The sequence below is a fragment of the Scardinius erythrophthalmus genome, assembly GCF_964197995.2.
Source record: "Scardinius erythrophthalmus genome assembly, chromosome: 3".
Lineage (NCBI taxonomy): Eukaryota > Metazoa > Chordata > Actinopteri > Cypriniformes > Leuciscidae > Scardinius > Scardinius erythrophthalmus.
This window is the reverse complement of record NC_138223.1, coordinates 50,134,167-50,265,987: the sequence shown is the minus strand read 5'-3', so window position 1 is coordinate 50,265,987 and position 131,821 is coordinate 50,134,167. Positions and strand designations below refer to the sequence as shown.

At 39.2% G+C, this 131,821-nt stretch overlaps 2 protein-coding genes across 4 annotated transcripts; both read right to left on the bottom strand.

Moving 5' to 3' along the window:
* Nucleotides 1–62,225: 62,225 nt before the first annotated feature.
* LOC308688248 (B-cell receptor CD22-like) lies at nucleotides 62,226–89,318 on the bottom strand. Its single transcript, XM_081361196.1, has 12 exons — nucleotides 89,223–89,318; nucleotides 86,194–86,277; nucleotides 85,989–86,061; nucleotides 68,121–68,468; nucleotides 67,774–68,022; nucleotides 65,418–65,672; nucleotides 65,060–65,314; nucleotides 64,843–64,936; nucleotides 64,613–64,652; nucleotides 64,304–64,378; nucleotides 64,163–64,229; nucleotides 62,226–64,016 (listed from the first exon to the last, which is right to left on the bottom strand). Exons 2-11 carry the CDS (start codon nucleotides 86,206–86,208, stop codon nucleotides 64,197–64,199), a joined length of 1,437 nt encoding a protein of 478 aa, XP_081217322.1. The 5' UTR covers nucleotides 86,209–86,277; nucleotides 89,223–89,318; the 3' UTR covers nucleotides 62,226–64,016; nucleotides 64,163–64,196.
* A 15,005-nt stretch (nucleotides 89,319–104,323) lies between these two features.
* Nucleotides 104,324–124,749, bottom strand: LOC308688246 (B-cell receptor CD22-like). Of its 3 annotated transcripts, XR_014029852.1 has the most exons (10): nucleotides 124,702–124,733; nucleotides 124,214–124,282; nucleotides 112,525–112,875; nucleotides 112,178–112,426; nucleotides 109,694–109,948; nucleotides 109,336–109,590; nucleotides 109,129–109,222; nucleotides 108,899–108,938; nucleotides 104,994–105,050; nucleotides 104,353–104,453 (listed from the first exon to the last, which is right to left on the bottom strand). XR_014029852.1 is itself a non-coding variant. In XM_081361193.1 (9 exons), the coding sequence occupies exons 2-8, from the start codon at nucleotides 124,272–124,274 to the stop codon at nucleotides 108,914–108,916; spliced, it is 1,290 nt and encodes a 429-aa protein (XP_081217319.1). In that variant the 5' UTR covers nucleotides 124,275–124,282; nucleotides 124,702–124,733; the 3' UTR covers nucleotides 104,324–104,453; nucleotides 108,899–108,913. The 3 variants fall into 3 exon arrangements, 2 of the variants coding, with proteins under 2 accessions (XP_081217319.1, XP_081217320.1); XM_081361193.1 differs by lacking the exon at nucleotides 104,994–105,050 and having other exon boundaries at nucleotides 104,324–104,453; XM_081361194.1 differs by lacking the exon at nucleotides 104,353–104,453 and having other exon boundaries at nucleotides 104,888–105,050; nucleotides 124,702–124,749.
* Between the last annotated feature and the right edge of the window lie 7,072 nt (nucleotides 124,750–131,821).

The following is a 131,821-nucleotide window of genomic DNA, read 5'->3' as shown; positions in this document are numbered from 1 at the left end:
ACATCAGCATTCATATTTTAATATAATGTGCAACACTTTTATCTGTTCCCAAGCAAGTGGTGGCTGAAGCATGTGCAGTAAGTGGACTTTGACTAACTTTTTACAATCCAAGGGAAGAAAGAGCAACACTTTGTAACACCCATTTGTTTCCTTTGCACAGGACAGTGAAGAAACCCTCTCAGATGACTGTCCTTTGGAGGAAGTACCTGTAAGTGCGTAAATAACTTTACTTAATTTATACTTGTGTATCTATTATTCCTGACTGCAATATGAGTTGCAGGAGTATACTATCTACAGAAAGTAACAAAATTTGGTATTGTGATCTGAAAAAAACTAAAAAATAAGGGGAGAAATAGAACTTGACAACTTAAAGAAGAAACTGGCACTAGAGATTGAGTTTCTTCAAAAGGTCCTTCAGAGTAAGTGCTGATACACTATTTCACACAGAGTAATATTGCTGACCTTGCATAACAATATCTCTTATTGCAGGCAAAAGATGACTTGATCACTGGCTTTTCTTTACAAAGAATAATTTAAATAAAACTCAATAAATATGTTCCAATATATTTACTAATATATCATAATATATGTAATTTTATATTCAGTAAAACACTTCATAATATATATATATATATATATATATATATATATGTGTGTGTGTGTGTGTGTGTGTGTGTGTGTGTGTGTGTTCAGATATAGTGTATGCGTAATATATTGCAGATATATTTACTCATGCAGCATAAACACACATAAAGAGAGATATATAGTGTAATATAATTCCTATAGTTATAGATTATTTACATTATAAATTAATTTAAACATTATAAACAGTCAGAAGCAAAGCATGCTGGGAACTAGAAATTCTTTGTAACTTCGTTGTTCCATGAATGTGTGTGAACATACATTCACATTTATATGGGAACATGTGCAATATATGTACACAATAAAGGATACAACTTTTTGAATATTACATGTAATGCTATTATTGTCTTCATTTATAAATATATTATGTGTATTCATATATAGCCATACATGTATATTGCAAAATATAAGCACTAGTTTCCCATTTATGGAAATGTATTATGTAACATATCGCATTATATTTTTGTTCCGTAAGGGACTTGCAAAGAATCTCAGGGCAATGCACACAGTTTGTGCCGTTGTTAAAGCCCGACTCCGACGAGTCAAACATTTAACTTGTGTTTTCAACAAATGAATGATGTAAATGACATCCTCACGAGAAAAACGTTCTCTCTCAAAAAGTACAGTATCACGCTGTGCTAAAGGACTTCCCCTATCACTTCCACTTATAAAGCCGGGATCTAATCCTGTTCACATGAAATAAGATATTGAGCAGGTTTAAGTTTGCGCACCTGTTGCTATGACAGCAAGTCCAGGATGAGCGTCGAAGAACCAAACAATCCAAGATCAAGCCAAATCACCAACAATCAGATCCAGCTACAGTAACTGAGTCAGCGACGAACGAAGAACGGACCCCAGGAGTCTTCAGGAGATCTGGGATCAACGGTCTGTGTGAAAGAGAAGTCAAAACAGGGACAGTAATAGGTGAGCGTCAGCCAATCAGATTTCCGTTTATATGCATTATTTTCTGCTTGTTCATAAAGGCTGAATATTTCAAAATGTTCCCATTATTTTTGAGATCTTGAGAGGTTTATAGTCTTCTTTTATTTCCAGTTGATTTCAGGCTGTTATATTTGTTGTGTTTCATTTAATTATATTTGTTTTGTGTTTCACACAATTTAATTGTGTTTCAAAGAAAATTTTCATTTTCAATTTTGGATGAATTTTTTAAAATATTTCAACATTAATTGCGGGTGCAAAAGTGATGTTGATCAAATGCAGTAAACATTGACACATTAACATTGATTCAACATTGTTTCGATGGTTGCTATCTATCTTTCCCCAAAACAAGTAGGCTATGTCTTGTTTAGAGCCAGAGTTCGACAAACTTCAATCTTGATGAAGCTTTGTATCCTGTGTGTGTGTGTGTGTGTGTGTGTGTGTGTTTGTGTGTGTGTACTAGTATTCCTTTTACACTGCAGTATTGGCACCCTGGGGAGACTAAATAACTTGTTCTCTACAAGCTGCATGGCGCCTCGAAACACAGTCCTGTGACCCAGGAGAGTCTCTAACTCAGGGTCCTGGTGTCAGCTGTATAACTGATGGAGATATGCTTTATCAGTCCATGTGTGGATATTTTCTAAATGTATCTATTTCTTAGCCAATCAGAATCATTCAACCTGAAATAATGACGTAGCTTCATGATTGTGTGAGAGTATAATTGGTGTGAAAATGGGAAATTACAGCAGAACAGTCTACGAACTCCTGAGTATTGAAGCTGATTCTGCTGATGAAACTGCAAACTTTCTTCAGGAAAACTTTCATCAATTGACTGCACTTCTGACTCCTGGTCTTCATTCATCATATCTGGTCCTGGTCTTTAACTGTTAATTCCTCTCCTTCAGCAAGACAACAATATTACTGGACTAAAACTAACGAAAAATGGTGATATTTTTCTTTGTTGAAGAATGAAGATGAATGATAGTGATTTACAGGTGAGACACATCGAGGTTGATGTCAGACGCAGGAGATGTGACCTCTGGTGGCAGTTTGAGGGATTGTTAGTAATGGGCGATTACAAACTTTTTTATTTTGATCCGATACCAATACTTTTTCTTACAGTTTTAACAATGCCAATGTCAAAACAAGTTATTTCTTAAATTGGTATGTGATTTTTCTAAATTATTTTTAGAAGAAAAAATTAAATTACACTTAAAGGCCATAAGTGTATCACACCATCAAACTCCAGCTAAATGTCAGGGGTGTTTTGGAGCAAACATGAAAAAAAGTATCAAAAACAAATAAAAGTGATGCAGAAACCCATGTTTTGTCATTAACAATTTTAATATTAATATTTTTAATGGAATCAATACCAAATAAGTAGCTTGTGAGAATCGATATATATTAATACTGCGGGATCTATGAGCCCTTCAGGTTTGTACAAGCAAATATGAGACGATCACAAGTACAACTTAAAAACATTTAAAGGGAGAGTTACAGGAACACAAAAGACAGAATAACAGAAGCTGATTATATTGAGCACTTTGAGAGCAAAAAATAAATAAATAAAAAAAAGATACATTTTCCATTGTCAATGAATTCCATTATCAGAATAAAATGATAAAATATGATTTAAAAGCAGGAAAATGTTGTAAAATGAGAAAGCATAGATTGTTTGCCACAACTGAACATCACTTTAGGTGTTTTGAATTAATTTTAACATATATTTAGACAATAAGAATTCTCCAGTTTTTAACTTTCATTGAATTCCACTGTTACATCATGTTTCTTAAACTATACAGAAATTAATCTCTTGTGACTCATCACTGATGATCCCTGTCAATCATCAGTGGCTCCGCCCACAGAGCTCAGGATCTTTGTTTATCCCGAGGTCTTCCCGCAGCCTGCCGGATCCAGGCCGTATCCAGATCTGACGAAGGCCCTTCGCCTGGACCCGATGACAACGCTGTGCTGAAGTGCCAACTAGTCTCTCCCTATGGAGGATCCCTTTACCACTCTACAGATAAAGCGTCGTCGGGAAAACTCAATTTGCGTATCTACCCCGAATTGATCAAATAAAATAAAATTCTGAATCAAAAATATAAGGAAACACCAGTAATTTGTTTAGGCTTGGTTTGTAGGGAATAACAAACCTGCACACATATATTCAAACGCACATAACTATAGAACCCGTTCTTAATGCGCATCTGAACGCTATCAGCGTTTCTTACAGGATCACGTTTAAAGTCTGTGTAAAGAGAATGGTGTCTTCTTGGCGGCCCCTAATTTAATAACAAATGATCGTTGCGACGGAAGCGAATCAATCAAAACTAACTTTAGCTGGAAAATAACTTTATTAAAGAACCGCTATAAAGCCAAAACATTCTCTGTTACCTTAAATTATACGTTTATTTCTGTAAAGCTGCTTTGAAACAATCTACATTGTTAAAAGCACTATATAAATGAAAAAAAAAGAAAGAAAAGAAAAGAAAAAGGATTGGTTCATTTGTGCTCCGCCTCTCACTGCAGAATCTTCCTGTTGATCTGAACAAACAATAAGATGAAGAAAAACTGACTGAAGTTCATCAACAACATTCTAAAACCTTTCACAAGATACATAAAACAATCACACTAATCTGAAGAGAGTTTTATTGATTATATTGAGAAGAGCTGCAGATTCTGACACTTACTGATGGATTCTCATGTTTAGAAAAGCTCTGAGGATCAAGAGTCTTCAGGAGTATCCAGGAGGTCTGCGATCAACGGTCTGTGTGAAAGAGAGCGAGAGATCGGTCATGTGATCATCTGTGATGGAGTATCTGACTTTGACGTCTCACTTACTGTGAGTGTGTCGTACAGGTCAGAGGTCATGGACTTGAGATCCAGAGCTGTATATGTGTCTTCATTGGGATCAGAGATCTGCAGGAGAGACAGAAGGTCTTACATCACAAAACATCACAATCACATTAATAAATATACATTTTTAAAAACATGATCAATGATAAACTTTGGAACATACACAATTTTATGAAAACATTATCAAAAAAGTTCCCTGACAATGTTCAAAGTAAAGGGCTTTTTCATATGTTCGTGATTTTAACAGTAAAAAACTGTAAAAAAGCAACGGAAAAGACATGTTAATTGCTTAACAGAGATACCCTTACTATATACAGTGAAAAACTGCAATAGCTCTCACAGGACATTTCATGTAATTTTACAGTAAAATACTGTTAATTGTACGGATTTTGGAAGTACACTGTAAAAAAAAAAAAAACCTTACCATTGCATTTATCATACCTTAAAATACAGTAGCAATTGTTATGTTTTACTTTGGATCCAATATTCAAGATGGCGGCAGGTGCTACAGGTGCTCTTGTAGCCCTTTTGATATACTCCTTTGTTTGCAACTTTTTAAACCACCCATTTTTTAATGTTCAAGTTTGTAAATGGGAATATGACCAAAAACCGCTTGGCAGTTGCAAGCTTTTTTGTTCTGGACGAAACGTGATCCTCGCTAATTTTTGGAGGTATTCCTCAATAAACAAATACGCGCATGGCATTGTTCAAAGAGAACGCAGGAGAGATAAGTTGATAATATCTCTCTGCCTTTTGTTATCAGGAGACATTCATCAGTGCCCTGGGCCTGAAAATCAATCTCTTCGGGGAATCGGAGATTTCACGACGGCGGACATGGAGGGTGGCTGGCACCGGAAGGAGGGCGCGTTGGACGGCAGGTGTGCGGTAACGGAGTCAGAGGAGAAGTTGGAACAACAAGCCGGCAAGCACGTGGAGATTGGTAATCGCCTTTCTGTGGGAGCAACTATGGACGGCTCAGTTGAACCCCGGTGGGGGGAACCATCGGACAGGCTGTGCCAATGGAATGGTCAGCAGTCAGAAGCTGGCGGCAGGGGACACACAGAAAGGTCTACACAAACTTATACTGACGCTTCCGTGTTGGAAAAGCTACAAGCAGAGTCTCCGTTCCTGGACTTCAGTTTGGTCTACACATTATGCACCTAAATGTTCGCAGTCTTTTTTCCAAATTAGATCAGATAAGATTGATGATGTGTAATAGTAAATTTGGGATTGTGTGCTTTTCAGAGACCTGGCTGGATGCCTCGATCAGTGATACAGAAATTGAAATTGAAAATTATGCTGTTTTAAGAAAAGATAGAAATCGTAATGGGGGTGGAGTATGTGTTTATATTAGGGCTGATATTTGTTTTAATCGCAGAATGGATTTAAATCACGATCTTATTGAAGCTGTGTGGTTTGATGTACAGTTAACTAAAAGTAAGCCTATATTAATTGGGGCTCTGTATAGACCTCCTGATCAGAATAATTTCTATCAGTTGTTGGAAGAATCTTTTGTCCCCTGTAGTGATTTTAAGGATGAGGTTATAATGATAGGTGATTTTAATACTGATGTTTCTAATAAGGATCATGGGATGTACAAAGCCTTAAATAGGTTTTGCCAGGTTTTTGATTTACAGCAATTAATTCAAGAGCCCACACGTGTGGCTAAAATGAGTCAAACGGTCATTGATCTCATTTTGGTATCTGAGCAATCTATGATTTCTCAGAGTGGGGTTGTAAATTGTACTATGAGTGACCACTCATTAATTTATTGTACAAGGAAAAAGTATAAAGTTGTATTGAAAAAACAAAACACAATTAAGATCAGGTCATTGAAAAAATATAGTCGTGAGGTTTTTATTGAGTGTTTGAATTCACTGAATTGGCCTTTAGTGTTATGTTCGGATGTTGATGAAGCATGGGGGCAGTTTACAAATATGTTCTTAGAGGCAGTAGATAAAGTTGCTCCAATAAAAACTATAAGAGTAAAACTGAGGTCAGAGCCATGGATGAATGGTGATATTTTAGAAGCAATTAATAAGAGAAATAAAGCCTTTTATGTATTTAGAAAGAGTAAAGAGCAGGATGACTTGGATAATTATAAGAAGTTAAGAAATATAGTGCAAAAGATGATTAAAACGTGTAAAAGGGACTTTTTTCGTGATAAATTAACTGAGCATAAAGGTAACCCAAAGAAACTTTGGCAGTCATTGAAACAAATTGGGTACAGTAATAGGCTTAAGACAAAGACAAAAAATATTTGCCTTAACATCAATGGGGAGCTCTCTTCTAATCAATTAAAGGTTGCGGATAAATTTAACTCCTTTTTTACTTCTATAGCTGGACATTTAGTTGAAAAGCTACCAAGAAAATCTGGGTTATATGATGGTGAGGTCATGAGTAATTATTATTCTAAGCTTGGAGTGGTAGCAGACTCTTTTGGCCTTTCTGGTTTCACAGGACGAGGTATTAAAGTTATTGATTGAACTTAAGTGTTCAAAAGCAATTGGTCTAGATGAAATTCCTGACAGATTTTTAAAAGATGCTGCAGAATATATTTCTCCATATCTCACTCATATTTTTAATCTTTCAATTATGTCAGGTAGAGTTCCGAAAGATTTGAAGCTTGCTAGGGTTGTTCCGCTATATAAAAAAGGGAGCAAATTAGAAGAGGGTAATTATAGACCAGTTTCGATTTTGGGGGTTGTATCAAAAGTTTTGGAGATAATAATACAAGAGCAAATAAATAATTACATTAGTAATTCTGATTTGTTTTATGATTTGCAATCTGGTTTTAGAACATCTTATTCTATGGATACGTGTTTATTATATTTGACAGATTATTTAAGAAGTGAGATCGACTTGGGTAAACTTTGTGGCATGGTATTGTTAGACCTCCAGAAAGCATTTGATACCGTTGACCATCAGATCTTGCTGATTAAACTAAAAGCCCTAGGGTTTAATAGTATGGCATGTGAATGGATTCGATCATACTTGACTGAGAGGTATCAAAGAGTTGATATTAACAGCACTCTGTCTGAAGCTAGAGAAATAACGTGTGGGGTGCCTCAGGGTAGTGTCCTGGGCCCATTGTTGTTTCTTTTGTATATAAATGATATGAAATCTGTTTGCAATTGTAATCTTTTTCTCTACGCGGATGATTCAGCCTTGGTGTTCTCCCATAAGGATAAAGAAGTTATTGAGAACCATTTAAGTGAGGAATATAAGAACATAAGTGAATGGCTGATAGAGAACAAACTGTCTTTGCATCTGGGGAAAACTGAATCTATTCTATTTGGTTCAAAAATAAGGTTGAGTAGGACTCCTGAGCTCAAAATTTCTGTGGGTGGCACCCAGATTGAAGCTAAAAATTGTGTAAAATATTTAGGCTGTGATTTGGATAGTTCTGTGAGTGGAGAAAGTATGGGTCAAAGGGTTATTATAAAGGTGAATCAAATAATTAAATTCCTGGCACGTAAGGCTCAGTTTCTAAATAAAGAAACTTTAAAAATGTTAGCAAATGCCTTAAAGGGTCATTTCACCCGTGGAGACATGAATGTGTATTGAAAGTGGGTCATTTATGTAGAAGAAATGTGAAATTATTTTTGAATTTGGAGCTTTCTAGACTGAGAAAAGCCAGAAAATGTATTTTTGGCTTATGTGGATGAAAGACAACAACTCCCAGAATGCACTTGCTTCGCTGCCCTACAAGGCCACTCCCAAGCCACGCCTACCGGTAAGACAGTGAGCGCAGTTGAAAACAACAAGGCAAGGCTAGGCTACGAGTGAGTCTCCGTGACGAGTTTGCCCAAAATGTCCGGGATTCGGCTTTTGCGTTCTACAGTCGCCATTCATCATGTTTACTGTGGCGAGCAGGACGAGGCTGAGGGGCGCGGGAGAACGGTGCGAGGCCGGTGGCGTGATTACTGACGACCGACACCTGTGAGGCACTGTTCTCGTATCTCGCACGGAGGAGCAGGTATTTTCTTAGCAATGGTAAAACACACATCAACCGATCACGCCACCGGCCTCGCGTCTTTCAACCGATCACGCCACCGGCCTCGCGTCTTTCTCCCGCGGCGCTAGCCTCGTCCTGCTCCCTGTATTACTGTGATTACTGATGAGCGCGCCTGTGAGATGCACCGGTCTCATGGGCTATCTCTCACGGAGGTGCGGGTATTTTCTTAGCAATGTTAAAACGCAAATCAACCGATCACTTGTTTAGCGTTCATGTAAACATTACATTCAGATTCACCAATCGGGGTGAATTCAGTTAGATTGAAACAAAAGGTGAGTATGTAAACAATGGATGGCGACCGCAGAAAGCAAAAGCTGAATCCCGGACATTTTTGTCGATCTCGACGGCCGGACATGTCCGGGAAATAGAGTATGGTAACCCCTACTACTCAGCTTTCTTCGTCCCTGCAGTGTTTTCTGCAGGTTTCTGCCGTTGAAATCAAACGCACTCGCACTGATCTGTGATAGGTCTGTTAGCGCATTAGGTCCAACCCCCTATGGGCGGGTTTGAAAGGGTGGATCTAGTGCTTGTAGTCTTAACAGAAATCCCCCCCTCTTACACTTCCTCCTACAATGACGCAAAATGACGATTTTTGCGTCATTGTAGGAGGAAGTGTAAAGAGGTAAATACAGATTTCTCTCGTCTCGGGGGAAAATGAAAAAATGTTGCATGACCATTCAATAGTATGACTGGATTTCTAACAATGCAAAGCTTAATGCAAATGGGTGAAGTGTCCCTTTAATTCAGCCATACTTTGATTATGCTTGTACTACATGGTACAGCAGCACCCCCAAGAGGATAAAAGTTCAACTCCAAACGGCACAGAATAAATTAGTCAGGTTGATTTTAAACCTCAACAATAGGAACCATGTCGGCTCTCCCGAACGTAAGAAATTAAAATGGTTGACAGTTGAAAACAGGGTGAGACAGTTGAAATTGAGATTAACACGAAAGAATTTGTATAGGAATGAGCCAAAGTATTTTAAAGATTATTTTAAGCTTATTAGGAACTCTCATAGCTACTCAACTAGAGGTAGTGCCACAGACATAGTTCCTTGTAGATTTAAGAGCTGTTCTGGGCAAAACACTTTTTTGTACACGGCAGCAATGGAATGGAACAAACTCCCAGTTGAGATTAAGTTAAGCCAGTCAGATCGTTGTTTTAATAGAGCATGTGGTGAATGGTTGCTCTGAAACACTGTTGCCAGTAATTTACTGTTAATTGTGCAGTTCTTTACTGTAAAAATGCACTAAAACTCGAGTTAACTAATTTCACTTGCAGAAACCGACTGCCTTAAATTGACCAACTGTCATTTAAATGTATTAACTCAAATTTTTAATGCATTAATAACGTGAGCAAAGTATTACTGTGAACTTATTTCATTTGAAACCACAACACAACTTTTGTAAATAAAGAGATTTCCACTGGACCAGCAACTACACAGTCACCGCCTGTTAAATAAAGCAACATGCAGCAAATCATCAATGTTTGTAGATCTTCTCCTGGACTGAAGCACAGGCTCTACTCTTCTGCACAATGGTGACCCAAAAAATACATCTTACAGTAAACTACTGGCAACAGTGTTGCCAGTATAAACCTGTTTTTTAACTTAAAGTTTATTTCTGTTAAAATACATTTTGTGGGTGTGTCTTTTTATCTTACACTGTTAACCCTTTCAACCCCAAAGGGAAATCCACACTACAAAGAGTAAAAGTAACATTGAGACAGTGTTGCAGTGAGATAATTAAGGGAATATGTAAGTGAATGTTGAGCATTAGTGATGAACACCTGCTGTTAGAACAGAAAATAGAGAAACACAAGACCTAAAACTGACTTCCAGCCATTACACATTATTACACTTATTATTAACCAGTTTGACTTTATTTCATACATCTACAGAAGTTGTTATTAAGATGTTTAATTGAAAATGTTTGAAGTTACCATTATAGAGATCAGTGCTTGCTTTAGTTGGGATGTTGATGCTAAAACATTAGATTTTCTTTTGCTGCTTCAGCTGTGTTTTTGCAAGTCACACTTGTGCACACACACAGTTTCTGAATGATTGCGGTTATAATGATTATGGTGACAAAATCATCATATTGCCTATTCATTCACTAAGGAATTCATCCTCAATTAAAAGGGTTACATTACCACCACTGTGAAACCACAACAATAAATTACAATGATTCATTTTTTTTAACACATCATGCATAACCAGAGAAACAGAGCTACACTGTCTTTCAGAGATATCAGAAACACAGAGATATCACAATTTAGCACATGAATCTCAACAACGGTGGCAATATATATTTTTTTATTCATGCAGCAGTGCATGCTGGGAGTTTTATATTATCCTGGAACCCAGCATGCATTGCGACATGAAACTTTTGATTGTCACCATTGTTGAGATTCATGTGCTGATTGTTGATGTCTGTGTGCGTCTGAGTCAAGCAGGAGTTTTTTAATGCACTATATGATTACAAAATTGTTCAGAAGACCTTATTACAGAAGTATTGATTTTATGTTGTAGATTTACAGATATATGCTAAATATAAAATACCCCTAAATTCAAAGAACAAATATAGAAAAGATCAGAGAATCAGACATGTCCAGGATGATTGTGACATTATCACAAAATCCAAAAACACCTGATCATCTTCCTCTTGACTCTTTCTTGCCGTAATAAATGTGTTTTATAAACTCACTGTTACAGCAGTCAGAGAGAGATGAATGATAAGAAGTCAAGGGACAAGAGACCAACTAAAGCAAATACTGATCTCCATCCTGGTGACAACAAACTTTATTATTAACTATATCTCTGTTAATTCTCAACAAGAACTTTTGTACATGTATGAAACAAATAATGTTAAACTGGTTTGTAAACTGGTTTCACACTCAGTGTCGCTGGAAGTCAATTGTAGTTTTTGTGTTTCTCTTTTTTCTGTTCTTGTTTCTCTGTCCTTCAGTGATTCTGCTTATCAGGTGTTCATCAGTGTCTCAATTCACTCACTTCTTTTCATTCACTTTGTCAAGGGGACTTTATTAGTGAACTAATGTAGGGAATAGTGAATGAGGGTATAGGGTGTGATTGTGAAAACAGCCTCTGAGTGTCGATTTTGAGTGCTGTTAATTCACAGTATATTCCTGTAGGCTAGTTTTGTTTTCTACGGTATATTACTGTTTTAATGGAAAATGGTAGGGCTGGGCGATTTAAATCGCGATATTGTTATGCGCATCTCGTCAGTAAAGCCGGTTCCTTGATTAGTAGTAAATCGCCATCACCTGCTTTCAGATGGAGCGGCATTTACTACAAAGAGCCGTAGTTAACTGACAAGCTGAGCCATATCGCATTAATATCGCGGACGTATCGCCAGCGATAATTAATGCGATATGGCTCAGCTTGTCAGTTAACTACGGCTCTTTGTACACAGCAAAAACTTCAGTGTTAAATTAACACTCCTGGGAGTGTATGAGTCCACACTCAAGAGTGTTTAAGTTAATGAGATAATTAAGTGATTCATTTAGTGATGATTGAACATTATTGAAGACACCTGATGTTAACAAGCAGAATCACTGAAGGAGAAAATCACAAATTGTAAGTTACCATTAAGGTGATGGGTGTTTGCTTTAGTTGGACTCTTGACCCATATATTATTAACTTTAGATTTTGTTTGTCTGTTGTTTCTGAATTATAATCACCAGTTGAACAAAGAAAAAAGTGATCTGATGGTGTTGGCTATGTTATGACAATCATCATTTGAACTTGATCACTGAACTCATTAAAATCCTTCTTTCTGACTTCGATTTATGTTGTTGGTTAGTGAATCTGCATAAATGCCCAGAATTTTTGATATAATATAAAGGATTTCTTAAAAGTTGTTTAAAAACAAATCATTATTTTAGGCACACACAGATGTCAAGATTCAGTCTATGCATCTCAACAATGGTGAGGAGCAGAATATTCAATTAGGAAAAGTAAATTACATAGACAATTCAGATCATAATTTATTCATACCGCAATGCATGATGGGAGCCATTAATGAGTTGTGATTGGTGGCAGCCACTGCAACATGCTTTATTATTGTCACCATTGTTGAGATTCACAGGCTGATTATTGATGTCTGTGTTTTAAATGAATTTATCTGAATGTCTTTTGATCAGAACAATGTTTATTAAATATTTTGAATTATAAGTAAAGTACTGATAATCATAGGCTGAAGAATCACTAAACTGCAGCTAACAAGTTAAACCAAACTATCTCAATAAGTTTCCTTTTTCAGATCACAGCATGATTATGTCAAAACACAACCAACACTATAAGATAACATTTTACTTTGTTCATTTAACTGTTATAAATCAATAACAGCAGACAAACAACAGTAAATATTAAAGTAGACATATAATGGTCTAGAGCCCAACTAAAGCAAACACCCATCACCTTAATGGTAACTTACAATTTGTGATTTTCTTCTTCAGTGATTCTGCTTGTTAACATCAGGTGTCTTCAATAATGCTCAATCATCACTAAATTAATCACTTAATTATCTCCTCAGCCCTAAATGCCGCTTCATCTGAAAGCAGGTGAAGGTGATTTACTACTAATCAAGGAACCGGCTTTACTGACGAGATGCGCATAACAATATCGCGATTTAAATCGCCCAGCCCTAGAAAATGGTATGATATTGTCAGAATTTGGCCTTTTTTTACAGCAAGGGTTAACAGTGTATGAGGAATATACATTTCGGTAAGTTGTAGCCTACTACTGTATCTTTCAACAGTGTTCGTGTTTTTTTACTATTAGCTAGTAGAGATGATCGGTTCACGTGCGCTAGGGATCTGATCACGTAACATTTACAAACGCCAAAACGGTATTTATTGTTTGAATTTCGTAATAAAATTGACAGAATCTGAGAATTGAGATTCTTTTAGTGAGACGCCTTTAGAACCTTGTTATTCGTACACGCTGTGACTATACAAATTACAACATGTAAATAGGAAAATGTTGGCGTTATTTTGTCACTTATTGGGAGCAGTCTGGGTTTTTTTTTTTTCTTTTTTTACAGATCGGGCTTTGGCTCATTTAGCTTTTCTCCTTTCATCGTGCACCATAATATATGTGCAGAGCACAGGCTACTGTATGAAATATTGTTATATTGATAATATTATAAATATGCAACGCAATATGCGATTACGCAAGTAACGCGACGCGCGTGCAATGCATTAGGTACAGTTGACCATGCAGACCATGCAGAGCATCATGGAGAAGTTGGAGCGTGGGGAGTTACTAAAAGTTCCCAATACTTCAGGAAAAGCTGCATTTTGAAAGTTTTGATTTGATTACCACAACAAACAATGAGCCTAGAGCCTTCAACAGTGGAGGATATTCTTTTTCTTCACAACACTCGCGAATAAACAGTGAATGAGCCTACTCAGCTCAACGGATTTTTTTTTCTTTATTATATTTTTATTATTATTTAACGTTAGCCAGTTGGCGAAGAGTTCTTTGAAACATTGTTCTTCAGTAAAGTTACTAAACATCAAAAAAAGGTAGGCCGTAAATCTTTATTTACTGCTGGATCACATTTGGCTATATAATATTCTAGGGCTGGGCGATTTAAATCGCGATATTGTTATGCGCATCTCGTCAGTAAAGCCGGTTCCTTGATTAGTAGTAAATCGCCATCACCTGCTTTCAGATGGAGCGGCATTTACTACAAAGAGCCGTAGTTAACTGACAAGCTGAGCCATATCGCATTAATATCGCGGACGTATCGCCAGCGATAATTAATGCGATATGGCTCAGCTTGTCAGTTAACTACGGCTCTTTGTACACAGCAAAAACTTCAGTGTTAAATTAACACTCCTGGGAGTGTATGAGTCCACACTCAAGAGTGTTTAAGTTAATGAGATAATTAAGTGATTAAGTTAGTGATGATTGAACATTATTGAAGACACCTGATGTTAACAAGCAGAATCACTGAAGGAGAAAATCACAAATTGTAAGTTACCATTAAGGTGATGGGTGTTTGCTTTAGTTGGACTCTTGACCCATATATAATTAACTTTAGATTTTGTTTGTCTGTTGTTTCTGAATTATAATCACCAGTTGAACAAAGAAAAAAGTGATCTGATGGTGTTGGTTATGTTATGACAATCATCATTTGAACTTGATCACTGAACTCATTAAAATCCTTCTTTCTGACTTCGATTTATGTTGTTGGTTAGTGAATCTGCATAAATGCCCAGAATTTTTATATAATATAAAGGATATCTTAAAAGTTGTTTAAAAACAAAACATTATTTTAGGCACACACAGATGTCAAGATTCAGTCTATGCATCTCAACAATGGTGAGGAGCAGAATATTCAATTAGGAAAAGTAAATTACATAGACAATTCAGATCATAATTTATTCATACCGCAATGCATGATGGGAGCCATTAATGAGTTGTGATTGGTGGCAGCCACTGCAACATGCTTTATTATTGTCACCATTGTTGAGATTCACGGGCTGATTATTGATGTATGTGTTTTAAATGAATTTATCTGAATGTCTTTTGATCAGAACAATATTTATTAAATATTTTGAATTATAAGTAAAGTACTGATAATCATAGGCTGAAGAATCACTAAACTGCAGCTAACAAGTTAAACCAAACTATCTCAATAAGTTTCCTTTTTCAAATCACAGCATGATTATGTCAAAACATAACCAACACTATAACATAACATTTTACTTTGTTCATTTAACTGTTATAAATCAATAACAGCAGACAAACAACAGTAAATATTAAAGTAGACATATAATGTAGGGCTGGGCGATTTAAATCGCGATATTGTTATGCGCATCTCATCAGTAAAGCCGGTTCCTTGATTAGTAGTAAATCACCATCACCTGCTTTCAGATGGAGCGGCATTTAGTACAAAGAGCCGTAGTTAACTGACAAGCTGAGCCAAATCACATCAATATCGCGGACGTATCGCCAGCGATATTTAATGCGATATGGCTCAGCTTGTCAGTTAACTACGGCTCTTTCTACACAGCGAAACATCCAGTGTTAAATTAACACTCCTGGGAGTGTATGAGTCCACACTCAAGAGTGTTTAAGTTAATGAGATAACTAAGTGATTAATTTAGTGATGATTGAGCATTATTGAAGACACCTGATGTTAACAAGTAGAATCGCTGAAGGAGAAAATCGCAAATTGTAAGTTACCATTATTGTGATGGGTAGTTGCTTTAGTTGGGCTCTGACCCTTTTATGTGTACTTTAGATTTTGTTTGGCTGTTGTAACTGAGTTAAAACTGCCAGTTGAACAAAGAATAAAAAGTGATCTGATGGTGTTGGTTATATTATGACTCATCATTTGAACTTGATCACTGAACTCTTTAAAATCCTTCTTTCTGACTTCGATTTATGTTGTTGGTTACAGCACCACGGTGAATCTGAATAAATGGCCAGAATTTTTTGATGTAATTTAAAGGATTTCTTAAAAGATGTTTAAAAAAAAAAAATCATTCTTTTAGGCACACACAGATGTCAAGATTCAGTCTATGCATCTCAACAATGGTGAGGAGCAGAATATTCAATGAGGAAAAGTAAATTACATAGACAATTCAGATCATAATTTATTCATACCGCAATGCATGATGGGAGCCATTAATGAGTTGTGATTGGTGGCAGCCACTGCAACATGCTTTATTATTGTCACCATTGTTGAGATTCACAGGCTGATTATTGATGTCTGTGTTTTAAATTAATTTATCTGAATGTCTTTTTGATCAGAACAATGTTTATTAAATTTGAATTATAAGTAAAGTACTGATAATCATAGGCTGAAGAATCACAAAACTGCTGCTAACAAGTTAAGCCAAACTATCTCAATATGTTTCCTTTTTCAGATCACAGCATGATTGTCAAAACTTAGACAACACTATAAGATAACATTTTACTTTGTTCAGTTAACTGTTATAAATCAATAACAGCAGACGAACAACAGTAAATATTAAAATAATCATATAATGGTCTAGAGCCCAACTAAAGCAAACACCCATCACCTTAATGGTAACTTACAATTTGTGATTTGCTCCTTCAGTGATTCTGCTTGTTATCATCAGGTGTCTTCAATAATGCTCAATCATCACTAAATTAATCACTTAATTATTTCCTCAGCCCTAAATGCCGCTTCATCTGAAAGCAGGTGATGGCGATTTACTACTAATCAAGGAACCGGCTTTACTGACGAGATGCGCATAACAATATCGCGATTTAAATCGCCCAGCCCTAATATAATGGTCTAGAGCCCAACTAAAGCAAACACCCATCACCTTAATGGTAACTTACAATTTGTGATTTTCTTCTTCAGTGATTCTGCTTGTTAACATCAGGTGTCTTCAATAATGCTCAATCATCACTAAATTAATCACTTAATTATCTCCTCAGCCCTAAATGCCGCTTCATCTGAAAGCAGGTGAAGGTGATTTACTACTAATCAAGGAACCGGCTTTACTGACGAGATGCGCATAACAATATCGCGATTTAAATCGCCCAGCCCTATAATATTCTCTACTGCATGCTTATGCTTCTCTGTAATGGACAGTCTGTATTAATATTTGTGGGCATAATTGTCGGTGGTAGTAGTTATGTTTGAGGCCTATAATAAAATTTTACCTAGTAGCGTGTGTGTATGTGTGTGCGTCTAGCAGAGACAGCACGCATCAGAGACAGCGTGCGTCAGAGAGAGCTTAAAGTGATATTGATGTTGGTCTCGGGTCGGGTTCGGGCTGAAAAATACAAAAAATCCAGCTGGGGCCGGATTAGGGCTTGAACACCACGGGCCAGGTCTCGGTTAGGGCTGGATGTTTTGCCCCGTGCAGGGCTCTAGGCAGTATGCTAGCTGTAGCCGTTTACCTCCAGTCTTTGTGCTAAGCTAGGCTAGCGGTGGGTGCGTCAGAGTTAAGGCACGCACGGAGATGAAAATGGTATGTATGGACTTATCAAACTCTGGGGGATACAGTGAATAAGCTAAAGTCCCAAAAAGTTGGCGTGTTCCTTTATGACATGAAAATCAGAGAGAAAATGTGATCAGGTGTTATAACATAATCGTCATGTAGTGGCCTGATTCACTGATCTCATAAAGAGTCTTACCTTTCATTATGTTTATTATTTCTCATTTTTGAGTGTAATAGTTCTGTGTCATTGCCGCATGTGAGCCAGCAGTGACAAAGAAGTAATCTTAAGAACGTACTCGGTTACTAACATAACCTCGGTTCTCTCTAGTAGAGGGAATGAGTACTGCGTAAGATATCTTCTTCTTCTTCTTCTACGCCTTATCAGCACTCAGCTAGTGAGTCCGACGTGGGCTCCAATATGTTCACCTAGTTCTCTCCAAATATTTCTGTCCCATGCCACAATTGATGCTTGGTGTAAACTCATACTTGACCGATATTCGATCGATCTTATCCACGTGGCCTTCAGTTTTCCTTGTTTTCTTTTACCATCTACTTTTCCTTGTAATACCGTCCTCGCTATACGCTCTTCGTTCATTCTCAGCACATGCCCTAGCCACCTATGCTGCCTCTCATGTACTACTTGCACAATCGTTTGATGGCACCCCGTACGCTGTCGTATTATCTCATTACGGATTTTGTCTAATCTGCTAACCCTGAGTATCTTCCTTAGCGCTGCCATTTCGAATACAAGGAGTTTTTTCTCTTCCGCTTTTTTAAGGGTCCAAGTTTCACAGCCGTATAGCGCTATTGGCTGGATCAGTGCTTTATACAAGCGCATCTTGGTGTGTATGCTGATTCCTCTGCCTTTCCATGTCTTTTGGAGATCGCCCATTGAACTTAGCGCTGTCGCGGTTCTGATGCAAATATCTTGCATACACAGCAAAATCCCCAGTGTTAAATTAACACTGAAAAGTGTGAATTATATAAACTCTGAGCAGAGTGTTAAATGAACACTGGAGCAGTGTTAAAGTTAATGAGCTAATTAAGTGATTAATTGAGAGATGATTGAGCATTATTGAAGACACCTGATGTTAACAAACAGAATCACTGAAGGAGAAAATCTCACATTGTAAGTTACCATTATGGAGAATAGTGTTTGCTTTAGTTGGGCTCTTGACCCTTATATGGTTACTTTAGACTTTGTTTGGCTGCTGTTAGTGAGTTATAGCAGCCAGATGAACAAAGAAAAAAAATTTATCTGATGGTTATGTTATGACAATCATCATTTGAACTTGATTAGCTTCACTGAACTCATTGAGACCCTTATTTCTGACTTAGATTTATGTTGTTGATTACAGCATAACTGTGATTCTGCATATCTAGAATTTTAGATATAGTACGAAGGATTTCTTTTTTTTTTTTTAAAGAAAATATTACTTTTAGGCACACACAGACATCAAGATTCAGTCTATGCATCTCAACAATGGTGAGGAGCAGAATATACAATTAGGAAAAGTAAATTACATAGACACTTCAGTTAATAATTTATTCATACCGCAATGCATGATGGGAGCCATTAATGAGTTGTGATTGGTGGCAGCCACTGCAACATGCTTTATTATTGTCACCATTGTTGAGATTCACAGGCTGATTATTGATGTCTGTGTTTCTAAATAAATTCATTTAAAAGTCTTTTGATCAGACCAATGTTTATTTATTATTTTGGATTATATTAAAAAGCTGATAATCATATGCTGTGGAGTCACCGAGCTGCTGTACTTATCAAGTTAAACCAAATTACCTCAATAAGTTTCATTTTTCAGATCACAGCATGATTATGTCTAAACATAACCTACACCATCAGATCACATTAGATCTTTGTTCATCTGACTGTTATAAATCAACAACAGCAGACAAACAAAATCTAAAGTAAACATATAATGGTCTAGAGCCCAACTAAAGCAAACACTATTCTCCATAATGGTAACTTACAATTTGAGATTTTCTCCTTCAGTGATTCTGCTTGTTAACATCAGGTGTCTTCAGTAATGTTCAATCATCACTAAATTAATCACTTAATTAGCTCATTAACTTTAACACTGCTTCAGTGTTCATTTAACACTCTGCTCAGAGTTTATATAATCCACACTCTCAGTGTTAATTTAACACTCTCAGTGTTAATTTAACACTGGGGGATTTTGCTGTGTGTGCTCAGTAGACGCAGCATTCTGAGCTGATAGCATCAGGACAGACAATACTGGTTATCTAGACCGACAGCAGCCTGGCCTGCAGGGCGGGAACCTCTAGGTTGTAAAACCTTACAAATGTAGACAGGGAGCCCCAGCCTGCCGCCATACATATATCTTGCAAGGCAATCCCACTTGACCATGCCCACGATGAAGCCATGCTTCTCGTGGAGTGTGCTCTGACACCCAACGGGCATTGCATGCCCTTGGAAGCGCACGCTAGCGCAATAGCGTCAACTATCCATCTGGATAGGCTCTGTTTCGACGCGGCTAGTCCCTTAGAACGCCCGCTGAACGAAACAAAGAGCTGCTCTGTCTGTCTGAAAAACAGACGAGCGAGACACATAAGCTCTTAATGCCCTGACTGGGCAGAGGAGGCTCGCGTCTCCTTCCTCATCAGGGACCGGTAGGGCTGACAGGGAAATGACCTGCGCCCTAAACGGTGTGTTGAGGGATTTTGGAACATAACCGTGCATAGGTTTGAGTATAACTCTTGAGTCATTAGGCCCAAACTCCATGCACGTCGCGCTCACTGAGAGCGTGTGTAAGTCCCCTATGCGCTTCACTGAAGCGAGAGCCAGCAGAAACACAGTCTTGAAAGACAGGTGTTTCAGATCAATCGTCTGTAAAGGCTCGAATGGGCCACCTTTCATGGCTTCCAGCATCGTAGAAAGGTCCCATACAGGGACTGAGGGAGGTCTGGGAGGATTCAGTCGCTTAGCCCCTCTAAGGAAGCGGATGACTAAATCGTTCCTTCCTATTGACTGACCAAGCGTTGTTCTCGAGAACGCTGCTATAGCCGCCACATAGACTTTGAGCGTGGAAGGGGTCCTGCCCTTATCCAGCAGCTCTTGTAGGAAGGAGAGCACCTCCGTCACCCCACAGTCTGTGGGTGACACGCCACGGGCTGCGCACCAGCCCGAGAACACTGACCATTTCAAGGAGTAGAGACGTCTCGTAGACGGAGCTCTAGCCTGCGTGATCGTGTTTAACACTCCTTTTGGGAGTTCAGCGGGTACCCGTTGATGGCCCAAACATGAAGGGACCACAATTCTGGGTGAGGATGCCAAATCGAGCCGTGGGCCTGGGAGAGGAGGTCTCTCCTCACTGGCACTGGCCACGGGGCAGTGCTCGCTAGCTGCATCATAACTGGGAACCAAGGTTGGTTTTCCCAGCACGGTGATACGAGCAGTACTGAGCATCCTTCTTCCTTGATCCGCTCTATCACCTGAGCCAGGAAAGAGACGGGGGGAAAAGCATAGAGCGGGCGGCGGGGCCATACATGAGCCGGCGCGTCCCTGCTCCTGGAGAAAAATTCCAGACAGTGAGCGTTTTCTTGAGACGCAAACAGGTCTACTTCCGCTCTGCCGAATTTCTTCCACAGCAGTTGGACTGTCTGTGGGTATAGAGACCATTCGCCTGCCGGAACATTGTTCCTGGACAGTCTGTCTGGTCCTATGTTTAGGAGCCCCGGCACGTGCGCTGCTCTCAGCGAGCGCAGATTGTACTGAGCCCATACCAGGAGGCGTTCTGCTAGCCTGTGCAGGTTCCCGGACCTGAGGCCGCCCTGGCGATTTATGTAGGACACCACAGACATGTTGTCCGAGCGGACCAGGACGTGGTGTCCTTTTATTTGGGGACAGAAACGCGTCAGCGCATTGTCTACTGCCAACATTTCGAGGCAGTTTATGTGCAGAAACTTCTCCCGTTCTGACCATTGGCCGAAGAACGGTCTGCCCTCGAGCAGTGCTCCCCATCCTGAGGTGGATGCGTCCGTAGACACCACCCTCACCCTCGAGAAAGTCCCCAGGCTTACACCTGATTGGTACCAGTCGTTTGCCTTCCAAGGTTTCAGAGCTGTGATGCACTTCTGATTGACCTTGAGACGAAGCAGACCGGAGGTCCAGGCTCGGCGTGGCACTCGCGCTTTCAGCCAGAACTGCAGTGGGCGCATGCGGAACAAGCCCAGCTGAAGCACTGATGATGCTGAAGCCATGAGACCTAGCATCTTCTGAAATTTCTTGAGCGGGAAAGAGCCCGCTGCGCGCTGAATGTCTACCGTGCGCTGTGGTGATAGCTGTGCTATCATGGACAGCGAGTCCAGCTCTGTGCCCAGGAAAGATATCATCTGACTGGGGGACAGAGAGCTCTTCGCCCAATTGACTCTGAGACCCAAATTCTCGAGGTGATCGAGTAAAATGGTCGTGTGCTCTGTGAGCTAGAATCAGCCAATCGTCCAAATAGTTCAGTACTCGCATGCCCCGCAGTCTGAGGGGTGCGAGCGCTGCATCCATGCACATCGTAAATGTACGGGGTGCTAGGGATAAGCAGAACGGCAGGACTGTGTACTGATATGCCTGGCCCTCGAAGGCGAATCTCAAAAATCGCATGTGACATGACGCTATCTGTATTTGAAAATACGCGTCTTTCAGATCTATTGACACAAACCAATCTCCTCGGCGAATCTGCGCGAGGATTTTTCTGGTCGTGAGCATTCTGAACTGTCGCTTCACAAGCACTTTGTTCAGTTGCCTTAGATCTAGTATGGGTCTGAGACCCCCGTCTTTTTTCGGCACCAGGAAGTATCTGCTGTATAGCCCTCCTTCGCTCTGAACTTGAGTGAGAGGCTCTATGGCCCCTTTGTTCAATAGTTTCGCGACTTCGGCTCGAAGTAAATGTGCTACTTCTGTTTTCACCGTGGTCTCGACGCGCGCCGTATAGCGGCGAGGGCGTCAGCGAAACTGCAGCGAATAGCCTCCTTTTATAATGTCTAGCACCCACTTCGAAACTACGAAGTGTGCTCCGTTTGCTCAGCAACAGAGAAGCTTCTTTGTGCTGTAACATAAGCATCGCGCTTATGACATTTGAGGCAGGGGGCGCACTGATAACGGCGGGCAGATTGCCCGCGCTCGACTCCTCGACTCCTCTGAGTGAAGCGAATGCACGTTGGTTTCGTTTTTACAGAAACCTTGAGACATGCAGAACGTAGTGTTTGTGGGCACTGGGTAGTGGGCACATTTACCACGTTTAATGCGCAATCGATCTGAGTCGATTTTATGTGCGCGAGCCCTGTGTGACGGGCTGTGCTTGTGTGTAGGAATGGGCACTGGGCAGTGGGCATTTTTTCTACACATAAAACACCATCGGCCGTGGCCGGGACACCAGAAAAATCACTCTTATGGGATTTATCTGGGTAGCCGTAAAAGCGGCGTTTGTGTGCAGGCAAGCGGGCTGCGTCGCTGACTTGTTTACTGCAGAATACACTGGAACAGTCACATTTACTGGAACTGAATGTGCGAGAAGTTGCCATAGAAACAGAGAGCATCAACATGCTGGCGTTTATTTGCAGGCCTGCGTGAATTACAACAGGCTTGCTCACTGCAATATTGACATTTCCAGTCGCCTGAACTTCAGAGGGGAATGAGAAATGTGTGAGAAATGGAGGTCGGTCCGTCCGCAGCGGGACCAGAAACACTCTCTTTTCTCCTTACGCCAGTGACGCACGGAAACCATATAAACGGTGTTTGGGTGCAGGCGAGCGGGTTGTCCAACTCACTCGTTGGCTGCAAAATACACATCTGCAGTTGCCTTTTCAGGGAACTGACAGAGCGAGCATTAACGGCATAATTTTATCTGCCGGTAGAGCCGGGATCGAACACGGGTCTCCCGCGCAAAAGCCTGAGAGTCTGCCACTGGGCCACAGGGGGAGACACATGGTTATTCCGTTAGCGCGAGTATTATCAGAGAGCGTCAACATGCTGGCATTTGTTTGCAGGCGTGCGTGCATACAACAGGCTTGCTCACTGCAATATAGACATTTCCAGTCGCCCGAACTTCAGAGGGGAATGAGAAATGGAGGTCGGCCCGGCCGCAGCGGGTCTAAAAAACACTCTCTTCTCCTTTCACCAGTGACCCACGGGAACCATAGAAAACGGTGTTTGGGTGCAGGCGAGCGGGTTGTACAACGCACTCGTTGGCTGCAAAATGCACATCTGCAGTTGCCTTTAATGGAACTGACAGAGCGAAGCATTGGCGGCATAATTTATCTGCCGTTAGACCGGGAGTCGAACACCGGTCTCTCGTGCGAAAAACCTAAGATTCCACCACTGAGCCACAGGGGGGGAACACAAAGGCTTTCAGATGCACGAGCATATAAGAGAGCGTCAACATGTTTTCTTCGGCGTTTCTTCAGCAAAAATAAAAGCAGATATAATAATAAAGGAAATACTAAGGCAATTCAGCATAATTTATTCATGCTGCAATGCATGCTGGGAGATATTGATGAGTTTTGATTGAATGCTCCCATCATGCACTGCACTTTTATCATCACCGTTGTTGAGATTCTGAGTGTGTCTGAAAGATACAGTAGTTCAAACCTTTATTGTGCACAATGTTTTAAAACTCTTCAGATTATCGCAACACTGATGGATCACATGCTGTAGAATCATAGAGCTACTACAATCAATAATGTAAAATTATTAATATGAAAAACATCTCCATTCAACTGAAGCGATAAGGAGCACAGAAATGTGAGCGTTTCCTTTCATCTGAGATGATTACCGAATAAATATTTTACTCCATGTTTAATGTAAGTAAAAGCTATATAAAATTAACAAAATAAAATAACGTGAATTTCTTCAAAGTTTGGTCTTGATGTGGATTTGACAGTTTCTGCAGTTTTTCTCACTTTGCTTTCTCTTAATTTGAGCATATAGTTGAAACAAATTGAAGCCACAACACAGAGATTAGACCATGTGTTTTTGACTAGATAAAATATAAATCAATGAGAAATGATTGCACGTGAATGAAGTAATCTCTGATTGGTCATGTATCTTGTACAAAACCCTTAATGGCTTGAGTCATCATAAATTTAACAGTAAATTATAATTAAAAACTTAAGCAGATTGGTTAAATTCACTAAAAAAACTTCACGGCCAAGGCCATTCACAACTACCCACTAAAATCAGCTTTATTTCATCATTTTCTTATATTATAGTACAAACTGGTTACCGCTGGATTGGGAAGGTTTGAATCCTGTCACTTTGTACATTTACAGTCTGAAACACAGATAACGGCTGATCGATTCATTCTCTGCTTTTGTGAAGTCATGTTTAGATGATTTACCTGTTTCACTGTGCGATCTTCAGATTTAACACTCCTTCGTTTCTTTCTGTTATAATGAAAGACATTAGCAGCATAAGAATTTATTTTAAAGATTACTAATAATTAAAAACACAAATTAGCCATTTCCTACATTAGACCAAAAGTGAATTTATACAATCACTGCAGTTTTTTTTATTGAGCTCACATTATAAACAGGATGATAATGATTATGATGATGATGAAGATGAATAATCCTCCAGATGCCGCTGTGATCACAATCACATTCCCACCAGCAACATGATGAACTGAAAGAGGAAGATCATCATGATTAACTCTCCAAACTGATGAATGATGTGAAGATACAGGAGTGTTAATAAAAGCTTCACCAGTGACAGTTACAGCGTCTGATCTCTGAGATCCATGTTGATTGTGAGCCTGACAGTAGAAGCGTCCACTCTGTAGTGCACTGAAACTCTGTCCAGATCCAACAGCTGAGGTTTCATTCTCCTTAAACCAGCTGAAGTTCAGAGCAGGAGGGTTTGAGTCACTGATGCAGTTCAGAGTCACTGAATCTCTCTCCTCTATTACACCAGATCCACTTATCAACACTGAGACGTTCCTGGGAGGATCTAAAGACAAAAATTAAAATTCACAACACATATAAAAAAATTATGATTTTAATGTTTTTTAGACAATGTGGAGATGACCATTAACTCACACATGACGTTTAAAGTCACAGTATCAGAGTATTTCTCTCCATGTTCATTGATGGACTTGCACATGTATTCTCCACTGTCATCAGAGCTGATCTTTGATATGCTGTAGATTCTTCCAGATCTTACAATCGTTCCTCCTTTAATCCAGCTGATTTCTGCAGGAGGGTTTGAGTTACTGATGCAGTTCAGAGTCACTGAATCTCCCTCCACTATTACACCAGATGGACTGATGAACACTGAGACGCTCCTGGGAGGATCTAAAAACAAAAATGAAAATTCACAACACATATTAAAAAATTATGATTTTAATGTTTTTTAGACAATGTGGAGATGATCATTAACTCACACATGCCGTTTAAAGTCACAGTATCAGAGTATTTCTCTCCATGTTCATTGATGGACTTGCACTTGTATTCTCCACTGTCATCAGAGCTGATCTTTGAGATTCTGTAGATTCTTCCAGATCCTACAATCGTTCCTCCTTTAAACCAGCTGATTTCTGCAGGAGGGTTTGAGTCACTGATGCAGTTCAGAGTCACTGAATCTCCCTCCACTATTACACCAGATGGACTGATGGACACTGAGACACTCCTGGGAGGATCTGTAAAGACAAAAAGTGTAAAATGACATGCAGTGAGACAAATCATTGCACACATAATCTTCCAGAACTGGTTAAAAATAAAGGCAGACTTACACATGATATTCACATTCACAGCAGCAGAAGTCTGAGATCCATGTTTATTTCTAGCAGAGCAATGATAGTCTCCGCTGGCCTCAGACTTAATATTAGTGATGCTGTAGGTTTCACCAGATTGCAAAATCTTCCTTCCTCCTTTAAACCAGCTGATTTCTGCAGGAGGGTTTGAGTCACTGATGCAGTTCAGAGTCACTGAATCTCCCTCCACTATTACACCAGATCCACTTATCAACACTGAGATGCTCCTGGGAGGATCTAAAGACAAAAATGAAAATTCACAACACATTAAAAAATTATTATTTTAATGTTTTTTAGACAATGTGGAGATGATCATTAACTCACACATGACGTTTAAAGTCACAATATCAGAGTATTTCTCTCCATGTTCATTGATGGACTTGCACTTGTATTCTCCACTGTCATCAGAGCTGATCTTTGAGATGCTGTAGATTCTTCCAGATCCTACAATCGTTCCTCCTTTAAACCAGCTGATTTCTGCAGGAGGGTTTGAGTCACTGATGCAGTTCAGAGTCACTGACTCTCCCTCCACTATTACACCAGATGGACTTATCAACACTGAGACGCTCCTGGGAGGATCTAAAGACAAAAATGAAAATTCACAACACATAATAAAAAATTATGATTTTAATGTTTTTTAGACAATGTGGAGATGATCATTAACTCACACATGACGTTTAAAGTCACAGTATCAGAGTATTTCTCTCCATGTTCATTGATGGACTTGCACTTGTATTCTCCACTGTCATCAGAGCTGATCTTTGAGATGCTGTAGATTCGTCCAGATCCTACAATCGTTACTCCTTTAAACCAGCTGATTTCTGCAGGAGGGTTTGAGTCACTGATGCAGTTCAGAGTCACTGAATCTCCCTCCACTATTACACCAGATGGACTGATGGAGATCACAGGATTCACTGGAGGATCTAAACATGTCAGGTAAAAGTATTTATCAGTGGCTGCAGTTGGTTATTATTGGACGATTTCAGCAAACATCCTAGTATAATTCAATGCTAAAAAGCGAAAGTTAAAGTAAAAGTTTAAGAAAAACTTAAAGAAGGAATCTAAGACTATAATTTGAGAGGCTTGAAACATTTGAAATACAGATACATGTTTTCTGGATAAAGTTTAAGGATGATTCTCAATATTTTTTCAAAATAAATAAAAAATAATTATTTACTTTTCCTAATTCACAATATATGTAGTGCAACTACAAAAACTAAGAAAAAAAAAAGTAAAATGTTACATTTGTTTAGAGATATTTTCTATGAATATTAGGACCACATAAGCCAAAAGACCGCTATCATTGCCTTGACCTGATGCATAGGCTACAGAGACTATACGGACCCGTCCAGCGATCTGAAGGAGAGTCGACAGCATCAGTGAACAGTTCTTCTGTCAGAGCGAGTGTTTGTGTCTCTATTTAGAGTCTGATGTCCAGACTCAACACTGAAACAACACTGACCCTCACAAACTCCTCCAAAACACAGTTCTTCTGTGAGTCCATTATAAAACACTCAACCATATTAGCTTGTGTCTTTACCTTGATTACAATCATCATCCATCACAATTTTCAAGTTAATTAAAGTGCTTTTCACAATATATATAGTTTCAAAGCAGCTTTACAGAAAATGCAAGATTTCAGATTTCACCTCATATTAATTCAGTCCGTGAAATTGAACACGAGATTAACTGCACTATTAGAAACTGCCTGATTTAGAAGTGACCTCAGTCTGCATTGCTGCTCGCATCGCTGCATTATTGACACAGGACTCACTGAAGTTATACTGACTCAAGAACAAGTTAAGATGAGATCTGCACTCACCGCATAAAGGATATCAACAGAAAACGTACTCGGTTACCTAATGTAACCTCGGTTCTCTCTAGAAGAGGGAACGAGTATTGCGTAAGTTGCTTACGCATCGGGAAAGTCTTCTTTCTTCGAGATCTGAAGCCAAAAAATTATCCATCCATTATGTCAACGCAGTGCGGCAGCCGGCAGACCAAGGCAGGCTGTATAAGCGTGCTCATTGGCTGCTCGGCGGCAACTGCTTAAGCCTATCAGTGAGCCCCCTGAAACGTGGCCTCCAATGAGGGCGCTTCACGCCCTCCACACCCTTCTAACAGTCAAGATGGGTGTAGCCAGTGTGTATATAACAAGGGCTCACAGGCTAAATATCTGGTTTTCGCAGTCTGAAGCGCAAAAAACTCATGGCGCGACACGGCAGGTTACGCAATACTCGTTCCCTCTTCTAGAGAGAACCGAGGTTACATTAGGTAACCGAGTACGTTCTCTTACGAGAGGTTCTCTCGTATTGCGTAAGTTGCTTACGCATCGGGAACCCTTTGTCAACGCCGTGCGCGCCGAGCATCCAGCCCATGAATCCCAGGGAGACCGGGGAAAAACATTCTGCTGGAATAGGTGGCCGGTCGGAGAGACGGGCCAACACAGTACAAAGCACTTCACTCAGTATATAAAATAGAGCGGCGCGGCCGGTCTATAAGCAAATATCAGTGCAAAACAGTAGGGCCGGCAGCGCGAGCCCACACAGTACATAAGCACTCATTAGGGTAAGAAAAGAGCGACATAATCGGTCTTTTACGAAGAGAGTAATCCCCCGCGCAACAGAGTGGAATACGGGCGGCCAGCAGCGCGGGTCAGCACCGGTAAACAGCGCGTAACGGGGAATGAGAAACAGAGCGGCCCAGCCGGTCTGAGTATAAAACACTTCACCCTAAGTACCATACCAGAAATATCGCCAGCATGTGAACGTAGTCTGCACATAAGCGACTGGGCAGAGCATACATGTCACTTATACTGACAGTAATTTCGCCTGTAAGGCGGGAACTTCCAGGTTATAAAACCTCACGAATGTCGATGGGGAGGCCCAGCCCGCCGCCATACAAATATCGTGGATAGAAATTCCACTGGACCAGGCCCACGAAGAGGCCATGCCTCTAGTAGAGTGGGCTCTGATACCCAGAGGGCACTGCATGTGTTTGGAGGCATAAGCTGCTGCAATCACGTCCACTATCCCCCTGGACATGCTCTGTTTCGAGGCGGCGAGACCCTTGGTGCGTCCGCCGAAGGAAACAAAGAGCTGCTCGGAACGCCTGAAAGCGGCGGAGCGCGTGATGTAAACTCTCAGCGCCCGGACAGGGCATAGGAGGTTATCACTGTCCCCATTATCGGATGCTGGCAGAGCCGAAAGGGAAATGATTTGTGCCCTAAAAGGGGTTCCAATCGCTTTGGGGATGTAACCGTGTCTCGGTCTGAGAATGACTTTCGAGTCGTTCGGTCCGAACTCAAGACATGCAGGGCTAACAGATAGCGCGTGCAAATCCCCCACGCGTTTTACTGAAGACAGAGCTATCAGAAAAACGGTTTTAAGCGACAGATACTTTAAATCCACGGATTCGAGCGGTTCAAAGGGAAAAGCCTTCAGGGCCTCCAGGACCAAGGACAGATCCCAAATAGGAACCGAGGGGGGCCGCGGGGGATTCATCCGTCTAGCTCCTCTGAGGAAGCGGATAATGAGATCGTTCCTTCCTATTGCCCGGCCGCGCGTCGTCTCAGCGAACGCTGCAATAGCCGCCACATACACTTTGAGCGTGGAAGGGGACCTGCCCTTGTCCAACAGCTCTTGTAGGAAGGAGAGCACCCGTGGGACCCCACATGCATCCAAGCTCTTAGTAGCGCACCATTTAGAAAACACCGACCATTTAGACGCGTAGAGCCGTCTTGTGGAGGGGGCTCTAGACTGCGTGATCGTGTTCACGACCCCTTCTGGCAGGTCAACGGGTATCCATTGATTACCCATGCATGCAGAGACCATCGTTCTGGATGGGGATGCCAGATCGATCCACCGGCTTGAGAGAGGAGATCCTTTCTCACCGGGATCGGTCATGGGGATGAGTGCGACAGCCTCACTAGCTCTGGGTACCAGGTTTGGTTCTCCCAACGCGGGGCTATAAGAAGCACTGGGTGGTGCGTTTCCCTGATCCTCGAAATGACCTGTGGTAACAGGGAGATCGGGGGAAAAGCGTACAGCGGGAGGCTGGGCCATGTCTGGGACAGCTCGTCCTCGCGTTTCGAGAAAAATTTCGGGCAGTGAGCGTTGTCTCTCGACGCAAAGAGGTCGATCTCTGCTCTGCCGAATAGGCGCCAGAGAAACTGGACTGTCTGGGGGTGCAGGGACCATTCTCCCGGGGGAATGTTGTCCCTGGACAGTCTGTCTGGACCGACATTCAGGTGGCCCGGCACGTGCGCGGCTCTCAGCGAGCGCAACGAGCGGTGAGCCCACACGAGAAGGCGTTCTGTCAGCTTGCACAGGTTCCTGGATCTGACACCGCCCTGTCGGTTCACATAGGATACCACGGACATGTTGTCCGAGCGGACTAGCACATGGTGATCCTGTATGAATGGGAGGAAGCGCTTGAGCGCGTTCTCGACCGCTATCATCTCCAAACAGTTTATGTGGAGGCATTTCTCCTGGTCTGACCACAGGCCAAAAACCGGTTTGCCCTCGAAAAGAGCGCCCCAACCTGAGGTGGAAGCGTCCGTCGAGATAACTTTGCGGTGTGAGATGGCTCCCATTGTCACTCCCCGCTGGTACCAGTCGGCCGCTAACCAGGGCTTCAGTGCTGAAACGCAGCTCTGAGTCACTCTGATTCGAATGCCGCCGGAAGCCCAGGCTCTGTGAGGCACTCGGGCATTCAGCCAGTGTTGTAGCGGGCGCATACGTAACAGACCCAGCTGAAGCACTGCTGCAGCTGAAGCCATACAACCCAGCATCCTCTGAAATGTCTTGAGAGGTGCGGTGCTGCCCGGCCGGAAGGATGCGGCCAGGCGTCGAATGCAGCGCGCGCGCTGTGTCGACAGGCGGGCCGTCATCGCTACAGTGTCCAGATCCAAACCCAGAAAAGAGGTTGATTGACTGGGCACTAACGAGCTCTTGGTCCAGTTGACCGTAAGCCCCAGGCTGTCCAGGTGGCTTAGAAGCACTGTTCTGTGGGCGATGGCCTCTGACTGTGCTAGAATCAGCCAATCGTCCAAGTAGTTCAGAATTCGCATTCCCCGACCCCTCAGGGGAGCGAGAGCCGTGTCCATGCACTTCTTAAATGTACGGGGTGCCAATGACAGGCCGAAAGGCAGGACGGTGTACTGATATACCTGACCGTAGAAGGCGAATCTCAAGAATGGCCTGTGACGGGGTATTATCTGGATCTGAAAGTACGCGTCTTTTAGATCGAGAGATATAAACCAGTCCCTCGGGCGAATTTGCGCGAGAATTTGCCTGGTTGTCTGGTTGTTCTCATAAGAGCCTTGTTCAAACGTCTCAGATCCAAAATTGGTCTGAGAGCTCCGTCCTTCTTGGGAACGAGGAAATAACGGCTGTAAAAGCCCGACTCGCTCATAGAAGGGGAAACCGGTTCTATAGCCCTTTTGCACAGAAGTGTAGCTATTTCTGCTTGAAGTAGATGTGCTACTTCCCCATTCACTCTGGTCTCGATACGCGCTTGAAAGCGCGGAGGGCGGCAAGCAAACTGCAGAGTATAGCCCTGTTTTACTGTGCTTAGCACCCATTCTGACGCGCCTGGAATAGCTTCCCACGCTTCCGCGTGTGCAGCCAGGGGCAGAATGGCCTCCGGGCTCTGATCGCCGCTCATCGCGTACTCGAGAGCTCGAAACGGAGGGGCGGGCGGGCGTGGCGCGCGCGCTCTCGGTGCTTAGATACGGCGGGTCGCATGCAGCGATAACTGCCCGTTTCACACACAGCGTCCCGGTGGCTTTGGACGGGGAACATACAGTGTGAGGCACGACGCGTGACAGCGGCGTTGGGGGCGAAATGTTCGAGAGAATGTGTGAGCGCGTGGGAGCGGGCACAGCATCTGTATTTAGAACATGACCGGTCGTGAGGGGATGTGTAACAGAGCGGGCAGTGAGTAGGTGTGGGCACAGCGGGGTGGACACGTGACCTACTTTTAACGCTCGAGCGGCTTCTGCCTGCTTTATGCGAGCGGGCTCTGTGAGAAACACGGGGTTTATGGTGCTTGTGTGCAGAGGTGAACACAGAGAAGTGGGCACATTTACTGCATTTGAAACACATACAGCGCGAGCCGCGCAACCAGACATAATGCTCTTTTCGAGATTTCTCTGAGTCGCCGTGAAAACGGCGGTTGTGTGCAGGCGAGAGGGTGGATTCACCGGCTCGTTGGCTGCGATATGAGTGTTTGCAGTAACCGTGGCAACGGGGACTGACAGGGCATGAAGCTTTGACGATGGTCCGGCCGCGGCGGGACACAATCGTCGCTTCTTTCCTCGGGCTAGGAGGTTTTTGCAGGCTCAGGTTTCACCGCGATCCTCTGCCGGGTTCCCCGGGAAGGAGGCGGCCTGTTGCGGCTGGTCGAGCGAGATCGAGGGCGGCCGCCCTGTCGTCGCTGCGAGGACGGAGGTCGAGCTGGGCGCTGGGCAGAGCTTTGCGCAGGCTGGTTACGAGGACGGCGTGCGGCAGGTCTAGAGCGCCGAGGCAGAAAAAGATTCATCGCCTGTGTGGTCTTCTGAACCTCCGAGAAGCGGTCCACGATCCCGTTTACCGCTGGGCCAAACAGGCCGGTGGGGGAGAGGGGGGCGTTAAGGAACACCGCGCGCTCAGACTCCCTCATATCAGCGAGCGTGAGCCAGAGATGGCTCTCTGAGACAGTCAGAGAGGCCATGCACCGTCCAATGGCCTGGGCAGCGGATTTCGTGGCGCGAAGGGAGAGGTCCGTCGCGCTCCTTAAATCCGTGATGGAAGCAGACTCCGAACCTTTCTCGTCCAAATCACGGAGGAGGTTAGCTTGGAGAATCTGCAGTACGGCCATAGAGTGGAGTGCAGATGCAGCCTGTCCGGCGGCGGTGAAAGCGCGGCCGACGAGGGCTGATGTGGTCCTGCAAGCCTTGGACGGGAGGGCAGCCTTTGAGCGCCAACCAGAGGGCGGGCAAAGGTGCGCTGCGACCGCCTCTTCCACGGGGGGAATGGCATTGTACCCCTTCTCAGCGGCGCCGTCAACCTGTGAGAGCGTTGATGAGGCGTGTGAAGAAACTCTCGCTGAGAATGGAGCATTCCACGATTTAGAGAGCTCGCTGTGAAGCTCAGGCAGGAAGGGTGCGGTTCTGGACGCTGGCTATCGGCGGCGATGATGAAGGAAGCAGCCGTCGAGTCTGTTCGGTGCTGGCTCCTCAGGAGGAGACCAATCAAGGCCCAGCTGTTCAACAGCTCGCGAGAGGAGGCGTAAAAGTTCTGCGTCCTCACCCGCTCGAGTACGGCCAGAATCCTGGACTGAAGAGGAGGCAGTAGACCAGTCCTCGCTGTCAGAGGCCAGGATGGAACAGCTGTCAGCGGCGTGTTCATCAAACTCGTCCGCCTCATCCCCTGAAGCGGCGGCGGCGCGGGCGGGAGCCGGCGGCTGCTCAGCCGGGAGGGGGGGCGGGGAAGGCGAGAGAGAAGCTCGAGGGAGAGGATCCGGCGAGCTTCTAAGCGCCTCGTCGGTCTCCGGTGGTCGCTGTGAGCGGCGCTTCTTCTTGCGCGGCCCAGCAGGTTCAGGCGGAGCGACATCCTGGTTGAAAACTTCAAGTCGAGCCCGCAGGGTCGACATTGAAAGTTCCTCGCACTCAGGGCAGCCGCCCGTAGAGAGTGCGGTGGCGGCGTGCTCGCGGCCCAGGCAGAGAGCGCAGATGAGGTGGCGGTCTCCGTTGCTGAGCGGGGCGCGGCACGAGCCGCAGGAAAAACGGGGCATTTTGAGAAAAACGGCCCGTGCTCTTTTAGAGAGAGAGAAAACGTGTGTCGCAGGGCGAACACACGCAGCAATAGAAAGGATAGCGTAGCAGGCACGGAAGGCTGAAGGCGACGAAGGCGGCCGGCTTCTTCAGGCGCTGTCCTAAGCTTGCTTGGTCGCTGGTTTCAACGGCGGAGGCTCTCAAGATCCAGCAATGCGAAGAGCTTCGCTGAAGACAAGAAAATCAGATATTTAGCCTGTGAGCCCTTGTTATATACACACTGGCCACACCCATCTTGACGGTTAGAAGGGTGTGCGAAGCGCCCTCATTGGAGGCCACGTTTCAGGGTGCTCACTGATAGGCTTAAGCAGTTGCCGCCGAGCAGCCAATGGGCACGCTTATACAGCCTGCCTTGGTCTGCCGGCTGCCGCACTGCGTTGACAATGAATACAAAATTAAGGATAATTTTTTGGCTTCAGATCTCGAAGAAAGAAGACTTTCCCAATGCGTAAGCAACTTACGCAATACGAGAGAACCTCTCGTAAGAGAACCAAGCATCCACCGTCACATCTGGCCGTTACTCACTCTCCATTCATCTCCGAATGTCTTCAGGAAGTCCCTTTTAATGCTCATTTCTAAAAGCTACCAGGGTATTGGCAACATGCTGTTGCTAATACTATCCGTGTTGCAGGCTTATCTAGTTATTTTCATTAACATGCTCTTGCTAAGCTTACACGATCACATTGGCAACGTGCGTTCCTGTCTGTGGTCATTGGCAGCTGCTCGCGTTGCAGTGCTTAAACTCAAGTCGTTTTTCTTAGCATATAGCACGTATTCAAGCAACTTGAGGTGATAGTCAGGATAATGATTAATGGCGCAAACGGTATAATTCTGATGTGGCACAGCTCTATTAGACATAGTAAACAGTAATGCAGTTGAGTCACCCAGGTGTAAAGGAAATATATTTAAATTGTGCTTTTTGGACATACTTAATGTATAAATTGTACTATAAGTGCGTATTAAATTTATTATTTTGAACAACTTCAAGTATATTAACCCTTGTATGGTGTTCGGGTCTGTTGGACCCGTTTTCATTTTTTATCAAAAGAAAAATGATACAATTAATTATTTTTTCAAACTGAGACTCATTGGCCTTGGCTCATTTTCTGTGAGGAATATATATCAGAACACATTTTTAATGAAAACACACTGTACACCCCCCCTACACATTTATATTACACACAGGATGTTCGGGTCCACTGGACCCGGGGCTAATAAAAGTGTGGAAATTGTAGGTCCTGTGTACCTTTACTCTGTCCTCCTCCTGTCAGGGCCTGCTGTTAGTGTGTGTATGTTCTTGTATATGGTTTATGAGGACACAAATGTGTATAATGACATGGGTATTACAACGTAAACATCCCACCCAACACGTTTATCTCACAGTGATCTCTCCATATGACCACAATGTGAGTTCACAGTGAGCTAAAAGTGTAACCGCACTGTTCACTCACTGTGTGCTCATATTATGGACACTGGGGCTGGGCGATTTAAATCGCGATATTGTTATGCGCATCTCGTCAGTAAAGCCGGTTCCTTGATTAGTAGTAAATCACCATCACCTGCTTTCAGATGAAGCGGCATTTAGGGCTGAGGAGATAATTAAGTGATTAATTTAGTGATGATTGAGCATTATTGAAGACACCTGATGTTAACAAGCAGAATCACTGAAGAAGAAAATCACAAATTGTAAGTTACCATTAAGGTGATGGGTGTTTGCTTTAGTTGGGCTCTAGACCATTATATGTTTACTTTAATATTTACTGTTGTTTGTCTGCTGTTATTGATTTATAACAGTTACATGAACAAAGTAAAATGTTATGTTATAGTGTTGGTTATGTTTTGACATAATCATGCTGTGATCTGAAAAAGGAAACTTATTGAGATAGTTTGGTTTAACTTGTTAGCAGCAGTTTAGTGATTATTCAGCCTATGATTATCAGTACTTATAATTCAAAATATTTAATAAACATTTTTCTGATCAATAGACATTCAGATAAATTCATTTAAAACACAGACATCAATAATCAGCCTGTGAATCTCAACAATGGTGACAATAATAAAGCATGTTGCAGTGGCTGCCACCAATCACAACTCATTAATGGCTCCCATCATGCATTGCGGTATGAATAAATTATGATCTGAATTGTCTATGTAATTTACTTTTCCTAATTGAATATTCTGCTCCTCACCATTGTTGAGATGCATAGACTGAATCTTGACATCTGTGTGTGCCTAAAAGAATGATTTTTTTTTTTTTTTTGAACAACTTTTAAGAAATCCTTTATATTATATAAAAAAAATCTGGGCATTTATGCAGATTCACTAACCAACAACATAAATCGAAGTCAGAAAGAAGGATTTTAATGAGTTCAGTGATCAAGTTCAAATGATGATTGTCATAACATAATCAACATCATCAGATCACTTTATTCTTTGTTCAACTGGTGATTATAATTCAGAAACAACAGCCAAACAAAATCTAAAGTTAATAATATATGGGCCTAGAGCCCAACTAAAGCAACCATTGATCGTCATAACGGTAACTTACAATTTGAGATTTTCTCCTTCAGTGATTCTGCTTGTTAACATCAGGTGACTTCAATAATGTTCAATCATCACAAAATTAATCACTTAATTATCTCATTAACTTCAACACTCTTGAGTGTGGACTCATACACTCCCAGGAGTGTTAATTTAACACTGGAGTTTTTGCTGTGTACAAAGAGCCGTAGTTAACTGACAAGCTGAGCCATATCGCATTAATTATCGCTGGCGATACGTCCGTGATATTAATGCGATATGGCTCAGCTTGTCAGTTAACTACGGCTCTTTGTAGTAAATGCCACTCCATCTGAAAGCAGGTGATGGTGATTTACTACTAATCAAGGAACCGGCTTTACTGACGAGATGCGCATGACAATATCGCGATTTAAAGCGCCCAGCCCTAAGACCAAAGAGGCCAACTACAGCAAACACTGACCTCTACAATGGTGACCAAACTCTTCAAACAAACTTCAACATGTAAACCTCTTAAACATAATTTCTAAACATCGAAACTTCCCGCTATAACTGTCTAAGAATGTTAGGGGGGATAATGTTCTATCAATGTCATCACTAAACATGTTTGAAATGTTTATAGAGAGTGTTATCCTACCTTTTAGGAGAACATTCTGGTTACAAAAATAAAATTAACTACAGAAAATATTACAAGAACATAACATAATGCTCTCAAAACATTCATAGAACAATAACATTTCTAGCTGGGATGAGCTCATATTGTGGTCATAGTTTGAGGACACAGTGAGAGCGCTGTGCGGTTACACTTTTAGAACACTGTGAACTCAGATTGCAGACGTTGTGACCACATGGTGACATCACTGTGAGATCATAGTGTTGACTGGGATGGTTTATGACGACATCTGTGTCCTCATACTAAAACATACTAAATAGTGTTTTTTGAAATTCAAATAATGCCAAAAGTTTTCTGTGATTGGTAGGTTTAGTGGTAGGGTTAGTGTAGGGGGATATATTATACAGTTTGTACATTAGAAAAACCATTATGCCTATGGAGAGTGACCGTACACCACATATCCAAGTGAGTGTGTGTGTGTGTGTGTATGTGCATGTGTATGTGTGTGTGTGGGTGTGTGGGTGTGTGTTTTGTGTGTGTCTGTGTGTGTGTTGTGGGTGTGTGTGTTCTGGGTGTGTGTATGTGTCTGCATGAGTGTGTGTGTGTGTGCGTGCGTGCGTGTGTGAGAGAGATTGTGTGTAAGTGTGAAAGAGTGCAAGAGTGAGTTTTGTGCTTCTACTCCTGCCATTCCCACACGAGGTTGCAATTCTTAAATGTGATCTAACAAAGGTAAAGAGAAAATATTAACCATATATGCTGTTTATATTGCTTGTAATTGGGATGAAGTAAACATCTGTTGAGTATTTTAACATAACATTTTTGATTGTGTTGAATTAAAAACCCAAAAATGCAGCGGGTCCACCAGACCCACGAACACTGGCTGAGTAACAAAAATATGAACACCACACAAGGGTTAAGTGTATTTCAGATATGCTTAAGATCAATTTTGGGCTATTTGCAGTATATTCTAATATATTAAATTGTGCTAAAACAAATGTATTATAAACATACTACTTGAATTTCAGGTATATAATTTTTAATACATTTAATACTACGTCTTTTTCACCTGGACAGTTCTGCGTGATTTTGGCGGGTATCGGACACGCTTGGACTAGTCTTGCAAACATGGCGTTTAAAGCCATAGTGTATTAAATATGTCGAAACATGCTCGTGCTTCGAAGGCCATCTAACCTATATGTTATTGAAACACGCTCGTTAGCTATCAGTTTGGCATTGGAAACATGCTTGTCATCTAAATATGTTGAAAGACATTCGTTCTAAGGCTATCTGATTGCTATAGGAAACTGCTTGCTCTAAATGTCATTACTTGCTATCAGAAAAAGTGCTGGGTGGTATATTGGTTCATACTGAATACCGGTGTTTATTTATGTTACAATATAAATTTCAAATATACTGCACCACAATACCAGCTAATCTGGTTGCATTGGAAATGCTCATCTTTTATATCCAAATATTGCACATGCTGTGTTGAGGTTAGCTCATGCTTGTGACTAAAGCTCATCTAGATTATCAGTAACATACTAGAAAAAAAGAAAAAAAACTCAGTTACATTCACCCCAGAAGTCCGTTATTCAACACTAACACATCGTAGCTTGATCCCGTGATGGAGTGTGGAATCATGGGAGTCGTCATCTTCATCTCCACAGCCGATGGAATCAGTACGAAGGGGGTAGAAATGATTTGTATTAATGAGCACTGTTTCGTTGCTTATGTTACATTTGTGGCGTAATGCAGCTACATTTTGTCTGTTGTGGTTTCTGCTTTTGTTTTTTTCCTCCTTTAGGATTGGTCCTGGACATAATGAGAAGCTATTGGTGGTTGGACCAGAGAAGAGGCCTGGAATATAAGGGTGCTTTCACACCTGCCTCATTTAGTTTGGTTGAATCGCACTAGAGTTCGTTTTCCCCCTTGGTGCGGTTTGTTTGGGCAGGTGTGAATGCAGCAATCGCACTCGGGTGCGCACCAAAAGCGGACCAAACAAGCGTACCGAGACCTCCTCGAAGAGGTGGTCTCGGTATGCTTTCAAACGAACTCTGGAGCGGTTCGTTTGTGGTGGGAACGTGATCCGACCTCGAACAGACCCAGCTGCCAAAGTACTGCGCATTTTTGGACTAAACCAGCTGCCGTAGTCAGCTGCGCTGTGCATTATGTCACTGTTTAGCAACATTAATGCACGCATCGCCTCCTCCTGAAGTGACTCGCCGCATGCATTGCATAAAACATTATTTTCAAGACGCTTCCTAGCTTCATTCTCAAATGTTATTGTTTGCCTAAAGTGGTGTAGACAAACTATATAATAAACTATCAGCCCACGCAGTCGTCTCTCCATAGTAAAAAGTGGCGTGTTGTCTGCCGGATTTTCCTCCTCTTTGTTTAATTCCGGGAGTTCTGTTGGAATTTTGTCACGGGTGACGAATTTCGAATAGGGAGGAACTCGAAATGGAGCCCGAGTTTCCTGCGGGGAGCGCTTCCGGCGGGGGACCGATGAGGCTGCTGGTTCCGGGTGTATGGGCGAATGACGGGATTGATGACTGGAATTGTAATCAGGTGCGGGAGCAAGAAGAACAGAGCGGCGATTGGGGCGCGTGCGGTAGTAGGGGAGTATAAAAGGGCATTGTGATTGAGTTCAGGTTGTTGGAGTTATTCGTGTGGAAGGAGAAGAGAGAGATTCGGACCGGGGCAAGGAGAAGGACGGACTGAAGGAGAAAGGGAGAAGCCAGCACAGTGAGATAAGTGTCGAACTCTAGCCGGATTATGGAACCCTGTGAATTGTATGGAATCGTATGATGATTGAAACTTCTCTGGGAGGACCTGTACCTGCATTGAGTGATTTGTGCTTCACAGCTGCGTTCCACCTAGCTTAACATCAGCGAGTGGTGGACGAGACCTCATGCCTGCGCCTTCTCTGTGAGTTGTGAGATTTGCAGTGCTTTATATATATATATATATATTCACATGTGATCATTTGTGTGGGTTATAGTGAAGCACGAGCATGGGAGTGATTTGCGGAAGGCATTGGTGGTTCTAGTCAAAATACTCTCTCTCTCTCTCTCTCTCTCTCTCTGGTTGAATCCAGTTGCAGAGGACGCTAAAAGCTGTGAAAGCCCGTTGATGTGGTTGAAAATACTCATCTCTCTCTCTGTTTGAATTCAGTTGCAGAAGACGCTAAAAGTTGTGAAAGCCCGTTGATGTGGTTGAAAATACTCATCTCTCTCTGTTTGAATCCAGTGAAGAGCACACCAAAGCTGTGAAGTATACTTACCTCCCTTCTCTCTGTCTGAGTCCAGTGAAGAGCCTGCTAAAGCTGTGAACTATACTCAACTCCTTTCCCTCTGTCTGAGTCCAGTGAAGAGCCTGCTAAAGCTGTGAATGAAGAGCCTGCTAAAGCTGTGAACTATACTCACCTCCTTTCTCTCTGTCTGAGTCCAGTGAAGAGCCTGCTAAAGCTGTGAAGTATACGTACCCTCCTCTCTGTCTGAGTCCAGTGAAGAGCCTGCTAAAGCTGTGAAGTATTCTCACCTCCTTTCTCTCTGCCTGAGTCCAGTGAAGAGCCTGCTAAAGCTGTGAAGTATACGTACCCTCCTCTCCGTCTGAGTCCAGTGAAGAGCCTGCTAAAGCTGTGAAGTATATATCTCCTTCTCTCTGTCTGAGTCTAGTGAAGAATATGCTAAAGCTGCGAAGCATATTCACTTCTTCCTCCATTCGTATCCTGTTGAAGAGAACGTCTAAGCTACAACAGTAATTGTTTTAAAGAGATGTTTTAAATTAAATAAAGATATTTTTCTACTTACCTTTTGTTGTCCCGTCTGCTGTGTCCTGCGGTGCAGCTCCTCACGGTGGTGTGTGAGTCAGGAGTGACAGCCGGTCATTTAAGTGCCCACACCGACCTGTGACAATTTTCCCGCATGTTAATTCTGACAATCGAAGTGCAGTTATGAAAATACGTTCAAGACCCATCTGGCCAACGAGTGATGTGGATGTTGTCACATGACTGCATTTTGGTTCGTTTCATCAACTGATTCGGACCAGAGCAATCAGTGTAGTTTGAAAAGGAACCAAAACGCCTGAAAAATGCTACAAAGTATAATTTTTCTCCCTTGGTCCGGACCAAATGAACTGAACTACAGATGTGAAAGCACCCTAAATTCCCCGGAATTCCTCTGGATGGAGCTCTCTGCCTCTTTGACTGCACTTGTTGTTGTACTGTGTGTTAGCTGGTGAACATGTAGCACAATAGATTGTGATTGCTGTGCTCTTTATGTTAACAGAGTTCTGTTAGCCACTTGTGATACAGTGTGATCTGTTCCTAAAAACATCAGTGCCTTAATGATCCCACCTGTAAAAGTGTACTTATTTTGAGAAGCAGTAGGGGGTGAGTGCCTTGTTTTTCTTTGTAGGCCAAAACGCAGCTACTTTTTCTCCTGTTTATTTGATTAGATAAGGTACGTTATTGTATGTTTTGTTTCTTTTATTTTATGATTGAATAGGGAAGTTAGTTTTTTGTGGGAAAGTTAGTGTCTGTTTGTTTATTGTTTTGGCATTAGCTCACCCCTGAAGATTTTTTGCTTAATGTTTTTTCTTGTTTGTTTGATTCTTTCTTTTCAAGAGATTGTTTTGGAAAATTTTAAGTACACCGCTCTGAAGACAAACAAGAGAGCAAGAAAAGACAATTAAAAAAAGTTTAACTAAAAAGTATTGTCTTGTTGTTTGTTACATCCCTGACCTAGACCAGGGACCGTAACACTTAGCTGCGTACTGCATCCGACTCAGAGCTACAGGGTGTATGCTTCCCGATCGGACCACACTAATTCTAATACCAGTCCAATGGTTGTACAAACATGCCCGTCACATCAGTTTGTCGATGCTACTCTGAGCTGTAGTTGTAGGATATGCTTTCCCTACCCACTGAAAAAAATTTGGAGTAGGATTTACTTGAAAAAAGCTAGGCAACTTTTTCCACTCAGAAAATGCTAGTAAATTTACAAAGATTTGCCAAGTAAAAACCTAAACATATTTATCAGTAGCTTTAATTAGAAATCTAAGTTAAATTTACTTGGAATATGGAATTAAGTAAACTTTACTTAACCTAGGTAAGTGAAAGTAACAAAGAAAATAAGTAATTTTAACTTGGCTAGTAAAAGGTTGATTAATATCGATTTAGTTGAAAATTCCTTTGCATTACATTTCACTCAAACAATAATATTGAACTATACCAGTCATTTATAGCAGTGGTTCTCAACTCCATTCCTCGGGACCCACTGCTCTGCACATTTTGTATGTCTCCCTTATTTAACACACCTGAACCAGATCATCAGCTCGTTAGGAGAGACTCCATGAACTGATTTGAGTGTGTCAGATAAGAGACATACAAAATGTGCAGAGCAGCGGGTCCCGAGGACTGGAGTTGAGAACCACTGATTTATAGTATGTGCTTTACTTATGTAGTGGGACGTAGGCCTACTGCTGCGTCTAATTAACCTAATGCGTTCGGGCGTGAGTTCAATCATAAAGCCTTGTTTATACTTTCGCCTGGCTCTGCAGCGCGAGTCTCCGCAGACTGCGCGCGCACCTCCGCAAACGGACGAGGCGTTTATACTTGACGCGCTCGCCGTTGTACTATTCTTTGAAACGATAGGGGGCGACTCGAGTAATTGTCCTCTAAACCACCAGGAATCAGCAGTGAGAAGAAGAAAGCTATACACACGTGACAATGTTTATTTTCACCACCAATACCACACTACAAAAAGAATCGTGTAAAACCCAGTAAACCCAGAGATTATTACTCGTGACAATAAAACAAAATATATGGATATTAGAATGTGTATAAAACATAACTAAACTAACGATCTCTTACATATTTTCTAATTTCACTAAACATTTCATTAAGTTTCGTGAACATATTTATTAAACATGGACCTTTATGTTCATTAAAAATACTTTTTATGCTTTTGTATGTTCATTTTTTAAATGTAAGCAACTCATTTATACGTGCAAACTGGGTGCCTATGTGTAGCCGGTGTGGTGAGAAGTTCGAGCTCGGCCAGATTCGGCTCAAAGTCGTTCATCTTCGGATGCGGCGCCGCGCGCGATGTTACAAAAAGTGCCGTGCACACCGCCAGGCGAAATTGGGTCTTGCGAACCCAACGCGCGAGACCGCCCACTCCGCAATGACGTCATTTTTGCCGCGCGCGCCTCGCGATCTTGCGGCTGCGTCGAGTATAAACAAGGCTTAACGATGCGGAACCATATAAAAAGGGTTTCGAGTCACTGTTTACCTATGCTGTCGTCTGCGTGGTGCGTCATTGTCCGGGCACTGCCCCTCCTGGTTCCTCATCCGTTCTTGCTTGGAGGTATGTGTTTGGCTGACTAGTTAAACAGAGATGCGTGATGTCATGTAAACAATTGTTCCGTTTTAGCTTTGAGGATAAATCGCGGCTGTGGGCTGTTGGCAGCTGCTGCTCTCCTCTGGCGTTCCTCTTGCGCGGTTCCGCGTCTGGTGATGCGTTGAGCTGGAGGATAAATCGCAACTGTGGGCTGTTGGCAGTTGTTACTCTCCTTTGGCGTTCCTCATGGTGTTGTCTTGTGTGCGCGTGACGTGGACGGGCGCCTGTTATGAAATGAAGGTACGTAAAACCTTCACTATTGTGTGGCGCTCTCTTTTTAGACTGCAAGTATATGTTTTATGTTTGTGTTTTAGGAGGAATAGACTGGTCATTGACACCTGCGGGGCAACGCTGTTTGACGCTGCTGCTTTAGATACTCGGATTCCTGCTGCTTTATACTGTACACTTGGATTCCTGCTGTTTGTACGTCCGTACTTTTCCCGGCAATAACATTTCTCATCAACACGTGCTCTTGATTTATGCGTCTTGTGCGACGCCTGCTCTCCAGCGCTCGTCCTTGTGATCGCTGGGTTGTTTCTCCAACTAGTCTTTCAATTTGTGTGATTTGTTGTTAAATATATATTTTTCTGTGTATTTATGAATGTTTTGGTTTGCTTATGTCTGTTTTGCTGTTGAAGTATTGCTAGAAGAATAGTTTTGTACTACATATACACTCTGTGTTGGTACCAAATCTAGAACATCATTATTTGTGTTATTGTTTTCTGGTTTGTTGATTTTAAGTCTTTATTTGTTTTCTTTTGTAGTTAGTGTCTTTGTTGTATGTTGAGACTGGTGCAGTAATTTCTGCTCTCATTACAGGAGCCGAGGCTTCAAGGCAGGCTGCTAGTACCCAGACAGCAAACAGTCATTGAAACTGTTAAATCTACATTCCTTTTTCAACAATAAGTCATTGAATCAACATCGAACTCTGATGTTGATTCTACATCATTTTGCACCCTGTTTTAATATTGAAACAACGTTGAAATCCTGTCCATAGATCAACGGAATTTCAATGGTATTTCAATTATCAGGAATATTGAAACAATGTTGAAATTTCAACTAAACTAAGGATCAACGTGATTTCAATGGAATTTCAATCGTTTTTAAATGTTAATTTTAAATGTAATGTCATAATTTAAATAGCCTGCTTTATCTACAGCCAGTAGTAATAGAACATTTGAAATCTCGTATAAAACACTGAACACACCACACTAAAACAAATTCATTTTTATTAGCCTTTTTATTTAATTATTTGTACTCTTTATTTACACTTCAATGTCCTCTGATGCCGACTATTTTGTCGTCCAGTCCCTCCTGCCCGGTTTGGCACATAGCGCAGCCACTTTTGCACAGCCTGGGTGACGGCGGCTGTCCCCATCTGCTGAGTAGAGCATCTAAAACAGAAAATAAAATCACAATGCAAAAAATTAGCATTTAAGTTAAACAGAACACATATTTAAACACTTGGTACAAATTCAAATTCAATATAGGCTAAATAACTGGATAACTAAGTAAATAGTAAATGTATTGATTAGAGTTACCAGACAAAAGATTTTTCCGGTCGACTAATTGCACATTTATATTAATTTCTGCTTAAATACTGGGTCCATGCAGGAATATAGCATACACCCGAGCACATGCGTAAATCTCACCGCAAATCTCAGGCAAAAACAGACTAATAATAATAAATAGGCTATGTCTTTAAAATTAACGAGGCATTTTAATTGTTTCTATATGAAGTATGTGGGGCTAATCCCCCCTTGACGCCAGGCCTGGTTGTTAGGCGCTGACAGTGCGCGCGCGCTTCCCAGCGCTCAAAAAAGGTGCATGTCAGAGCACAACGCCAATGAAATGTTTTCCTCAAAAGCAGATCTTGGAGAAGATCATCAAAAATCGTGATATCGCATAAGCACTAGTATAAAACGACTGTTATCATTTCTGAAAACAAACACAATTGAGTTACAAAACTGTATCGCACGCATATCGCAGCCCTGCTCGAGGATTATTAATATTTTGTATTTGTATTACGACGGGATGGTCTAATCGTTATTTCGTGGCGGTGCTGTGTTAATAGCTTTCACGACACTAGCAATGGGTACAGACATGTATTTTGAGCTATCACAAAAATAGACTGGACTCGGAGGTTTTGCTAACTTTATAACCTAGAAGAGAACCACAAAGTACGTTTGGCAGATTTTGACACATGGTAAAACAAAAATCTATTTCAGTGACCAGCACTGCGTCGGTTACTACACTAACCATCATGTTAACGATCAGCCTAACAGTATTTGATTAGGTACAATTCATTCATATCGAACATTATAAGCAAGCTTACCTGTACGCTTGTGCCAAGGGTCCAGAGATGAGCTGTGTCCAGTGCTGTACGCTGGTGTTGATCTCTCGGTCAACCAAAAATCGATAGATTTTCAATCACATTTCCCGGTCAACTATATATCGATGCATTTTCAATCATATTTCCCGGTCAACTATATGCCGATGACTTTTCAACAATGCGTCGTTTCCCGGTCAACTATAAATCAATGACTTTTCAACACATTCAGCGATCGCCCGGTAAACCAAATATCAATGCTTAATCAATCATAAAGATAACTATAGATCAATGTTGTTCCAATATTGTTGTCATCAACATTAATAACATCAGGTTTTCTTCGATATGGTAATGGTGATTCAACATTTATTTTACATTGAAATTTCAATATCAACCATAATGATGATTCAGATGGAAAAACAATGTTTATTCAATGTTGGTTTGCTGTCTGGGTAGTTCCTCACGTGCTGTGGAGGTTTTGTCACCGAGTGCTGTGCGTTCATGCTTGACCGTATTGAGTGTGTGTGATACCTGTGCACAGGGTGGTAAGAGTGATTATAGGAGCCTTGTGCTCACTAAAGTAGTGTACCTGCCATTGTTAAGCCTCGGCTTCCTCCTTGATTTCTTGTGTTGCATGATGACCCAGTCTTTTAATGTCTTAAGATTGTTGCTGACTACAATAAAACTTTTGTATTTTTGTATCCACGTCTCTGGCCCTTCCTCGATAACAACGTTCCTGTGTGTCCTTTTGTGGGAAGTTAAATTTATTAATATTTCCCTGTTAAACAGGGTGGCGTAGTCGTGCATATTTAGAGGTAGTCAGTGAGTTGCTCCTCTTGAGCGGTGCCCCGCTACTAGATTATCTAAGTAATTTATACTACATGTCTGATGTTAAGCATCTTGTGAATGCAAAGACCTCAATACTTGGTAGACAATACACAATGATGGTAACATTTGATGGATCATTTTTGTGTTTGTGTCTTTTTGAGCAGTAAATGTACTCAATGTCACAATGGCAAGTTACTAATCCTGACAACCAGGGATGTAGTGGAGGCTAAACGCACGTAAACGCCGTTTACGCACCTCCCAAAATTCGGAAATAGCGTTTACCCACCTCCAAACTGCGTTTATCCACCTCTAAATTGCGTTTATCCACTTCTAAATTGCGTTAATCCACCTCTAAATTTCACGTTATTTGAGCAGACTTTGCTTTTCCAGTGCGTGATCGCCGATCGGTAGCATACATGATTCGAAAAATTTGGGCCGTTAACGAGAGCAGAACGCGCAGCGCAAACACGGAGCGGAATATTGAGCAGAGAGCGCAGCGCGGCGACACATACACACACACACACACACACACACGGAACAGAAAACACACGCTCGTTAAGTTACTAAACAAGCTGCGCGAGAATGAAACTTGATCGCAGCCGCAACAGGAAATCATTAAAACGAGGCAAAAAAGATGATTTTTTTTATTCATTACAGGCAGCTGGTTTAATGTAGGGAGCATGTCGAAACCAAACTGTACAAGAGATTCAGAGGGAATCAAGCCTGCGTCAGGTTAAAGACTTTTCCCTCTAGGCTATAGGGAAACACTGAGCCACATTTTTCTGATAGACCAAACAACTTATCAATTAATCTTGGAAATATTCAACAGATTAATCGACTATGAAAATAATCCCAAATCCCTAATCATTATGCACAAGTGCATTGCATTGGAAGCCCTGGATATAAGCCTCCCTCTCTATCTCTCTTAAATATTTTTGTTCTCTCTGTTTTGTCATTTAGTAAACTTTATAGATGTATTCCTTCCTGAGACTCTTTAACAAGAACTTAGATTAATGTATGAATAGAATAGTGATTGTGTGACCTATGATGAGGGAACAACCAGTGATACCCTTGGTAGTACCATCAAATGATAGCCTATAGCGATGTCATCAGGATACACATACACCGGTAGGCAGTGGCCCACCTTACCGGGTGACCACATCGTGGTCCACCAGAATTTATAGTTTACCCACCTCTTTTTTTACCACTACACCACTGCTGACAACAAAAGCAATGATAAAACAGTGTAAATACAGCTGGAAACCAGTGAAAAATGAACCATTAATTATTCAAGGTCCAGTGCATGATGGGAACCCCAGTATCAGAAAAGTTGAGTAATTTTTACTTAATTTTATTGAGTTGATATTTACGCTTTCATTTCTACTCGCTTGAATTAAGTACTGATATGGAATTTACTTAGTTTTTTTAATTCTTGCCTGAACTAACTTTTTCATGTGAATTACCTTTTTTTTTTTTTTTCAGTAGTATTTACTTCACCAAATAATCATTTTTTACAGTTTTAGCAATGGATCTGTGTTCGTACGGCCATACGGTCGTATCAGTTTTTAATTTCTGCTAGTCAGAGCTATTGCTGATTTTGCTGCAGCTAGAGGTATAAGCTTCCCCCAATAGATCCCATACAAATGTTAAATTGGCTACGCAACACACTGTTGCAAAAAAAAATGTCCTTGCTGCTCCAGCTTGGGGTGATGCTTCCCCCATAAGACTGGATCAACAGTGCTCAACATATGCCGCTAACATCAGGATATAATAACCATTCTACCAGCATCAGTCATGTAAAAAAAAAGTTGGTTTCTACAGAGGTAAACACAGCCAAGTATAACAGGGATATGACATCATTGATACATCATGTACATGCATCAACAAATACACTTGTCTAGTGATCCGGAATTCATGCATACTTATCATGCCTAAATATTTAAGTATCAGCATCACGCTTGTTGCATTAATCCATCCAGCATTATTGGAAGTAATGTAATTATTATATAATAATGTAATATCTTCACATTTCCAAATGAAGATAACTGAAGAGGAAATCTCCATCTCTCATCTCTAGCTCACATCAGTTGTCTATTGAGGGGGGGAAGTTAAGGATGTTTTGCCCATCTTCATATTTTGAGCTAGATTAATAAAAGTCAACTTGCACTGATGAAGGTTTACCACAAGATTACAGCAACAAGCACGCACATCTGCTCCTACACGAGAGGAATAACCATCAACACCAGCAGGTGGCAGTAGCATTCATCACTCAAAAGAACTGGACCCGGACTGCAGATATACAAACCATAAGCAAGCAGCTGAACATGCTTGTTGCTACGGGTATCGGCAACATACTTGATTAGGCATCTGGGTAAGGGCAACATGCTTGTTAAAGCTCTTTGGTATTGTCGGCAACATGTTGCTCAGAGCTTTTCAGGTACCGGCAACATGCATTGTTGCCTTAGCTCACTCGGGTAAATAGTAACTGTTTAAACTGTCTGCTGTTTTTCCTTCCCTTTGCTGCTGTAGTTGCAGGGGCCCGCTCTTTAACCCCTCAGCGAGGGATGAACACCCCTAGCATAATAAAAATAATAATAATGTAAAGGGGACCTGCTGTTCCTCTCCCGCTGGAGAGAACGCCTCTTTTGCTGCTATATATGCATATGCAGGCGTCTTCTTCAGGCAGTACTACCTTTCATTATGTTTGGAGGGTTAATGCTAAAGCTCTGTATGCCATTAATTATGAAGCAAGAACCCCCATACACTCTCAGAAAATAAAGTACATCATTGTACCTTTAGGGGTACAATGGCCTGTCACTGGGGCTGTACCCTCAAGGGTACAATATTATACCCTTGGCATAGGGTACATAATTGTACCCTTGTGATTTGTACCAGACCAATCTTGTACCTGTGGTGACAATTTTGTACCTTTATTTAACAGTACAAAAATGGACCCTTCAAAAATGGTAAAAAATTGGCTTTGACAGGGTACAATCGTTGACTATAATGAGATATGTATACACTGTAAGAACCATGAGTAACCGTGCTATGACTTCTTCTCCACCGATGGCCAAACGAAAGAAAGACCGCGAACCGGACATTCTTTTAAATTGAGATTCAAGCAGCCAATCAGGGCTGGCTCTACATACACTCTCAGAAAATAAAGTACATAATTGTACCTTTAGGGGTACAATGGCTTGTCACTGGGGCTGTACCCTCAAGGGTACAATATTGTACCTTAACCTTTAAAAGAAACGGTACATATATGTACCTTTTAATGCTTTTTGATCCTCAAAAAGTTACATATATGTACCTTGAGGTACAACAGCAAAAACTCCAGTGTTAATTGAACTCTCCTGGGAGTTTATGTGACTCCAGACTCCAGAGTGTTAAAGTGTTAAAATATGAGTGTTAAATTAACACTCAAGAGTGTTAAAGTTAATGATCTAATTAAGTGATTGATTGAGTGATGATTGACCATTATTGAAGACACCTGATGTTAACAAGCAGAATCACTGAAGGAGAAAATAATTTTTTAAGACACCGTTATGTCAATGTCAATGTCAATGTCAATGTCAAATTTATTTATATAGCACCATTTATCCCAACCGAGGTTGTCCAATGTGCTGCACATATTGTGATAGACAATTGCACAAAACAAATAAGCAATAAAAACATCATAATAAAACAAACATTTCAATACCACTTCCTCACTTAGAATATGCTAATTCAAAAAGAGGCGTTTTTAGCATAGTTTTAAAAATAGATAAGGATGATACAGAGCGAATACACAGAGGTAAAGCATTCCATAATCTGGGGGCAGCTACTGAAAAAGCCCGGTCGCCTCTGCACCTCAGCTTTGACTTTGGGATACATAGCAGTTTCTAGTTAGATGACCGGAGAGAAAGAACAGGACGATACTCAGTAAGTAGTTCCGAAAGATACGGAGGGGCCAGACCATTTAATGATTTAAACACCAAAAGAATAAGTTTGAAATGTACTCGATAACGCACGGGCAACCAGTGCAAAGAACGCAAAACTGGTGTAACATGCTCCCGTTTTTTAGTCCTGGTTAACCCTCTGGGGTCCTTCGTTTAACAGTCACACTTGGGACCTTCGGGTCCAAATGGACCCGGAGGGCGGAATTAATATATATAAAAAGAAATCATAATTTTTTTTTTTTACTTGTTTTTTATAATATTTTTTCTTTTCTTTTTTGGTGTTTTGAGATAATTTTATAATTTATAATTAATATTTATGCAATAATTATGACCCATTTTTTCCCATTGAATATAATAGAATTTTTTTATATATACATAATTTTTATTTTATTTTTATTAAAGCTGTATTTCATTTTAGAGTCAAGCCTAGGCCTCATGAAAGCAATTTTTTAAATGAGATGGGCGCCAACTGGTGGACACACTGAGCATTTTTATCACGCAATAGCACATTTTTACCACTAGTGGATTTACAGCTCTCTGTAGAAAGGCTTGCGAATCTAGTGATTTTTGCCTGAACAGATTTAGTCTGTTTTGCACTCTTGATGTTTTAGAGATTCACCCCTTCACTGTTGAGTCCTTTTTTTCTGCATCCTGGCTGATTTGTAGATTGTATGCACAAAAAAACTCTGTGTTTTCATATTTTTGACAATTTCCCATTCATTTCCTATGGGGGTCATTTTTGACCAAAGAGCAGAAGTGTGATGATATGGAGCGAAATATGTGCCATAATTTAACAAACAAATCCAGCATTTTGCAAACAAACTCAATCTACTTTGCAAAGGAAAACTCGACTCGCAAACAAACTCAATCTACTTCGCAAAGGAAAACTCGACTCGCAAACAAACTCGATCCGCTTTGCAAAGGAAATCTCGACTCGCAAACAAACAGAAAGAAATGTGCAAGCACAAAGGTCACAAATGCGTGCAGGCAGATTTTCTCACAAATGCATCCAGGCAGATTTTCTCACAAATGCGTCCAGGCAGATTTTCTCACAAATGCGTCCAGGCAGATTTTCTCACAAATGCGTGCAGGTAGATTTTCTCACAAATGCGTGCAGGCAGTTTTTCTCACAAATGCGTCCAGGCAGATTTTCTCACAAATGCGTCCTGGCAGATTTTCTCACAAATGCAGTTGAGTAACTTCCTCCTCTAAAACAGTAGATGGCGCTAAACTATAGGCTAATTTAGCGCTAGTCTCCCAGGAGAAGCTCTGATTTGAAACTTGCCTTTGCCTACAGCTGAGGAAAATGACCAGTGAACGGGTGTTTCTGTCTTATTTGATCTATAATTAACCTTTTTGAGGTTTTCTCTTGCCAAACGTTTATTGCATATCTAGACAGAAATCCACATTAGCACTTAGTAGCACTTCACTCTCTAGGATCAGGGAATCTATAAGCTGAAAGCTCTGCCATCTTGTTGCTTTTTGTCATTTTTTTCTGCATCGGACTCATGCGAAATTACTAAATTAGTGATTATGTCTACACTTGAATGAATCTATTTCTTTCGTTCTCCATAAATTAATGAGAACATTTAATTTAATTGAAAGGAGGCTCCCACTTATTTATTTATTTAGCCTAGTTGGAATTCAGTCAGCTTAACAATTAATGTAATAAAATAATTAATGCAAAAAAAAAAATAATATACAATTGTTTCTTATCTTGCCTGTGACGTAGCCTATGCAGTGCCCAAATTATTATTTTGGACACACAAATGAAACCCGCCGCTCAATTAAATGAAAATGTTCTCATTCATTTATGGAGAACGAAAGAAATAGATTCGTTCAAGTGTAGACATAATCACTAATTTATGGTGCTAATGTGGATTTCTGTCTAGATATGCAATAAACGTTTGGCAAGAGAAAACCTCAAAAAGGTTAATTATAGATCAAATAAGACAGAAACACACCCGTTCACCGGTCATTTTCCTCAGCTGTAGGCAAAGGTAAGTTTCAAATCAGAGCTTCTCCTGGGAGACTAGCGCTAAATTAGCCTATAGTTTAGCGCCATCTACTGTTTTAGAGGAGGAAGTTACTCAACTGCATTTGTGAGAAAATCTGCCAGGACGCATTTGTGAGAAAATCTGCCTGCACGCATTTGTGAGAAAATCTGCCTGGACGCATTTGTGAGAAAATCTGCCTGGATGCATTTGTGAGAAAATCTACCTGCACGCATTTGTGAGAAAATCTGCCTGGACGCATTTGTGAGAAAATCTGCCTGGATGCATTTGTGAGAAAATCTACCTGCACGCATTTGTGAGAAAATCTGCCTGGACGCATTTGTGAGAAAATCTGCCTGCACGCATTTGTGACCTTTGTGCTTGCACATTGCTTTCTGTTTGTTTGCGAGTCGAGATTTCCTTTGCAAAGCGGATCGAGTTTGTTTGCGAGTCGAGTTTTCCTTTGCGAAGTAGATTGAGTTTGTTTGCAAAATGCTGGATTTGTTTGTTAAATTATGGCACATATTTCGCTCCATATGATGACCACTTAGCATGCTTGGATCATGACCTCAATATTTTTTGTGTGTTCACATACCTAATACCATAAAAGTCACCTAGTTTCGTAACATTCCGATGAAGCTGTGCTTTTTAAAAATTCAAAACAGATTTTTGTAATCTGAATTTATTAGTGTGTATGTGTATAAAAGTGTGTTTGTGTGTGTGTGTGTGTGTGTGTGTGGATTTGTCTGTTTTGCACTCTTGATGTTTTAGAGATTCACCCCTTCACTGTTGAGTCCTTTTTTTCTGCATCCTGGCTGATTTGTAGATTGTATGCACAAAAAAAAAACTGTTTTCATATTTTTGACAATTTCCCATTCATTTCCTATGGGGGTCATTTTTAACCAAAGAGCAGAAGTGTGATGACCACTTAGCATGCTTGGATCATGACCTCAATATTTTTTGTGTGTTCACATACCTAATACCATAAAAGTCACCTAGTTTCGTAACATTCCGATGAAGGTGTGATTTTTAAAAATTCTAAACAGATCTTTGTAATCTGAATTTATTAGTGTGTATGTGTATAAAAGTGTGTTTGTGTGTGTGTGTGTGTGTGTGTGTGTGGATGTGTCTGTTTTGCACTCTTGATGTTTTATAGATTCACCCCTTCACTGTTGTGTGCTTTTTTTCTGGATCGTGGCTGATTTGTAGATTGTACGCACAAAAAAACTCTGTATTGTCACATTTTTGCCAATTTCCCATTCATTTCCTATGGCGGGTCCATTTGGACCCGAAGGTCCTGAGTGTGACTATTTTTTTTACAACCACTTAGACTATTCAAATCCTGTCCCCAATTTTTTTGGGTGTTCATATACCAAGTACCAACAAAGTCACCAAATTTCGGACCATTGCGATGAAGCTATGATTTTTTACATTTTTTTATTTAAACGCTTCGGGTCCATTTGGACCCGAAGGACCCCAGAGGGTTAAGAGTCTAGCTGCTGCATTTTGAACTATTTGTAACCGGGATAAAGCTGACTGGCTAATCCCAAAATATAGTGAGTTACAATAATCCAGTCTCGTCGTAATGAAAGCATGGATCAATTGTTCAAAGTTTTTACTCGTCAAAATGGGTTTAACTTTAGCTAGTAGTCTAAGCTGAAAGAAACATGATCTAACCACAGTATTGATGTGTTTGTCAAATTTCAGCTTATCATCAAAAATAACCCCTAAATTTTTAACCCAAGGTTTTACAGAGGAAGATAACTCACCAAAATTTATTTTTGGTGTACTAACAGAGTCTGAAGGACCGAATACTATTATCTCAGTTTTACTCTCATTAAAATTAAGAAAATTTAAAGACAGCCAGGCTTTCACATCAGTCAAACAAGTCATGAGTGCTTCTAAGCCATTGGAACTCTTTTTTAAGGGCAAATATATTTGAGTGTCATCTGCATAGCAGTGAAATGACAGACCATGCTTCCTAAAAATAGAACCCAATGGTAGCATATACAAAGAAAAAAGAATCGGAGCTAAGATGGAACCCTGAGGTACACCACATGCTAAAGGAGCTGACTCAGATGAGTGTTCACCCATATTAACATTAAAACGTCTATTTAAAAGATATGAATTGAACCATTCAAGAGCGCTTCCTGTTATGCCTGTGCAGTGCTCCAGGCGAGTAAGAAGGACTGCATGGTCAACAGTGTCAAACGCCGCACTCAAATCTAGGAGCACAAGCACAGAATGGTTTCCAGAGTCGCCAGCAAGTAGAATATCATTTAAAACCTTCAGGAGTGCAGTCTCTGTAGAGTGGAATTTTCGAAAACCTGATTGAAAGACCTCAAATATCTTATTTTCATCTAAAAAACTCTGCAATTGTAGAAGCACTGTTTTCTCGAGGATCTTTGTAATAAAAGACAAATTTGAAATTGGTCTATAGTTTTCTAAAACAGTAGGATCTAAATTATATCTCTTGAGCAAAGGATATACTGTAGCATGTTTTAACGCATCAGGTACAGAACTAGTTTCAAAGCATCGGTTAGTCAAAGTCACAAGATATGGACACACTACATCAAAAACTTGTTTCAGGAAATAAGGAGGCAAGATGTCAACGGTAGAGCCTGACGGCTTAAGCCGGCATACTATTTCTTGGAGATATTCAAAAGAAATAGGTTTGAATTGACTAAACTCTGCACAACAAACAGAGTAGATGGACGGATCAGAATCAGGGTGAGATAACCCCCGTCTAATATAATTAATCTTTTCAACAAAGAATCTCAAAAAATCCTCACACATTGTTTTTGACACAGCAGGGTACTTTGAGACCGTTGGGTTGACAACAGTGTTAAAAACAGTAAAAAGGGTTTTGGGCCTATGGAAATTATTATTGATAATGTCTGCAAAATACCTTGATTTTGATTCTTTCATTGCCTTCTTATGGTGATCAGTGTTTGCTTTAGTTGGGCTCTTGACCCTTAAAACATTAACTTTAGAATTTGTTTGGCTTTTGTGTCTGAGTTATAACTCTCAGATGAACAAAGAGCTGATCAGGTGGTGTTGGTTATGTTTTGACATAATCATAATTTGACCTGAATCACTGAACTCATTTAAAGTCTAATCTCAGACTTAAAAGTATATTGTTGATTACAGCATCACTGTGATTCTACAGCAAAAGATTATCAGCATTTTCAATATAATCTAAAATATTTCTTAAAAGTTGTTCTGATCAAAAGACTTTGAAAAGTACTTTATGTAGACACACTGACATCAAGAATCAGCCTGTGATTCTCAACAATGGTGACAATAATAAAGCATGTTGCAGTGCATTCTGGGTGCCACCAATCAAAACTCATTCATGGCTCCCATCATGCATTGCGGTATGAATAAATTATGATCTGAATGGTTTTACTAATTTCCTTTCCCTAATTGAATATTCTGTTTGTCACCATTGTTGAGATTAGGGCTGGGCGATATATATCGTGAGATTGTTATGCGCATCTCGTTAGTAAAGCCGGTTAATTGATTAGTAGTAAATCGCCATCACCAAATGCCGCTTCATCTGAAAGCAGGTGATGGCGATTTACTACTAATCAAGGAACCGGCTTTACTGACGAGATGCACATAACAATATCACGATATATATCGCCCAGCCCTACTCTTGACCCTTGACTCTTCAACATTAGTTATCTCTGATTGCTGTAAATGTGTTATTATTTTAACACATTTGAAACAGCAGAAATAATCATGAGAAAAAAATGCTAAGATGAAAATATTATCATCATGGACATGTAAAATTGTTAAGCTCAGCAAGAGTTGAATATTTGAAAGATTAATGTAATTTTAAAAGTTAACTTTTAAAACGATTAGCATATTACAATTAGTTTCAAATTAGTTTTTAAATACAGTTTGTATAGGATTTTACAGACTATGGTAGCACACAGACATCAAGAATCTGCACATGAATCTCAACAATGGTGACAAACATAAAGCTTCATGCAGCAATGCATGCTGGGTGCCACCATAGTACAAATCTCATCCATGACTCCCAGCATGCATTGCGGCATGAAGCTTTTTGTTTGTCACCATTGTTGAGATTCATACGCTGATTCTTGAGGTCTGTGTTTGACTATTTTCTGCTGCAGATTAAAATTTTTGGAAAACATTTTTTTATTATGATGGATAGCATGATGTAGTGTCACAAGATTGTTATAACTAACAGCACATAAGTAAATTAAATGCGCACCATCCATACTCATAAACTTGATCAGATCAGCACTTGCGAATTATGACATCATCAAGAAACATCTGATCATATTATCTCTCGCCATAACAAATGTATATTATTAAATACAGTAAAAGCAGCCAGAGAAACACTAAAAGCAGAGTAAAGGGTCAAGAGCTCAAATAAAGGAGCCATTAATCACGATTCTGGTGACTTCAATAAAACATTCAGTGAAACATCAACATCTAAACCTCAGTTAATTCTCAATAAGAGCTTGTCTATGTAGATTCATGATGTCTAAAACATCCAAATGTTCAAACAAACTCTTTATTAAAGGTGGTATCAGTGATTTCAGGCCCAAAAATATTTTTATCACATTCATCTAATCTTTCCTAACGATCCGCTAGCTGCCCGCCCCATAAGCATGCCGTCAAAAAATGCGTCTCTGTAGGCAGCCTAGGCTCTGAGATCTAAACAAATGGTTTAGCCAAACACTCAAAACTAAAACAAATAGTGTTCCAACCAATCAAAACTAAAACAAATAGTGTTCCAACCAATCACCGACAGGGGGAGGGTTTTGTGCTCGTGCACGGCTGCACGCAAATACACACCGACTACAGTCACATGTGACACATATCTGACACAAGTTGTGTAACTATAACACATTAGTGTGTAAAAGGTTTCAACACACTTCTGTGTAAGAGGAATAACACATTAGTTGTGTTAAAGGTAATACAAAATATGTTGCCCTTAACTAGACACACAGGTGTGTTAAGATATAACACAGGTTGTGTTGTTTTTAACACATCCGTTTTAAGAGTGTAGCTTTTTAAAGACGAAGAGAAAAAGTCAATTTATACTCACACATGACATTGAGCTGAACCTCAGAAGAGATGTGAGTGTGTCCGTCTACAGCACAGCTATATCTGCCTGAATCCTCTCTTCTGACTGACTGCAGCAGGAGTTCATTGTTTCTGTCTCTTCTCTCAGTTAATGGCTGTGAGTTTCTGTACCCGATGAATGTTGCTCTGTCAGTCAGAGCGCAGCTGCTTTTACATCTCAGAGTGACTGAATCTCCCTCTGTCGCTCTCTCAGGAGACTCCACCTGAAGATCTGAACACAACACACACATTATATCTAGTGCTGCTGTCATACACTGATTATTATTCAATATAATGCACAGAAGAAGAGATAAACCTCATCAAAGTCACCTGTGACAGTAAGAGTCACTCCTGGTTTACCAGTATATCTTCCACCAGGTTTATCAGTGATGAATCTGAAATAGTACTTGTGTTCATCTTTCAGTGTCACATGACTCAGTCTGACTGTGCAGTTCTGTTGTTTATCTCCCAGATACTGAAGCCTCTGACTGTATTCAGGGTCCTCAGACAGATCTGGAGACTCAATACCCTTTAATGACTCGGTCCAGAACACATTCTCGATCTGATGTCCAGTAGGGTATGTATAAGTGCATCTCATTATCACTGTTGAGTCCTTTAGTGCACAGATGTGTGAAGGACTGTAACTCACACCCCAATCAGCACTAGAAACCCCTGAAACACAGAATTCATCAAGATGAATTCTGAAAGATTTTATCAGTTACAACAGACCATTAAAATATGACAATACTTTATTACTATTTAAAAACTCTATATTTTGAGTGACTCATTACAGGAAATAAAAGCTCCTCTTCTCAGAATCTATAGAGTGATAAATGATCTCAGTGTGAATTACTTCATGAACTTTGATGGAGGATGTTGCAGAAATAAACACACATAAATAGATGTGTGAAAACAGAACTAAGGTGTCAGTCATAAACAAGTTCATGTCTGTCAGCTCTGAGATCTATGTACTAACAACGTCCATCAGCACATAAACCTCAACAATATCTCCACATTGTCTTGAGAAAATCAACCAAAAAATATTGATAATCTGGCTATACACTGATGTTTATCCAATCAAATGCTCTGATGAGTGAGAAAGTCCCTCCCCTGAACCACCTGACACTGATTAGCAAGTAGCAAATTAGCAACTCATGTTCAAGACTATGACGTAACTAAAAGCTACTGGATATTTATAAAATCAGGGCTGCCAACTCTCACGCATTGAGCGTGAGACACACGCAATTGACAGTTTTCACACGCTCTCACGCCACACATCCATTTTCTCACGCACAGAAAAATTGCGGAGCAAAGAGGTACTTTTAATATTTAACCAATTCTCAGCTCTTATATTCCGTCAATTTTATAACGAAATTCAGACAAAAATACGTTTGGCGCTTGTAAATGTGACGTGACAGATCGCTGAGCGCCTCAGTTCAAGTGCACGTGAACCGATCATCTGTTACTTTTTTATTTAAAGATGCAGTACAACTTACCGAAAGTATGCATAATATCGACCAATTAGTGTTTTTCAACCACGGAAAGAGGTCAGTATAACAGCAGGAGAACAATTATGTCACATAACGTTACATTTACCTCAGGAAAGCCATTTAATGACCATAGCATGTTAACTGAATAGAAAAAATAGCTAGAGAGGAGATTTTGCTGAGCACTATATTACATATTTATTATATTTTTACTTATGTCATTAAATAATTGTTATTATAACAAAAACTGCATTATATTTAATTTAATTTGATATTTTTAACCTTTAATAATACCAGCAGATTGGGCCCTATATGTTTACAACATTAGGTGAGATATTTTTGTAAATAAAATGTAAAATAAACATGTATCCAAATTAGTCACTAATCAAAATCGGAATCAAATCACAAGAATGGAATTGAAATCTTGAATTTTTTGTCAAGCAATAATAAAAACTGTATCCTACCAGTTAGTTACCAAATGTTTTGACAATCACAATTACAACGCACCCCCCCCCCCTCCCCCTCCAAGCTAAACTCAAAAGTTGGTACGTAGCCCGGTAAAATAGACAAGCCCATTGACATGCCTCACCCAAAGGGTCATGCTTCAAAAGGAAATTCATCAACATACCACAGAAAACTGCTCATTAATCATCAAAAAAAAAAAACTTTACTATAAACATCAGAAGAAAAGGAAAGACTTTTCTAAAACTAAAAAAAAAAAAAAAAAAAGAAGAAATTATGCTGCAACTAATATGTAAGCGAGACTCACCATGAATCATGAGCAGAAAGAAGATCAGAGGAAGAGGAGGAGCCATTCTGACCAACATCAGCATAACATATATCTATAATACAGCATTAAACATCACTTATATGCTCATAAACAGTATATGTTCATCACCCTAAACAGCTCTTAGTGTTAGTAAGATCTTTGCACATCTGAAGATTATTAATGCTCAACATCAGTGTGTGTAAATGAACTGATCATTAGATGAACAGAAGATATTTCTCATGTCAGGAATCATGTGTTATATGAGCTTCATCTATAGAAATAATCATCAGTTTTCATTTAATTACGAATGGTGTTGAAGCTCATCAGATCAACAGCATTAACAGATGCACTTTTGAATCTAAAGATCGATTAGTAAATGATGCTCTTACCCGTTTCACCAACACTCATGACTCGTGACGAATGGACTGAATAAAACCAGCGTTGGGTTTTTATGTAGTCAACACGTTATATTTAACACAGGATATGATGACACTTCCACCAGTGTTGATAGCAGAGGCAAAGTTTAAACATGGCAACATCAGAGACAACATTAGACTAAAGTGATAAAAGTTAAACTGGTGAAACTCAGTCATTATAATGTTTTCAAACTTCTGTGCATATTTAATGCACTGTGAGGAACGTGGAGTGAGGAAGCTTCCAGAGGAGCTACAGTATGTGCAAGGAACAGTTTAATTAGGTTCATTTTAGCAAATTTCTCTTTTTAACTATTGTGTCATAACTTGTTTATTGTTTAAAAGACTGATGATGTCCGCATACTAAAGAACCAAGAAAATAATTGATTAATTGTGCATTTGATAAATCTTGACTAATTAATAGCAATTTGGTAATAAAACAAGCACTAAGAATAACTAACAGAGTAATAGAATACTGAACATCCTTATGTCTAAAGGTTTTATAATATGAGATCTTCTATGCTTTTCATTTTCACAGTGACCATGTTGTGTCACTTCTAGTGAAACTCTAAATATGGCCATGCAGTTTCCTCTGTAGTGAGAGAGGTGAGAAAACGAAACGTATGCCGAGTTCACACTGCATGATTTTAGGCCTGATTTTCACTCGCTTGCGAGATTGCCGACATGCCCAAAATCGGAGGCAAATCGTTGCTCGTTCACACGAGTGACAATCACACAGTGTGCATTATTTGGATGCGATCTGAGAGAATTGCTGATGTGTCGCTGACGCCCGTGAGATATTACCATGCTCAATATCTGGACCTTCAAAATCCTGCTGTGTGAAATCTGAAAATTACATTTGCAATGACCTACAGCCAATAAGAGAGCCAGATTTAGAGCAGAGGAAAGTTCGGGAAAGTTATAGACCACAATATCAGTATTTTAATAGATATATTTACAATTACATCAAATATTACATCAAATGGAAACAAAGCACAAATATTCACTCAAAAAAAAAAAAAATTATGTCTAAACATAAGATTTATGTATTTGAATTGCATATAGAATTTCCATCCATTTGGATTACATAGTTTTAACATAAACCAATTAATAATCTGAATGTGATTCATATAGGCGATGAAAACTTATTTATTTTGATCCAATAACAATACTTACAGGTTTAACAATGCCAATGTCAAAACCAGTTATTTCTTAAATTGGTATGTGATTTTAGAAAATAAATTAATGACTCACACCAACAAACTCCAGCTAAATGTCAGGGGTGTTTTGGAGCAAACATGAAAAAAGTATTGAAAACAAATAAAAGTGATGCAGAAACCCATGTTTTGTCATTAACAATTTTAATATTGATATTTTTTAATGGAATCAATACCAAATAAGTAGCTTGTGAGAATCGATATATATATATATATATATATATATATATATATATATATATCAATACTGCAGGATCTGTGAGCCCTTAAGGTTTGTACAAGCAAATATGAGATGATCACAAATACAACTTAAAAACTTAAAAACATTTAAAGGAAGAGTTACAGGAACACAACAGACAGAATAACAGAAGCTGATTATATTGAGCACTTTGAGAGCAAAAAAAAAAAAAAAAAAATATATATATATATATATATATATATATACCTTATATATATATATACCTAAAGGCACTGGGGTGGCGGTGCCGCCGGCTTGGGCCCTCCATCGCTGCTCGCAGCTATATATATATATATATATATATATATATATATATATATATATATAACATTTTTAGAAGATATGAGGCTTTTAGTTTTTCCTTTTTTGACATTATTTAAATCCCTTGCCATAGCAAAACCGTTTGAGATATGTATGATCCGTTCACAATTTAGCATCTTTAATGTATTTTCATCATGCTGAAAAAGTTTGGTGGGAATAAAATAAACCACTTAAGAGGAGTGGGTAAAAATTCAGAGGCTGAATTTGCAAAGAAATCCACATTCAAACCAAAATATCAGACTTCCTGTTGGTCTGAGCTAATGACTGTAAATTAGAAAGTTGCCAATATACGTACTGATTTTTGTAACTGTTGGTAAAACTACCCCCCCCCCCCACCTTTTGTCAAAAGCATTTTGAAAGTGACCCACTTCCTGCTGCCAGTTGGTGACGCTATAACTTTGACTCACAATAGTTACATTCATCTGATCGGCCTCTTACCACGAACACACTGCTGAAGTTTCATCAAGATCAGTTAATGTATGCAGAAGTTTTAACACTTTGTGTCTCTCTTTTCTCGCCATAAATTTGAGCCCCCCCGCCACGCCCGTTTCTGAAACTTTTCACATGTCTACTGGCTAATAAGTGTTATGTGTCTGTTGAGTTTCATCCAATTTCAAGCATGCTAAGAGTCTCAAACGCATCAAAAAAAAATATTAATGTTTGATGAGTTGCCATGGCAACAGTATTAAAGATATCAATAATCCTTCCACAGGTCTACATCTGCCGTGTGTTTACATTATACACATACAATTTGAAGCAAATCGGGTAAAAATAAGAAAGTGACTTCAAAGCATTTTGAAAGTGACAAACTTCCTGCAGCCAGTTGGTGGCGCTATAACTTTGACTCACAATAGCCACATCCATGTGATCGGCCTCTTACAACGAACACACTGCTGAAGTTTCATCAAGATAAGTTAATGTATGCAGAAGTTATAACACACTTCCTGTGTCCCATTATTCGCCATAAATTCGTTTCCTCGTCACGGCCAAACCGTTCGAGATATCAAAAATCTGTTCGCAAGAATTCATCCTCAATGTCTTGACTTCATTCACACCGAGTTTGGTGGCGATCGGATGAATTCTCTAGGAGGAGTATTTCACATTCCATTGTATGCGTTTTCCAAACAACGTATAATAACCGACTTCCTTTTGGGCTTTTGTAAAACTTAGAGCACGAAAGTTGTTCGGCCCGATGAGATCTATATGTGTACTGAGTTTCATATTATTACATGCAAGCGTGTTTGATATATGGACCAAGATTTCGGACCCCATTCCAGGGGGCGCTGTCGAGCCCCCCTGCCACGCCCGGGTACCAGCTTCAGTCCGGCCCTGATGGCCGCGGGTTCTGACCTGTGTGCAAAGTTTCAAGAGTTTTTGAGCATGTTAAGGGCCCCAAAAGTGGCAAAAAGGCAAAAAAAAAAAATAATGAAGAAAAAAAAAAATCCTTACGAAAACAATAGGGCCTTCGCCCTTTCAGGGCTTGGGCCCTAAAAAGACACATTTTCCATTGTGAATGAATTCCATTATCAGAATAAAATGATCAATTATGATTTAAAAGCAGGAAAATGTTGTAAAATGAGAAAGCATAGATTGTTAGCCACAACTGTACATCACTTTAGGTGTTTTGACTTAATTTTAAGATATTTTGACAATAACAATTCACCAGCTTTTAACTTTCATTTAATTCCACTGTTACATCATGTTTCTTAAACTATACAGAAATTAATCTCTTGCGACTCATCACTTAGGATCCCTGTCAATCATCAGTGGCTCCACCCACAGAGCTCAGGATTGGTTCATTTGTGCTCCGCCTCTCACTGCAGAATCTTCCTGTTGATCTGAACAAACAATAAGATGAAGAAAGACTGACTGAAGTTCATCAACAACATTATAAACCCTTTCACAAGATACATAAAACAATCACACTATACTGAAGAGAGTTTTATTGATTATATTGAGAAGAGCTGCAGGTTCTGACACTTACTGATGGATTCTCATGTTTAGAAAAGCTCTGAGGATCAAGAGTCTTCAGGAGGTCTGCGATCAACGGTCTGTGTGAAAGAGAGCGAGAGATCGGTCATGTGATCATCTGTGATGGAGTATCTGACTTTGACGTCTCACTTACTGTGAGTGTGTCGTACAGGTCAGAGGTCGTGGACTTGAGCTCAAGAGCTGTAGTGTCTTCATTGGGATCAGAGATCTGCAGGAGAGACAGAAGGACACACACATTGTGAGTTCATGTTTTAAACGCCGACTGTAATGTTTAGAGGATCTTGATGGAAATCAGTTTTACTGGATCTAGAACTGAAGAATCGGGTGTTTGGTCACGAGACTCGTGTTTCTTATACTCTTAATATCTGTGTACGGCTCATAGCGGCTGTAGGAAACATCTCTGCATGCAGGAAAACACTGTGAATAATTGAGATCATCTCACCTCCTTCAAAGCAGATATTCTGTTTATCCTTTTAGTAAGACTGTCAGAAGAAAGATGAATAAACAACACATTTAACGCCGCAAATAACTGCAATTTCAGGATTCAAACAGAGATGGCGACAAAGAGGCAAAGCTTACGCACTACCGCTTTAAATGTAACACTTTACCTAAATGTAATACAGTAATTCTTCATAAATAGAGAATTTGATTTTTTTTAAATGAACTTCTTACCAAATGTACATCACAAAAGCCCCTGATGCTCCACCGAGTAAAACACCAACACCAACAGCAACACCGACAGTTACAGATGAGAAACATCTGACTGCTGAAATACAGACAAAACACACACCAATGTTTAACAGGACTAGATCAGACTAAATAAACTGACAGATAAGAAAGTAAGCAGGAGTATGTGGTTAAAATACAGAATATGATTCATAAAACTCACACATGACACACAAAGTCACAGCATCAGAGTATTTCTCTCCATGTTCATTGATGGACTTGCACTTGTATTCTCCACTGTCATCAGAGCTGATCTTTGAGATGCTGAAGATTCTTCCAGATCCTACAATCGTTCCTCCTTTAATCCAGCTGATTTCTGCAGGAGGGTTTGAGTCACTGATGCAGTTCAGAGTCACTGAATCTCCCTCCACTATTACACCAGATGGACTGATGGACACTGAGACGCTCCTGGGAGGATCTAACACAGATAAATATTGATATCATTGACAATCATTTTAAACTTGACATCACAGATATTTCGAGGATTTAATATCACATTTACTGAACCATCATTAACTCACACATGATGTTTAAAGTCACAGCATCAGAGTATTTCTCTCCATGTTCATTGATGGACTTGCACTTGTATTCTCCACTGTCATCAGAGCTGATCTTTGAGATGCTGTAGATTCTTCCAGATCCTACAATCGTTCCTCCTTTAATCCAGCTGATTTCTGCAGGAGGGTTTGAGTCACTGATGCAGTTCAGAGTCACTGAATCTCCCTCCACTATTACACCAGATGGACTGATGGAGATCACAGGTTTCACTGGAGGATCTACAGATGTCAGGTAAAAGTATTTATCAGAGACGGCTGGTGGAAAATGTTCTGGCTTCAGTTGGTTATTATTGGACAATTTCAGCAAACATCCCAGTTTAATTTTTCACTGTTTAAGGCTAAAACACATCCCCCTATAGGATGTGAGGGAAGGTTACAAGGAAAGAAAATGAAGACGGAGGAATCGAGGGAAAGTTTATGGGTGCTTCTCAATACTCAAATTGATGCTTCCTCGTTTCCTCGCTCCTCCGTCCTCCAGCCTGTGACCCAGAAACTGATCAAACTCAGCATCTCAATTCTCTCAATTCCCTTCACATGTCACAATCATTTTTATTTATTATTTACCTTTGCATTTTAAATTAATTATATATCATACATATATCAACAGGACATCTTGCTTTATCTTTTTTATTTATGAATTTCTTAAATAACCAAACTTTAACAACATAAGGGCAGATCCCTTGATCGCAGCTGTTGACGCTTTGAAGTGACGCTCCAGTGATCAAGAATATTCCAATATACAAATAGAGCGCTTCTCATTTCTTATTTGTGTATCCTCGTTTCCTTTCCTCGTGTCTCAGTTCCACCCCCTGTAGGATTCAAGGGAAGGTTGCAAGGATAGAATATTATTTGTTATTTAACAAATCAGTGACCACTGGATTGTGGCAACGGGACGTAACTTCTCCCAGTTGAAAAAGACATACTGTTAAATGTATTAAAAATGCATTAAAGTATATTTGTATTGTACTAAAAACATACTCAAGTACATTTTTAATACATTTAATTGTACGTCTTTCTCACCCTGGCTCCCTTCCCTCCTTCAGGGAACAGGAGTTACATTCCCATTCAGTCATCACTATGAGTTACGTCAGTGATTGATGAATTGGGATCCCTAAGAAATACGCCACAAACACTGTATTCCAGCGCCTCGTGTAAACCGCCTGATTTAAAAATAATAAAATAAAAATCAGTAAGATTTTTTGAGTGCAGTACCAAACTTTTCCACAAGATGATATCCAGACTCCACTGACTGGTGACCATATAAGGACTCTTCGATTTCCATATATGGATTAAGTGATCTTAACTACAGTCTGAACGCTTTCAAATGCTATATAGTTTGTCAAGATTACTTTAGGTTTAGACTAAGATATTATTGTTATAATATATATATTGGTTTCGGGTAGTCTTAAAGGGTAAGTTCGGTATTTTACACTTAAAGCCCTGTTTACAGATCGTTTCTGATGAAATAGAACGGTTAAGATTAAAATTTGGACAGATGCTTCTGTCCCGAGAATTTTAGGTTTCTTTCGCTTTCCCCAAAACCTCTAGAATGGTAGTCTATGTGCACTGGAACAATCCTTCATAAACCGCATTAAACTTTCGTTTACAAAGACGTGAAATTCACCGAGTGGTCAGGGGTGTTCACTGATATGCTCACACAAAAATCGCTCCAAAAGATGCTTTCCAACAGGTGTTTTACCATTTGTTGTAAAACTGTGGATCTATTTTTCCAAACGTCTCACACCCGTAGATTATTCCGTTGAGAGCTTGAATAATAGACACTCCAGCCCAGTTGGTGGCGATAATGCACCTTTGCCAATTGCAAGCAAACCACTGGCATTTCATTGAATACACAGAAGAAGCAGAAGAAGAAGCGGCGGAGTAATACCGTACCTCACACAGCTCTTTCAATACAAGTCAATGGAGTTGGACAAAAACTATGATAAAACCTGTTGGAAAGCATCTTTTGCAGCGATTTTTGTGTGAGCATATCAGTGAACACCCCTGACCACTCGGTGAGTTTCACGTCTTTGTAAACGAAAGTTTAATGCATTTTAGGAAGGATTGTTCCAGTGCCCATAGGCTGCCATTGTGTAGGTGGGGGGGGGGGGGGAGCGAAATAAACCTAAAATTCTCGGGACAGCAGCATCTGTCCAAATTTTAATCTTAACCGTTCTATTTCATCAGAAACGATCTGTAAACAGGGCTTTAAGTGTAAAATACCGAACTTGTCCTTTAAAAATAGTGGTTAAAACATTTTTATAAATCATAAATTCAGATATTTATTCTTTGTAATGTTTGAAATTCAATCTGCACTCACACATGACATTGAGCTGAACAGCAGGAGAGATGTGAGTGTGTCCGTCTACAGCACAGCTATATCTGCCTGAATCCTCTCTTCTGACTGACTGCAGCAGGAGTTCATTGTTTCTGTCTCTTCTCTCAGTTAATGGCTGTGAGTTTCTGTACCAGATGAATGTTGCTCTGTCAGTCAGAGCGCAGCTGCTTTTACATCTCAGAGTGACTGAATCTCCCTCTGTCACTCTCTCAGGAGACTCCACCTGAAGATCTGAACACAACACACACATTATATCTAGTGCTGCTGTCATACACTGATTATTATTCAACATAATGCACAGAAGAAGAGATAAATCTCATCAAAGTCACCTGTGACAGTAAGAGTCACTCCAGGATAACCAATATATTTAAAATCAGGTTTATCAGTGATGAATCTGAAATAGTACATGTGTTCATCCTTCAGTGTCACATGACTCAGTCTGACGGTGCAGTTCTGCTGTTTATCTCCCAGATACTGAAGCCTCTGACTGTATTTAGGGTCCTCAGACAGATCTCGAGGCTTGACACCCTTTACAGGGTTTTTGCTCCAGAACACTTTCATGATCTTATATCCAGTAGTAGGGTATTTATAAGTGCATCTCATTATCACTGTTGAGTCCTTTAGTGCACAGATGTGTGATCGACTGTAACTCACACTCCAATCATCACTAGAAACCCCTGAAACACAGAATTCATCAAACTGTAAATGTTGTTTTATCTGTTATATTGGATCATGAAAACATGACAATACTTTATTACTATTTGAAAACAGCGACTCATTACAGGAAATATAAGATAAATGTAAATAAATAATCTCATTACTTTAAGACAGAGGAGTGAAGAGAGAACCAAGAAATCAGCCAAAAACAACAAGCTGCACAATTACAGTGTTTCTGAATTGCTAAAACACATTTCTTGAAACCATCACTCACTTTCTCAAAACCTTAAACACAAAAGCAAATGTTCAAAACTCATTCAGAGAATCTCTGACTCTTCTGGCAAAATCAAACAATGCTTTCAGATCTTACACACTGTAAAATAACGCGACTGACACAGAGCTTCAGTACCGAGCCATGCTCACTGTTCTTTTACTGAGAACTGAAGTGCACATACAAAGTAGGAGGAGTTGTAACAACAAATACAGAGGCTGAGGCACCCCTTAAAGAAACATTGCCATAATAATGTACATTACATTACATCTCCATAAGCATAAAGAAATAACCAAGCTAACATAATAACTTTGTGTACACACGCAGATATGACCAATATTAAACATTTCTGCTTTCTCTTTTAGTTACAGAATTTTGCATAAAACGTGTACATTCCTTTGTATTAAAGAACATTAACACACCTTTGTATTCACATTAATCAATGACACAATCAATTACAACAATGAACAACAACAACAACAACTAGGAAGGAGAGGTTACTAGCACATCACTTCCACAAGGCGTCTTTACCATGCCTTTCCCTGACTACAAGCAGAGCCTGTCAGGAGGCTTCACAACTCTGCCTCGCCTGGTAGTGTACTGCCCAGTTGGCAGCGTCTGCTTAGCAACCCCTAGTTCTGTAGGTGATGTTTGGGAGGAACTAGAACGATCCACAGACTTTGGCTCTTCAACACTTTCTTGCTCTATTATTTCTGTCCATTGGTCATCACTAAGCCTGTGACGGGACTCGTTGGCGGCTGCTGTGCTCTTGCGAAGATGCTGAATGTTGCGGCGGTACTCTCTACTTCCACAGTCCACAACATAAGATCTTGGGGCACAGTGTGCTTTCACTACAACTCCAGGAGACCACTTGTGAATGCCAGGGTGTGGTTGCACCCTTACCTCATCTTCCGGCCTCAATGCTGCACGAGGGCCACTTGCCCTCTTGCGGTCGTAGTAAAAATTCTGAATGTTTTTGCTTTCGTCTAGTCGCCGTTTAACTTTGAGGGGGTCGTACGCTGCTGGCATGAGCAACAGACGAGCAGCAGACAGGTTGTTAGGGGGCCTTCTGCCCATGAGCAGTTGAGATGGTGATAGGTCTACTGACTCTGTTGGCGTTGTTCTGTAGTCAAGCAGTGCAAGGTGTTTATCTGTAGCCTTAGACCAAAGTTTCTTAATAGTCTGGACTGCACGCTCTGCCTCGCCGTTGGAGTGTGGCGTGTGTGGGGACGATGTCTTGTGCACTTTGGCAGAAATCCTTGAATGCATCCACTGCATATTGTGGACCATTATCTGTTCGAAGGATGGTGGGGATGCCATGTCTGCTGAACTGAGCCTTAAGCGTTTCTATGACAGCACAACTGTGTAAGTCTTTCAACTTATCTACCTCAATGAATTTTGAGTAGTAGTCCACCAGCAAAACGTAATGGTTTCCTTCAAACTCAAACAGGTCTGAAGCTACTTCTTTGAATGGAAGATCAGGTGTTTCTGTTGGTTTGAGTGGTTATTTAGGCAGCCGGTTCTGAAAGTCTGCACACTTGCCGCAGTTCTTCACCATTTGCTCGATTTCAGAACTCATGCCTGGCCAGTACAGAACCTCACAAGCTCTCTGCTTACTCTTTACTATTCCTAAGTGAGACTGATGTATAAGCTTCAACATGTGTTCTCGCATGGAAGGAGGTACCACTATACACAGGCCTTTATAGACAACACCATCTGAAACGACAAGCTGGCTTCGAGAGTCCCAATATGGTTGTACTGCATTAGGCGCATCACGCCTGTGGTCTGGTGACCCTTGATGGATTGTTTGTTGGAGGCAGCTGAGCTCCTTCTTTGTGGTGTTCTGGAGCTCTGTATATTTCTGCTCACTGACTGAAACAAAGTTGAGCATGGAGATGCCCTCCATCTCTGGCTTGTTCTCTGACAGCTGAGCTCTAGACAGCGTGTCAGGCAGTTCCATGTCCTTTCCTCGTCTGTACTTAACAGTCAGATCATACCACTGCAAGCGGAGACGCATTCTCTGTATGCGCATTGGGGTAGAGAGCAGTGGCTTTCTGAAAATGTCTTCCAGAGGCTTATGGTCATTGAACACTGTGATGTGGTTTCCAAATCTGTAATTATGGATAAAAAAAAAAGGAGCACAGGGGACTTCGTGCATAAGTCCTTGAGTTTGTCAAAGGCTTGCTGTTGTGCTGGTTGCCATGCAAATTCAACGTCAGCTTTCAGGAGCTGTCTCAATGGATGTGTCAACTTCGCTGAGGTTTGGCAAGAATTTTGACAGGTAGGTGACGAAACCCAGGAAACGACGGACACCATCCTTGTCTGCTGGTTTTTGCATAGACTTGTCAGCTTCTATCTGGGTCTGCCCTCAGACCATCTGATGTTATTAGGTGTCTCACGTAGGGCACAGAAGATTGCTTGATGTGGCATTTGTCGAAGTTGAGACTCAGATTATAGCTTGTTGCTCTCTGAATTACTTTGTGAAGGATCTCATCATGGTCCTTTGCTGAAGGTGCTGCAATGAGAATGTCGTCCATGACACTGATTGCTCCAGTGATGCCCTCAAGTATCTCATCCATAATACGCTGGAAAATTTCCGGTGCGCACTTCAGACCAAAAGGAAGTCTAAGCCACCTAAACCTACCAATTGGCGTGTTAAAGGTTGTCAGAAGTGATGATGCTTCGTCTAGTTCTATTTGCAGGAAGCCAGATTTAGCATCCAAAACCGAAAATACTTTAGCACCAGGCATTGCAGAGACAACCTCTTCGATGGTGCGCATTTTTCTCTCTTTATGACTTTATTTAAGTCACTCGGGTCAATGCAGATCTTTATCTTGCCATTACGTACAGCTGCTACCATCGAACTCACCCACTCGGTCGGTTAGTTGACTTTTGTGATGTGTCCATCTTAAACCATCTGTTGTAGCTTCTCTATTATTTTTTTCTCAGTGCAGCTGGTTGTCAGCGGACAGGATGGACCACACCTTTTGCATCAGGATCAATTTTAATTGTGTATTTGTCTGGCAGGGTTCCAGTAGTGTGAGTCAGCTCTGGATACTTCTCTAGCCCATCCGGAACATTTTGTTTTGTTGTCATCTGACCGGAATGCAACTTTTTATTTTATTTCCTAGCAGGTTGCAGTGCATCAAGCCGCGTCACTAAACCTAAGGCTTCTGATGTTGCACCACTGAGCACATTTTCTTGAGAATAGTCCACAATCTCGAATTCTGCTGATACCTCAGTATTCTTGTAATGAATCAACTGCAGCTATTGGCTTTAGCTTGTGATTAGAGTAGGACTTTAGCACTCGATTAGAGCATTTAAGATCACCATCGTACAGAAGTGCCTGATAATTGTTTAAAGTCAGAGTGTTACATTTTGCACCCATATCAATTCTAAATGGTACTTTTTGAGACAGAATTTCAATGTCTGCTGTCCACTTATCATCACTCTGCTCTTCTGTTTGTGTGACATTTATGCTCAGCATCTCCTCACCTTATGTTTCTGATTGCAGCTGCACACTGACTGTGTTAACTGATTTCTTGCGACGTACTGCCACCCAGAGGTTTGGTTTGTGACAGTATGAGCAGACAGAGCCTTTTGCTGGACATCTTCCTTGATTCCACTTATGTTGTGGGTCTTTGCCACAGTTTTTTGGTCGGTTTACATGCATTTCTTTATGCACATAATTTGTCTGATTTTTCTGATAGGTTTTCTTGTTTTCTTTCATCTTTACTGCTTGCACTTGGGATTCTTCTTCTCTGACTATTTTAATTAGCTTCTGTGACAGTTCAAATTGCTGGGCAATTTCAATTGCTTTTGGTAGTGTTAACCCTCTGGGGACCAAGGTGTTTTTGGGGCCCTTGAGATGTTCTGACATGCCTTGACATTTGTGCTTTTTTCAGTTATTTATAAACATGTTAATGACAAAGGTGTAAATTCACTATATATAGCACAAACAGGGCTACCATAATATGCGAGCAACTTGTATGTAGATGTTTGTATTTTTAAGAGAATAATGTTTATGCGTGGTTATTGGAAAAAATAAAAATGAAAGTTGCTGAATCAAGACCACAAAACACATATTAAATATGTGTCCACAAGACTTTTGACCAATGGATGTGGTCCCTTTGAGTTCTAGCTTCAAAATTATATGAAAATAGTCTTGCTTTATCGTTCACAAAAAAAAAAAATACATTGATTTAAATGGTGTAAAACAGGTTTTGCTTGGAAAGCCAATATGCGAGGGGGAGGAGTAGTTTACACCCACTCTGCATAATGACTCTGCCTAATGAGCCATTCTTTCAGGTGTGACACTGACTGAGCCACAATGCAAGGACAAAGGATGTATTTAGAAGAAGACTTATATTGACCATTTAAGATTTTGCTTACATCTCTCTTGTAAATATGTTTTGCTATTTTATTAAAAATGTTACAATTACAACAATAATTACAATTTCAACAATATTTCAAGTGTACTCTTTCTTTGTAAAAAAGAAAAAAGGGTAACACTTTACGGTAAGGGTACATGAATTATCATGAATTCATGTATAAATTCATGCATGAAATATGCATTAATTCATGCATTAATATCTCATGAATCATCAGGAACTAACACGAGTTCAACGTTTTTCATTCATGACTTCATGGATGAACAACACCTTAATTAAAACATTAACTAAGATGAGTACATCATCATGAATTATGATTTATTACGCATGATCATGATGTTTTCTTTGTTCACACAAAAAATTGGTCTTTACCACCCATTGTGGATAAAGCTATGGTTATGGTACATGAATCATCATGAATTCATGCATAAAAAAGTATTAATTCATGCATGCAAGACTACTCTTCGAATTATTAAAGGAATGTACAAAAATCCACATTATCTAATGCATGCATACAGGCTAGAACAGTATATAAAATTAATGTGAGAACTTTTTTTCTGAATCATGATCTGAGTTATCCAGCATGTTCATGTCTTCTTCATAGCCTGCAGGTAAATGGACAGACCCCAAAATTGGCCAATCACAGCACATAACATACGAATTCTGTTGGCGTTCAAATACTAGTCATCATTAACTAAGCATTATTTATCAATGATTTCATCATGTGTGTGGCCCCTCAACTAAAGTGGTGACTTGGTGCTTTGAAACACTGATGAACAATGTGTTTTCATTATGATCTGAGTTATCCAGCATGTTCATGTATTCTTCATAGCCTGCAGGTAAATGGACAGACCCCCAAATTGGCCAATCACAGCACATAACATACGAATTCTGTTGGTGTTCAAATACAGTAGTCATCATTAACTAAGCATTATTTATCAATGACTTCATCATGTGTGTGGCCCCTCAACTAAAGTGGTGACTTGGTGCTTTGAAACACTGATGAACAATGTGGCATAACTGTGAAATTACATGAATATGAACATGAAAGTTCAAGTCTTTGCAAACAATGTACTGCGGACAAATGGACTTTGATCTTAACTGTACTGCTTTATTCTTAAACGGTATAAACCAGTTAAAAACCATAAAGCTGTTTAAAAAAAAGTTTCACAAACAGTTTGATCTCTATTTGGGTAAAGAGTCACCTTTTAACGTATAAAGCTACTGATGTGACTCCTCCATATCATTAAATTGTAACAGCTTTATGGTTTTGTAAAGAGTTTTCAGATATACAGGCACTTAAAATAAAGTTCATGGTGTATACTGAATTCCTTCTCAGCTCTTTCAGCTGTTGATTTAACTGGTTTATACCGTTTGGTTTCAGAATAAAGCAGTAAAGTTACATAACATTATTACGATTTTACAGCTAAAAAACGTACGTTAAACTATTTACGAATATTTCATATCATAAATATATCTGTATAATTTCCCTTTTACCATTTAATAGATTATAAATGTACGATCCCTTAACCCTAACTCCACACCTAAACATACCCATTTTATAGATAATATTAAAAGGATAAAACGTAATGGCCAGATATGTGTAGGGAAATGGCAGCTTTATTAACAATGTAGCATTAAAAGATAGTTTGAGCCACTAATCCTACCCCTACCCCTAACCATTTCTTAAAACTACGTTACTACAATTATAAATTAAAACAGCAGACAGACAATCACAATCATTTATTTATTGAGAAAATGTCAAAACCGGTACCAAAAGTCGTTCACATGACGATGTGTCGCAGTCCTCTCTGGCAGTATATAATAGTTATGTATGAGGTAACGTTACAGAGCAGAATTTAAGTTATTAATCCATGAAAATGTTAATCCGGTTTCGGTTTGCTGTTCGCTCTGTGAAGGCGCGCGCGCGCGCTTCTCCATTTCAAATGTAGTAGGCTACACAACAAACACGGCATGTCGCAATCTGTGACGAAGCATGCGAGAGCCAATGAGCGTTTGATATCACTGCCGTAAAACATGTCGTAACGCTTCGGGCGCAATTTTTGAATTTGAATTCACCACGAGCGCGGGATGCCGGGATTTGACGTTGACGGTCTCTGCCGAGAAATGGAGATGAAGATCACTGGATAAAGGGCTGCATTTGGATCTGTTTCTTGCAAACAACGTATGGATTCTAAAGATTTGGATCACATTAAGCTAATAAAATTGATTTCTTTTGTGAATTTATGTTGTGTTTTAGTGTATTATGTGTCAAAATATTAATGCCACGATTTTAATATGCATAAGTTAAATAGGAATACGCCTAAATTTGTACGTCGTTGTTTGTATACGTTGTTTATAAGTAAATCAATTACGTTTTTGTGCTGTCCACTGTCAGTATTATACGTTTCTATGAAGATCACGTTGCAAGTTAAGATCAAAGTCCATTTCTGTCCACAGTACATTGTTTGCAAAGGCTTGAACTTTCATGCTCATATTCATGTCATTTCACAGTTATGCCACATTGTTCATCAGTGTTTCAAAGCACCAAGTCACCACTTTAGTTGAGGGGCCACACACATGATGAAGTCATTGATAAATAATGCTTAGTTAATGATGACTACTGTATTTGAACACCAACAGAATTCGTATGTTATGTGCTGTGATTGGCCAATTTGGGGGTCTGTCCATTTACCTGCAGGCTATGAAGAAGACATGAACATGCTGGATAACTCAGATCATAATGAAAACACATTGTTCATCAGTGTTTCAAAGCACCAAGTCACCACTTTAGTTGAGGGGCCACACACATGATGAAATCATTGATAAATAATGCTTAGTTAATGATGACTAGTATTTGAACGCCGACAGAATTCGTATGTTATGTGCTGTGATTGGCCAATTTTGGGGTCTGTCCATTTACCTGCAGGCTATGAAGAAGACATGAACATGCTGGATAACTCAGATCATAATTCAGAAAAAAAGTTCTCACATTAATTGATATACTGTTCTAGCCTGTATGCATGCATTAGATAATGTGGATTTTTGTACATTCCTTTAATAATTCGAAGAGTAGTCTTGCATGCATGAATTAATACTTTTTTATGCATGAATTCATAATGATTCATGTACCATAACCATAGCTTTATCCACAGTGGGTGGTAAAGACCAATTTTTTTGTGTGAACAAAGAAAACATCATGATCATGCGTAATAAATCATAATTCATGATGATGTACTCATCTTAGTTAATGTTTTAATTAAGGTGTTGTTCATCCATGAAGTCATGAATGAAAAACGTTGAACTCGTGTTAGTTCCTGATGATTCATGAGATATTAATGCATGAATTAATGCATATTTCATGCATGAATTTATACATGAATTCATGATAATTCATGTACCCTTACCGTAAAGTGTTACCGAAAAAAGATTATAGGCCTACATTTTATCATATGTATTCATTAGTTTGAATATAGCCAACATTGGAACATCTAACATCTTAGTCTATGACTTTATTTTTGACAAATATATATATATATATATATATATATATATATATATATATATTTATATATAAAACGTTAGATATGAGCAGAAATTGCTAAACAAAAGCTTATTTTATGTGGCAGTATATTTTACAGTAGCCTAAAAACTGTACCCAAATCTAGTCAACAAGTGACTGACTGTAACGTTGTTTTTATGAAATATTAGGGCATATAAATGCTAATTTGCAGTTTAATACGTTGCTTATACAAATACATTTTATTTCAACATATTCCAGTCGATTTTTACTCATCTCAGTAGGCTATAGCAAAGCAGTTTAGGCTATTCTTTCACACACAGACGCGCGATTTATATTTAGGCTAAACAGTCTTTACAAATATGTACCCTTCATTCATCTCACAGAAAGGCGAGTCATATTATAGAAATGCGATTCATCTTTTTGCGGTTTGCATAGGCCTACACTAACGTTATTCCATAACGTTATTCCACACTTGAGAAAAGAAAACAGCCTACCTCACTCCTCAGCGGGATCTGCTCCTCATATCAGGAGATATTGCTCCTCATATCAGCACTGTTCTGAGGAGTCTTTTCTCCATAAGGTAGGCTATATTATGCCTCACTCGATCGCGACGCGCTTTGTTTACAGCTGATGTGGGCGTTTCACAGATCTTCAATAGTTCTCAGAATTTGCGTTTGAATAGCACGCGCTCTCCAGGGAGTGGTCACATTACTGTGAATTAGCTCGTAATGAGCTCGACTGGAGTCGCTCTCTTTTTATACAGATTACAGAAGATGAGAATATTTGTTTTTTATATAAGTTACTTCATTTAACAAATGCGATCTCAAGCTTTATGCCCGTGGGTCTGTTTGCCTGTTTGACTGAATTTTCGCGGAGTTATAGATCATTTTCGAACGCGTTTCAAATGGGAGTTTACTGACAGTGAGAAGGCAGAAATCGCATCATGTTAATTTTTCTTTATTTGTCAAAAAGCAAAACACTTTATTTTTATTGTGAGTATACAGAAAAAAAATAGAAACTGAACAGGATCGTTTGATGTATTACACGAAAATGAAAGATCAAAATTAACAGAGCATTTAGTGTTTATTTTCATTGCTAAAAAAAAAAACCGAGCAAAACGCGCGGGCGCGTTTTTGGTCCCCAGAGGGTTAAATCTTCCCCTTTGTCTAAGTCTCTCTTGGACGCGCTTTTCTCTGACACCCGATATTATCGCATCGATCAACATATCATCTGGATCAGCACACTCGCAGTCCATGAGCAGGAGTCTCAAATCCTTCACAAAGTGATCAAAACTTTCAGTGACTCCTTGCTTGCTTTGTTTATAGCGATGTCTGGCTATTCTCTTGTTTTTTCTCGGCCTTACATAGTTGGCGAATTTATCCAGAACTCTGGACGGGTCATCTTTCTCACCTTCGCCCCAGTGCAGAGTTTTATATATCTCTCTGCCTTGCTCGCCGATCCACGTGCCCAGCCAGCCTGCACGCTGCTTCGCTGTTTGCTCCGATAGCGGGCCATCAAAAACTAATGTGACGTGGCTCCGAAATCTTTCGAATTCTTGATACAAATCAGGAGCATCCCAGTCGATCTTTGGGTGATCAAATTGTGATAATGCCATACTTAACTTATCTGTTCCTGACAGACCTCTGACACCATGTAAAATAACGCGACTGACACAGAGCTTTAGTACCGAGCCATGCTCACTGTTCTTTTACTGAGAACTGAAGTGCACATACAAAGTAGGAGGAGTCGTAACAACAAATACGGAGGCTTCCTCCTCTAACTCACACTCTTCCTCTAACTCATCCACTAACTCACACTCTTCCTCCTCTAACTCACACACTCTTCCTCCTCTTACACTCTTACTTTTCCTCCTCTTATACTCACATTCTTCCTCCTCTTATACTCATACTCTTCCTCCTCTTATACTCATACTCTCCCTCATCTAACTCACACTCTTCCTCCTCTAACTCACACTCTTCCTCTAACTCATCCACTAACTCACACTCTTCCTCCTCTAACTCACACACTCTTCCTCCTCTTACACTCATAATTCTCCTCCTCTTACACACATATTCTTCCTTCTCTCTCACACTCTTCCTCCTCTAACTCACACTCTTCCTCCTCTAACTCATACTCTTCACACTCTTCCTCCTCTAACTCATACTCTTCCTACTCTAACTCACACTCTTCCTCCTCTAACTCACACTCCCCCTCCTCTTATACTCACACTCTTCATCCTCTTATACTCATACTCTTCCTCCTCTAACTCACACTCTTCCTCCTCTTATACTCACACTCTTCCTCCTCTAACTCACACTCTTCCTCCTCTAACTCATACTCTTCCTACTCTAACTCACACTCTTCCTCCTCTAACTCAAACTCCTCCTCCTCTTATACTCACACTCTTCATCCACTAACTCACACTCTTCCTCCTCTAACTCACACACTCTTCCTCCTCTTACACTCATAATTCTCCTCCTCTTACACACATATTCTTCCTTCTCTCTCACACTCTTCCTCCTCTAACTCACACTCTTCCTCCTCTAACTCATACTCTTCACACTCTTCCTCCTCTAACTCATACTCTTCCTACTCTAACTCACACTCTTCCTCCTCTAACTCACACTCCCCCTCCTCTTATACTCACACTCTTCATCCTCTTATACTCATACTCTTCCTCCTCTAACTCACACTCTTCCTCCTCTTATACTCACACTCTTCCTCCTCTAACTCACACTCTTCCTCCTCTAACTCATACTCTTCCTACTCTAACTCACACTCTTCCTCCTCTAACTCAAACTCCTCCTCCTCTTATACTCACACTCTTCCTCCTCTTATACTCATACTCTTCCTCCTCTAACTCATACTCTTCCTCCTCTAACTCATACTCTTCCTACTCTAACTCACACTCTTCCTCCTCTAACTCACACTCCCCCTCCTCTTATACTCACACTCTTCATCCTCTTATACTCATACTCTTCCTCATCTAACTCACACTCTTCCTCCTCTTATACTCACACTCTTCCTCCTCTAACTCACACTCTTCCTCCTCTAACTCATACTCTTCCTACTCTAACTCACACTCTTCCTCCTCTAACTCAAACTCCTCCTCCTCTTATACTCACACTCTTCCTCCTCTTATACTCATACTCTTCCTCCTCTAACTCACACTCTTCCTCCTCTTATACTCACACTCTTCCTCCTCTAACTCACACTCGTCCTCATCTTATACTCATACTCTTCCTCCTCTAACTAATACTCTTCCTCTTACACATATACTCTTCCTCCTCTAACTCACACTCTTCCTCCTCTAATACTCATACTTTTCCTCCTCTAACTCACACTCTTCCTCCTCTTATACTCATACTCTTACTTCTCTTACACACACACTTCCACCTCTAACTCACACTCTTCCTCCTCTAAATTATACTCTTCCTCCTCTTATACTCATACTCTTTCTCCTCTTATACTCACACTCTTCCTCCTCTAACTCACACTCTTCCTCCTCTTATACTCACACTATTCCTCCTCTAACTCATACTCTTCTTCCTCTAACTCACACTCTTCCTCCTCTAACTCACACTCTTCCTACTCTTATTCTCATACTCTTCCTCCTCTAACTCATACTCTTCCTCGTCTAACTCACACTCTTCCTCCTCTTATACTCACACTCTTCCTCCTCTTAGACACATACTCTTCCTCCTCTAACTCACACTCTTCCTGCTCTTATACTCATACTCTTCCTCCTCTAACTCACACTCTTCCTCCTCTAACTCACACTCTTCCTCCACTCTTCCTCCTCAAACTCACACTCTTCCTCCTCTAACTCACACTCTTCCCTCTCTTATTATCATACTCTTCCTCCTCTAACTCATACTCTTCTTCCTCTTATTCTCATACTCTTCCTCCTCTAACTCATACTCTTCCTCCTCTAACTCACACTCTTCCTCCTCTTATACTCACACTCTTCCTCCTCTTATACTCAAACTCTTCCTCCTCTTACACACATACTCTTCCTCCTCTAACTCACACTCTTCCTCCTCTTATACTCATACTCTTCCTCCTCTTGCACACATACTCTTCCTCCTCTAACTCACACTCTTCCTCCTCTAACTCACACTCTTCCTCCACTCTTCCTCTCGAGCCTTGCCCGACCCATTAACTGTAATTATGAGCCCGATTTAAACCTGACCATTTTTAATACGCGGGCTGTTATAACCAGGGGTGGCGCCAGATAATTTTTTTTAACGCAGGTGCTGAATGGGTGCTAGATCATTGACAGGGGAGCTGCGCAATTATATATTATATAAATACTATTAATAAATGAGCAAAAATTGGCCACTCAATATTTAATATTCATTTATTTTAATTATCACAATTAAAGTTTTAATTTTATTAAATTGAACAAGCACAACATTCAGCATTCAATCAAATATTCTTCAGGATTTATTATTAATAATGTTATTTCAACGTATCATTTTTTCGACATAATATGTGTGCTCATGCAACAAGCAAGATGTCCATTTGTAAATTCTGTGACACGCGTGCATTGATTTAATTTATGATGAGATGTGCTTCAGTTCACGTACAAAAATTCAAGTGACTGCGGCTCGCCGGCACCACCATGTCATGATTATATTGTCTGTTATATTTATATATATTAAATCCAGGCAATTGGTTGATGAAAAAAAATATTAAAATTAAGAAACAATTTATACAAAACGAAATTCACTTTAAAGAAAGGCTTTCTACAAAACAAAACTTAAGAAAGTGGTCAAAATCATGTCTGAACCACTCATGTCTCCCGATATATTGTGTGACCTCCCACATACCCCTATTGTTCACTTTTCATAATCAACATAGATGGAAAAAAATAACATTATAATATTTTAACAAATATGAAACTAAATACGCTCTGTCATGGTAAGCCTGCTTCATGTGTCTGTTCATATTCGAAGTCCCCGTTTTTTCAGTAGCACCTAACTGCAGTACTCGAGATCCAGGGGGCAGAGTTGGATCCAGATCAGGGGGTGGAGATTGGTAGGTTTAGGGGTAGGTTTAGGGATCAGGGGGTGGAGATGGGTAGGTTTAGGGGTGGGTTTAGGGATCAGGGGGTGGAGATGGGTAGATTTAGGTATATGTAAGGTGGGAGGAGTTGGATCTGGATCAACTCCTCCCCCTGGATTTCATGTTCTGCAGTGAGGACCATCTCTGTTTTTTTGCTGTCATAGGCGAGAAGCGTGCCGCACTTAATGCACTCGACAAAGCCAACACATATGTTGTCACTTCCCGCCACGACCAGTTTAAAATGTTTCCATACCTCCGACTTTCCTCCAAACTTGCTCAAAGTTAACTCTTCTGTTTTAATTATTGTCTTTACTTCTTCAAGCTCCATGTTGCACTTAAGCTACACAATAGTACAGCACAGCAGGACCGGTGTGATGCATGCGAGTGGAGGAGACGCTGCGCATGACACGTGACGTGCATTATCAAGGGCCCGACCCAGCCCGGCCCGAGGATAGTGGCGGGAAATATCAGGCTCGGGCTCGGGCTCGGGCAGAGAATCTAAGCTCTAGTACAAAATGGCTTTGGCATTCCCGCCAGTAGGTTTCGAGTTTTCCGCTCCACATTCCTCCTTCACCCAGACAGTGTTACAAAGATCACCCTGGCTTCAGCATGCCTCGACAACTTCCTTTGTGAGCGCCGTTCTGAGGCCTACATGCCACCAGCACTGGCAGACTGGGAAGATGCAGACCACAGAGTCAACGAAGGAGCATGGAGGAGGGATGGCCTGGGGGCCATGCAGAATGTGCAAGCTGGAAGGGCACGAAACCCCACCCTCACTACTAAGTAGCAACGTGATGTCCCGAAGGATTATTTTACATCACCTGCTGGCCAGGTGCCATAGCAAGAAGACTACGTTTAGAGAATTGATAAACATAAGCATTAGCTAGGTGTAGCACAGCAATGTACATAGTTAGAAGATTACATCATTTATATTTTTGTTATATTTAAAATATTGTAATTATTTAAAAACAAATTATAATTTAAACTCACAGCATGTCTATTTGCTATTATTAAATTAAAGACAGTATTCATGATCACATTTCAGTTCTTTATTCAATTATTTTCAACATACAAAAGTATTAAACTGCCAACTCAACATTTTAATATATTCATTCATTCATACAACTTTCAAAAGCTTTCACTTTGAACTACACATCTCTTACAGTAACTTCAAATGCCATAGTCATACATTTCTGGTGTTAGAGGGATAGTTCACCCAAAAATGAATTTTTTGTCATAAACAGGTTTGGAACAACATGAGGGTGAGTAAGTAATGAAAAAATATTCATGTTTGGGTGAACTATCCCTTTAATGAAGTTTTGTGCATGTGTGATGAACTTTGTGTATATCGTACTGCATATTTTATCTGCAACTACTCATCCAAATCTTCTAACATCCTGAAATAGTTTTGAGGCTGAGCAGGACCCTGAGGAGGCAGGAGCTGATGGTAGTGTTGATGTTGTGGTTGTGTGTATAAAGGGGTTGAGGAGAGCATTTGTGTAGGTGAGTATGTAGCTGGTGGAATGTGTGAGGATGGTGATGGAGTGGACTGGTCAGCCTCCTGGGCCTCAAACAAAACATTCTTTTTTTTTTTTCTTTGCCCTGGTCTGTTTGCTTACATTTTTTATACATTTAAGTTCCACAGCAACTTGATGTCCAAAGGAACTGTAAGGATCTGGAGTGGCAAGAACTGAAGTAACTTGCTGTAACAAATTAAGTTTATGTCGCTCAACAGAATCTGCATCCCCTTTGCGACGTTTCGATCCCGATTTGGGAGTGGGAAAAGAGGTGGTGAGTTCTTCACCCCTTTTTTGGGTAGAGGGATGTGGTGCTGTGGTTAATGAGATAAAAATTAAAGTAAGAGAAATCACATTGTTATTACAGCACAGAAGAGAATCCAAAGATTTTGCATTTAGAAATAATCAAACATATCAGAGCATATAGTAGAACATTTATAAATGATTAAATATCTCCATAACATGTAAAAGAATAATAATATGCAAAGATTAATTAATAAAATAAATAATTTGAATAAAGACATTATCATAAACATTGACAATTTTGGATACACCAAAATTTGTAATGTGTACTTTGTAATGATACACCATGTATTTGTAATGTCCTCATCGCTGGTGGGGTCATCCATGTCCTGCCCGTCAATCAAGTCTTTGACAGCTGAAAAACAATTTTATGTCAGTGCAAGTATTTAAAGGATTAGTTCACCCCAAAATGAAAATTTCCTGATAATTAATATTTAATTATACAAATATCTACATTACTTAAGCACACAATATGCCTGTCCGTAATACTGCTCTGCTTACACTGGTCTCATTGGGGCGTTGGGCAACATGCTTTTTGAGGAACTCCAAATTCCTCAACAGCCAAGCCTGCTTATGAGTGAGCCCTTTCTCCCCACTCTCACTTGGTTTGGGTTTGAGAAGCTTGATGTATTGTGTCCGTAATGTTGTTGCTCTTGTTTTCACCTCCTCCACTGAAAATATACACTGACACTGACATACACTGTGTTTCCTCTCTAAATTCAACTGAACTAATATCATTAAATATTAGTAATATTATTCAAACAAACTATGTGCAATTCATCTTTTGTTAGACCTGAATGTAGCAGATGATCATTGACCTAGATCTAATGTTTACATTTGTAGCTAGTGCGCTAGCAACTTTCTACACTCACCCGGTACGTTCAAATCTGAAGCGATCTCTCCCCAGCTCTTCTCTTTGTCGTTCCGGTTGTGGTACTCTTTTGAGACATTAAATAGGCACTCATACTGTTGCCAAATCTCCACCATCCGTTCTTCCATCTCTGTTGTCCACCGGACCCGTACAGCAGCTTTCGCGGTTGACATTTTCATAAGTTCCATCACTTCCGTCTCCTTGTAGACCTGTCTCTCATTGGCTACTGTGGAAGTACTGATGTAATCATATCGTTTCACGCCCGATTTATAATCCTAGATATCAAACATGTTTGATATTATCGGGGCGGCCCCGATGTGTCAGCGAGCAGATCGGGAGGTGCAAGATTTGATCTGTGAACGCCTCACATTACCAGATAATCTGCGCCGAACATCGGAACCGATCAACGTCCTCGACAAGATTTTTTCTCAGATTCTCGGGAGGGGTAAATCGGGCATAAATCAGCCTAAAACTCCTGTAGTGTGAGCCAGGCTTTAGTTATATATAATATTTTGTCACATTTTAATTGAATTTAAAGTGCAAACTCGGTGAACTGTTATCTCTTCATGAACTTTTGTCAAAAGCAGCATTATCAGTTAGGTGTTGAAGCGTGAACAACTGAATAATGTCCAGTACAGTGAGTCCAGTCATTGAGCTTGAGACACTGTCTTGTACTTTGTGTGCACATGCATTCTGTACTCGACTATTGATTAAATGGTTAATATTTTTCACTTTATTTTTTTAAATTCTGAGTATGTAATAACCTGACACAATTTGTGTGTTAAAATGACTTATACAACTATGGTGTTACATTTGACAACATGTGTTGTGCCTGAGCACACACACTACGTGTGTTAAAACTGACACAACATGTTTTTTTTAACTATTTTTAGAGTGTACTTTTGTCAGTTAGGACCATGAAAATATGACAATAATGTATTACTATTGGAAACATCGACTCATTACAGGAAATATAAGCTCATCTTCTCATAATCTATGGAGTGATAAATGTGAATAAATAATCTCTTTGATGGACGGTGTTGCAGAAAAGCAGAAGTAAATGTACAGAGACAGAGGTGTGAAGAGAGAACCAAGAAATCAGCCGCGAACAACATGACACTCTCAAATAATGAAATATATGAAAAATAAGACAAAGAAAATAATCAAAGTTGATTTATTAAATACCCAGTGACATCAAAATATTAGTTTTGTGGCTTTTAGTTCTTATTTTATCAGCTCAGAGCTAATTTATGCCAGTCAACTCCTTTGACATGATACATATTTAACATGTACACATTCACTTCCGAGAACTTGAGCCAAAAATATTCATGATCTGCTGCTAAAGTGATTTTTGTCCAATCAAATGCTCTGAACATTGAGAAAGTCCCTCCCCCTAAATCATGTGACACTGACTAGCAAGTAGCAAAAGACTATTGGACATTTCTAAAAGGGACGGGCGTTTGACAAGTTCAACACAAACTTCCTGTTTCAGAGAGAAATATGTGAGAACAGGACAGAAGAAAGTGCAGATCAGCCGCTCATGAGGCCTTAAATAAAACATCAGAGTGTTTCTAATGTGAATGTAAGAGAGACTCACCGTGAATCATGAGCAGAAAGAAGATCAGAGGAAGAGGAGGAGCCATTCTGACCCACATCAGCATAACATATATCTATAATACAGCATTAATATAATCATCATTTAAACAAGTATATGTAAATCACCCTATTCTTAACATTTCTCATGTAAAGTCACGCATGTTATATGAGCAATAATCATTTAAGCAAGAGTGTGTTTGTCTTACCGTGTTGAAGCTCATCAGATCAACAGCAACCAAATGACAGACTGTCTTAAGTGACTGTCAGCAACGGAAAATCACAGTCCCTCCCTCAAAAAGAGAACAACATTACTGAACTAAACATAACTAAAGAAAAACGATGATCTTTTTCTGTAAGTTGAAGATGAATAATTGTGAGGATGAATGAAGATGAATGTTAGTGATTTACAGGTGAGGCTCATCAAGGTTGATGTCAGTCGCAGGAGATGGTGACCTCTGGTGGTAGTTTGAGGGATTGAACGAGCACATATGAGACGAGATGTGTCTGACTGCAGAACTATATACGTGACAGCAGTTTCAGGCCAGCAGCTTCAGACCGGACGTTAGGAGCTGACGATCACCTAAAGCCTGCTTTATACCAGAGATGGTCTTATTACTGGGAGAGACCAGGATCTGTGGCTCTACCATTGGAAAGTGTAACGGCTAACTTGTATCATGTGTGCCTCGATAACCAATCAGATTATAGCCTTGACGTCATTGAGGCTGTGTCCGAAATCACTCCCTATGCCCTTAAATAGGGCATTATTTGAGGGAACAGCCATTTGTAGTGTTCTCTGAAACCACATACACTCATAGGGAGGCGTTGACAGGTTTGATGATGCCCTCTGCTTGCAGTTTACCGAATTCTGCTGTGACTTCCTCACGCAATGACTGGTTTAACTTTGGGGTTCAAGAGAGGTTGGTGTAAGCAAGCAGCTGAACACCTTCAAACAGTGTTGGCCATTCTAGTTGCCAGGGACAAATTACAGTCAGAATTTGAGCCATTTTCATTTTCAAAAAAAACTCATTCTGAATGAATTATAAGCTTGTTGACCTCAATTTAGGTCACAGTGACAGTTACACGAGTCCCCATGAGTCTATACTATTGATATTGCAATGCATGATGGGAGCCATGAATGAGTTTTGATTGGTGGCACCCAGAATGCACTGCAACATGCTTTATTATTGTCACCATTGTTGAGAATCACAGGCTGATTCTTGATGTCTGTGTGTCCAAATAAAAAATACTTTTTTAAAGTCTTTTGATCAGAACAACTTTTAAGAAATCTTTTTGATTATTTTGAAAATGCTGACAATAGTATACTGTAGAATCACAGGCTCCTGTAATCAACAAGGCTAACCTAACTCTCTAAATGAGTTTTGTGATTCAGGTCAAATTATGATTATGTCTAAACATAACCAACACCACCTGTTCAGCTTTTCTCTTTGTTCATCTGAGAGTTATAACTCAGATACAACAGCCAAACAAAATCTAATGTTAATAGTCAAGAGCCCAACTAAAGACAACACGGATCACCATAATGGTAACTTAAAAAAAGAGATTTTCTCCTTTGGTGATTCTGCTTGTTAACATCAGGTGTCTTCAATAATGCTCAATCATCACTCAATCAATCACTAAATTATCTCATTAACTTTAACAATCTTGAGTCTGGAGCCAAATAAACTCCCAGGAGAGTTCATTTAACACTGGAGTTTTTGCTGTGTGAGTTCATGGGTGGAATAAACATATGGCAGGACTTTTACTTTCTGACCCCTGGACTCTCCACCTCTGAATTTAACACCGCTCTGTGTTTATATGGGAACCACCAGCAGGGTGTTAAAAGTAACACTGAAGCAGTGTTAGAGTTAATTAGATAATTAAGTGATTAATTGAGCGATGATTAAGCATTGAAGACACCTGATGATAACAAGCAGAATCACTGAAGAAAAGAGAAACACAAGAACTACAACTGACTTCCGGAGATGAAATCAACTGAAGAGAAAAGAAGACATTAAATCTGTGAAGATCTCAGCAGAGGAGGATTAAACAACTCCACAAACAGCATTACCAGCTTCACTTATTACTAACTAGTTATTGAGAATCAATAGAAGTGTAGATGTTGATGTTTTGTTGGAAATATAATAATATGTAATAAATAATATGTTTTAGTAAATTCACCATTATGGTGATCAGTGTTGGTCAGTTTGACTCTTGGCTTTGCTATGCAAGTTAGTGGTCTTTGTAACAGTGTTTATCAAAACACATAATTTTGTTACAAAGTATGCCAGAAACAAAGATGATCAAATGATGCAGTTATAACCATCATGAAGTAGAATGATTCACTAATCTCATAAATTACCAAAAATGGTTATTTGTTATTAAAATATTATTTTTTCACCCATGATAATTTCTTGCCACAGAACAGACATTCTGAATTGTGATTTTTGTGTGTGTGTGTGTCTGTGTGTGTGTGTATGTGTCTGTCTGTCTGTCTGTGTGTGTGTGTCTTTGTCTGTCTGTGTGTGTGTGTGTGTGTGTGTGTGTGTGTGTGTGTGTGTGTGTGTGTGTGTGTGTGTGTCTGTCTGTGTCTGTGTGTCAGTGTGTGTCTCTGTGTGTGTGTGTGTGTGTGTGTGTGTGTGTGTGTGTGTGTGTGTGTGTGTGTGTGTGTGTGTGTGTGTGTGTGTGTGTGTGTGTGTGTTGTTTATTCAGTAATGCAGCGTCAGATGGCAAAAGCTCAGTCAGTTTTTATTCAGCCAAATCAAAGAATTAAATAAAACAAAATTCTTCTACCTAAAGAATTTAAATTTAACCTAGAATAATCAAAATAACAATCAAAGCAACATCTTCAGCGTGCTACTCGCACACCCTAACTTATCTTTACTAACTAAACAAACAAAACTAACAGCAGGTGGCAACACTCCTAAACTAGTGAACTAATACATCAAAATGAAACGCAATGTATGTCACGTGACATCATAACCTGCTCTTGTCTCCAACTTGCCAAACAGGTGAGCAAAGAGCAGGGACACACACCACACTCAAATCAAATAACCAAAACTAAATACAGGGAGCAGGTCAAATAATTAAACATATTAACAGCATAAAGGGTAAATCAGTAATATTTTGACCATAAAACCAACTACCGCAAACACTGATAACCATAATGGTAATGTTAAACAAAACAATATGTAAGAACTGATTTTCCTGCTAAGACAAAAGCTGAGATAAAACTCACCCTGCAATAAAGCAATAAAACGCACCCTGGACAGAAGATCACAAAGAAAGAGCACAGGACATTGTCTTGTCCAAACTCATCTCCTACCTTATCTCTGCATTCCCCTCTCCCTCCTCCCTTCCTCTCTCCCTGAGTCAAGTCACTAAATGTTCACTAAGAATGTCTAAATTTCACATATGATGCATCTTGTGAATCTATTGTTTTTCCTTTTCATGTTTGGTATAATTTTAAATATTTAAAATCTGCAACTATTTTACCCTAAGCGGGCCGCTCACTGCTGACTCATAACAAAGGTGTAATTGTTTTAATAGTTGCGAGCTTGCATCGTGCTAATAGTCAGAAATCGGAGGGTCTCCTTAATGATGTGCCCCATGCTCCATTCATTAGTGCCTTCAGTTTGATCTATCCTGGAATAGTTTTGCGGAAACACCACCCATAAGAAAGTTTACCATGATAAACTATAGTACATACTATGGTATACCTAGTAGTACCATGGTACCTTACATATAACCATGGTACATACAACCATGGTACATTTTGCAGTACCTCAGATTTACCATGGTACATATCATACTGTGGCGTCCGTGTAAAAGCAGCAAAACTTGGATGATGAAGGTCTTCAAACGATTTTATGTGAAGTAGAAGCCATTGTTAATGACAGACTGATCACGAAGACATCAGATGATCCCAATGATCTTGATGCGTTGTCACCTAATCACTTATTGTTGTTAAAAACACAGGCAATACTGCCACCTGGCATATTCAGACAAGAAGATCAATACGCACACAGACGTTGGAAGCAAGTGCAGTATCTCGCAGATTTATTCTGGACCAGATGGACTGCCGAATACTTGCCTCAATTACAAGAACGTCAAAAATGGTCTAAGACCCACAGAAACTTACAGATAGGAGATGTGGTTCTCGTAGTGGATCATTGTGCACCAAGAAACTCATGGTTGATGGGCAGGATCATAAAGACTATGCCAGACTCAAACGGAACATAAGACGTGTGATGATGCAAACAAAAACCAGTACTTTAGAAAGACCTATAACTAAACTTTGTTTTTTAGAAGAGACTGTTTAAACTGGTAACAAAAGAAAAACGAAAGATGCTCGGGTGCTGCGCTAATCACTCCGCCCAAGTAGCAGTGCTTTGCCTTCTGAGAAAATAGTTCCCAGTATTTAAACGTTTAAAAAATGGCTGTGTCTCATATGACGTTGTTATTTGTACACACTGTGACTATACAAATCACAACATGTAAATAGGAAAATGTTGCCGTTATTTTGTCACTTATTGGGATTAGTATGCTAGCTGTAGCCATTTACATCCAGTCTTTGTGCTAAGCTAGGCTAGCGGTGGGTGCGTCAAACAGACTTACAGCACGCACGGAGATGAAAAAGGTATGTATGGACTTATCTAACTCTGGGGGATACGGTGAATAAGCTAAAGTCCCAAAAAGTCGAAGTGTTCCTTTAACAATAGTATTTATGTGTTCTGTCCAAGAAAGACTATCAATAACCAAACCCAACAGTTTAGCCTTTTCTACTCGTTGTAACTTTAATTCCGATCCAAGCATCAATTTTTGTTTTGATCCAATGATCATACTTTTAGTTTTGGATATATTTAAGACTAATTTGTTTCCACTAACCCACTGATACACCGAATCCAATTCTCTAGACAGAACATGATTAAGTTTGTCACATGAGTCCGAAGCATAGTAAACAGTTCAGTCATCTGCAAACATTGTCATTGATGTTTTTTTTTGACAGTTAAAGGGATAGTTCACCCAAAAATGAAAATTCTGTGATCATTTACTCTCCCTCAAGTTGTTCCAAACCTGTATGACTTTCTTTCTTCTGCTGAACACAAAAGAAGATATTTTGAAGAAAGTCGGTAACCAAACGACTGATGGACCCCATTGACTTCCATAGTAGGAAAAAAAAAATACTATGGAAGTCAATGGGGACCAGCAACTGTTTAATTACCAACCTTCTTTAAAATATCTTCTTTTGTGTTTAGCAGAAGAAAGAAAGTCATACAGGTTTGGAACATCTTGAGGGAGAGTAAATGATCACATAATTTTAATTTTTGGGTGAACTATCCATTTAAGGGCAAATCATTAATAAAAACCGAAAACAAAAGAGGACCCAAACAACTTCCTTGTGGTAAACAACAAAATAAACCTTTATAATTAGATAAAGAACCATTATACAAAACCTGCTGAGTTCTATGTGAAAGATAACTTTTCATTAGTGCAACAGCAGAAGGAGAGAATCCGTAGCTCTTCAATTTCTCAATTAAAATATGATGGTCTATTACATCAAAAGCGGCACTGAAGTCCAACATGACCACACCAACTAATTCAGAATTATCCATCCTTCTAAGCCATCCATCGGTCATCTGTGTGAGAGCTGTACAGGTAGAATGTGCCTGTCTATATGCATGCTGAAACATAGTGATCAAATTATTATTCTGGAAATAATTACAAATTTGTGTATGAATAATCTTTTCCATAACTTTACTGAGTGCAGGCAGAATACTTATAGGTCTACAATTAAGCCCATTATAAGATAATCGATTGTCTTTCATCAATGGAATAATTTTCCCTTCCTTCCACAGAGATGGATAAATCCCACTCGCTATACACTGATTAAATATATGACACAACGGAGCAGCAATATATTCAGCTGTTTTATTCAACACTAGGCTGTCCAATTGTCTGTGCCTGGACTACCATGTGTTGGAAGAGACTTTAACAGGGCCATCACTTCTGCAGTTTGCACACAATTAAAGTTAAAGTTACACATTTTATCAGCCATGATCAGTTCACAGTAATTAAAGGAGAACTCCGGTCAATTTTAACATTGAGCTCATTTTTTTGTACATTTGGAGTGCTGTCAATACAGAGAACAACGACAAAAATCGGTGTTGCCTACACCGAGTTATTCTATTTTTAAAATTTGCACCCTGTTGACTTCAATGGGGCAAGTTTTAAACCTGCTTTTAGCCTCTTAACATCCTTGATGTGTCATCCCACCCAACACGTTTATCTCACAGTGATCTCTCCATATGACCACAATGTGAGTTCACAGTGAGCTAAAAGTGTAACCGCACTGTGCACTCACTGTGTGCTCATATTATGGACACTAGGGCTGGGCGATTTAAATCGCGATATTGTTATGCGCATCTCGTCAGTAAAGCCGGTTCCTTGATTAGTAGTAAATCACCATCACCTGCTTTCAGATGAAGCGGCATTTAGGGCTGAGGAGATAATTAAGTGATTAATTTAGTGATGATTGAGCATTATTGAAGACACCTGATGTTAACAAGCAGAATCACTGAAGAAGAAAATCACAAATTGTAAGTTACCATTAAGGTGATGGGTGTTTGCTTTAGTTGGGCTCTAGATCATTATATGTTTACTTTAATATTTACTGTTGTTTGTCTGCTGTTATTGATTTATAACAGTTACATGAACAAAGTAAAATGTTATGTTATAGTGTTGGTTATGTTTTGACATAATCATGCAGTGATCTGAAAAAGGAAACTTATTGAGATAGTTTGGTTTAACTTGTTAGCAGCAGTTTAGTGATTCTTCAGCCTATGATTATCAGTACTTTACTTATAATTCAAAATATTTAATAAACATTTTTCTGATCAATAGACATTCAGATAAATTCATTTAAAACACAGACATCAATAATCAGCCTGTGAATCTCAACAATGGTGACAATAATAAAGCATGTTGCAGTGGCTGCCACCAATCACAACTCATTAATGGCTCCCATCATGCATTGCGGTATGAATAAATTATGATCTGAATTGTCTATGTAATTTACTTTTCCTAATTGAATATTCTGCTCCTCACCATTGTTGAGATGCATAGACTGAATCTTGACATCTGTGTGTGCCTAAAAGAATGATTTTTTTTTTTTTTTTTTTTTTTGAACAACTTTTAAGAAATCCTTTATATTGTCATAACATAATCAACATCATCAGATCACTTTATTCTTTGTTCAACTGGTGATTATAATTCAGAAACAACAGCCAAACAAAATCTAAAGTTAATAATATATGGGCCTAGAGCCCAACTAAAGCAACCATTGATCGTCATAACGGTAACTTACAATTTGAGATTTTCTCCTTCAGTGATTCTGCTTGTTAACATCAGGTGACTTCAATAATGTTCAATCATCACAAAATTAATCACTTAATTATCTCATTAACTTAAACACTCTTGAGTGTGGACTCATACACTCCCAGGAGTGTTAATTTAACACTGGAGTTTTTGCTGTGTACAAAGAGCCGTAGTTAACTGATAAGCTGAGCCATATCGCATTAATTATCGCTGGCGATACGTCCGTGATATTAATGCGATATAGCTCAGCTTGTCAGTTAACTATGGCTCTTTGTAGTCAATGCCACTCCAACTGAAAGCAGGTGATGGTGATTTACTACTAATCAAGGAACCTGCTTTACTGACGAGATGCGCATGACAATATCGCGATTTAAAGCGCCCAGCCCTAAGACCAAAGAGCCCAACTACAGCAAACACTGACCTCTACAATGGTGACCAAACTCTTCAAACAAACTTCAACATGTAAACCTCTTAAACATAATTTCTAAACATCGAAACTTCCCGCTATAACTGTCTAAGAATGTTAGGGGGGATAATGTTCTATCAATGTCATCACTAAACATGTTTGAAATGTTTATAGAGAGTGTTATCCTACCTTTTAGGAGAACATTCTGGTTACAAAAATAAAATTAACTACAGAAAATATTACAAGAACATAACATAATGCTCTCAAAACATTCATAGAACAATAACATTTCTAGCTGGGATGAGCTCATATTGTGGTCATAGTTTGAGCACACAGTGAGAGCGCTGTGCGGTTACACTTTTAGATCACTGTGAACTCAGATTGCAGACGTTGTGACCACATGGTGACATCACTGTGAGATCATAGTGTTGACTGGGATTACAAGTGCACAGGTCATGTGAGTGATTCCTTCAGAGTGAACACGAGTGAATCTGACTGCAGTAGATGTGAAAGATATGTATAAAAATGATGTTATTTAAGCCAGCGCAAATACCTGTGTTTACATCCTGTTTTCGGTTGAAGTCCAAAGTAGTCGATTGCCGAGTTCACGCGCATAGGTTTAGTTACCTATGATCACGCTTGTGATGAGAGTGTCCAGCACGGGGAAATCTGCTGATAGCCAGGACTCTCTGCTGTTTCTTCGTGGGTTGTTTCCCTTTGCCCTAAAGTACTGGTAATCAAGAAACCATCAAGGGAGGTGGGCGGATTTGAAACACGTTTCATTTTGGGTGCGGAGACATGAATATGACGATCAGTGTTTTCTTCAGGCACGGCAATGTTGTTGTCCAGGCAGAAATGTTTGACTGACTTCCACACATCGCTCCAGGAGTCTGCCTGCCTTTTAGACACGAAGTGTGCTTTCAGGCTGTCAGTAAGGGCTGCAGCTTCGGACAGTGTGCAGTTGGATGACTGTAGTGCCTTGTGCGTAACGTGGATCACACGCAGTAGCTCCTCAAACACAACAAGGCTTGTAATGAATGACATTTTCGACATGAAGTCATGGATACCACTGGCTTGCGCTGACCACTTCTCTCCCTCTTCACTAATTTCTCTCAAACACTCCGTAATCGCAGAGTAGTGACTTTTCACTGATTTCACACATCTCCACTTGCATGCCCATCTCGTGTCACTGGGCTGAACTACTTCAGTTACTTTCACGTTCAAGGATTTTTGGAGTTCAATACATCTCTGCTGGTCTGACGGTTCCGAAAACAGTGAATACACATTGTCAATAATGCTCAAGAATGATTTCACACATCGGTTCATTGAACAGCACTCCACAAGCAGTGTATGTAGGCTGCGTATGGGTGAGTCTCTTTGATGCGCTGCTGCACACCAGACACATGACCTGACATGACAGACGCACTGTCATAACTCTGTGCCACAATTGGGATGTTTTTAACACCTCACATATCAAGCCCTTTGTAGATGGCCTCCACAATCCCAGCCACGTTGCGAGATGCAGAACAGTCCATGAAACACAAAAAACGCTCCTTGATTTCCAATTCCTCGGCATATCGTATGCACACTGACAGCTGCTCAGTTTTGGAGGACCTAGCCTCGTCCGCAATTATGGAGAAAAATCTGGTTTCCTGCACCTTTTCAGCAATGTTGTTGTAAAGCATGTGTGCATAAATGTCAATTATTTCGTTTTTAAAATCTGGGCTTGTGGAATTAAAATAATTGGATTGCATGTTTTCAAAATCAGCATCATATTTCGATAAAAAACGGCAAACCTCGAGGAAATTGCCACGCGATTCTGACTCTTCTCCCTCCTTGTATCCACGAAAGGGCAATCCAAGTTTAGACAGTAGCCTCACAACATCAACTACTTTGCATAGATAACCTCTGTTCTTTTCTACTGTAGTTTTATGGCTTACAGAAAGTTTAGCTGCAATAGATACATTTGAGGATGAGCTGGCTGCTTGGAAGTTATTCCACTTAATCATACAGTTCAGATGGGCCTGGCTTTTCCCATGTTTCTCTAGTTTACTACTCAGTTTTTTCCAGTCACTCATGCCTTTTCTAAATGTGTCCTCAATGCAGCTTTCAGTCTGGAAATGGCGATAAGCGAAACAGTAGACTGAATAATTTCTAACGGAATACTCAAGCCAAGGGTAATTCTTGTAGAAGTAAGTGGAAAACGATCGTTTTGTACTTCCAAAACATTTTGAGGGGAATTGGGGCAGAGCAGGTTGCTTAGGACAGCCGTGTTTTTCTCCAAGATCATCTTTGTCTGTTTGCATATCGTCATCATCGGTTACTGTTGTTTGTGTTGTATCCTTAGATCCCGATGACTGACTATTTGTGTCATTTGGAGCTCGACGTTTTAAAAATCTAATTTCTTTTTCTTTGTGCATCTGTCATCATTCCAATCAATGTTCATATCTCCAAATGAGTATAATTCACAATTGACATCAGAGACATTATCAAGTATTTCACCTAAGCATGTCAGATAGTCCACGTGTGCATCAGGAGGTCTATAACAGCATCCCACAAGCACTGGTTTCATATAAGGTACATGGACTTCTACCCATATAGCTAGTCATAGCATATTAAGTTTTGTTTTAACTTACAAGGAATGTTGCTTTGCACAAAGATGGCCACACCACCACCAAATTTATTTCTATCCTTTCTAAAAACATTAAAACCTTTAACTGGTAATTCAGAGTTTTGAATAGAGCTGTCGAGATGTGTCTCAGATAGGGCTAATATATTAATTGAATACTTGTGCACTAAATTAATAATGTCTTGTATTTTGTTCTTTATACTACAAATGTTTAAATGTGCCAAAACCAAACCTTTACTAGTTTTGGTTGTACACATTAGTGTGATATAAGGAATATAATTACAAACACGTCAGAAACATAATATTTTTACCCTAAATATATCTTAGTCCTGAATCCTTTCCTCTCTAGGCAAAATTACCCATTTATCATAGTATTGCATTTTCACCTAGAGCTCTAGCAGCTTTAAGCTTAGGCCACAGTTCCTTTCTTCTTTGAAGCACAGCCCCAGAGAAATCTTCATTTATGTAGATGTTAGTCCCCTTGAGTCTTTTAGCAGAGGAAGGAATGCGTTGTTTATCTTTGAGATGCAGGAAATTCACCATAATTCTCCTGGGCCTTCCACCCTCCTGGTACTGACCCATCCTCTGGACACGCTCAATTTCAATCTTCCCATCCAGTCCAAGATTATTGGAGAACATGTGTTGTACCTTCTGCTCCAAACCACTCCAACTCTCTTCCTTATCATCTATTATACCATCAATGACTAGATTTTTCCTTTTATGTTGATTTTCAATGTAGTCAAGCTTAGTGAACATTTCATCAATGTCACGTTTTAAATTCATTATGTCGTTTTCAAAAGATTTTATTTTGGCTTCAGTTTCTTTATATCCTGATTTCATCTCCTCCATCATTTGTTGTGTGAATTCCAGACTTGTCTTCAACTCCTGTACATCGCGCATAACACCATCCAGTCTCTTATTTGTTCCCTCCATAATCACTTGTATGAAACATTTAAAGTTATCTTGTTGCTGAGTTAGCATGTCTTTATAAAACTCTCTCTGCTGCTCCAGCATTTGGGAGAGTACACTCATGGTGACAACAGACTCATCCTCACACACTGTGGCTTTAGTTTGCTTAGGAGGCATGATCTTACCAAGATGTACAAAAGGTGATTGTTGTAGTTGAATGTTGTCAAAAATGCTGATGTCCAGGCTCTCCTCCAGCAGAGGCCTACTAGGCCAAGAAGCCTCTCGACTTAGTTTAACACCAGAGTTATTATACTCCACTAGACACAAAAAAACTGAAGCATAAGTAGAACTTGCTTTGACAAATAAGTCACTGCTAAGATTTCCAACAGGATTCCCCAGATATTTGTTGGATTGGAATGGCTGGCAGCCTGAAGAAACTGAGAACTGAACCAGTGTGTGAGGCATTAGACCATGTACACAGCAAAATCTCCAGTGTTAAATCTACACTGCTCAGAGTACATATGGTCCCACTCTACAAAGTGTTATAATAACACTGAAGCAGTGTTGAAGTTAATGAGATAATCAAGTGATTAATTAAGTGATGATTGAGCATTAGTGATGAACACCTGATGTTAACAAGCAGAATCACTGAAGGAAAGAGAAACAAGAACTACAACTCTGCCGTGCAAAGGCAAAAGACCGTAACTTCGTTTTTGGTCGAAAATGAGTTATTTATATTTTTGGCACATTCAAGACCTCCTTTATCATGTGGATAAGTATCTTGATTCAATTCCGTTGTTTTTTCGAGAAAATAATGAGTTGTCTTAACAGTAACTTCCAAAAGCCCATGAGAAACAAAGGCAGAACACCGTAACATCAGTTACCGCTCTTTGGCTTTGTTTACACAGTAAAAACCCCAGTGTTAAATCAACACTGCTCAGAGCACATATGGTCCCACTCTACAGAGTGTTAAAATTAACACTGAAGCAGTGTTGAAGTTAATGAGATAATTAAGTGATTAATTAAGTGATGATTGGCCATTAGTGGTGACACCTGATGATAACAAGCAGAATCATTGAAGGAAAGAGAAACAAGAACAGAAAAAAGAGAAACACAAGAACTACTGACTTCGAGCCATTATTGCACTTATTATTTTACCAGTTTGACTTTATTTCTGTCATACATCTACACACGGTCTTATTTAGATTTAACAGAAGTTTAGACGGTAATGTTTTATGGAATGTTTCGTTTCATGTCATCATTATGGCGATCAGTGGTTGCTTTAGTTGGGCTCTTGACCCTTTACTTTTTAACATTAGTATTTCTCTGGCTGCTCCTGATCTGTGTTTATAGAGCATATGTGTTGTGGCTAGACAAACTATGATTTAGGCTGTGTTTCCTGAAAGCATCGCAAGCCTAATTTGATCGTACAGACCATATGTTGCAGTTGGTCTGCAATCAAGTAAGGCTTAAAATGCTTTTGGAAATGCAGCCCTGGTTATGATTTGATGACGAAATTACTAGTGACCTGATTCTATGATGGCACCCATTATAAACTGATTATCCACATGTTTTATTAGTTTTTCACTACAGTAATTACTTCCAGCAATGTTTTAATGTTCTGAAAGTTTTAAAATCACACACAGACATCAAGAAGTTATTTTGTTAAAACAAACAGACATCAAGAATCAGCATATGAATCTCAACAATGGTGACAATCAAACAAATGCTTAGTGTTGCAGTGCATGATGGGAGCCACCAATCAGAACGCATCAATGGCTGACATCATGCACTGCAGCATGAATAAATTATGCCGCTGAATTGTCCTGTAATTTTCATTGTTTTTTTCTGTTGGCTTTTATTTTACTATTGTTTTGCTCTGACTTTAGTAGCTTGTTTTGTGATGTTCAGAGTTGATCTGTTCGTCACTAGTTTGTTTATTGTCACCATTGTTGAGATTCATATGCTGATTCTTGATGTCTGTGTGTTTTAACACAATAACTTCTTTACACAAAGTATTTTCAAAATTGTTCATATTGCTGTTGGATCTCAAACTGTAGAATCTCAGCGCTACAATCACCAATACTAAAATGAGACATCTAGCATATAGTCAAAAATTTAGACTCTGAATGACATCAGTGAATCAGATCACTACATGGTAATGTAATTATCATCAAAACATATTGTGAGCAGGTCATGTTTTCTCTTGCAGAAAAAAATGTGCTTTATAAACACAATGATGGAACAGTCAGAGAAAAACTAATATTAACAAAATGAAAAGAGTCAAGAGCCCAACTAAAGCAAACACCAACCACCATAATGGTAACTTGAAAATAAAACTTCCATAAAATATTACCGTCTAAACTTTTGTTGAATCTCAAGAACTTTTGTCGATGTATGACAGAAATAAAGTCAAACTGGTAATAATAAGTGCAACAATGTGTAATGACTCGAAGTCAGTTGTAGTTCTTGTTTCTCTTTTTTCTGTTATTGTTTTTTCTCTTTCCTTCAGTGATTCTGCTTATTAACATCAGGTGTCACCACTAATGGCCAATCACTTAATTAATCACTTAATTATATCATTAACTTCAACACTGCTTCAGTGTTAATTTTAACACTCTGTAGAGTGGGACCATATGTGCTCTGAGCAGTGTTGATTTAACACTGGGGTTTTTACTGTGTACTCACCCTCATGTCGTTCCAAACCCTTGAGACCTTTGTTCATCTTCAAAACACAAATTAAGATATTTTTTTATGAAATCTGAGAGCTTTCTGTCCCTCCATTGACAGCTACACAACTACCACTTTTAAGCCCCAGAAAGGTAAATACATCATTGAAGTAATCCATGTGACTCCAGTGGTTCAACCTCAATTTTGAAAAAAAAACAACAACAACATAATTTACCAGTTTATTTACAAAAATATTGAACTGCAACCCAGTAGGGGAGCACCACTTGAGACTCGACTCGAGAGCTGACATAGTTCCGTGAATGCGCTTTGGATAATATTACTTTACAAATAAAGAGGTAAACAAAGCCCTCGCATAGCTTCATAAAATTCATAAATTGTCTCCACCATACAATGTTTTAAAATGAACTGCATGCCATTTAGCAAAACAAGTCATCCAGCTTTTATAAAAGGCACAGTATGCAAGAGTATGCAGTATGCACAGTAAAGCAAGACAAACTAATCAGATGATGTTGGTCACTTTTTAGTATAGGGTATAGTCATCATGTAGTGAGATCTGAGCAAAATCTGCATGGGGAACTTTTTAGTTCTAATGTGAAACTCCCATGAGATTTCTACATCGGATTATCTATTGGGTTTAGTGGATTTTGGCTATGAAATCGCATCAAGCAATTGTAAAAGTTTATTGTAAAAGAGCAAACAAACACAACTTGTGCACTTCCTGTTTCACTGCACCGGATGTTATGGGCGTACAGCATTAGAGCCACATATTCAGTACTGCCAGAAAGGAAATAAGAACCCCACCTCTTCTTGTAAATCAGGACTGTTTCTGTCAGACAGAGCTCTGTGTACAATCACTTTCACTTTTCACTCCAGAAAGACTTGATTCACTTTAGCAGATAAACAACAGCATTAAAGGGTCAGTAATTACTCACCCTCATGTTGTTCCAACCCCGTAAGACCTTTGTTCATCTTTGGAACACAAATTAAGATATTTTTTTATTAAATCTGAGAGCTGGATCACTCCTCCATAGGCTTCTAAGGGATTGGAACTTGCTGGCCCAGAAAAGTTATTAAAGAGATCGTTAATATAGTCCAAGTGACTACAGTGGCTCAATCTTAAGTATATAAAGCGACGAGAATACTTTTTGTGTGTTTCCTTGAGTGTGGATCGTGACAAGGAGAGGGCAGAGATGTGGTTAGGAATGAAAAGTCAGTAGGCCTATGTAGTTTCTTCATTCACTGTGACCTATACCTGCACTGGTTGGCCAATTTCACATGTATTTTGTGTATTTTCAAAATACAAAATACTGTATTTGTATTTAAATACATTTTTTTCACACAGTATTTTGTATTTGTATTTAAATACATCTCTGAGATATACTAAGTATTCTTGGCTTGTACTTGTGTTTACTATTTTGAGTGAGTAGCTTATTAAAAACTTAATAAAAAACATAATATTGCACACTGTCTTATAAACTAACATGTTCAAGTTTATATAGTAACAAGCTTTCGGGTGGAATAGCTTATAGAGGAAATAAAATAAGCATGGAACTAAACCTGATCTTGTACACAGCGATAATAATTCCCTTACGAAAAATAAGTTTATTCATGTGTTCTATTACTTTACTTCTTTCCAACTAAAAAGAAGAAAGCATACTTTCAGTGTACATTATACTTCTCAAAAATATACTTTATTTACATCTCAGAACTTAAATTACACTTAAGTGTACTTGACTTATACTGAGAGAAAAATCCAAGTATATTTGGCCTGTACTTGTACTCAGTCTTTTGATCAAGATATACTTAAAAGTTTAATTATTCAAAGTATACTTGGCTTGTAGTTGTGCTAACTCTTTTGATCGAGTAGCCTATTAAGTGAACTTTTTTTTAACATAGTTTTTCATATACAGTCTTATGAAATTTACATTGTTTTAAAATATTGATTAAAATATTGATATAAAACAGACATGTTTCTAATTCTGTGTATCTGAATTTTTGTGCAGGCTAGTCCACTGGTAGTGCACATAGGAATTTACTCTAATTCTACTTTTCCCCACCATTGACTGAATTTTCCAGCTATCCATGTCTTCACTGTTATACGGTATAGGGGGCGCTATGACACATCTTCTAGTACAGAATCAAAACACAGGAGAAGAAGAAGCTGAAACAAGTAGAAGATTGCTCACTCAAATGTAAAATAACGTGATCATCAAACATTAAACAGCTTGTAAATCAAAACTGCTTAATGTTACCAAATTAAATGAAGCGTAACCCATGAAGAGAAAACGACTGTGAAGCTTTGGGGGTGTCGGACTCAATCAGCTCCATCTGTGTTTTGTGTTTAGAGTTTCTCATCTTTTTTGTTGTTGTGTTGAAAAAAAAATAGAAAAAATGAGAAAATTTTTTTCCTTTATTTATGAAACTTAATGACATTCAAGTGTTGATGAAAAAGGATGCATGAAGCTAATAAAATGTTTTTAAAATTAAAGTACAGTTAAAGGTATTTTTCAAGTATATATATAAAAAAAATTACATAGTGGTACAGACTAAGCCTACTGCAAGTGCAAAAATTATATATAAATAGTAAACTATAAGTATAATGTTAAGTTCACAAAAACTTGTAGTATAAAACTACTAAACTAGTAGTTTACTCAGAGCACACTAAAAGAAAACTTGCAAGTATACTTGAAAATAATATATAAATATATAAATCAGGGTTCACCAATCTCGGTCCTGGAGGGCCGCTGTCCTGCAGAGTTTAGCTCCAACCCCAATTAAACACACCTGAACCAGCTAATCAAGGTCTCATTAGGCATACTAGAAACTTTCAAACAGGTGTGTTGGAGCTGGTTGGAGCTAAACTCTGCAGGACAGCGGCCCTCCAGGACCGAGATTGGTGAACCCTGATATAAATGAAGAGTTCAGATGCAAAAGCCTCTAAGTGCCATTTTAAATTTTCTTCTAGAATGATCATTTTTATCAATCTTGTATATTTAAGTTCCGTAATTTCCCTTAAAGGATTAGTTCACCCCAAAATGAAAATGTCTAATAATAAATAATGTCTTAATAATTTACTCATCCCAATGCCATCCAAGATATCCATGTCTTTCTTTCCTCAGTGGGAGAGAAGTTATGTTTTTTGAGGAAAACATTTCTGGATTTTTCTTCTAACAATGGACTTCATTGGTTACCATCGTTTTTAAGTCCAAATCAATGCAGTTTCAAAAGTCTTTGAAGAGTTTAAACGGGCTGTACGCGATCACAGCTGAAGAAGAGGTTGTTATCTAGCGAAACGAAAGGTCATTTAAAAAAAATAAAAATAATAATTTATAGACTTTTTACCTTCAATAGTTCAGATTGAGCTGATCAACAAACGGACAGCCTACTAAGCAAAATGATGTCCAAAAGACGTCTTTTCAACGTCCGATTTTTATGACAAAGATCTGTCGATTTGTTGGTCCACTGAGGAGCCAGAATGAAAGTTTTTATGACGTCTTTTTTTTGACGTGTTCTGCACGTCCGATATAGACGTTCATCAAACCTTCGTAAAGTTTAAAAACTAGTTCAAATGTGGCCATTGTGGACATATTTCAACATCATTTATGGTCTCATTTAGACATGATTACTTTGACTATTGCTGTCAGATGATCTTAGTGAGAATAAACAGAGGTTTATATGTTGATATTTGTTTCATTTGAAGTGTCACCATTGTGGTGATCAGTGTTTGCTTTAGTTGGGCTCTTGGTCCCCTTTCTTTTTACTTGAACTTTTCTTTGGCTGCTGTAACAGTGTGTTTGTGTAACACAATTGTTGTGGCAGAGAAAGCCTAGAAAAAGTTTTAGGTGTTATCAGCTCAATGTTGATGATGACATAATCATCACAAAATGGGCATTTAATATTGTGTTTAAAGTTTTGTGTTTATATTTGGGATTAATAACCACCAACCTTGTGGAACTGCAATATTGGTGCCAAAAGCATTAAAATGATCACTTATTTGAAGGTGTATAAATAGCATGTGCACATGATGTTTTGAGCAAGTGTATCATACTATAGTCACACACAGACATCAAGATTTTGCATATGATTCACAACAACGGTGACAATTAAAAAAAAAAAAAAGCTTCATCCTGCAATGCATGATTGGTAGCTTTCATAGTACAAAACTCATCCTTAATTCCCAAGCTTTTTTGTTTTGATTGTCACCGTTGTTGTGATTCATAGGCAACCTGTAACGGTGTTTTTCCAACTCGTAACTGGAAGTACATCGATTTAGTACGAGTTCACGGGTGGGAAGTCACGTGTTTGACTGCCGTTCCAGTGCACTTTCACGGGTATAAGGTTGGAAAAACACGGATTACAGGTTGCCTGGAACGCGGCATTACTGTGAGTGTGTCGTACAGGTCAGAGTTCGTGGACTGGAACTCAAGAGCTGTAGTGTCTTCATTGGGATCAGAGATCTGCAGGAGAGACAGAAGGACACACACATTGTGAGTTCATGTTTTAACCCTCTGATGGTCTTCGTTTGGAGTGACACTCGTGCACTCTAAAAAGAGATGTGTTAAAAATGACACATGTTGTGTCAGTTTTAACACATGTAGTGAGTGTGCTCAGGGACAACACATGTTGTGTCAAATTTAACACAATAAATGTGTAAGTCATTTTAACACACAAATTGTGTCATTTTAAAAAATAAAGCGAAAGGGCCAGATGCAAAAATATTAACCGTTTAATCAATAGTCGAGTACAGAATGCATGTGCACACAATGTTTCAAGCTCAATGACTGGACAGACTCACTGTACTGGACATTATTCAGTTATTCACGCTTCAACCCCTAACTGATAATGCTGCTTTTGACAAAAGTTCATGAAGAAATAAAGGTTAACCGAGTTTGCACTTTGAATTTTATTCAAATGTAGCAACTGACAAAATATATGTATATAAATAACTTGTATTTCCACAGGCCTGTTTGTCTGAGAACATAGCAAACACTGCATACCATTCACAGTGATGGTGAGTGTCGGCGCTCAAAATGATGAGTTGAAAACAACACAACCTGTAGAAAGAGATGTTAAAAATGACACATGTTGTGTAGATTTTAACACATGTAGTGTGTGTGCTCAGGGACAACACATGTTGTGTAGATTTTAACACATGTTGTGTAGATTTTAACACATATTGTGTCAGTTTTAACACATGTAGTGAGTGTGCTCAGGGACAACACATGTTGTGTCAAATTTAACACACAACCTGTGTCAATTCTTAACACATCTCTGTGTTTATAAGGACTACACATTTTGTGTTACCTTTAACACAGCTAATGTGTTATTCCTCTTACACAGAAGTGTGTTGAAACCTTTTACACACTAATGTGTTATAGTTACACAACTTGTGTCAGATATGTGTCACATGTGACTGTAGTCGGTGTGTATTTGCCAGAGTTACTTCCTGTGTTTTTACAACTGAGTGTTTGGATGAACACTGAAACGTATTGTTAACTTGTGTTTCTGGAGTCCAGTGACGTTTAATAAAGAGTTTGTTTGAACATTTGGATGGTTTAGACATCATGAATCTACATAGACAAGCTCTTATTGAGAATTAACTGAGTTTTAGATGTTGATGTTTCACTGAATGTTTTATTTGAAGTCACCAGAATCGTGATTAATGGCTGCTTTATTTGAGCTCTTGACCCTTTACTCTTCTTTTAGTTTTTCTCTGGCTGCTTTAACTGTATTTTAATAAAATACATTTGTTATGGTGAGAGAAAATATGATCAGATGTTTCTTGATGATGTCATAATCAACAAGTGCTGATCTGATCAAGTTTATGAGTAAATGGATGGTGTGCATTTAATTTATTTATGTGCTGTTAGTTATAACAATCTTGTGACACTACATCATGCTATCCAGCAGAGCAGAATAATAAAATAAATGTTTTCTGAAAATATTAATCTGCAGCAGAAATTAGTCAAACACAGACATCAAGAATCAGCGTATGAATCTCAACAATGGTGACAAATGAAAAGCTTCATGCCGCAATGCATGCTGGGAGTCATGGATGAGATTTGCACTATTGTGGCACCCAGCATGCATTGCTGCATGAAGCATTTTGTTTGTCACCATTGTTGAGATTCATACGCTGATTCTTGATGTCTGTTTGATACCTTTGACTGTAAGATTCTGTACGAACTGTGTATTTATTAATTAATTTTAAGCTAATTGCATTATGCAAATCTATTATGTATTACACTCATCTTTCAAATATTAAACTCTTTCTGAGCTTCAGCTGAACAATTTTACATGTTCATGATGATAATATTATCATCGGAGCATATTTTTCTCGTGTTTATTTCTGCTGTTTCAAATGTGCAAATTAAATACACATTTACAGCAATCAGAGAAAACTAATGTTAAAGAGTCAAGGGTCAAGAGCCCAAATAAAGCTGACACTAATCACGATTCTGGTGACTTTAAATGAAACATTCAATGAATCGTCAACACCAAAACCTGTTAATTCTCAATAAGAGCTTCTGTAGAGTCTGACAGAAATAAAGTTAATCTGGTTATTAATAACAAGTGAAAGCAGCATTTGAAAAAGACATTGAAAAAGAGGCCTGATGTGATTGGCTGCAAAAAAACACCCGTTAATCTTTAAGTTTTCATGAATTAAGATTTAATTTATTCATTTGAATATATTGCTTTATTTATTTTATTTTTTTCATAAAAACTGCCCTCCACCCAGTGCTATTCTATCCAGAGTTACATTGTAACACACATTGTGTCAAAATGCCATCAACACATCTTGTGTGTTGTTTTTTAACACATCTCTTTTTAGAGTGTTTCCAGTGTTACATTTTAACACACATTGTGTGTTTAAAATCTACACAACATGTGTCAAAATGCCATCAACACATCTTGTGTGTTGTTTTTTAACACATCTCTTTTTAGAGTGTGGTCTCCAGACAATAACATGTAAGTTTGTTACAAAATAATATATATATATATATATATATATATATATATATATATATATATATATATATATATATATATATATATATATATATATTAACAAATGTCATTTTACTCTGTTAATTAATGTTTTTACTCCACATTTGTGGAGGATTTATGATATATTTAAAATTTATATAAATAAATAATAGGGGTGTAACGGTACGTGTATTCGTACCGAACCGTTTCGGTACAGGGCTTTCGGTTCGGTGCACGTGTGTACCGAATGACTGAATGCAATATTTTGTGTGCGGAACATAGGTACATTTTCGTGTTTCCACACGAACATATTAAGTGGCGGAAGTCTCCGCGTTCAGCGCAAATCCCGCCCTGCAGCTGATTCTAATGTTTTTTCCTATTAGACATTCTCTGGTTTTACCGGTTTTACCCGTGTTTTACCCGTCGTCACTGTAACAATGAAATCGACTGCAGGGCGAAAAAAAGCTTTTCCGCTTCGTGTGCGCCGCCGCACTCTCCGTTCCGTGGCGTGCGCGCGCGTGTGTGTGTGTGTGTCGGCCCGCTGCGCTCTCTGCTCAATGTTCGAGTCCGTGTTTGCGCTGCGCGTTCTGCTCTGTCGTTAACGGCCCAAACACTCCAATCATGTACCGATCACGCACTGGAAAAGCAAAGTCCGCTCAAATAAGGTGAAATTTCTCAGTAGTAACTTAGATTTCTGTTTGCTGAGCTGGTATAGTTATGCTGGGCAACAATGGTAAAATGACCTGCTCTGATCACATGCTCTGGTAATAATAGATTTGTACTATAGCTTTGGACTATATTTTATTTTGATAATTATTAAAAAAGTGGAAAAAAAAATCGTAAATTGATTGTTGATTGATTATTGAAAAATAATAATACATTAATATATTTGTTTAATATTATTTTAATATAGGGCTATTTTCTGTTCCTGCACTGTAATCATAGTTATTTATTTATATTTTTCATTATATTTTATTATGTGATATTGGTTTGAGACTGAGAGTATTTTATTTAGTGGAGAACTTTGCAGCAGTATTTTATTTCTTTTTCTTTTTTTATTTTATATCTATTTTATTATATTTTATTAAAAAGTGTTTAAAAAAGTGTAAACAACTTGTTAAAAAAAGTTTATAGTAATAAACAACCTGCAGTTTAATGTTTGCATTTCTTTCCCTTACTGTACCGAAAATAAACCGAACCGTGACTTTAAAACCGAGGTACGTACCGAACCGTGATTTTTGTGTACCGTTACACCCCTAATAAATAAATACATGTTTTTTTTTTTTTTAAGTAGGTTTTTATACAAAAACAGCTTTTTATGTAAAATTCACTTTATAAAAGACCCAAATTTCTAAATTTCATTTGTGGAGATTTTTTTTGTATAAAAACCTATTTATTTTTATTTATTTTTTTTACATTTATTTATATAAATGTAAAATATATCATAAATCCTCCAAAAACTCCACAGATGTGGAGTAAATACATTAATAAACAGAGTAAAATTATATTTGTTAAAAAAAACAAAAAAAACTATTATTCTGTTACAAAATGACATGTTATTGCCTGGGGTCTCTGGAGACCCCAAAGACCACGAGTGTGACTATTTTTTTCATTTAACATAAAAACAGATATCATTACAATTTTTTTTTTTTTTTTTTTTTTTGTAGATCTAGGAAGGGTTGAGAGCCGTACAAAGTTTCATGCCATTTGGACAAAGAACACAAATATTTTTTAAATGTAATGTTTAGAGGATCTTGATGGAAATCAGTTTTACTGGATCTAGAACTGAAGAATCGGGTGTTTGGTCACGATACTCGTGTGTCTTATACTCTTAATATCTGTGTACGGCTCATAGCGGCTGTAGGAAACATCTCTGCATGCAGGAAAACACTGTGAATAATTGAGATCATCTCACCTCCTTCATAGCAGATCATCTGTTCATCCTTTTAGTAAGACTGTCAGAAGAAAGATGAATAAACAACACATTTAACGCCTCAAATAACTGCAATTTCAGGATTCAAACAGAGATGGCGACAAAGAGGCAAAGCTTACGCACTACCGCTTTAAATGCAACACTTAACCTAAATGTAATACACAGTGATTCTTCATAAATACAGAAGTAGATTTTTTAAATGAACTTCTTACCAAATGTACATCACAAAAGCACCTGATGCTCCACCGAGTAAAACACCAACACAAGCAGCAACACCAACAGTTACAGACGAGAAACATCTGACTGCTGAAATACAGACAAAACACACACCAATGTTTAACAGGACTAGATCAGACAAAATATACTGACAGATAAGGAAGTATGTGGTTAAAATACAGAATATGATTCATAAAACTCACAGATGACGTTTAAAGTCACAGTATCAGAGTATTTCTCTCCATGTTCATTGATGGACTTGCACTTGTATTCTCCACTGTCATCAGAGCTGATCTTTGAGATGTTGTAGATTCTTCCAGATCCTACAATCGTTCCTCCTTTAATCCAGCTGATTTCTGCAGGAGGGTTTGAGTCACTGATGCAGTTCAGAGTCACTGAATCTCCCTCCACTATTACACCAGATGGACTGATGGACGCTGAGACGCTCCTGGGAGGATCTAACACAGAGAAATACCGATATCATTAACAATCATATTAAACTTGACATCACAGATATTTCGAGGATTTAGTGTCACATTTACTGAACCATCATTAACTCACACATGACATTTAAAGTCACATTATCAGAGTATTTCTCTCCATGTTCATAGATGGACTTGCACATGTATTCTCCACTGTCATCAGAGCTGATCTTTGAGATGTTGAAGATTCTTCCAGATCCTACAATCGTTCCTCCTTTAATCCAGCTGATTTCTGCAGGAGGGTTTGAGTCACTGATGCAGTTCAGAGTCACTGAATCTCCCTCCACTATTACACCAGATGGACTGATGGACACTGAGACGCTCCTGGGAGGATCTAAAACAGACAAAAATTTAAATTTATAATACATTTTACAGAATGATGAATTTAAAGTTTTTGAACAATATGCAGTTGATCATATACACATATAAACACATCCTCCTGTAGGATGTGAGAGAAGGTTGCAAGGAAAGAAAATGAAGATGGAGGAATCGAGGGAAACTTTATGGGTGCATCTCAATATTCAAATTGATGCTTTCTCGTTTCCTCGCTTCTCCGTCCTCCAGCCTGTGACCCAGAAACTGATCAAACTCAGCATCTTGAAGGACATCTCAATTCTCTCCATTCACTTCACGTCACAATAATTTTAATTTATGCTTTAGCTTTGCAGTTTAAATTAATTATATATTAAACATATATCAACAGGACTTATTGTTTTATCTTTATTACGTATTAATTTCTTAAATAACCAAACTTTAACAACATAAGTGCACAAACACTGTCTTCCTAGCCTGACTATGTCAGACTTCGTACTTCCGGTCAATTTCAGTTTGCTTCTGTACTCAGTCTGAGATAGCGACCTATCGCCCAGTTTTCCTCCGGCCTCAAAACAGCCGGCCAATCAACGAACAGAGGACGGGCTGACAGCCGTGATGTAGACGTTAAGCACCGAGTTTAAGATTGTAGTTTAGGTTAGGGAAATCGAAAACGACCGCGGATATGGAGACACGGGATGCAATTCGCTCTGTTACTGGACTTATTTCAAACCTAGTATTGTAATGTTTAACCCACCTCGGTGACACTGCTCCGTGATGGCAAGTCCATGGCCTTCCTCTGCTTTTTTATGGTCCTTTAGGTTTTAGAGGGTGTATCTCGGTCTCTTTTATCTGTCGAGCTTGAACTGGCACCCTTTTAACAGGTCAGTGTCTCCTTTCTTTTCCAGTCCTTAAATATTGCCATGTCATGCTGTAATCTTGCAATTAAGTTGCAGCATTTCCGACAGACTCGAGATGAACAAAGAGCTGTGTTTAACAGAACTAACGTTAATCCTAACTTTGAAAGTTGGCTGCAAATATTTTCTTGTTTCTCTCTACTGTCAAATATTAGTTTAGAGGCCCTGATTGTACCGTGGATGCGTATACTTCACATAATCTGCAAAAGTCGTTCACAGCCATGTTCACTCCGGTATTTCGCTCGATGGTTTTGTTTTCGCATCATACAGTACATGTGTTTACAGTGGAAGTTCGATGCGGCTGAGCCAGCGCATAACATATGTCATAACCAAACGTTATGTGATTGGCTTACGGGTATCCAATGATTTTAAACTTCAGACAAGCGTTAAACCGTCAGGGGCTTCAGGGGCTGTTAAACCGTGACCTCACATCGGCTGGAGGGACCGGCTCGATTGTGTCCTTTTGCCAGGAAGACTGCAATCTCCACATGCTGAACAAGGGGCCTCTACGTCCACTGAGGTTAAATGGATGCACTGGCCTTAAAATTCTGTGACAAATTTTAGGTTGATATTGATAGGTTGATATTAGGTTGATGTGATTTTTTGAGTAAAAAAATATTTTCATTAAGTTTTTTTGAGCGCAGTACCAAACTTTTCCACTAGATGACATCCAGACTCCTCTGGTGACCATATAAGGACTATTCGATTTCCATATATGGATTGAGTGATGTTAACCATATATTTCCATACTTTAAAAAAATATTTATGAAGTAGACATCCTATTCAGAAGTAGTGTAATGACTGAGACAAATCAGACACAATTATTTGGTATATGTAAAGTAGTTTGGGAAGTAATGTTAATATTTGATTTGAATCCAATCTCTAAAACATATAAAAACATACGTTAAGAATGAGAGCATGTGTTATAATTTGGCACCACATCTTTAGAAAATCAGTCGCCAAATATGAAAACTACAATCTGAACGCTTTCAAATGCAATATAGTTGGTCAAGATTACTTCAGTTAGACTAAGATATTATTGTTATAAATGTATAATGGCAAGTGTCCCACGGGTGTTGGGGATAGGCAATCTTAAAAATAGTCTTAGTGGTAAAAAATATTTTTATAAATCATAAATGCAGATATTTAGTCTTAGCAATGTGTAAAAAGTATTGATATTAAAAGTTAATTATTTGTACCTGATTGTAATTTTTTTTATTATTTTTTTTTATAGTGTCATTTTTGGGGAATTGAATACAATTACAGTCAGTTTGATCTGGACCAGAAATCTAAAGTGCATGAGGGTTAAAGAGAGAAAGTCAATCTGCACTCACACATGACATTGAGCTGAACATCAGGAGAGATGTGAGTGTGTCCGTCTACAGCACAGCTATATCTGCCTGAATCCTCTCTTCTGACTGACTGCAGCAGGAGTTCATTGTTTCTGTCTCTTCTCTCAGTTAATGGCTGTGAGTTTCTGTACCAGATGAATGTTGCTCTGTCAGTCAGAGTGCAGCTGCTTTTACATCTCAGAGTGACTGAATCTCCCTCTGTCACTCTCTCAGGAGACTCCACCTGAAGATCTGAACACAACACACACATTATATCTAGTGCTGCTGTCATACACTGATTATTATTCAACATAATGCACAGAAGAAGAGATAAACCTCATCAAAGTCACCTGTGACAGTAAGAGTCACTCCAGGATCACCAGTCCATTTCACATCAGGTTTATCGGTGATGATTCTGAAATAGTACATGTGTGAATCCTTCAGTGTCACATGACTCAGTCTGACGGTGCAGTTCTGCTGTTTATCTCCCAGATACTGAAGCCTCTGACTGTATTCAGGGTCATTAGACAGATCTAGAAGCTCAACACCCTGTAGTATTGGGCCTTTTGTCCAGAACACTTTCTCGATCTTATATCCAGTAGGGTATTTATAAGTGCATCTCATTATCACTGTTGAGTCCTTTAGTGCACAGATGTGTGAAGGACTGTAGTAACTCACACTCCAATCATTACTAGAAACCCCTGAAACACAGAATTTATCAAGATGAAAATGTTGTTTTATCAGTTAAATTGAGCTTGTGTTGAAGGCACTTGCATATATTTACAATAGAAACACATATCCGCAATATACTTATTATGAGCACTGCACAGATGTTTGGGACAACACAACATTTACAGAGCAGACAAAAGAGGCTTTAACCCTCTGGGGTCGACAAACGCGCGGGCGCGTTTTGCTGGATTTTCTTCACATAGTAGCACAATAAACTAAATTCCTCCGTCATTTATGGTCATACAGAAAAAAGAAATATGAAAAAAGAATCTGTGATATTTCTACTTTTGCTCATTATTCTACGCTTGCTCATTATTTTTTTATTTGACCACGCCCACTTGCGCAAAAGAGATTGACATGCAAATCTCCACATGGAACGCGAACGCGCTCATTACCTCTGCTTTTCGTCGAGTTTGAAAGACACGCCGTGAGCTTACATTGAATTTACCTCAGAAGAAGAAGAACGCGATTTGAAGACAAGAAAGATGTAAGGTAAGAAATTCTTAATTATTAGTTCATGTTATTGTTGCATAAACTTCACATTGCAGTTGAACTGTTGCTAGATATATGGTGAATATTACAAAATTTAGACCTGTGTTTACTGTTACTGTGTTTGTGGATATCTGCTCAAACGTAGATATGTATAATATGGTAACCATAATGTTTCATATTTTGGAGCGAGCTCTGTGTTTGAATGTATCATTTTGGAGCGCGATCGCGTTTGAAAAGCAAAATGCACCAAACAAAGGCTTCATGTTTTTACTATTATCTCATTTCATATCATCATAACGAATGGAAACATTTGAAGTAACATGATAATCAATATATTTTTCTCTAGCGTAGTTGTTACTGAAATCTTTTTGAAGATTTATAGGCTGCTATGGTTATTGTTATTATTATTTTATGCAGCACTGCTCATAGCTTATGCTTACAAGGCACAACAAACCTGGTGTTCATTATATTATATATTGTTGGAAACATTTGTGTGTGTGTGTGTATTCTGTGAATTTTAAAAAGCAATTTTAACCAAAAAAATCTAAAATTTATTGGGAACTATATTCCCTATAGTTTCTCTTGATATCAGTATGTTCACTTTTTTTTTTTTTCAGGGCCCAGATGCCACTGAGTCCTGCTGACTTCAACATTCACATGAGTCTCTGTACATGAACATGGTAAAGTGAAAATCAAACACCTTGGAAATTAAAGGTATGTACAATGTTTTTAGGAATGGCACAAAGTTCTCTGTCTTTGGATGATTGTTTTCAATAGTGTGCTTTTTTGTCATTTGTTGTGTATATTTGGATTATGTTGTGTTGTAAATAAATCCAAACAATCAAAAAGCCATTATTTTTTAAATCTCCTCATTCTTTGTGCAAGGTTGCTCAGAATGACAGGGCCTGATAGCTCCTAATAGGGCTGTTAGGGGAGGGTCTAAACCTACAAACTTTTACATACATGCTGCTGATATATTATTGTAGCAGAGTTTGTGCTGAATACAGTGTAATTAGACTTTAGCCATGAAAATGTCACAAGTAACAGAAATAAGCACAAATGTCAGAGCATGTCAGAACACCTCCAGGACCCAGAAAACACCTCAGACCCCAGAGGGTTAAAGAAGTGAAATACAGTCAGAACTCAACAAAAATTCTCCAGTAGGGGTCAGTGATGAAGAAGAGTATAAATTAGATTTGCCATGATGACGGATGCTGTACACCCTTACTGAACAAAAATATATTTCCATATATTAATGATCAATATATTATATGGTGTAAATATACTGAAATATATATGACATAATTTATTGCATTAATATAATGTGTTATTACAATAAGGAATTGCCACTCTCATATATTGAAAAATGTATCCGCATAATATTTACACTGTAAAAAGTAATTAGTTGAGTGTACTTAAAAAAAACATGTGGAAAACTAATGCCTTAAATTTCTCAAGGATGTTTTACTCAAAATTGTAAGTTGTTAATATAAAAACATACATAAGAGTTTAAGGACACTAATAGACCTGTGACTTTATTTGAATTAAAAAAAAACTACAACTTAAAATAATTAATAAATAAAAAAGTATAGTGTATATATTGTTAGAGATAAAATCTATTGGGTATGTATTGATGAGGTCATAATCATCATTGATTACATAGTAAGTCAAAACATCTTGTGTTTAATGTTCACAAAAGTGTGTAATGTTCTTTTGGGTTTTAAAGGGGATTTATCTGTTGTCTGGGTTTTGCATAGACAGTATATAAACTGGACACAGCGACCCCATTGGATTCAACGGAGACAAGTGAAGTCAATAAGAAGCTTTCACTTCCTGGGGGTCGAGCGTACTGCGCAGACTCAAACTGAGCTTGACGACGTAGATGTGACGTGAGCAACCCGTCTGTCTTCTAGTAGCTGTGCCAAGAGAAATCTGAATCATTCCCTTCCGAAACTTGCAGAGACGGAGAGCGTGAGTAGGAGGTGTCCCTGAGCTAGGAGCAGGAGAAACTTTTAGTAGGTATTCTGATTAATTATTTTGTCATTTTGCATCCTTGTCCTCCCGATTGCCCGCGAGCTTCTCCTCCTGTCCATACGGTAATTTCCTACTGTGCGACAGAGAGTCGCGTGGTTATGACGCAATCGTTAGCCTATTTTTACAAAAACTGCTTCTACGGGGCCATAATGTAAGCTACAAGGTAATGGAGCCTTTTATACATTGTCGTGTTTCTTTAGAAATAAATAATGGACAAATGGAGTCTTTAAACACCTCAGATGTAAAGGGACGCCAAAATGAATGGGAGTCAATGGGATGCTAACAGCAGGTGGGGGTCCGCTAGCCAATGGCAGCGCCCGGGGAAGCTTCAATATAATATGAAACGCTGCCCCCCTGGGGTTTTGTGGGTCACCATTGTGCTGAAGAGTAGAGTAGCGATGTGTGGTGTCCTGTTATTCAGTGCAATACTTACTGAGATCACTAGGGGGGAGTAGGTTTAAGAGGGAAATATGAATAGGAGAGGGGTAGAAAAAGGAGGATGAACACGAGGTATGTAGGTGTTAAGAGAATGAGCAATAAAGAACCATGTAACCCGTTCACCTGCTGTGGTTTGGCTTCGTATTGATACCTAAAACACTACAAATTGGCGACGAGGCGACCCACTATTGCTGCAAAGATGGCATCGTCTGCACCATTTCCTAACTACTTCTTTCCTGCTCCGGGCAACCCCGCGATCCCTTTCAAGACATGGGAGCGGATGTTCCAGAATTATCTACTAGTGATCGACTTTGAAGGACAGGAATGGTCGGAAGCCCTTCTGTTACATTGCCTGGGCACAGAGGGGCAGATAATATTCTACACGTTACCAGAAACGGGTGATACAATGGCCGCTGCTATTACTGCTTTACATGCTCATTTTACACCCAAGTTGAACTTGGTTATGGAGAGACACACATTCCGGAAAAGAACTCAACAAGCTGGTGAGTCTATAATCCAGTATGTTGCTGCACTGAGAGAACTTTCGTTTACGTGTGACTTTACAAATGCAGATGATATGATTCGTGACCAGCTGGTGGAAAGCGCCACTAATTCACGTATCCGTGAGAGACTTTTGTTGCATGATAAGTTAACATTAGCGGATGCTGTTACAATTGCACAATAAGTCGAATCTGGAGAGCATGCTAAAGCAATAACGAGTACACAGAACTTCTCCGTACAGACTGTGAATGTGCAAAGAAATGCAAAAGTACATGGACGCGGTGCTGGGGGATCTAAAAATAGAACCGCCGGCACACGCTCCACTGCTTCATTCACATGGCCTCGGACGGTGACTTCACTCACCTGCTTTCGCTGCGGATTGGATAAACGTGCTCTAACTGTGCATTAAAGGAGATGAAATCCTGCTACAACCTCCGCATCTTGCTCTTCAGAACCAGTGTTACAGCTTTCTACTCCAGTGGACTCACCCTCAGTTGGCTGTGTTGCAGGGTTCATGCATAAAGTCAAAGTGTCAGATTCAGCCGTGCCAGTTAGACAGAAATTACGATGCCTTCCCTTTTCTGTGAGAAAAGCCGTGTCCGCTGAGTTGGACAGACTACTTTCTGCTGGAGTTATTCACCTTATTTTCGAACGCGGAAGTAAATATGGGTCCAGTTTCCGGTTTTTGTGCGGCACTTCCGTTTCCTCGCTTCTCTGGGCTAACTAACGATATCGATTGCGAAGGATTATACAGAGTTGACAGAAAAATGTTACACATGTGATGAATACAACAAAGAACTAAAGCCCCGCCTCACCCAGGTCGGGTACCGGACCTAGTTGAAAACACTCATGCATCTAGCTGGCAGATTGCCAAAACTTCGCCGGCGCCTTCAGCACCGCCCTAAACACGGTCGAGCCGACGCTGGACTAATATATCTATGGAGGTAGGCTATTTTGTCATGTCAAATGTATTAATAATGCCATCAGAATGCAACCAAAGCACATGATAGCAATAAGTAGATGGCTATAAATAATTATAAATCATACAAAATAAATGCCATGATCATGCCATGATGAATAGATTTTATACAGGGGTTACTATATTGATTTTGTTTCTCCATGGAGTTTTTATTCAGACTTCGTAGCCCAGCCACTTTTCTGGTATCGGGTGGTCTTCTGTAGGTCTTGTGTTCACGAAATGAAAAGAACAAACATACGGTCGTTTCTTCAAATGGGCTGCGTGGCGTGTCCGTTTTTTCAGCTCCCATGTTAACAGGTTAGAGCTTGCACACTGCCTGCGTCAGGGAAAACGCGTGCATGCTAGAAATAGAATCGACGCCTATTTTTCACGCGACACACAAGCGTTTTGGAAGCGTTTCCAGGCAAAATAGAATAGGAAAATATGTTTGTATGTCATTTTGATATGAATACATATTAATAAATGACATTTTGATGTTTGAATTTAGGTTTTGACATAAATGCAGATATAAATGTAAAAAATATAAAAATATTATCGATTTTCAAATATTAGAAATATTCTGTAGCCTATTTTGCTGCTATATATTTATGTTTAACATTAAGTATAGGCCTTCCACAACTCTCTCCCCATATGTCGAATATATCACCAATATATCACGCAACAGAAACGCCACGCAGCCAGTGTGTCGCCGGTCGTAGGGCACCTGATTATTAAAATGTCAATGATTTTGATGATTAACACACTCCTGCTCCAAGTAAATCTTTCTTTTGTGCCAGTTATTATGACAACCTCTAACTGCACAAACAATCCCGGTCTTCCTCGAAGCCATAACGATGAGTTAGTTGTTACGAACAATGCTTGCCAGTGACCGGAAGTGCCTGACCGGAAGTCTTGCACAAAATACCGTCAACTGGCTGCGTCCGTATTTCCGTTAAAAATAAGGTGAATAGAGCGAATTGACGCATCTCCATGGGTGTCACCAATTGTGGTTACAATGAAAAAGACTGGTGGCATACGAATGTGTGTAGATCTCAGGGAACCGAATAAGGCTGTAATAATAGATAGTTACCCCCTGCCTCACATGGAGGAATTATTGACTGCTTTAGCTGGATCTACAATCTTCTCCACAATTGATCTGGAGAGTGCATATCATCAAGTGCCTTTACATCCTGAGAGCCGTGATTTAACAGCGTTTATCACGCATGAAGGACTGTTCTGGTTTTGCAGGGTACCGTACGGTTTGGCTTCAGCACCGACGGTATTCCAAAAGATGATGGAGTGCATACTCAAAGGTGTACCAAATGTGCAGAACTATCTCGATGACGCCATTTCTGCCGCTAGAGTGTAGAACTGAGAAAAATGACTCTAAAGATTTTTAGTTGTCCCGCCAAATTAATTATAGGTAGGACACTGGAAATCTGGCAAATAGATGTTTTAGTAAAGAAAATGATATACATAAAAAAATCTTGAGCTCAAACTTGACTTTTGACCACTATTTTAAAGTTCCTGCACTCTGCCTTTGTATTGTCAGCAAAAAGTGAGAAGTCATGCCAAGGCAAAAGGCAGTAACTTCCACATTATCAATATTTGGTTGCTGATCACCATTAACAAAATCATTATAGTAACACCTGTATAAAATCTAGTGATCATGGCATTTATTTTGTATGATTTACAATTATTTGCCATCAACTTATTGCTATCCTGTGCTTTGGTTGCATTCTGATGGCATTATTAATACATTTGACATGACAAAATAAAATGCCAAAATACAAAATAAGATATATTAGTCCAGCTTTGGCTCGACCGCGTTTAGGGTGGGGCTGAAGGCGCCGGCGAAGTTTTGGCACTCTGCCAGCTAGATGCATGAGTGTTTCAACCAGGTCCAGTACCCAAACTGAGTGAGGCGGGGCTTTAATTATTGGTTGTATTCATCTGATACGGCAATGTGTAACGTTTTTATGTTAACTCTGCATAATCCTTCCCAGTCGATATCAGACGTTTATCGATGGAGCGGGTTCAGACCATACTAAATGTTCTGACCGCATTCGTGCAAGACAAAGCTCTGAGGACTCTGGTAGCTAGCATTATTTGATAGAACACCGGCACAGTAACTTCATATTGACGCGCGGCTAAACAAAGGCAGAGTACCGTAACTTAATTTGAGCGTTCCAAAACAAAGAGCGGTAACTGATGTTACGGTGTTCTGCCTTTGTTTCTCATGGGCTTTTGGAAGTTACTGTTAAGACAACTCATTATTTTCTCGAAAAAACAACAGAATTGATTCAAGATACTCATCCACATGATAAAGGAGGTCTTGAATGTGCCAAAAATATAAATAACTCATTTTCGACCAAATACGAAGTTACGGTCTTTTGCCTTTGCACGGCAGATTTGCTTTGGACGCACAGCAGCGGAACACGATGTTACGCTGAACATAGTACTGAGCCGACTAAAGGAGGCGGGGTTACGGTTGAATGAACAAAAGTGTAAAATTAGGCAAAAGAGCCTGCGTTTTTTGGGACGCTTGGTTACAGCACAAGGAGTTCAGCCAGATACTGAGCACTTACAGGCAATCGTACAAGCTCCAGCTCCTAATGATGCACCAGCCCTACGTTCGTTCCTGGGTATGCTCTCATGGTATAATAAATGTATACCCAGTTATGCTACCGTAGTTGAACCCTTACGTGCATGCATCCGCCAAGAGGGACCATTTCAGTGGAGTGAGGAAACAGAGAACTGCTTTGTCACTGTGAAGCAATAACCCTCTGGGGTCGGCAAACGCGCCGGCGCGTTTTGCTGGATTTTCTTCACATTGTAGCACAATAAACTTAAATTACTCCATCATTTATGGTCATACAGAAAAAAAGAAATATGAAAAAAGAATCTGTGAGATGTCTACTTTTGTACACAGCAAACTCCCCAGTGTTAAATTAACACTCCTCTGTGTACATATAGGTCCAACTACAGAGTGTTAAAAATGAACACTGAAGCAGTGTTGAAGTTAATGAGATAATTAAGTGATTAATTAAGTGATGATTGGCCATTAGTGGTGACACCTAATGTCAATAAGAATAATTGAAGGAAAGAGAAACAACAAGAACAGAAAAAAGAGAAACACAAGAACTACTGACTTCAAGCCATTACACATTATTGCACTTAATATTACCAGTTGGAATTTATTTCTGTCATACATCTACACACGATCTTATTTAGATTTAACAGAAGTTTAGATGGTAATGTTTTATGGAATGTTTCGTTTCAGGTTACCATTATGGTGACCAGTGTTTGGTTTAGTTGGACTCTTGACCCTTTACTTTTTAACGTTAGTTTTTCTCTGACTGTTCCAACTCTGTGTTTATAAAGCACATTTGTTGTGGCAAGAGAAACTATGATCTGGACGGTGTTTCCCGAATGCATCGCAAGCCTAATTTGATTGTTCAGACCTTTTGTTGCAATTGTTCTACGATCAAGTTAGGCTTAAAATGCTTTTGGGAAATGAAGCCCAGGCTATGATGGTTATGCTTAGGTGATGAAGTTACAATCCTGTAGTGTCCTGATTCACTGAACCAGCATTATTAACTTATTATACAAATGATTTATTCATATACATTACAGTAATTAATTCCAGCAGTGCTTTAAAATATCTGAAATTTTTAAATCACACACAAACATCAAGAATCTACATATGAATCTCAACAATGGTGACAATCACACAAATGCTTCATGTTGCAGTGCATGATGGGAGCCACCAATCAAAATGCATCCCTGGCTGACATCATGCATTGCATACATTTTTGCCTTACCAGGTAGGAAAGCGTTTGAAGTTATTTTTGCCACTCTATTGTTATATGAACAATGCTTGGAAAGATTTCAGACAAAAAAGAAAGAAGCTGCTTGTTTTCAAAAGATTGAATTGATCCCTTTGGCTGAGAGAGAGCTCAGAACTGTGACTGTGATGATGTATTCAGAGAGGATCAAAATTGAAGATATTTCCACATGGCTCTCATTGCACTGCACAGTCACAAAATCCTTTCAAGTTAAAGACGAAGACGGATTTAAGACTGGAGCATCCAAATACTAGGTTCGTCTGAGAACTAATGAAAAAGGAGAGCTCCTCCATCTGCCGTCTGTTATCCAATTAGGCACCATTAGAGGCTTTGTGTTCTATAATGGCCAACCTAAGGAGTGTAGGAAATGTGGATCACTGAACCATCTAGCAGCCCAATGTGAATCGTTTTTTTTGTAGAAATTGCAAAATTGCAAAAATCATGGACATCTTTCAAAAAACTGCCCAGTACCTATGAAGTGCAATCTGTGTGGTGCAGATAATCATAGATTTCAAAATTGTCCATCTGCATATGCAAATAAAGCTCGACATCAACCAGTGACGACTTGGAAAGAGGAGATTAATCCTCCGTAAGTAACTGAAATGGATGACCATATCCTTAGCAAACAACACTTCTCAGTAGCCAATACAACAAAGGAACAGGACGAAGATGCTACTTTGAGAACCCTCTCCCTTCCAAGTTCCGGCAAAGAAGATTTTGGACTATCAGGGAAAGAAAACGTTGAAGGAAATGGCGAAAATACTGTTCCGCAAGAGCAAGAGTTCCATCTGGAAATGAATTCACCTAAATCACTTATAGATTTTCCTCTTTTAGGTTCTTCCACTCCTGCACAGAAACCCCAGTCCTTCAATGGAAATATACAGTACTACTTGATGCTTTGGCGACTCTTTCCTGCATCCTTTCCACTTCTTTCAGATTCCTCTTCATCTGGCGATCCTATGGTAGAAGAAAGAGATTCCTCTCCATTGTCCAATGTCCCATCGGGAATCCAAGATCAAGAGGACTTAAGTTGGGCATCCCTGTCATCCAATTCGACCCCTTTCCTTGACTCTAACGAAATTACTACCCTTTCTTATACTATGCAAATGAACAAACAGCCGCTTCCTATAAGAACGGGAACTCATGACAAAAAGAAAAAGAGGAAAAGGCCGAAAAGTATAACGGAATTTCCTTAATGCTCTTTGCCCATCCATCCCCCTTTCCCTCTATGGCCCCCTATCGGTATCAACTATCAACACAAGAGGTATTATGGATCCAGTGAAATGCAATTCTGTGTTTTCTTATCTACATAATGCAGGTCACGATATTTGCTTACTTCAGGAGTGTAATATACGTTTTAAACTAGATTACAAACAACTAGAGGACAGATGGGCATATGGTCAGTCAATATGGTCTGGAGATAACAATAACAAATCTTCGGGTGTTGCAATCCTTTTTAAAGGTAATGCTTTAAAAGTTCTTAAAACGTGTCGTCAAAAGTAGGAAATCTTAACAATCCCCTAAATTATATGATTCATCCAACGTTTACATTTCTGCTGCCAACCCTGTTTGCCCTTCAACTCTGCTTCGTGTATTCTCAAAACGGTCTATCTACAAAATCACAGCAGAGAATTTATCTTCGTTGGGGAAATTCGAGACTAATATTAGTAAACGAAGAGAAGTAGTAAATGAAGAGACTCATTGCCAGTCACTGCCTGAAGTAAAAGAGGGCTGCCCACTCTCACGCATTCACAGTGAGACTCACGCAATTGTCACTTTTCACACGCTCTCACGCCACACATCCATTTTCTCACGCAACTTACCGAAATGTATATTCCTCATACATAATATCGACCAATCAGTGTTTTTCAACCACGCAAAGGTCAATGTAACAGCTAGAGAACAATTGTCACATAATATTTACCTCAGGAAAACCATTTAATGACTATGATAGGCTCACGTTCTTTTGGCTAGAAAAAGAGCTATAGAGAGTATTTTGCTAATTATGTGTAGACCTACTATATTACATATTTAATATATTTTTTTTACTTATATCATTAAACACAGTTGTTATTATGATAAAAAAATGCATTATATTTAATTAAATTTTTTATTTTTATTACATTTTTACTGTCGACGGTGGGCCTCCCTTCCAAGCAATTTACTAGCGTTGCCATAGGAACGCTTCGGATTTTGCCACCCGGAAGAACGTCTATTACTGTTGCGACGTCATGGTGAATTGTCGTATTGACAGCGTGAAACATATGATCTGTCTACGGCCATTTGTTCTGAGATGAAGCGAATATATTTGTGCAGGAATTTCTCGCACTATAAAAGCTAACCTTGCGGGAATGGTTAAAATTATGCACAATCCCCACATTCCCGCACCGAAATTCAAGCCCTGAAATGGCAGCGGGATGTGTAACTCTAGCATATGGCGCATATACCACAAATAAGGGTAAAACTCCATACTCTGGTGCACTGGAGGGAGCATCTGAGTGGTTTCCACAGTAGTACCTTGACAGGCTGTAGAAAATTCTGATGGAATCACGTCCTCATGTTCTGATATCAAAGATACGCGAAGTGCAAATTGTATGAAGTTCAACTGCCTTTGCAATATTTCGCATTTATATTGTTTGTATATATTTTATAGTTTTAAGATGATTTGATATAATTGTATTGATTAGTTTGTTAAATACACATACTTGGTCTGTTTGATTATTGTATTATATTTAATACAATATCTCTTCAGTTTAAACCATAAATGCATGCTGTCCACTCAAGTGGACATCTGAAGATCTCTTTGAAAAATTTGTAAAATGAAAAATAAAAAATAAAATCTTGTTTTCCATGCCCTCAGCGCAATAAAAACACATAGGAAAAAAATCCTGACTGAGGTTATCATAATTCATGTATGAAAGGGTTAAATAAATCAGAAATATATGGAAATGAAAATGAAACACTTTGAATATGATATAAGTAATATTGCGTTGATCAGTGAATATTGAGTGAAGTGTTGCCGTAACATCAGTCACTCACCGTGAATTATGATCAGAAAGATCAGAGAAAGAGGAGGAGCCATTCTGACTGACGTCACCATAGCAACACCTACAACAACCAATAAACAATCAGTTACAGTACCTACAATGAATATGATGTAAACGTCTATCTCTATATAATAACATATGTAAAGGATCATAAGTTTTTCATATTTTTAACATTTAGAAAAGCATTCAGATCAGCATGAAATAATGCAACTTTAACAAACTTATTCTAAAAACTGACAAAGCAAAGAAAATTTGAAATAATGTAATAAAGACTCAAGCCAAGAAATGCAGAGGCGTCGACCAGGAAAATCTGGAACAATTACACAATAGCGGTGAGAACAATTCAACACTATAAACTCCTGAACATAATTCAGTGACATCATCAGCCACTTCTAATGAGTGAAGATTTACTGCACAAATAATAAAATCCACTGAGAACTATTTAAACAATATTACTTTACTGTAAATTAGCTATGTTACCTTATCCATGTGTGTGTTCCTTCTGTTTTCTTGTGTGAAACTGAGAGTAAACAGAGCTCTGCAGGAAAAGCCCTGATTTATAAGAAAAGGGGGTGGGGCATCCTTGCGTCAGTGACCGGAGGGAGAACAGGGACAGGACAGACAGGAGACTCCAGGATGGTATCGCCGACCGTGGCGGAGCAGGCTGAGGAGGAGACCACGGCGGTGCCGGCTGAGCTCATTCTCAAAACACATTCTGCACTGTAATGCACATGTCATCCATGCTGGTAAACACAAGTGGCAACAATCAAATACAAATAGAGAACACACGTCATTGATTGAACACAACCACTAAAAAATTGATTTAACCTGTTTCAAATGATGCCCAAAGACAAGAAGAAGCACACTGATCACGTTTACTCCTTTGATGTTTGTCCCTTTTAGTATTGTATGCTGTATACTGTACAATGAACACACTGAATGGGCCTGAACATTGTGCTTTCCATTTGTTAACAGTACTGACTGCTCAATAGATTTTGACTGGTTGCAGGGTCATATCAACAAAGAACCAGAATTACAGTATCACAGAGACAAGGACAAGTGTGTGAGATGCAGGGTACAGTACTGTAAAAATAGGGGTACAAGAAGAGGAAGAACATAAAAAAAATTGCAAAGAGCAAAGCAGAGTAGTAATTTCTGATCAGTTTTGAGCTACTACGATAGAACATGTTTTCGTTCATCAAAAGACAATGACGGAAAAATATGAAATTTGTTTTGAGATTAAAAATGTACTTCTCCCTGTTTGCTGGTACAGTAAGGTATCACGGGTAAGTCTAAACAGAATAGCAGTCCGTAGATATCTTTCGAGAACTATATGTTTTGAACAATGTGTTTTCTATTTTTTGGTGTATTGTTTACTGACTGCTTGATAGTGTATATCATAGTTTTATATTCACTTTGTCTATGATTTGAGAGCAGTGTTTGATTTTGAACACAGGTAAAACTGTTTTGAGGTGAAAGTTTCATTTTGCGAGAGGAGTCAGAGGTTTTGTGAATAGTGCTTGAAGATGAGGTTTTGTGTTTAATGTTTTCAGAAAATGGAGCAAGGTTTTAGAAATTGTGTTTTAGCAATTGAGAAAAACTGTAATGTTGGTACACAACAATATATGATAGCAATATAAGGTATAATACCAACTTTAACGATACAATGTTTAATAACTCAAAAAATATGCAGTTTTTTTTTTTTTTCATTTCCTGAAAAATAATGGTTTTGGAGATATGAGGACTCCGCGCGACAGCAACAATATAAATACATATATACTGATTGGCTTCATCCTCTCTAACAATAAGCTTGTGTGTGGTGGGCGTTCTGGTGCAATATGGCTGTCCTCGCATCATCCAAGTAGTGCTGCACATTGGTGGTGGTTGAGGAGGTTCCCCTTTCCATATGTAAAGTGATTTGAGTACCTAGAAAAGTGCTATATAAATGTAACACATTATTATTATTAATTAAAATTATTAACAGACTCAGGAGTGCCCTCTGGGGCAGAAATGGGCTCTTGACCGGACTCAAGGACTTCAGTGTACTCTGGAGCAGGTTTTGGGCCTGAAGCCATCACTGGACTCCGGTCAGGGGCTGAAATCAACAAGTGTGCAGAACACACACACACCAAATGGCCATGGTCATAATGGTCAGCGCTACATTGTCTGGAGCCGACTAGAGCATGGCGGCCATCTTGGCAGAGGGCTAAGGTGTGGCGGCCATGACGGGACGAGACTCGAACAAAATACTTAATGCATTTGAATATTGATAAGCAGTACAGACATCACTGTTGTTGTTAGCTTATGTCAAAACATACTTTATTATTAATACATGCAACATTCTTCAAAAAATTACAAACTGCTACAGTATAACATTTACATTTCCTTTTAATATTTTAGCATATGTTTTTGTCCAAAGTGACTTACAAATTAGTATAACTGACATTCTTCGACTTATCTTAAGATTGGTTTTACTGAAGCTTAAACTGAAGACCAACAATACTGAAAAATAAAAACAAATATATGCTACTAACAGATTAAACTTAATTTAGACAAACTTAAAAAATTGTGGCAATTTAAAAAAACAAACAAACAAAAAACATTACATTGTCATTGTCATTCTCTCACAAAGAGTCAAAGAGAACAAATGAGTCTTAATGTGGGTGATGAACATTTTTGTATTGGTTGTGGTCTGAACAGATGGGCAAATTATTCTACAACTATACAATAATCCCACAATCGTTCATTAAACGATTGAACACAGGCTTTGTGTTTGCTGGTCTCTTTCACTCATTTGACGCTGCAGTAGATCACTGATGAATCTTCCACAATCTGAACAGTTGATCGCCTAAAAAATCAAAATAAACAGGAGCACAACAATATTATAGCCCAGATTATATGATCTGTGGTGGTTAAACTGGTGCTACACAGCAAAATCCCCAGTGTTAAATTAACAGCGCTCAGTGTCTATATTGGTCCACTCTACAGAGTGTTAATATGTTACACTGAAGTTAGATGAGCAGAAACAACTATGCTGGTGTTGGTTTATGTGCCGATAATTTAGTTAATGCTGGTTAACTCTTTCCCCTCCAGCGTTTCTGGAAAAGTTGCTAGCCACCGCCAGCATTTTTGATATTTTTCATAAAAGTTTCATGGCTCCAAGAATATTTTGTTGTATGAATATCTGAATATGCAGTAAGTCAAAAGAAAGAACAGACCCTCTGCTTAAAAAAAAAAAAAAAATAATAATAATTTTTTTTTTTTAAAAAGCAACATTTTGAGCAAAAATCTGAGAAAAAACATGTTTTTGTCAAAGACTACATCCAGATCAGATTCAGAACGAATATCAAAACAGATAGAGTAGATTGAGTAGTCTGGCTATCACCAACAGACCAAGCTTAATCTTTTAAGACTGAACATTAGTCTGGGGAGTCTGCTCTGTATTTCTACTGCACAAGAGGCGTGATCAACGGGTATAGTTCAAATGACTCTGAATGCAATTGGATAGTCCTTCAACCAATCAGACCAACGATCTGGATGACGTACTTTGCAGAGAGACACAAAAACTCCAGGCAGGAAACGTGTCAACAAACGTGTTGGTTTGTAGCATTGATCAGTGGTTTGCAGAAGCAACGATGGCATTGAGCGATTTTTGCAGGTTGTGCAAAATAAAACATGAAAGTGAGTATTTACACCCACTCGAGTGATTTGTTTGCTAAACTAAAGAAGCAATTGAGCATCATCGAGAGGTTAAAAGGAATTGGATTGATGGTCGTACGAGAGACGGGTAACTCAGATCAATCATATAGCCCTTGGAACACGATCTGCCCCATTACAGGAGATGGGAAGAAGAGAACGGAGGAGAAGCTTGCCGTTGCTTCTCTATCGTCATCGTGTTAAACCCGCCAATAGCGTGCCAGGTGGATAAGTCAGTTTGTGATTGGTCCCCGCAGATTTGTGTAACGGAAGCAGGATAGAAAAATGTCCAGGTTTCCAGTCTGAGCTGCAGAGCGAGATCCAATTGCCGGCAGATCGGGCTGGGTTTACCCAGTCTATAGATTGAGTCCATCAACAACCCAAATGCTTCAAAGTTGTTTCCTCTTCATGGGTTGACATTTCATTCAGTTTATGCTGTTGAATGTTGATGATTGTGATATGCATATGATATGATTAGATATGATATCGCTTGTTCTTGCATCATCTTCGCATGTGTTTTGATCAGGAGATTCTGTACTCTTTAGGAAGACGTGTAATAGCGCCCCCTACCGTATAACAGTGAAAACACTCCGTCAATGGGAGGGAACGAGTTAATTGGTACTGGTTAAGCTGGTGCTGGTTAAGTTGGTGCTGGTTAAGTTGCACTGGATAAGTTAGTACTAGTTAAGTTGGTGCTGGTTAAGCTGGTGCTGGTTAAGTTGGCACTGGTTAAGTTGGTACTGGTTAAGTTGGTAATAGTTAAGTTGTTTTTTTTTCACCTCACTGCAGCATCAGGCTGATGAACTCTTATATCATCATATAGACATTCATTCTCCTCTGCTCTCTTCATCTTTGTCTTTCTGTGATGTTGGACAGTTGCGTACTGGATCTCCTCAGAATCTCTGGATTCAGGAGTTTTTCCTCTGAAACTTCTGGGTTTCACACTGGCATACAGAGCGTCATTGGCTGAATCCAGTTCAGAAAGAGGCTTGTCATGGACTGAAACGCTCTGTGACGCATCAGAATAGAGATCATTCTGAAATACAAGAACATTTGTAATTATTATTAACCCTCTGAGGTCTAAGGGCATTTTTTTCACTTTTTCTTCGATTTTACATATCTTATTAAATTCACCTTTTAAAGGCAATTACATAACATAATCCCATGTGTTTTATATCAAAATGTGCAGAGAAAACCCAGCTCTTTCACTGATGAGCTCACCACTTGTCCTAGAGCATTGTGTAAAGAGAGAGAGAGGGATAATTTAGCTCTAAAAGGTGAAAAATGTAAGTCCGATTTTTGAAATTCTTCAAATCTCTTGTGGAAACATACCATTACTCATGTGGATGAATTGTTTTGGCCCCTGATATGGGTTCCCCAAAGTCTTAGGGTCACAAAAGTAGTGTAATATATGAATAAAATAGTAGATAATGAATAATAATTGTCTAAAGAGACATTTTGAAAAATCGTTTTTTAGTACAAGTTTTGTCTGTGACTCTACCTTCAACAAATGTTAGAGGGACTGAGATAAAATAGGACTAAAATAACTTCCTACTACATATCAAGCTTTATGGGATGTGTGCAAATGAAAAAGTAGCATTACAACAGGTCTTTCTTTCAAGCAAATGTTTACTTTGTGAAAAAAGCTCACTACTAACAATATTCACAAAATGTACAAATTTTCATGTTTTCTTGTCTACGACATGTCAACTTTTCAACATTTTTTTTTCAAACCAAAGGTGAACTATATATTAGATATTAGAAATAGTGCTGGTTGATGCTGGGGGGGGGGGGGGTACGGGACCTCTTGGCTGGCCGGGTTGATGATGATGGTTGCTGTGTAAGGGCTGGTGGTGACCTGGTGACTTGGTGGCAGGCACAGGTGAGGCTGCCTGTGTTACACTGGGCCCTGGTAGCTGTGAATCCTCTCTGAAAAAAAACACAACAACAAATAAGTTAGGACTTGCATTATCAATTTGGCCAAAACATATTGATTCATCACTACAAGAGATAATGTTATTCAAATTGTGAATTGAAGTGAAAAAAATATTACATTAGTTATCAAAAGGAGACCACCAAGAACAGCCTACATGCCTACCCACCCAACATGTTTATCTCACAGTGATCTCTCCATATGACCACAATGTGAGTTCACAGTGAGCTAAAAGTGTAACCGCACTGTGCACTCACTGTGTGCTCATATTATGGACACTAGGGCTGGGCGATTTAAATCGCGATATTGTTATGCGCATCTCGTCAGTAAAGCCGGTTCCTTGATTAGTAGTAAATCACCATCACCTGCTTTCAGATGAAGCGGCATTTAGGGCTGAGGAGATAATTAAGTGATTAATTTAGTGATGATTGAGCATTATTGAAGACACCTGATGTTAACAAGCAGAATCACTGAAGAAGAAAATCACAAATTGTAAGTTACCATTAAGGTGATGGGTGTTTGCTTTAGTTGGGCTCTAGATCATTATATGTTTACTTTAATATTTACTGTTGTTTGTCTGCTGTTATTGATTTATAACAGTTACATGAACAAAGTAAAATGTTATGTTATAGTGTTGGTTATGTTTTGACATAATCATGCAGTGATCTGAAAAAGGAAACTTATTGAGATAGTTTGGTTTAACTTGTTAGCAGCAGTTTAGTGATTCTTCAGCCTATGATTATCAGTACTTTACTTATAATTCAAAATATTTAATAAACATTTTTCTGATCAATAGACATTCAGATAAATTCATTTAAAACACAGACATCAATAATCAGCCTGTGAATCTCAACAATGGTGACAATAATAAAGCATGTTGCAGTGGCTGCCACCAATCACAACTCATTAATGGCTCCCATCATGCATTGCGGTATGAATAAATTATGATCTGAATTGTCTATGTAATTTACTTTTCCTAATTGAATATTCTGCTCCTCACCATTGTTGAGATGCATAGACTGAATCTTGACATCTGTGTGTGCCTAAAAGAATGATTTTTTTTTTTTTTTTTTTTTGAACAACTTTTAAGAAATCCTTTATATTGTCATAACATAATCAACATCATCAGATCACTTTATTCTTTGTTCAACTGGTGATTATAATTCAGAAACAACAGCCAAACAAAATCTAAAGTTAATAATATATGGGCCTAGAGCCCAACTAAAGCAACCATTGATCGTCATAACGGTAACTTACAATTTGAGATTTTCTCCTTCAGTGATTCTGCTTGTTAACATCAGGTGACTTCAATAATGTTCAATCATCACAAAATTAATCACTTAATTATCTCATTAACTTAAACACTCTTGAGTGTGGACTCATACACTCCCAGGAGTGTTAATTTAACACTGGAGTTTTTGCTGTGTACAAAGAGCCGTAGTTAACTGACAAGCTGAGCCATATCGCATTAATTATCGCTGGCGATACGTCCGTGATATTAATGCGATATAGCTCAGCTTGTCAGTTAACTACGGCTCTTTGTAGTCAATGCCACTCCATCTGAAAGCAGGTGATGGTGATTTACTACTAATCAAGGAACCTGCTTTACTGACGAGATGCGCATGACAATATCGCGATTTAAAGCGCCCAGCCCTAAGACCAAAGAGCCCAACTACAGCAAACACTGACCTCTACAATGGTGACCAAACTCTTCAAACAAACTTCAACATGTAAACCTCTTAAACATAATTTCTAAACATCGAAACTTCCCGCTATAACTGTCTAAGAATGTTAGGGGGGATAATGTTCTATCAATGTCATCACTAAACATGTTTGAAATGTTTATAGAGAGTGTTATCCTACCTTTTAGGAGAACATTCTGGTTACAAAAATAAAATTAACTACAGAAAATATTACAAGAACATAACATAATGCTCTCAAAACATTCATAGAACAATAACTTTACTAGCT

Bases quoted from the DNA above. Each gene is read 5' to 3' on its own strand.
- LOC308688248 (XM_081361196.1), bottom strand. The intron at 65,673-67,773 runs GTGAGTGCAGAT...TGACATCTGTAG, and splicing joins TGTTCAGCTCAATGTCATGT to ATCCTCCAGTGAAACCTGTG. The intron at 64,653-64,842 runs GTAAGAAGTTCA...TTCTTCTGACAG, and splicing joins GCTTTTGTGATGTACATTTG to TCTTACTAAAAGGATAAACA.
- LOC308688246 (XM_081361194.1), bottom strand. From the start codon at position 124,274: ATGGTGACGTCAGTCAGAATGGCTCCTCCTCTTTCTCTGATCTTTCTG. The intron at 109,591-109,693 runs GTGAGTTAATGA...TCTCTGTGTTAG, and splicing joins TGTGACTTTAAATGTCATGT to ATCCTCCCAGGAGCGTCTCA. The intron at 108,939-109,128 runs GTAAGAAGTTCA...TTCTTCTGACAG, and splicing joins GCTTTTGTGATGTACATTTG to TCTTACTAAAAGGATGAACA.